Raw genomic sequence first — 123,290 nt, forward strand, 5'->3', positions numbered from 1 at the left:
TAACGAACTGCCAAAAAACGCACTGAGGCATAAACGTCCTTTGTAAAACCAAACAATATAGGCCGCTCGATAAAAATAGAAGACACCACTAAGTTGGGAACAAGGTTGACAAAGTAAGTTTGCAGGTATGCTCTGTTAATTGGAAGGGAGCTGTCGCGGAAAAAGAAGAAACGTCCAGCTAACTGTCTCACATAGAGATGTGTCAAACCTAGTCCGCCAGGAGAAACGGCAAAATGCTCCACGGCAATGCTCCACGCACGGCAAAATGCTCCTTACCCTACTGAGCGAGAGATGGCGTTGCGTGAAAATACGGACTCTCGATACCACCCCAGAACAGCAGGAAAGCGACGCACTCCCGTCTTAGGGGATGCTCAGTTAGAATATAGGTGGAGGGTGGCTAGTCCAGCTCCATGTCTCTTTCGCTCTTCCTTTCGCCCCGGAAAGCACGCCGAGAGAACCAGAGCTTGGAAGAGGGGCGCTGCAAGCACTAGGGTGCCATGAGCTGGTGCACACCAAACGCAGCAGCCCGTTATTCTCTTATCTCTTTCACCCACCCACGGGTGAACGATAAGAACAGTGTTACACTGCAAGAGGGTGTGCGAAAATCTTTTCAATGTCGGTCGCTGTCGTTCACAGGAGACCACGAAAATGCCGCCTCACCATGTCGTCGACCACACGGGAGACACGTACAACGGGCACCAACTTCAAACCAAAATGGCGGCGCGTCTGGCGAACGGCGGCGCAGAGTGGTACAAAGGCTCTCATCACCCTGAACAGCGGCGCGGTAGGCAGGCATCGTCGGATACCACTTAAGAAAGAAACGGCTTTTCCCCGTCAAAGGACCCCCCTCCAGCCAATGGCGTCAGCCGATTCTCATGACCCTCTAAGGTGGCAATGCAGTGTTGGGACTTTAGCATCCCACCGCTGCCACCACTGTTGGGAGTGGTGGCGCCAGTAAAGTTTCACAGTAAAGAACCTGTGAAACTTTACTGGCGCAGTCGACGAGGATCCTGCGGCCATCGAAAGACGGCGCAGGAAGAAGATTGAAGACAGGGAGAAAGGTGACGATCAGGCAACAGCAGCGTTCGAGAAAGGACCTGCGGAGAGACGGCGGCAAGGACGTAAGGACCACGGCAGTAGTCCAGCGACGCGGGACTGCATCCGGTCAAGGAAAGCAGCGCGTCGAGAACTCGACGGTCACCGGCGGGTCACAGCAAGTGACGACAACGTGCGCAGGACAAGCGGCGTGCGACAGCTCATCGCAGCGTCCGGTGAAAGTGGCGGTGAACTCTGACACTAGGAAGCTGGCAGTGCGGATCGGCGCATCGAAACCGTGAGTTTCCTTGGTGGCATTGTTCACGTCCCTGTTCATGCGTTCGAGCCGGTAGGACAGTTGAGGGGTACAGACGGCGGTATGGAGGGTTATTCATGCCGGCCTACACTCGATGTGAGGTACCGAGTGGAATTGGCGAAGGCGCGCTTAGCTTATTTTCAGGCTGAGCTTGCAAAAGTGAATGGAGGAAAGGCGCCGCTGTGCGAGGAAAAACCTCAGGATGTTATGTGCGTCTAGGAGGTATTAGAAGCAAAGCGCCAGCAGCTAGCGCTCGAGCTCGCTGAGCTCAAAGAGTCTAGGAGAGCTAGTGAATTAGCGAGGGAGAACTGCTCTGGGTACCGAGAGGTGAGGCCGCCTGTGCTGGAAGATAAAGGCTTATGCTTCTCAAGCACAGGTGGAGGAAAGAGCAGTCAGGTCGCTGTAGGCAATCAGCCGATATGCGCGGGCGCCTCTTTATTAGGAAAGGCCGCAGAGAGCGCAAACAAGAATCCTGAAGGCGCGGCAATGTCACAGCTCCTCCGCCACCGCGAGTCGCTAGCAACGAAAAGGAACAGCCCAATTCTGATGATCTAGGGCCAATCGAGACCAAATTGTCCGAAACCAAGCAGGAGAGTGATCTAATTCCTGCAGGCTCTATGAATGAGATTGTGACCTCTGACACGGAGCTAGTAACAGGTGAAAATCTGGCGTTGCTGCAAACACACACTGTGTCGGCCATAGGGCAGGAAGTGCCTCGTAGCGTCAGTGATGGCAGGAGCGTTCCATCCGAGCCAGAGAACGGAGGTGGGCCTGCTGGGCCGACCGGGCAGAGCTCCGTGCAGTTGTTGAACGCACTCGGTGTGTGTCCGGCCAGGTCATTTGAGGACCCGGAAATGAGTGGCGACTTGCCGCAAGGCAAGCTCGGGTCAAGTGACTGCGAGGGAGCTCATGGAGCCTCGGAGTTAGACGATGCCACGAAGCCGGCAAATGCCTATCAAGCAGGGAACGGCAACGTCAAAGTTTGCCCGTGCAGGAACGGGACAAATGGCTCCAAGCGAAGCAGAGTAGCTGGAGGCAGGTGCGTGGCCTTCACGTTGAAAGTCAGCGCGTGGAGCAGTACGTTCCGTAATGCAGTACGCCAAATCCCATGTGGCAGAAGCGGCCGCACTGATATGATTACACTGGACAGGGGCTATGCTCCTTACGCAGCACGCGGTTCGTACCGGCGCGCCAGAGACAGCGGGCCCTCAGGTGCGTCGTGTAGTCAGGGGTTTGGACCCATCAAGGATCGGGACGTTTTTGATCCTGGAGGGCACCAGCTTTTGAGCTCTCGCCCCGCTGTGGCACCGGCCTAATGAGCGTAGTAGCCATTGGGCGTTGATCGTATCGATTGAGACGCGTGGTGGCTCGAAACGCACACAGGGACGCTCGGTGCGACTAAGGAGGCTCACGTGGCCACTTACGGACGTCGTGCGAGTGCTACTGAACGCTGAAGTTGCGAGTGTCTGTCTGTGTGTGTGTGTGTGTGTGTGTGTGTGTGTGTGTGTGTGTGTGTGTGTGTGTGTGTGTGTGTGTGTGTGTGTGTGTGTGCGTGTGTGCGTGTGTGTGCGTGTGTGTGCATGTGTGCGTGCGTGCGTGTGTGTGTGTGTGTGTGTGTGTGTGTGTGTGTGTGTGTGTGTGTGTGTGTGTGTGTGTGTGTGTGTGTGTGTGTGTGTGTGCGCGCGCGCGCTCGTTCGCGAGCAGGACGAGGGTGTCTACTTGGAGGTGGTGAACCGGGTGCAACCCACCAATTTGGACGCCGTGTTACGGCGCACGGCAGGCATGCCACCGTGTGTATTTGTGGAATTTGCTTATGTTGTGTGTGCATTTTGCATTTTGCTTTTGGTTTTGTTGGTGCCAGCGCTGGTGTAGCTGCGGTATGTCACCCACAGGGTGGTTTTGTGACCCGTACCGATCCCTTCTTGTTATAATTCTAAAAGTGGCATTTGAGCCCTTTGTAGAATCTTGGGAAGGGCGTGTAAGGGATCGGTAGTGTACGCGGGGTCATCGGAACGCGGCTGGGGGCGCTCAAAGCGAAGCGTCTCCTATTTGGAACGCGGCCGCTCGCGAACGCGCCAGGAAGTACGGGTGTCCCCCGCTCCGCGGTACCGATTCGCGCACGTACTGGCACGAATGTATGTTTGTGTTCGTTTTTATTTTATTTTGTGGTAGAGAGTGTCGTCTACCTTGTAAAAGCCGGAGGGCTGGCCATGCCCTTGAAGAGCCAATCATGTTAATAGTGCAACATGATTGGAAGTTACCGAATGTGGGCTGGGCCTTTAGGGCTTTAAAACCGGGCCCCGGAGCTGGAAGCGGGGTTCTGCGCTAAGGTGAGATGCTATGCATCTTCGGCTACGCCGAGTAGGGGCCTCCCCTAGTGTTAGCCAGATCAACCCTTTTGGTTGTTTGTCTTTTTGCCATTGTATCAAACTTGTATATTCTGTAAATATTTGTATATAAATCTTCAGTTATTGCCTTTTTTATCCCTGCATCTCAACTGATCACAAGACCGTCTCTGACGGGGCACCCCTGGTGCGAAGAAATAAGCTTCAGTCTTCGAGTTACCAACCGTCTCTGGCGGGGCACCTCTGGTGCAAAGAAGAAGAAGAACCTGATCTTTACTGCCGCGATTGGTCCTCTTCCAAGATGGTTATGGATGGAATGAATCCTTTACTTAGCTCTACAACGCCCTGACAAAGAAAAGTTCGGTTAAAGTCAAGAACTTCTAGTAGTTCCTCGCTAATCGTCCGCATAAAATGTAAAATTTGGTAGCTCTATTGAGAAAAATACGATTAACGCCAAACTCAGGATAGTTCATTACTATCATTTTTTCGTTAATGACTGCGACATTGCAACTAGCGTGGAAACACAAGGACAGCGACACAAGAAACCGACGGGACAGCACGCTAGACTTCAACTGACGTTTTAATGCACACATAACAGATTTTTACACTTCTATTCGGCGCATGCTCAGGAGACTGTACCCCCGTCCCCTTCTCTTTATAACGAAGCAGGTTGTCAAGCAAACAGTAAAGATTTAAACCAAATTGACGCGCAAGTTTTTCGACAGATAGATTAACTCTTTTCTCGTGAGGGCTACTGAGGGTGTGCTCACGCACTTGTCCCCTGCCTTATCAATGCAAAATGCTTCAAATATCTCCCTATCACCCTGCCTATGAAGCAGGGGAGATATTTGAAGCATTTTGCATTGATAAAGCAGGGGACAAGTGCGTGAGCACACCCTCAGTAGCCCTCACGAGAAAAGAGTTAATCTATCTGTCGGAAAACTTGCGCGTCAATTTGGTTTAAATCTTTACTGTTTGCTTGACAACCTGCTTCGTGATAAAGAGAAGGGGGCGGGGGTACAGTGTCCTGAGCATGCGCCGAATAGAAGTGTAAAAATCTGTTATGTGTGCATTAAAACGTCAGTTGAAGTCTAGCGTGCTGTCCCGTCGGTTTCTTGTGTCGCTGTCCTTGTGTTTCCACGCTAGTTGCAATGTCGCAGTCATTAACGAATTCACACCAACTAGCCCAACTGTCTTCCATTATCATTTTTTCATGTCTAAAATTTTAAACATAGTAATCATGCAAACACTTCGAAGCTTACAATAAATCAGTAGCGATATGCAAACACTCTCCATCGTGGCAGGTGGCAATCAAATTAATGATTGGTCGCTAGGGAAGAGCAACCTGGGCGGCACAAGGTGGTGGTACCACTGGGTGGTGGTAAAACGCCTGCCATTGCAAGGCAGTGGCGCATCGCTTAACTGCTGCACCATTGCACCAGGAAGAATATGAGGACTACCAGGGATGTATGATTGTAAATTAGGGAATGACGTTCTGCGTATTTGGGAATTAACCCACTACGCTATCCCATCATACCTAAGAAGGGGCTTGACTCTTCCCTCCAATTTTTTGAACAGCTACAGTATTCTCCCGATGTCTTACAGATTCGCAGCTACGGCATCGCAATTTCGCATGAGTATTCATTTCGTATGAACATTTTCATAAGTATCGCTATAGTGACACAAATGATCTCTTTATGTTCGATTCGGTTTTTGGTTTGGTTTATTAGGGTTTAAGGTCCCAAAGCATATGAGGAACGCCGTAGTGGAAGGCTTCGGAAATTTCGGCAACCTGGGGTTCTTTAACGTGCACTGACATCGCACAGTACGCAGGCCTCTAGAATTTCGCCTCCATCGAAATTCGACCGCCGCAACCGGGACCGCACCCGTGTGTTTCGGGTTACCAGCCGAGTGCCATTACCAGCCACCGCGGCGGCCCATTCGGATTTTAGCTGCATTATTATTCAAGTCGTTAGTAAATATAGCCTATCCGTATTTTCTTCGGTTTGGAAAGATTATTGTTCGCGTATCCCTATGGTTTTTCTGCTAGTTTTGCTTTTCAGTGCTTTATCTTCCGATACCTTCTGTTATTACGGGGAATAGGGGTACTTCTACAAGCATAAATGAGAACTATTCATAGTTCTAATTTACGCTGAGCAGAGATGGTCACTACCAGGCGTCTCCAGTGCCATTGGCTTCATATGACAATAACAATAAAATTATCATGACCACGAAAATGCTGACTCGTTTCAGCAGTCCGAAGACACGCTGCTTCTATAAGACCCATAAAATAAAGCCGCACTAAGGCCAGAGCAGCCTGCTCTAGTGATCATAGCTGCTACTTTTTCTGTCTTGTATCCCGGTTCTTGAGCCTAGTTCTAACGTGCACATAGAGAACACACACCTGGCTGTTTGCTTGGACGACGTCGTTCCGCATGTAAATCTAACCGCTAAAATTGTACCGCCCTCTTGTGTTGCTACCCGTCTCTTCTTTCGTCAACACTGCAAACTGCAACACAGTCGTGCCAACAAAAGCTGTCGTGATAACAGATCCTTCCACGCCGCAGGCATCACGGTCTCCGGAGCGCTCACCCATCCAGAAACCGTCCCGTGGCCCAACCGGGACCACCATCACCACCTTTTCGGTGTGCGTTGGAACCGGCCTCCTATTCGGCACCCTAGCCATCCTTTTCGCCATCTCAAGGCAGAGGGCCACCAGCCAGAAATTCTGCCGCACGGAGGACTGCCGTCGCCACGCGGCGCTTCTCACCCAGAACCTTAAATGGAAGCTCGATCCCTGCGAAGACTATGCTGCGTTCGTCTGTTCAGCGTGGGAACCCCCTAAGGCTCACCGCGACCTGGCCAGGTCGACAATGGATGACCTGCGGTTCACCTGGTACGACCACTTCGTTGACACCCTGGAGAGAGGGTCGCTGTCGCTGCCCGCTGGCAAGAAACCGCTGGCCATGTATAAGATGTGCGCAAAAAACTTCCCTAAGAACGCTTCGCAGATTGCGGTAATCAGCGACAAGTTAATGGAGTACGGTATCAACTGGCCAGGAGCTCCCGAAGAGACGCTGACGCCGTTGGGAATGTTAGTAGCCGTCACTTACCAGTGGCAGTGGTCTTTCTGGATCACGGTGAACGTGCTGCGCCCGTCGTCATCTGGAAAGCGTCGCGTCTTTGTTAGTCCGGGACTATACCTACCCATAATCCGGAATCACCACCACCGAGTCGCTAATGCGTACGTCAAGTACTGGGAGCAGTTCCTCATCTTCCTCTATCCTGACAGCGCTACTCGGCCACCACTAACCCAAAAGACCGTCGATGAGATGCGCAGAATGGAAGGAGACATTATCGACACCCTGTACAATGTGTCCACATCCACCAGAAAGACGCCAGCCCTCTTCTCCTTCGGCGAGATCAGCTCCCACGTATCAAATGTATCTTCGACCGAGTGGACCCAGAGCTTCCAAACTGGTCTTTCGCTCCAGCCGGAACTAAGTGTCCACGACGAGGTTATTGTCTCCGACGTGTCGCTCCTTCAAACAGTGGCGAAAATTCTCGCCAAGTACAACGCAATTCTGCTGAAGAAGCACATAGCGTGGCTTATCGTGCAGTATTTCAGTATTGTTGCCGACTATTCCGCCCTTGTTCGCTATTATGGCAGCCAGGAGATTGTTGAACTGTTGCTTCCGGTATACTGCGCACACCACGTGGAAGCCTCGTTCAAGGTTCTCGTTCTCGGACTCGCTTACTTCACGAGGTTTACTGACCGTGACCGCCAGACCATAAACACCGGCTTCAATCGCCTTATCTCGGCTGCCGTGGAGAGGACACAAAATGCTTACTGGATGGACGACCAGAGCAAAGCGTTAGTGACGGACAAGCTCTTGGCCGTGAAAAATGCGCTTTGGCCTCCGGCCTCACTCCTCGAGGGCGATGTGCTGGAAAAAATTTACGCCGTCTTTCCTGAGAAAGAACCATCCTACGCCCACTATTGGGTCGAAACACGACAGGCATCAAGTGCTATGAACAAGACGCCGGAATATGACGAGGCTATGCTGCTGCTGGGCAACCACTTCCCGGACTACGCCGACTACGACTACGTCTCTAACGCCGCCAAGCTGGCAGTCGGCATGGCCAACCCCCCCGCGTACTACAGTGGTGGGACCAATGCCATGCTGTACGGTGGCCTCCTCTTCCTGATGGCCATGCAGCTGGTGAAGGCTCTGGACAGTGAAGGAATCAGGTGGGCAGCCAACGGGACCATGGTAGACGGCACCATCCTGTCCAATTCCACGCTGGCAGCATTCCTCGCTCGCGAACAGTGTCAGCATGAGCCGGGAAAGGCGAGCGTGTTCCCCGAAGTGCCCGCCCTGGAGGTCGTCTTCTCCGCTTTCAATAAGTCTCGCTTAGAGTCTGACGGCGGCGACTCCGCACTCGGTGAGAAGCTTCCCGAAGAGCGCGTCTTTTTCATGACTTTGTGTTTCCTGACATGTGCGAGCGCCGGTGACCGGAACCCCAGTGCGGCAGACTGCAACAAGGTCGTGAGGAATTCTCACTTCTTCGCCCACGTGTACAAATGTCCGCGAGGAAGCAAGATGAACCCAGAGAAAAAATGTTCCTTTTTTAAGCAAGCTAATTAAGCAACTGTTTGCAATTAACGCTGCGGTAAAATGCCTCAGGAATACACGCGTTTTATTTTTGTTGCATACCTTATCCCTGCATATTCAGCCTGCATGCTGTCTTCATATGCTATTTTTTGGAGTGCGGAAGTTGCATCCTTTCCTGGATGTAATGAAGGACTTGTCGAAATCTTTTGTACGACTCTTGCGCGGACACGTAACAGAATGCAGCGTCGTTTTTTTCGTTGTTTTTGTTTGCTGCGGTGTTGGGCCTGACTGGCATATACGCAAGTGAGATTGTGCACTGCCTCATATGGTTTGGGTTACGTGCGCCTAGTGACTACAGTGAACCAATGTGCTTGTGGTGACAGTAACATTGATGGTGGATTGTATTCTGTGCTATTATTAACTGTAGAACTACGTTAACATTTGCGCTGCTGCAAGTGTTAGTCCAGTTGGGGAGGTTGCTAGTGAAGGGTGGTGCTGCTGCTTCTCACGGCTTGAAAGGCAGTGCGCGTGTCCCCTGCGTACCTTCAGCGCCCGTTGCAGCGCTCGCATGAAGCCGCGACAGATGCCTAACACCCGTGTATCCCCTTCGCAGCTATGAACTTGTGCTGTAAGTGTTCTCCAACGGACATATCTGCACAGTTTTCAGCGGATCCCCGCATCCAATAACGGGCTGGTGGCTCGCAGGACCAACAGGACAGAGGACAACATGCATTTAAGATACCTTACAATAGTTAAGAAACGTCGAAGCATGAGGACGTCTAACTCCACGGACAGGATAGAACTAGCAGAGCTATCGAAGTTAATAAATAAGCGCAAGGTAGCGGACATAAGAAAGTTTAACATGGAGAAAATCGAGCATGCTCTAAGGAACGGAGGTAGCCTAAAATCAGTGAGGAGAAAACTGGGCATAGGTAAAAATCAGATGTATGCGCTAAAAGACAAACAGGGCAATGTCATCAGCAATATGGATAAGATAGTTGAATTAGCCGAAGAGTTCTACAAAAATCTATACAGTAGCGAATCTAATCAAGTTACTGAGGGAGGCAGTCGAGCACAGCAATGGGACATCCTGCCAGTAACGAAGGAGGAAGTAAAGAAAGCCTTAGGAGCAATGCAAAGAGGGAAAGCAGCTGGTGAGGATCAAGTAACAGCAGATTTGTTGAAGGACGGAGGAGAGATTGTGCTACAAAAACTAGCCACCCTGTATACGCATTGCCTTGTGACCTCGAGAGTACCAGAAGCTTGGAAGAACGCTAACATTATCTTAATTCATAAGAAAGGAGACGTCAAGGACTTGAAGAATTACAGACCAATCAGCTTATTGTCCGTTGCCTACAAGGTATTTACTAAGGTAATCGCTAATAGAGTCAGGAAAACCTTGGACTTTAGTCAACCAAATGATCAGGCAGGCTTTCGTAAAGGATACTCGACAATAGATCACATTCACACTATCAATCAGATGATAGAGAAATGCGCAGAACATAACCAACCCCTATATATAGCCTTCATTGATTACGAGAAAGCATTTGACTCAGTGGAAACCTCAGCGGTCATGCAGGCATTGCGGAATCAGGGTGTAGAAGAGTGCTATGTGAAAATATTGGAAGATATTTATAACGATTGCACAGCTACTATAGTCCTCCATAAAGTCAGCAATAAAATTCCAATACGGAAAGGTGTCAGACAGGGAGACACGATCTCGCCAATGCTCTTCACTGCCTGCTTACAGGAGGTATTCCGGGGACTGGAATGGGAACAGTTGGGGATAAGAGTTAATGGAGAATACCTGAGTAATTTACGATTCGCTGATGACATTGCCTTGCTAAGCCACTCAGGACAAGAACTGCAAAGCATGATCAATCAGTTAGACAGGCAGAGCAGAACGGTGGGGCTAAGAATTAACATGCAGAAAACCAAAGTAATGTTCAACAGCCTAGCAAGGGAACAGCAGTTCGCCATTGGTAGCGAGGTACTGGAAGTAGTAAGAGAGTATGTCTACTTAGGGCAGGTAGTGACCGCAGATCCGGATCATGAGAGGGAAATAACTAGAAGAATAAGAATGGGGTGGAGCGCATATGGCAGGTTCTCTCAGATCATGAATGGTAGCTTACCAATATCCCTGAAGAGAAAAGTATACAACAGCTGTATCCTACCGGTACTCACCTATGGGGCAGAAACGTGGAGGCTAACAAAGAGGGTTCAGCTTAAGTTAAGAACAACGCAGCGAGCAATGGAAAGGAAAATGATAGGTGTAACGTTAAGAGATCGAAAGCGGGCGGAGTGGGTGAGGGAACAAACGCGGGTTAATGACATCTTAGTGGAAATCAAGAGGAAGAAATGGGCTTGGGCAGGGCATGTAATGCGAAGGCAAGATAACCGCTGGTCCTTAAGGGTAACGGAGTGGATTCCAAGAGAAAGCAAACGTAGCAGGGGACGGCAGAAAGTTAGGTGGGCGGATGAGATTAAGAAGGTTGCGGGGATACAGTGGTGGCAACTGACAAAGGATAGGGTTAATTGGAGAGACATGGGAGAGGCCTTTGCCCTGCAGTGCGTGTAGTCAGGCTGATGATGATGATGATGATGATGACAATAGTTAAGCCGAAGGCAGTATACGCATGGTGTTCGCTGCCTGCTCTGAGCGTAGCAATTCTGCGCACATGCGGTGTAATATAAGTGATGTATATTTCACGCGATGCTGCGTAGCTCTCTGCTCTTGCAGCGCCTTTGTTTTTTAGAGCGCAGCTCTTAGGCGCCCGTTTCTGCGTTTCGCGTCGTCATGGTCGCCGTTGTCCGTTGTAACCAGTAGTGGACATCCTCCTCCTCTCCTTAGCAGCCGGTGGGGGGCGTAGCTGTGCATAGCAACCGTGACGTCACGCAGTAGCGGTAGAACGAGCGCGTCGGCGGTGGCAGCTGCTAGCAGCTACACCGCCGCTCCTTCGCCAGTCTAGCCATTCATCGTGCAAGAGCACGCGATACGGCGAGACTGTTGGCAGTGTAGCTCAGGGGGCACTTCGACTGTCAGGGGGCACTTCGACTGTTGCACTTCGACTGCAACAAAAAATTCAGGGGGCACTTCGACTGTCTAAAGTGCGTAGAGGCGAAAGCGTTTTCCGCACCACTTTGCCTATGCGACACTGGATGACTTCACACTTAATGGATGACGAACTAATGATAAATTACTAATTGAGGCGAATTACGGATTATTGACTAAGTAATAATTGAGTGCTAATTAATGACGCTTAAGCTTCGGCTTTAGGAGTGGAACGCGACAGCGTGTTGTAGCGCTGCCAGGCAGTCCACGAACGCCACCACCCGTTCGGCGCAATGCCTTGCCTTTTGAACGCAACGCTTTTTGAGGAAAGGAAATGGCGCAGTAATTCTCTGTCATCTCGGTGGACACCTGAACTGCAACGAACAGGAAGGGAGGAAGTGGGAGTGTAAGAAGAAAGAGAAAGAGGAGCCGTAATGACGAAACTGAAGATTTTATTTGAGGAAAGGAAATTTCGCAGTAACTGTCTCACATGTCTTGGTGGACACGCGTCAAAACGCGGACACATCTGCCGACATGGCTGCCGACACGGCTGTCGACACGGCTGTCGACACGGCTGCCGACACGGCTGCTAACGACAGTATGAGGCATTAAAGGCTTTCGCCTTAATATATGGCTACGTGCACATGTTGCTTTCGCAATCCTCCAGGTTTAACCAGAATTAAACCACAGCCAATTTTTTCTAGTTGCCTTGGGACGTGCCTTGGAATGGAAGGGTGCACTGAATTCGACGCAAGATTTTGACAGGTTGCCTGACGCGTTACTTATTTATAATGACATAAAGAGTCACGCGAACTCCGTATAACTTGCAGTTCATGGATGTGGTCGATTATGCTGTAATAGATGCTGAATTAGTGTTTCGTGGAAGTTTGTCAAGAAAACTGATAGGCTGGGATGATGTAGTTCCTTTTCCCAGGAATTCAAAACAACCAAAATGGCCATGCGCGTTTAAAACTGCGGTGTAATTACCGGTTTTCGTCGAAAGCAAATGACGCAGTAACTGTCTCACTTCTCAGTGGATACTTCAATCACGCCGTGAAGGAAGGTGGGAGAGAAGTAAGAAAGAGGTGCTGTAGTGGAGCACTCCGGAATAATTTCGAACAAATGGGAATCATTAACGTGTACTGACATCGTAGAGCACACGAGCGCCTTTTGCGTTTCGCCTCCATCGAAACAAGGCCGCCGAGATCGAGTTCGAACCCGGGTACTCCGACCCAGTGGCCGAGCGCCAACCCTAAATCACCGCGGCGGCTCCCAGTATTACAACGCAGATAAGTCGTACGTATAAAATTTGAAGGAAAAGAGTGGACAGCCATTTCTAACTTCAGTGCAGGACAGAGTTCATCAGACCAGCGCTACAGGTAACGAGAAGTACTCCTTTTCTGTCGTACATTGTGTTAAAAATTGAGCCTGAACAACTTCTCGCCGTTTCTCGCGTTATATGTGATCCCTGTCATGTAATATCAAGAAAGATTGCATGGCCACCGGTCGATAACAACCCGTTGTGTTCATGGGCACAACGCACAAACTGGGAAGAAGTTGTTGCCTATGAAGCGATGGCAGATACCCGCTATGGGGGATTGGCCGCGGTTTGGTGCACATGCAGAAAGGAGAAAAATTCATTTTCTCGGTTGCCTGGCGCGCAGCTCATAATCAGGTCTTTGTCACGAAATCAGTCTACCCTTACATTCCAAACAGGGCCCCTAGTGATGGGAGAATTTAGTGTTTCATCATTGCTACCGTGTGCAAAACAAGCAAAACAAAATTTCTACCGCTTTTTTTTTTTTCAAATGGCCTGTCTGAGCGGCTGGACGCGCCATGTCGCATGGGGTCGTTAGCCAAGATAGAAAGGCTGAAGGAGACATCGTAATCGCCTATGGAAATTTCCTCGTTTATGCCACTACACCTTGGCCAATCCCCCCATGCTGTTGTTTTGGCACATGCCCCCGTGTGGGCATGAGCCATTCTTAAGAGGAAGAAGAAGAAGATATCCGTGGCGCGTGCACACGGTCCACGAGCTCGCCGAAGAAGAACGCAGCGACCGACTCGAGTCTACGTCTTTTCTCGGTTCTCCGCCGCAGCACCTTACTTCTAAGAGGTACGGACGAGGATAGCCTTCCCCACTTTCTTTAGCAGACCGTGCCTGAACTCTCCGGCAGTCGGCGGGGTATTTCTGACACATATTTAGATGCGAAAAGCGATGCTCAACCATTAGCTTGGCACCAGTTACCCTCTTCTCCTCGCCCTCCTCATTGAACCCTGGCCTATCCCCGTCGTGGGTTTGCGCCATGTCACTAAGGCAAAAACAACTAGGCGCAAGCTCGACGTTAGGCTGGTCGCTGAGTCTGGCTTGCGTGGACCCAAAATATGCATGCCGCTGACTGACGCCAGTGGCTCTAACGTCATATCGTTCTTGTCAAGTTTCCACGCCAACACATTTGCTCTCGGTCATATGTATCGTGGCTCTTTTAGCAACGCCAGTGTGTTAGCTGACGAGAGCCCTACTGCATAGCCCAGATCTTTCAGAGGTTATGGTACTCATAGCTCCCGGGTTCAGTTACTTTCCCCTCCAGCACTTCTCCTGTCCTGATTTAGCACCTGTGTATTTGTCTTTTCTACTATTTAACTATGAGTTGGTGATATAACCAAGATGTAGTTGGTGATGGCCGAGATAATTATTTTAGTTATCCGCTTCATCTCGAAGTCTTACAGCCAGGATTTCCTTGCGTCAGGTTGCCATGCCCAAAGCGGGTGGCAAGCACGGACATGGCGAAAAACGACACCGCGAGTCCAAGGCTTCGACGCTCCCTCCTGGCTCCGGACCCTGGCAGACCAACATGACCACTGGCGTCACCGACTCGAAGCCCCCGGACAGGGACCCCACCGCTGCTGTTAGCGGCGTCCAGCACGAAATCCAAACGGATGCAGCTCCCGACGAAGTCCAGGAGGAACCCGCGCAGGCAGCGGCTGTGGAGATCGCGGCTGGTCAACCGCAGCAGCAGGAGGGGCTCGGTGAACCGGTCATGATTGGTGCGACGTCATCTCGAGCGGCGGATCAGGACGATTCAACAACGACTGCATCTGTACGTGCACGGGAGAGATGCCGCTGGCAGTCTTAAGTGGGTTTCACTACAGCAACGGCTGCGCAGGCGATTTAATTGCTATTGGATTTACTCAATGAAACGTGGTTACTAGCGCTAAAAGAAACACAAGGAACAGCGAAAAGATACCGACGGGACACACCCTCGCCCTGTTTGGCGTTAGTATTTCAGTCAATGAATCAAATGCACCAGACCTCCTATTTCTTCTTTAATTAAATCCTATTGCGTTAACTGCATAGGAGTCCTATGTCGCAACACACAAGGTCGTCCACATTCAGCCGCTTCTTGTAAATTGCGTGGCCTCTCGCTGGGTATTAACTGTGTAGTGAGCTTACGAATCGTTTTAATTATAGCCACACGCTCAAATACAGAAAAGCGTGCGGTAACCGCACAGAACACACACTACAAGCAAGTGGTCGAAATTTCCGGAGCCCTCCACTACGGCGTCTCTCATAGCCTTAGTGTCTGTGGGACGTTAAACCCCATAAACCAAACCAAACCAACCATCCTTCGAACACATACACGTTAACGTATCTTACCGCGCTCACACAGCACACTCCCTCAATAAGTCTCGCTTCAACGATACCATTCGTTATGTGGAACGTACAAGGGATGAGAGGAAACCGGCTGGTAGAAAGCATACATGCTGGGCTATACGAATGTTATCTGGGCATGCCTAACTCATAAGGAACTCGCGGACTACGCTGTCAACGATATCGAGAAGGTTCATCTATCTCTTTTTATGAGAGCGGGTTGGTGTCTTAAAACTTGCCACTGGTGCAATAGATGCACATTTCTAGACAGTAATTTAGCTCAACACAAGCTAGGGACAAGAAACACTGCAGAGAACAGCGCCTTGTCCATGTATTTACCCTTAGTGCAAAGAATGACCCGGCAAACATGCCTGCCTGCCGCCACAGTTGAGTCGCACTCCGGAACGTTTTGAATGTAGCAAGCTTCCTGTTAAACTGCATCACACTCTCGCGCTGTGCATTGCACGTCATTGCCGTCATCAACTTCCATCTGCGACGCGAACTGATCAGATGAGCTTAACCTCGATCAGAGCTTACCCTGAGTCTAATATCGTCGCCAGATGTGCCGACGACTTAGCCATGAGCAAAACCATGGGCCAGCTAGGCTTAACACATGCTTCCGCACGTCTACTCGGTTTGACTACTTTAAAACAATTCCATTTTTTTACACAGTGCAGCACAAAACAGGCGCTACTTAAATGCAGGGAAGCCTATACATACACTGTTGTGGCAAATATGAGAAGGAACAAAGTTTGGGCATTCGTTTACTGTTTACTCCATAAATATTTGTGACAAGCGCAGTTTACTGTGTTTCCTATTTTTATCCTTGCCGCGTAGCATCAAAAAGTCGTTAAGAAATTTAGTGGAGCAATGACAACAAAACTCACAATTTTATGCAGACCGTTTGTTGCTTGTCATATAGCTCATGCCTGTACACGTGCGCTCTGTCAGGCGCATGCGCAGATGTGGATAGTAATCGTGCTCTATACGAAGCCAGTACAGGAACTTCCCCGCCGCGGAGGCTCAGTGTTTACGGCGCTCCGCTGCTGACCCGAAAGACGCAGGTTCGATCTCGGCCGCGGCGGCCGAATTTCGATGGGGGCGAAATTCTAGAAGCCCGTGTACTGTGCGATGTCAGCGCACGTTAAAGAACTCCAGGTGGTCGAAATTTCCGGAGCCCACCGCTACTGCGTCCCTCATAACCTGAGTTGCTTTGGGACGTTAAACCCCAATAAACCAAAAGTGTACAGGAACTAAGAAATCAATATCGGCATAAAACAGCCGCAATTGTTACCAGGGACCTAGGACAGCTGCTAGCTAGCGCCGCAGGATGCCGTATCAGCTTGGGCCTTCTCAACTGCTCTTGTGACAGGTGACGTCGTCCAAACGAAGCGGAAAGCGCCGCAAGGGACAGAAGCGGCGCGAACGACTTCAACGTGGCTCCAAGGCCGACGTGAGCGGGAAGGTGCAGCTGACCACCGCTGGCACCGAAGCTCAGGATGGCCTTGCGACCACTAAGGATGCCGCCTCCAGCGCCCCGAAAGAGAGCAGCGAAGGGGGCGCCACCAACAGGCAGCAAGACGAGCGACCGGAAGACGCAGTTCCGAAGCCCGCCTCCGCAGGTACCACGGGCGAAGGACAAGAGCAGGTGCAGCAGGTGTCCAGCGAACCTGCGCCTCTGGGGGAGGCAGCCGGAGATTTATCAGCGATGCATGCGGACTTGCCGCTGACCGTCACCACTGTTCGCTGCACCGAGACAGACGCGGTAAATCCTTTTGCTTGGATACGCGCCGGTTGCTTTTTTTCTAGGCCAATGGTTATAAGATCCAGGAGTTACGGCGTGCATCGATTTATATCAAGCACCCATGGCTCCTCCCGGGCAGGAAACCGAAACCAGCAAGGGGATAAGAATGACGTGTAGTGCAGTTAACTACCACTCTCAAATTATGAGCTACACCATAACACTGCAAACGAGAGTAATAACAATTGTACAGGCGCGGCCATAAGTAAACGGAGCACGCTATTACGTTCGAAGTGCAATCACGCTTTCTCCATTGGTAATGAAGAAGCGTTGTTTGTCTGCAAGAAAGCCCACCAACCTCCGCTACCAGCATGAGCGTACCGCTGCTGGAAATTTCAATTAGGTGACGCGTGAAAAATATTCGAAGACAGTTGCGTGCTCCGTTTACTTTTGTCCGCGCCTGTACGTTGCTACTATTGCACTATGGAGCGGAAGATACAGTAGGCCAACAAAACAATTAGAACCCGATAGCAAATTTCCTTAGTTTAGCTTTGTTTATCTTTGTTTAGCTTAACATAAACTAGAAAATTCGAGTTGCACCCTAATGTTATTGCAGTCGTTCTGGGCTTCTATCTTGCTATGAGCTGACTGAGTCGTTCGTTGCGATTTGAGTTATCGTTCTGGCTTCTCGGCGGTCACTCATGCCATTTGTACTGGCCTCTCTACTGCACATTCCTCCGGCGCTTTCATCATTCGCCTCTTCTTTCTCGCTCTTCATCTGTTTCCCCATTCCGTTGAACAAGGTTTACTGTCTTCGCCGCTCTGCTTCAGCCTGCCGCCTCGCTATGCCTGCTGATTCGGTTTATTCGCGTTGGTGCTGTCTTCTTTTGCGTTGCTGTTCAGCTCGCCGTACGCGTCGTTCGGATTCCGAATCTGTCGAAGGACCGGCTTCATACATATTTAGCATTTGCTGCATTGCAGATTCCTCCGGCGATCTCATTCCTTTCATGTTCTTTCAGGCATGGACATGTGCACGCAACCGCGTTTCTCACCCTCTCCCCCCTAGGCTGCAGCTGGCGCGACACTCCTCTGAGCTAACCCGAGCTTACCCGAGTTACTACGAGCTTCACCTGGACATAAGGGCTGTTCGGCTAGTGACCCATCCTGCGCTAGAGCACTAAAAGGGCTACAAGTTCGGACCATGCGGCATGTGATGATAACTAAAAATATTGACGTTAATTAAGAAGAAGCAAGAAGCAGTGCAGATTAGAAAGCTGACGTATATGTTGAGGGGAAATATGAACGGAACACGTATTTCGCAAAACTGAGTCCAAAAATCTCGATACTAGGAGAAAAAAAAAAGCGTAATGAATGCCAGCCAAGAGGCAAATTGACTCTCAAGAATCCTGTGTAATGCTGCCACTGCGCAGTGAAAACACCAATAATTGCCGGTCACGGGGGGGAGGGGGGATGTTTTCCCACTGCACTGAGCTTAACGCTGAGGTGGCGACGACAACGTTATAGCTTTGCGTTCCACCGTACCTGATGCTGTCGATTCGTGCTACGTGACGGACTTTTTTTTCTCGACACCATTTTACATTTAGAATTTCTGAACAAGTGCAAAACGCGAGGTGGTATACGACCCCACCTACGCTCTATATGAGTTCCTTTCGATTACCCTAATAGTCAAGGCACGAAAACAAGCGATGCGCGGAATATCATTAGTCGTTCTTCCAAGACTTCATTACTCTTTCAGGCGTCATTTAATGTTTCGATTCACAGTAATAATTTCTTTTCTGCACAAATAGCATGCCCACGCGTCAAGAAATTTAGTCTTCTTAAGTTTTCTATCGAAGAACAACAATGGATGATTTTTTATTCACATATACGAAATTTCTCGTTAGTTGTCGGTATAGTCCGAAACTTTACTATTAAATATTTATGTGATCAGCGCCATAGAGACTGCAGAATCATTTCATGCTTTCAACATGCCCATCACGAAAGAAATTCATCCTTGCGGTGAAGTTGAATTAACTGATGGCACTTGTGTTCAAACGTGGTGATGAAAGACCCGAACTCGCAGGGAGGGCGAAGTCGCTTCAGTCGGAGCGCCCAGCGGAGACCCGAATCGGATTGGAGCCGCAAGCTGTCGACAGCGGAACTGCTCACCTCGATGGCCAACCTCGACACCTTGGTGCGTACACAACACTCTCCTACCTTGAGGAAAAAGAACAGTAGCGCAATCAAGACGAACACAAGCGCTACTGTTCTTTTTCTTACAACATGCACCGTCTAGCCCAACAAAAAGTTCTTCTAAACTACCTTGAGGACTAGGCGTACCTCCCAACTACCTTCTTTAACTCGGCTGCCATTCGAGTGCACTACGAGTTTTTAGGAGGGAGAACACGTATGTTAAAAACAAGTGCAGGGTTGGTCAAAAGTTCCCAGGCCAGAGGGTCTGCTTAAAAAAAAGGAATCAAGTTTCTCAGAGTTGAGAACGAAACTTCTATCCTCTACAGAGATTTTAGGCTTCGGGGTGCCTAGACTGTCCGACTATAGCGCTCAAAATCACACCCAGTGGCCTGGGAACCTTTGACCGACCCTGTACCTCCTTTGACAAAAGTAAGCGAACAAAATGGTTTTTCCTTTTCAACCGTATAACGGAGCCTTTGCATCCCTAAATACCGATAGGTGTTGAAACGTGAGAACAAGGGTTCACTTTACTTTACCCCCATTCAGAGCTTAAGGACTGCCTTAAGTGCTTCGCTGCGCGGCTAAGAAACAAACCACCGTTGCTCGATTACATCTGGCAAACATTTACGTACGTTGTTTGCACAGACTTGGTCATGATATGCTTACGTACACTTAAAATTCCCGAAGCTACAGTTGGAAGCACAGCAATCTACTGTACCCGCTTGATCGTGTCCTTATCATTGTTTTGTATCTTGTTTTCGAAATAGCAAAATCGGTATGTCAGAATTTTCTATCTTCTTAGCAAAGATGGCCGCAGTTTCCCCCGTCTCTCCGCCACTTACTAATATAAGCTGATCGGATGCCCGCAGGCGCGGTCTCCAGATCCGTCAACCTGGCGGAAACCGAAGAGCGTCCGGACCAATAGTGACATCACGATCACCTCGGTGTGCGTTGCGACCGGACTGCTTTTCGGTTCCCTGGTCATCTTGCTGGTCATGATCTCAAACCAGAAGGTGGTCATCCAGAATTTCTGCCACACCGCGGACTGCGACCGACATGCGGCGCTTCTCACCACGCACCTCAATTGGGAACTCGATCCCTGCGAGGACTATGCGGCATTCGTCTGCTCGGCGTGGGAGCCCTCGAAGGCACACCGCGACTTGGCCAGGTCGGCAATAGACGACCTGCGGTTCTCCTGGTACGACCTATTCGCCGACACACTAACCAAAGGCTCGCTCACGGTGCCCGCCGGAAAAAAGCCGCTGGCCATGTACGATATGTGCAGGAGGGACTACCCTAAGAACGCCTCCCAGATGACGTGGATCCGAGGCATGCTCGAAAAGTACGGTCTGTACTGGCCGGAGAGGCCCGCGAAGCAAATGTCACCGCTGGCAATGTTCGTGGCCCTTAGCTACAAGTGGCAGTGGTCATTTTGGATCACTGTTGATGTGCTGCGGTCATCGTCATCCGGCAAGCGCCGCATATTCGTCAGACCAGGTCTATATCTACCAATACTGCGCAATCACCAGCGCGCAGTCAAGCAGGCGTACATCAAGTACTGGGAGCAGTTCCGATTGCTCTTCTACCCAGACGGCAGCCCTGATCGACCTCAGGGGAACGAAACTCTCATCAATGAAATTCGCATTATGGAAGAAAATATAATTGAAACCCTCTATCAACTATCAATGTCTCCCAAGAAGAGACCGGCCTTGTTCTTATTCGGAGATATTGCCTCCCACGTACCAAATGCTTCTGCGGCCGAGTGGGTCAAGGATTTCCAGATTGGTCTTTCACTCGAACCGACCCTGAGCGTCGACGATGAGATTATTGTCAGCGACGTCTCGCTCCTTGAAGCCCTAGCCAATTTTATGACCAAATACGGCACAGTGCAACTGAACAAGCACATATCGTGGCTAGTGGTGCAGTACATGAGTATTCCGGCCGACTATTCCATGCTCGTCGGCTACTATGGAAGCCAGGAGAAAGCAGAGCTGCTGCTTCCAGTGTACTGCGCTCACCACGTGGAAGCCTCGTTCAGGGTCCTCGTTCTTGGACTCGCTTACTTCGCGAGATTTACTGACCGAGACCGCCAGACCATAAACACCGGCTTCAACGGCCTCATCTCGGCTGCCGTGGAAAAGGTCCAAAGTGCCCCCTGGATAGACGACCAGAGCAAAGCGTCGGCGACAGTGAAGCTCATGGCCATAAAAAATGCGCTTTGGCCACCGGCCTCGCTCCTCAAGGACGGGGAACTGGAAAAAATATACGCCGGTTTTCCTGATAATCAGCCATCCTTTGCTCATTATTGGGTCACAACACGCCAGGCAGCTATCGCGGTACAGAGGACGCAGGAATACGACGAGGCCATGCTGCTTCTGGGAAACCACTTCCCGGAATACGCCGACTACGACTACGTATCCAACACCGCGAAGATGTCACTCGGCGTTGCGGCACCTCCCGCGTTCTACAGCAGCGGGACCAAATCCATGCTGTATGGCGGCCTGTTCTTCCTGATGGCCATGCAGCTGGTCAAGGCGCTAGACAGCGAAGGAATCAGGTGGACGGCCAACGGGACCGCGGTCGGCGGCACCATCCTGTCCAACTCTACGCTGGCAGCATACCTCGCCCGCGAACAGTGCCACCAGGGCGGGGAGAACTCGAGTGTGTTCCCCGAGGTGCCTGCCCTGGAGGTGACCTACTCCGCACTCGCAGCTTCTCACCTACATAGGGACAGCGACAACCTGGCGCTGACCGAAAAGCTGCCCGCCGAGCACGTCTTCTTCATGACCTTGTGCTTCTTGACCTGTGCGAGCCCTGGCGCCCGGAATCCCAGCGGGGCAGACTGCAACAAGATCGTAAGAAGTTCCGAGCTCTTCGCCCACGTCTACAAATGCGCGAAGGGGACCAAGATGAACCCGGAAAGGAAATGTTCGTTTTTTTCGTGACTTCGCTGCTGCAAGCAGTACTCCAAACCTGCAGCATCCTTTCAGTGTACATGGTTTGAAATTCAGTACCGAACTATACCCGATGTCGAGGGTACCCTTCTGGGATGCCCTTGTAGGAGCTTAAGCTGTTTGTGTTTTTTTTTTATAAACTGCGTAATTTAGACCAGGGAACAGTACCATTCTTGTTTTCTGGCTTTGTGAAACCATGTTTAAGCTCCTCCTCTAATGACCTGCAGGGGAATTAAGAAACTCTCCGTCGCACATCTTGCTTCGCACTGTGGAGCATAGCTTGAACCAATAAGACAATGTGCTCCGAGGACCAACCCCGTGAATTAGCATGAATATTGGGCCATGTTGGCCTGAAGTCTGTTTTCGTGACAGTGGTGCTGCGATTGTTTAACCTCAAGGTGTGGCTCTGTACCTATGTTTGTAAAATATCTGCTCAGTGATCGACGGGCATGGTAGTAGCTACGTAGCACAGGTCGTGTATATAATTCCGGTAATTTCATCTGCGACAGCAAATATGCATTGCGTTTTCACGGTAGCATCTTAGAGATTGCGACCCTGCGCTTATATACGGAAGCGCAACAGGTGGTGTGCATCTGTACGTATAAGCGATGTATCGTTAGCGTACGGAAATCTGTATATAGAAGTAGGTTCCGATGTTTGCAGGCATGTGCGGTTTTTAGCTCGGCTGGCCTGACTTTGCGAGCATTCGCTGGCTCTGACTGCAATAACATAAATATATGTGACCGAAGTGATCGTGCGATTATCGTGCGTTAGATTCGTGAGCTGTGGTTCCAGGGCACCTTTTAAGTCCTGCACGCCATCTGTGCCAATCTTTGCCTTCTGGGTACAGTGGTGGTTTTAATAAATGGATTGGTGGTGTTGTGTACTAACCACCCTGTCCATAATACTTTCTCTCTCGCAAATTATTCGCGCTGTACAACAATTTGCAAGGCCTATGTCAAAGCCTTCACACCTTTCTAAATGGTGATTATCGCTCAGAAATAGCCCAACATGTCACCTCAGAGGTAACATGCACGCAGAGGAGGCCGCATGCTGCTTAGTAATGTAGCATGGGCTTGCATGTAGTGGTGATGTTATAAGTTAGAAATGCCTCGTCTCTCTCCCTGGGTGGAATTTTCTTGTTTTGTGCCATTGGTAGAATGAAACCCTGAGTCTACGAAAAGTAAGCTTTTGTCCCTGTAGCATCTCCAAGGAAATGTGCCATGCGCAAGTAGCAATACGAACGTTGCCGGCATCTTTAGGGCTAAAGGACGAAGGAAACTGACGGGCGATAGGAATATACGTTCGCTCTCGTTATTCGTCTTCAAAAATAAAAAGCCATTTTCTCGGGTGTTCACGCGAACTAGACTGCGTTGTGTTGGGTAGGTTTGTCGGGTTGACGTTTGCAAACATTCGAACTCGTGTAAACGTGGGTGAGTAGGGCTGAGTGAACATCGGGTCGGGATCACTGATCCCAACAGTAGGGGGTCAGTTGATTCGGCAGGCCCCTTCCGCAGATGACATTTAATCATTTTCACGCCTGGGAACGGCATGATCTGCAAGGCAGGATCTGCTGCACCACATTCGTAATGAGGAAGCTTGGGAGTCTCTCCTTCGAAGCTCGAAACTCGAAGACAAACTTGAAGGAATCCGCCTGGTGACCGAGGTCTCGAGGTCTCGAAGAACCAAGCGGTTCGCCTCACAGGCCTCTATAGGCGCTGAGCCCCCGACTCCCTACCGGGTCTGCGTAGCTGAGTTGGGTAGGTAGGCGCGCCTCCTATATCGGTGGGCAATAAAGTTTCTCTCTATCTCACCAACATCACAACGCAACACCAACTATCAACCCCCCGCTGTGGGCTCACTGATCCCGATCCGACGGTCGCTAGTATGATATCCACAATGAGGAATTTCTCTTGGATCGGTGTTGCCTGACTGGCTGAATTCTGACTTCAAACCATTTATTCGTCCTTTGCAGTTAAGACACAATTTCCCGGTTATAAATCGTCGTTGCTGACATCAGTCTGGTTGGTCAGCATGTCCTGACGTTACACATGACGTCACCGCAATGCACCTGGCGGATTGGTCCGCATGCAGTAGCGTCGCGTATAATACCACTGCAGTGTTCCATGGCGACGAACCCCGCTGCATAGTCCGAGCACAGGGACGTCACTATAGTGACAGCGTAGCGACATCAAGCGTACTCTTCCAGAGGGAAGACAAATGATAATAAATAGAGGATATGAAATCATATTCCCCATTTTGAACAGCTGTCGCTTAATCTAGCTCACTTTGCACAGTGGTGAGCATCCTGTGGATTTTTTTCCTCCTGTTTTAAGGCGAAATGGCTAATGGCTAATGCTCGCGTTGTCCGTCCATGCACGCGGTGTCCTTCCGTGCGCTGGAATCGTGCCAACTCTGGCCTCTCCTCCGCGCAGCAGCGCAACCTCCTCCCCTCCTTAGCAACCGGCTCGCCAGTGGGGGGCGCAGCTGTGCATAGCAACCGTGACGTCACACAGTAGCGGTACAACGAACGCGCACGCGTCGCCGGTGGCAGCTGCACCGCCGTTCCTTCGCCAGACCGTCAGTGATGCCAACCCTAGGGATTTATCCCTAGATCTAGGGGTTTTTTCTTTGCTTCAGGGATCTAGCGTCTTTTTTGGGAAATCTAGGGATTTTCAGAGGCCGTAGAATTGCTACTCTAAGCGGCTTAATAGCAGGTGTATCTGATTATTTTGCGCTTGGAACAGAAAAAAACTATGAAAAATGCTAATTACTACTCCTTTACTTTTAATGTTCTGCCTAGCCGAGAGAGGGCGAAAGCAGTTCTGCAACGCGAAATTATCGACTGCTGCACAGGGAGGAAAAACGAAACCATGTGACTTTCAAACTTTGTAAGGAATCACTTTCTGAGTTTGTAATTACCACCTACGTCTGTATCATTGCTGTAAAACTATAAAAAGATTACATTTTTGGTTATGTCAGTTTCTCGTGATGTCAATCCTTAGTAGCTCCAAAACTATTTGACGGTCTTTGATTGCGACTATGATTAATAACTAACTGTGAGGTAAGATAAGCCATTTCACCGCTTCTGAATGTTCTCTATGAGGCGAGAAGGGGTCTTTCATGAAATCAAACATTTTCGTCTTACTGTGTGCCTCTTAATACAATCTTTAAAAAAACCCTTAATGGTGTCTGAATAAAATACTTTCATGTGTTGACGGGGCTTAGCGGAAAATGCCAGCTCTGTCAACTTGAGATCAACTCCATTTATTTTTTCAAAGGGCTGCATAGGTTCTTTGCGCGTAATGATAAGCCGGCTGAAGGAGCAGCTGGCGCCATCTGTGGGCCCTCTCTGTAAGGTAAAACTACAAAAAAAAACAAAGAAAAAAGCTGCAATTGTGGCTAACACGCTTTTATTTATTTCTGACAAAACGTATAACCAATGGACAAAACAGTGAACTGCGCTGAGGCTTTGTTAAAGCTGAAATGGTCGCATTAACAATTAAACAATTATAGGCTAGGGATTTTTCTTCAATCTAGGGATTTTTTGGGGTTGAATCTAGGGAGAAAACGTTCACCTGAGTTGGCATCACTGGCCAGACGTCTCCTTGCAGTCGAGTGAGTGAGACGCATGGCTGAGAAGCGGCCCAGTGATTCCGCGCCAAGCGGTTCGGGGAAGCGGCGGTGGGTTGACCACAAGGCTTTCGCCAAACACACTTTAGAATTTCCAAAGTTGCTTCGGTAATTTTTAAGCTGCGCGTAAGATACCACGCACGCCGTATTTAGCGTCCAAGTAGTATCACTCTTCAGTGCAGCTTATAGGTCAGATATCAGCGAAAAGCACTACGGCGTACTTGTGATTTCTATTGCCGCCGGTCAAAGTTCGAAGTTACAAAATTATGCCTTTAGATAGTGGAGAGTTTTAGGACAACCATGCAGCCAGTACGTTTCGTTTAACATAACCGCGCGCTTATCTAGACGCATTTGCCGTTACTGCAGTTAGCGTACCTTACGACGGTGCCAATACTCTGTCGCTGTAAGATAGTAGAATATAACGGAGCTAACAGCTAAGCCCGTTTTGTTCCTTTCTTCCATTTATTGTAAGGGTTGAAAGTTTTGACGCTGCACTTGTTGCGATTTCTGAGCTTTTAGATGAGAACCTGAAGATTAATCGGAAACCTTGAGGGGCAGCCATTAAATATATTCTACCCTAAGACGCACGCGAAATGTCCTTTTCATGCAGTAATGCAGCTTGAGGCAAATGCGGGATGCTGACGTCACGCATACGAGCACATGTAAAGTTTAAGAGCTGGCACAGGATAGGGGTAACTGGAGGAATATGGGAGAGGTCTTTGGTTGATGATGGTGTTGGTAGTGTAAGACCATCACCTAACTTGAATAGGGATCATATGCCCCTAGCGGCATTCAGAGCAGTAACGCTGATCGTACGCGGGGTTAATGCGGCAGTTGGTCCACTAACCAAATGGCAGCAATAAGCGAAAGAAAATTTCAAACGTTTGACCCTAATAAACAAACCCGAAGCATAAAAATTATTCCTTATTATTCAGCGTTTTGTTCAGGTAGCAAGAAAAACTATAACAAAGAACTCTCCCTTTGCAGTGAAGAGATATTGCGTGACGATGGAGAATGTGGGCGGAGCTTTACTATAGACAAGTTATATCATGGCCGGGCTAGAGGGGTGACGCGCGCGCTGCGCGCCCGGCGAAGGAACAATAGGGTGGATTCTTGACGGCTCGTTGGTCCGCTCGCCGTGCGGGGCGCTGCGACCCAGTCGACCCAACCCTACCTCTTCTTGCCTCCGGCCGGAAAGAACGGACGGACAGGGTTCATCGCACGTGTTTTGTAAAATTGTAGAGGGCGCTCGTTATTCTGCCAGTTTTTCCAGTTGTCCCTTGGAGCCCTGAAGTAGGGATCCTACCTAAAGTGTGTAGAGTGCGCGCGTCTCGTCCGGCGTCCAGCGAAAATGGAGTTCGTTGACAGCCGTGCTGTGCGGACGTAGGTTTAGGTGCTCTTCGGATCACGCGTGGAGACCGGGACCGGACCGACTGCGAGAGCGACTGCGTAAGTTAGATGAGTACTTTCCTTTAATAGTTTTAAAAGTGTGTTTTGTTTTTTTAGGCTATTAGGGGAAGTGCAGGTTACGGAATAGAATTTAGGTCAGTGACCTATATTCGGCCGGCAGTTTTTTTTTTGCAGTGTTTTTTTGTGCGTTATCCTTTAAAGAGATACCTATTTTCTCTAAGTGATCGATCGGCATTTGCGGTAGGCAGAAGTTTATTATATTTGTGCACGTGTTTTCAAGTGTGTTTGTCTTGAGCCTGTAGTTATCTTAGCATTTGGTGGAAGCAATAATCGAGTGTTGCTAAGATGGTTAAGCTACTGAAGGTTAGTTGTACGGAGTATGAGGCGTCGGTGAACTTAAAAGAAACGCGGTTCGATTCGGTGGAGGAGGCCGAAGGCGCAGATTTTATGTGCAAATTCTGCGTATTAGGTGCACGCCTGGACAGGGCTGAACAGGCGAACAGCGAACTAGTGCTAAGGATGGATGCTCTAGAAAGAGAGTTATAGGTAGAGATTGCAGAGAAGCGTAAGCTTCAAGTATAGCTTTGTCAGTTGGAGCCAAAAACGGCTGACACCGCCATTGGAAGCCACAATGACGGGCATTTCAGCGCCAGCCACGTGGATGGGGCTTGCACTGGCATGGACAGCGAGAAGCCAGTAGGTCAGACATGTTCAGGCCGGAACAGCTACGCACAGGTGGCAGCTCGGAAGTCGAGAGGCGGTACTGAGAAGGGGGACGAGCTAATTCCAGGAAATGAGGTCACAGTCGCTGATAAGAGGCAGCAAGATCCGAAAGTTAGGAGGGAGGGGCAGCGTACCCTAGTGCTTATCGCTGGTGACTCAAACATGGGGCGCTGCAATAGAGCTATTCTGGACCGGGTGAACGGTGATAGGCGGGTAGCAGTTGGGGTGTTTCCAGGAAAGACAATGGACGATGTTCTGAGAGCGACTAAAAGTGAACTTTCCAAGAAGGCTGCAAGGCGTAACTTGGTAGGGGTAGCGGCGGGGCTAAATGATGTCCTGAATGGTAACGCCGCACAAGTAGGGAAAAGATTAGCTGATGGAGTTGACGGTATAAGGGCGATAGCACAGCAAGCGCAGATCGTGGTGTGTACAGTGCCGGAGGTACAAGGAAGGAATGTAGAGGTTGCTAAAGACGTTGTGAATCTTAATCGAGAGATAAGGCAGTTAGGCCTCGAGAAAGGCTTTGAGGTGGTAGACATGAACAAGGAAGTGCACAGAGCAGGTTCGGGCAGAGACTTTGGACGAAATGGCATCCATTTCAGTGGAAGGGTGTAGGAGAAGAGATAGGCTGGCGCCTGGGAGGCCGAGCGGTAGCTTTTTTAGGGGGTCCACGGTGGCTCAGGGCGTAGGGGTAGGTAGAAGCGATGTAGTAAATGTAACAATGGCGGCTGAGCCCAACAAAATGACCGCTAGGAGGCCCAGAAAGAAAACTACGAAAAAGAAATTTAACGCCAGGATCAGTTTCATAAACATGCAAGGGGGTAGAAAGAGAGCGAAATGGCTAGAAATAGAACAGCAGTTAAAGGACGAAGCAGTAGGTGTGTATACGCTCTATGCGAGACACATCTGAGGGATCTAGAAGGTCCACCATTAATCGATGGCTATATCTGGGAAGGGTGCAACAGAACAACAACGGAGAAGAAGGGAGGAGGAGTAGGTATACTGATACATCAAGGCACAAATTGGCAAAGAATAAAATCAACTTGCAAAGAACATGTCTGCGTATCAGGTACAATTGCTGGCAAAAGGACATGGCTAGGGGTAGTTTATTTAGGGACCGGGGACAAATGCAGGCAAGAAAACAAGGATCTAGTTAAGTGCCTCAATGACGATATAAAGCAGATTGGAGACGGTGTCGATATTATTTTGCTTGGAGACATGAACGGCCGCATCGAGGATCTGGATGGATACACAGATTATAACGGGAAGTTAATGCTAGACTTGTGTGAGCGGCACAACTTCGTTATTGTCAACAGAGAAACTAAATGTGAGGGACAAATCACGTGGGAATCCCGTAACAGGCAAACAACCATTGACTACTGTCTAAAGTCGCAGGGCATCTATAGCAAGCTCACAATAATGGAAATAGACGAAGAGGGGAAGTACAGCCTAGGAAGTGATCATAAACGTATTAGTCTACAGTTGGGAGCCCTAGTCAAAAGAGCAATGCAGCGAAGTCAAAAAGACAACGCCAGATTAAACGATGAACAAATAGCGCTAATATCAGCCGAAATAGAAGAAGTAATCGAGAAACGCCCCATGGAAAAGTGAGATTATAATCAGTTAGAACTGCTCATCGCTACAAAAATGAAACAAGTGAAAGAGTAAACCGCTGGAGAGGAAAGAGGAAGCCACGAAGCTGGTGGAATATGGAAATTAAGGAGGCCATCGAACAACGACGGGTGGCTTCAAGGGAACACAGAGAAGCAAAGAAGGCGCAGTTATCTGAAGAGGAAATAGGCGAAAAATGGGAATCTTATCGACAAAAGAAACAGCAAGTTCAGGTCCAGGCTAAAATGAAGCAGTCCTCTGATAAATGGCTGGCTGAAGTTCGCGAGGCAAATAAAGGGGGGCCAAGAAAATTCTGGAACCATATAAGCTGGTTGGGAAAAACAAATAAAAGAACGCAGGAACAGATTATAGATGCTGAGGAAAAATGTCTAGAGGGAGACGATGCTCTGAATTACATTACATCATTTATAGCTGCATGCGTCTTTTAGCAACGACAATGGGATAATCTCCCCAAGTGAGGCGGCAACACAGGACAGCACAATAGAGAACAGCTTAGAACTGACTAGTCTTAACTGGGAAAAGGCGGAAGCGAATATTCCTAAAACCACATCCGCAGGGATAGACGAAATTCCAATTAAGCTGATTAATGAACTTGGCCCAAGAAGCAAGGAAGCGCTGATAGAAGCATTGTAGACAGTCATAACAAATCAGCAAATTCCGCACAGCTGGAGACAGAGTAAAATGAATTTGATTTATAAAGTGAAAGGAGATAAGATGAACATCAAATCCTACCGTCCGATTGCGATAACGTCTGTTATGTACTGGCTGGCAATGCAGGCGGTGAAATTAAAAATGCAGGCATGGGTAGAAGGTAATCGGATACACGGAGATCTTCAGAATGGGTTCAGAAGGGGTAGGCGTTTAGATGATAGCCTGTTCGTGCTTACCCAATGCATACAAATAGCTAAGGCGGAAAACAGACCTCTGTTTTTAGCCCTTCTTAAGCGGTGCATACGATAACGTGAACAGGGAACTCCTGTGGAGCATATTGAAAGATTTAGGTATCGGTCATGAGGTAATTGATTTTCTACAGGAAATCTACCGAGATAATGGAGTTGAAATTACATGGGAAGGGAAAAAAAGTACCACAACTGTCGGGGTGCACAGAGGATTAAGGCAAGGTTGTCCTCTATCATTAAAGACATGAGAGCGCAAAACGGGGACACGGACGAGGAAGGGAACAGGACGAGCGCTGCACTTTCAACAGGATTTATTCATGTCTTTAACGAATATGCACCAACAAGCCCAGTTTCAAGTACTTCTTGTCCTCTATCACCGCTGCTGTTCATGCTTTATGTGATAAATATGAAAAGGAGGCTAGAAGAAGGTAATCTAGGTTATAATCTGTCGTACAGATTAGGCGGAAATGTAGTTGAGCAGCGACTCCCGGGTTTAATGTATGCGGACGATATTGTACTGTTAGCAGATAGCCAGGAAGATTTACAAACTTTGGTTAATTGTTGTGGAGACGAAGGAGACGCTCTAGGATTCAGTTTTAGCGCAACTAAATCAGGTGTGATGATTTCTAACGGTACAACTGACCAGGTGCTTACAAGACAAGGCCACGAAATACCCAAAGTGGCCAAATACAAATACCTCGGGATATGGCTAAACGAAGGGCAGATATACACGGAAAAGCACGAACAGGCTCTTAGGGCAAAAGGACGAAGAGACGCCGGGATAATGAAACAACGTTTCATTTCCAAGTGAAATGAAACGTTCCAGAGTTTCCGTCATCTACAAAGGTGGTGATAAAAACACGGTAGCAAATTATAGACCAATAAGCATTATTCCAATCTTCTCCAAAGGACTGGAAAAAATCATGTTTTCTCGTCTAATGAAATTTTTTTCGTTAAAAAATGTCTTCAGTGAAGACTTGCATGGCTTCAGAGCCGGGAGATCAACTGAAACTGCTCTCGTAACACTGAAAGAGTATGTACTACATAACATCGATCAGAACTACTTTACTTTAATTAGGTCTTTTTGTAGATTTCACGAAGGCTTTCGATTGTTTAAGTCATAAAATCCTCATATATAAACTATCCCGGTATGGAGTTCGTGGTATTCCTCTAGAATTGATTAAATCGTACTTAAGCAGCAGAACACAGATGGTATGCCTGGGAAATCACCGATCCAGTTTTCTACCCATTAATAAAGGCGTCCCACAAGGAAGCATCTTAGGGCCTCTCCTGTTTAATGTTTTTATTAACGACATTGTCCTCATTGACAGATCAGTGAAGTTCATCATATATGCCGATGACTGTTCAATGCTTATGCCGGGGCCAGATGTAGGTATGTTGGTAAAGCAATGCGAAGACTTTATTTTAAAATTATCCTTATGGACACAATCCAATGGACTGAAACTGAGTCCATCCAAAACGAAAATTATGGTTTTCAGAGCGAAAAATAAAAGATTCCAGGTTAATCACCCAATAAATTATGAAGCCGATAATATTGAAATTGTAGAATCCCACAAAATACTTGGAGTCACGTTTAGTAGTAACTTGAACTGGGACTTGCATGTTGAGAACATATGCAAGAAAGTATCCGCAGCAGCCGGGACGATCTCACGCTGTCGAACATTCCTGCCTACGCAGATAAAGATCCAGCTCTATCACGCATTATTTGCATCCCACATCCACTATTGCAATTTTGTCTGGGGCACCACTACAGGTACCAATAAGCATAAAATTCTTACACTACAAAAAAGGATCATGCGATACATCGGAAATCACCCATACCTCTCGCACACTGGTCACTTGTTCGCAACCTATAAAATAATCCCCGTGACTTCTTTGTACGACTTCCGAATTTTGCGCACGTTTTATTCTTCAAACGGCCCATTTCGTGACTTTGTAATTGCAACCGCATCACTACAGCGCCACGAACATATTCTCTCTACCAGAAGCATTGATAACTGGTACATTCCGCGCTTTCGAACTAATTATAAACATCAGTCACTTAAACATAATCTCCCTTCGGTTCTAAACACATACATATTTCCTACTAAGCCTACGATAAACCAGTTGAGGCAGCAATTTCTTAACACATTATGACAAAGTTTTAAACATTACCTTGAATGTTTCTCACTTCAAAAATGCTGGTTTTGTTATGTCTAATGTAGTTGTTGCTTTTGAAATTAAAGATGTGTAAGCTGGTTTTTTTTTATTATTTCCACTTATACATGCAGTATGTTTTTCTTTATGTGCCACATTATAAAATGTCTGACTTCGTATTGAAATTAGTATAATAATGAACTTTGAAAATGTTGTCTCTCCTGCATCTAGAATGTACACTAAACATCTAATGTAATACGCTCATTGATGACTGACTGCACTATTGCAATACTAACTGCTTGTCTACCTACTTGATTTGTATTGCGTGTCCTGATGTATGAACATGTCAGCTTCGATTTTATATTTGTTTTTCTCCCTTGGTGTTTGTATTGCCACGCTGGCCTGCCTTGTTGTGGTCTCTTGGGCCCTGTCAAGCTGCCTCGAGCAGCTTTTTGCCCAAGAGTTCCTACCATGCATATGGTGAAATAAACGAATTGAATAGGGCATTATGGGCAGTAGGGCAGTACTAAGTATGCAGTATGAAGTACTAAGAGGTATTTGGAAAGGAATAATGGTGCCGGGACTTACTTTCGGCAATGCGGTTCTGTGCTTAAGGGCAGAAGTTCAGTCGAGATTAGACGTAAATCAGAGAGCTGTTGGAAGATTAGCACTAGGTGCCCACGGCAAAACCACAAACGCAGTGCAAGGGGATATGGGCTGGGCATCGTTCGAAGCACGGGAAGCTAAGAGGAAAATACTATGTGAAGAACGCCTGAGGAAAGTGGACGATAACAGGTGGGCAGCTAAGATATTTAAATATTTATACAGAAAGAGCGTTGACTCACAGTGGCGGAAAAGAACTAGAAAACCAACCAGTAAGTATGTAGGTCTTGAGGACGGAGAAAGAAAGAGCATTAAACGACAGGTTAAAAACGCGGAAGTTAAAAATTGGATGACTTCAATGGAAAAGAAACATAGTGTAGAACTATATCAATACTGGAAAAGGCAGATCAGGAAAGAATTTTTCTATGATAACTCAAGAGACAGTGCCCTACTTTCTGAAGCTAGGTCGGGGTGTCTTAGAAAGCGTAGCTACAAAAAGAAATTTAACGAAGAAGATGACACATGTGCAGTGTGTGGTAGATCTGTGGATACAGTCATAATCAAATGTGATGGTATCCATCCGGATGTCGATGCAGGCGCAGTCACTATTCCTGAGGCCCTACGGTTTCAAGATAACAATGGTCATGTAAATAAATCTGCAGCGGAAGTTAGCTAAAAGCGATTGGAGGATTGGTGGCTGAAAAGCACAGATGTGGCATAAGGTTAGAATTGTAGGAAACCGTAGGTAAAGATGATGGCGATTCTTAATTATAATTGCCAACACAGTAAACAAAAAAATAATAAAAAGGAAAAGCTGAGCATGGTGGCAATTGCCCCCACCCCGTTTCAAAGGGGGCGCTCCCATCCATCCATCCATCCATCCATCCATCCATCCATCCATCCATCATCCATCCATCCATCCACCCACCCATCCATCCATCCATCCATCCATCCAAATACCGCAAACATTCACCGGACACCAATGCACGTCTTCGCTGCGGCCACGTTCTACCAATTAAGTTTAGTGGTTTTGGGACTTAAATTGTTTTTTGATTTTCCCGACCCATTGCTGCCAAAAAGATCATCCTCTGTATGCAATGTTGCAAGGCTAAGACAATAGCGGGCTATGCTACCCAAAGCCAGAGTTTCTTGCACTTTTGAACAATGTAGTGAATTTTTTTGAGCGCGCCGCAAAGGACCTGCCTAGAACGAATACGCTTGAAGTTCAACTACTCGCCGAGCCTCGGCTCGAACGCGCGTCAGTACTAAGCTGTACAGAGTGTGTTGACGACACCACGCAAAGCGATCAGCGCCTTTAATTGCCAAAAAATTCATGCGATTATACTGCTCATCAACAACGCAAACAAAATCACCGACGCACAAGATAAGCCCTCCAAATATGTCCACAAGCCGTCCAGGAAGCTCATCAGACTATGACCTTGACGCATATGAACTCAGGATCTCTGACAAAAAAATATCCCACTACGAACTGCTTGTTTACGCAGTAATGCCTCTTCTGAGTGATTATATTTAATCGAAGTTTGTACCAGACTTTGCTGAAACCAATTTGCTGAAAGATAATTTAATGCTTTTCGGCCGTATGAATTCTGGGACAAGGTAATAAGACTTTAGATTTCGAGGGTGCCGTCCGCCACCCCTCGCTCCCTTCCAGCACCTTGAGCATGTAGTCGGACTTATCATTGTTCCGAACCAGTGCATTGGAAAAACCCAGCGATCCAACAGTTAGTGCATTCCGACCATGCATAGTCACGATCGCCTACATTGGACGCGCATTCACCCTACATAGTGTTTAGTCGACTATAGTGGGATAAAACTTAAAAAAAAACACCGGTTCGTAACACTGGGTTATTGCCCTCTGCGTCGTGTATTACTCCGTTGACCAATCACAGCAGTAAACAAGATCAGTTTTTTTGTTTCTTCTATATCAAACAAGCCTGAGGCATCAAAAGTGCTTTATCTATAATTTTCGTCTTTTGGTTAGCGTGTTGCTTGGGTAACGAGAAAAGATTTGACAACGGTCTATTTTTTGATACGGAAGAATTCGTTGCGGCGGTCACTGCGGACTTAGGTTCAACCCGACTTTAATCGAAGTATTTTATACGTCAACAATGGCCTACGCTCTGCTTGCGGAAATAAATGGCGCGCGCGGCGTGCACCACTCCTGCTCGTTCCATACTTGCCCGACAGATGGCGGCGCCAGTCCTACCGGCTTGTCAGCTCACTGGTCTAGGTTTCCTTCGGTTTGCTTGTTCCGGCAGATAATACTAGTTCTTTTTTTTTGTTTTTGTTTCAGATAAACTACCAAGCAGCTGCGCCATCTGTACTAATAAACACACTGCGTGACTCATGGAGGAAGGAAAAAGAGAGGAGAGGCCGTCACGTGACATTTTGCGAAGCCGGCATGGAGGAAGGAAAATTAGAGGCATGGAGGAAGGAAACATGGAGTAAAAAAAACTGAGGAGGGAGCGTCCGGCGACAACCTTGAAGCCTAGTCTTAACAAGTAAAGATATAGCAAAAAAAGGAGAGTGTGTCCCCCCGTGATCGCACCACGTGATAGCGTGCGGTAAAGTCTAGCCCCGCTGCGCGCGCGCATGCGCCGATTAGCGCGGCAGACTAACTGTAGATCAACTTCCTTGCTGTAGACGCCCGCGCCGCGGGTCGCCCATACGCGCGCACTAAAACATACCGGAATCAAAACATAAAGGACCGGCTCGGAGAGCGAAAAACTGAGGGAGAAAACGACTTCAAAACACTCGGCTTGCGAACGCTGGCCGCGTGACGTCATGCTCCCTCCTTAGTTTTTTTTCCTCCATGGAAGGAAAGAACTAAGGAGAGGCCCTGACGTCACTTTTTGTGAAGCCGCCCCGTAACCGGAAGTTGGCTCGGCTTTCCTCACTATCTGCTTTCTCCACCGAGCTACTGGGCGGGTATCGCGCGCGGCTCGCAAGCGCTTCGTAAAAGAAAGGTATAAAAAAAACCGCGCCGTTCGCCGCTACACTACTACACCTCCCTCCCCGCAAACACGCACCTAGACACAGACCGGCGCACAGGTGCGGTGAACCTTTTCCGACGCCAGGCGAAGAAAGACGACATTGCGCGCCGCTTGTATCTCAGCTCACCATCCTCCTCGGGCTACCGTACACCCGCCGTGTGGCCTTCGAAACGCAGCTCAGCATCGCCGAGAGCGGCTTCATGTTTCTGTTCTGTTTAGTGAGGTGCGAAAGTTCGCTGATCAAAACAATCAACGCTTCTTCGCGTGTCGAAGCGCGGTTCCGGAGTGCCACCTTTTCGCGAGATTCATTTCAATGCATCGATCGCTCCGCGTAACGACACCAAGTTTGACGAACACAATGGGCCTCTTCGATTAACCGCGCTCGGGCAGCCCGCTGGCGGCCCGCAAGTTCGCCTCGGACAGGAAAACGCATCATGATCACGTGGGCTGGCGGCCACCGGAACCAGCCTACTGGCAATCACGGTGGCAAGCAAGTCGCGGATCACGGAGGGCAGATGCTCTCTCTAGCTTCGCGTTCTGCGTCTCACGCGCGAAAGGTAGGAATCGGCTGCTTGGTATCGAAAACAACGACTCGAGGGCTGCGTGTCGCAGACTGCAGAACATGCAGCTGATCAAGCTCGCACTCGTATACATCGGCAACGACAACGCGAGCGTGTGCCTTCGGTGCACTGTGTAAGCATAGGACGGAAAAACTGCCCGTGCGTTGTTTATCAAACGACAAGCCGTACTCTCGGATTATTGCATGTTTGCTTACTACGCAGTAAGTATATATGACTGGTATGACCGCCGACGATCGACCCTGGTGGACTCTGCTGTGGTCGTTCTACGCTGGTAACCTGCTTCCTGTAAGCTGTAAGCAGAAAAGAATCGGAATACGTTCGTTCAACTGTAGTCTGTCGGCCGCCGGCTTTTGCTGCGGGCAAGGAACGCATAATCTCGGCAAAAGCGCATATCAGCTTGTTGAACGTCCACCCAGAACAAGCGGGTGCACTGTATAAATTTAGCTGCGTCGTTTCTGTAATAATACAGCTTTATAGCAGAGAACTGGCACTGGAATGAAAGGCGCTACAATAAAGCCCTGCGTGTCGGCGCCTCACGTTCCGCGTGTGTTTGCATGACGATCAGCGCTAGAGCTCATTTTTATCTCTTTTTTAAATGAGCAAAACGCGAGGAGGTGCATGCCTAGGGTAATTCTCAGATATTTTGAGCATATGTGGCAGAAGGCCCGAGCATGAAGCTGTACAACATGCAGTTGGAGACGACAGAATCAGCACTTCGTCGGCGCGACAATTATTGCCCGCAGAGATGTCTCGAGCAATGTGCTCGTGAGGGCTTTTAATAAAGGACATGTTTCAGTCAAGCGTTTTTCAAAGCATATCCACTTTAGCACTGCGCCAAACGCAACGAAGACCATACGCTCCCGTATCGCGCTCAACCAACACTTCGTAAAACACGTTCAGCACATGCATATATGCGCGCGTCTGAACGCGTACTCAGAACCAGGGTGTCGAACCGGAATTTTTTCGGGTTCGGTTCGGGTTCGGGTTCACGCCTTTCGGGTTCAGTTCCGGGTTCGGCTCCGGAATGACATTCCGTTCCGGTTCGAACCGGTTCGGACTGGGTCGAGCCGGTTCAAACGGGTTCAAACGGGTTCAGGTAAAAAATGCAGCGCGAAAAGAGAAGGACAAACGAAGAAGTGGACAGGACTGGCGCTGACTACCAACACACCAACCAACAAGCCCAAACAGCCGCTTTAGTTCAGGTAAAAAAATTTGTAAAGTAGATGAGTTTTAGTTAACCTTGATATGTTCTTAACTTTCCTCTGTTAAATTGGTAGACGAATAAAAAAAATGCCCAATTTGTGAATTACGAAATGTTTTAAATTTATCCACTTTAGTTTACTTTCCGCTGCAAATGAGAAATTTACGCCAAGAGGCGCAAAGTCAAATGAACTCAAAATTATTGCAAATCGGCTTTGCATGCGCTAGAATCCATCCTATCAAGAAAAGCGAAAAGCTGGCGAATTAGCGTTTACAAAACCCTCCAGCTTCAGCAGTCCCGGAGACCCGTCGAGCGAGTAATAGGTCTCCCCTGAGGCTCCTCTCTGTCGGAAATTTCTGCATCGCAGAGTGCTTACGCGGGCACCATTAGGGCCACCGCATGCGCCCTCTACGTTAGCGCACATTACTGAGAAAAGAAGCTGGCCTGCATCTGCACCTATAGGCATCTTTCCGTCTCCCCATAACCGACTTGCCAGTCAAATATACCCCCCCCCCCCCCTCAGCACACCTCAAACGTGTATCTTTTGAGCAGCCCAGCCCGTCCCCTCCGACCATCTACGACATGGTATATGCAAACACGTCTAATTCTAAACGTACCACATTGTATGAGAATATGCGAGACCACCCTCAACCGCCCATCTCCCAACCAACAAGAGCCTCGTGGGAACACTGGCTCTCCGTAGCAGCTAGGAGATTACCAAACATATTTTATTTGAATCACTTGTTCGACATCACTTTTGAAACTCGCGTTATATATCTGGAGCCTCTATGGCTTAGCTTAAAAAACACAGCTAATCGTTGCTTCTCGCAAGTAGAGCGTAAAGTTTAATTTCGCCTATGCTGATGGCGTCGCACTCTTTTGTTGTGATAAAAAGAGTGATAAAAAAAAGCATGCGTACATGGGTTGGGCGCACTTCGTTTCTGCACGGACACAAATTTTCAACAACTTAGTTGTGAGTTGCGCTGCGACCATAGGTCGGCGGATTCACTCATGAATCGACTCATTAAGGCTCACATTCACATCATGATCTGAGTAGTGAGTGAGAACGAAATCATGCAAATCATTATCGGAATCGTGAGTGAGTCCAGACTCACATTCAGATCATGATCTGAGTCGTGAGTGAGACTGAGCCGAAATTAAGATCATGATCGGAGTAGTGAACGAGTCAAGGCTCAAGCTTAGATCGTGGCCTATGTTTTCGCGACGATGGTGTGCACTTAGTTTTTTTTTTGTTACCTTCTGGCGTACTGACAGAAGAGGGCAGGAATGATTTACTGTCCCGGCCATGGACGCTTGAAAGCGAAGCTGCTAGGCGACGTCTGTGGGCGACTGAAGAGAATTCCATGGAAGCGAAGAAATCGGTGTTTTGTCCCTTCACGTTAGCTAGTTTGCGCGGGTGCTTATGGCAATGAGCCGCGTGGGGATGTGGCGTAAGTTTTGTACGAGTTCCACCATATCACTGAGCTGGAGGCGGGGGTCCTTTCTCGTGTGTATTGGTCTGCTCGGCGGCGTGCCACTTGAGCGCTTCAGTGCAATGAGCCCACGTGCCGAGTCAAAACGAGCGAGTGATCCGTAATGAAACGTGAGTTGAGATGAGTGAGGTCAGATCAGTCTTTAGTCGAAATGAGTGAGCCAGATGAGTCGTGAGTCGGAGTGAATTCACATAAGTTGTGAGCCTAAATGAACTTGAGTTGATGAGTTCGAGTGAGCCCGGGCCTAAGTGAGTCTGAGTTTGAGTGAGCCCGTAGGTTGACCACACTTTTGGGAGCGAGCGCTCGTGATTTTTCCCAGGTATCAATGCAACACTGTGGCAAGTGGTGCACTGTATACGAGCAAGAAGGTACTTGCGCCACACAGTATGTTTTGACTTGTCTGGGGCGCTATCAAAGGGAGCCTGTGCGTCGACAGAATTTGTTGCTCCCTTGATAGAGTCTGGTGAATCCGTCGTGTACACTTCAATGTGACAGTGTTTAGGAGCTCGTTTCGCAACAAATCTGGCGTCGCCGTCGGTGTCGTCGTTGGCCGTGAGTGAAAAATACCCAGAGGTCAACCTAGGAGGTAGGTGGGCCACCTAGGTTCCGTAACCTTGTGGCGCCATTACAAGTTGTCAATCGGGTTGCGAGAAAACTGCGCACCGTGGCAGGTGGCAGTTATATTAATGATTGGCCGCTAGACGTTAGCAACATGGATCGCACAAATTTCATCGGTGTCAGCGACTACCATCGCAGGGCAGAGGCGTATCACTTACTCGCTGCACCACTGCGCCAGGAGTGGTATGAGGACTCCCAGGGATCTGTGAAGGTTTAGTAGTGGATGACCAATTCCGCGTATATGGGCCTTAACCCATTAGCTATCGCTCATACCCTTAAGGCGGATCAGTGCGCAAATCAGAAGGGGTGCGGCGGCATCGTGGCGGCGGCTACGTAGAGCCATGCAGGGGTAGAATTGCCAGTTGCGTTTCATCGGATTACATCACGCGGCAGCGCACGCCGACTGCGTTCACGAAGTGAGCGACAAGGCTTACGCATTCTCACACGTAAGTCGTCTTAAGTGTCTCTGCGGACTTTTTTTCGTGAGAGACTATATTTTTTGTAAAAGGTTTCGTGAGAGATTTAAGGCGGAACTTAAGTGGCGCTCTAATTTTTGCCCACCAACTTGCTTCACGGTTCTTATTTTTTAAAACCGCAAACAACCCCTTACTGGCAGACGTGCTTAATACACGGCTAAGTGCTCATCCGTCTTTTCTGGACATGGTCGTGAGATAGTTTAGTGCTGATACACTCAGTTTCCCCACTCTTTACTTTCCTTAGAATACCTGTATACAGCCTATCCAGAAGGCAAATGGCAAATTCGGCCACTAATTGCCCTACCCCTATGTCTGCTGCCTTACCTAGCCCTTCATGACACCAGTGTTTTAAAGCGAGTTCAGCGGCTGTAGATTCAGTCAGCCGCACAAGCCTTTCTGAGACTTCAAACATCGCTCTTGCGCGTTAGGACATGCATTCGCACCAATGGGACTTTTGTGCCGTGGTCAGTGAATTGCTGCTTGTGCGAACAACGAGAAACTATTTATCAATGAAATTATTTTTTTGGGTCGTGATGCTGTGTTCTTTTGAAACTTTTCGTGTTAATAGGACTGTTTAGCGTGTGGAAAAGCCTCATGATGGATAACACACAGAACTGCCGCGTTCAACGAGTTCACTGTTCAATGAACTGTGCATTTTAGCGCAGGAGGTATATGCTGAGCAAAGTGCAACCCCCTGACTGGTTACCCTTTCTCGACGTGCGCGCCTTCCAGAATTTTGCAATTTCTCTGTGATGGAGATGTGAGGCGGTATGTTGAGACTACTGAATTCGACGCGGTCTGCTAAGGCTTGAGGAGGGCCAGGGAGGTTCTTAATATTCTATGCAACAGCAATAAAAAGAAGCTTTGGAGATGGCCGAGTAGTCTAAAACAAAGGTAAATGAAGGTTCTCTGTTGCGCCGCCTGTGGTATGAGTCCCACTCGAGGTTAGAGTATGATAGTTTATTTTTTTTTACTGCATTAACACTATATCCGCCTTTCCCAAAAATAACCGTGGTGTGCGTGCGTGCTTGCGTGCGTATGCTGATACATCAAGGAACAAATTGGCAAAGAATAAAATCAACTTGCAAAGAACATGTCTGGGTATCAGGTACAATTGCTGGCAAAAGGACATGGCTAGGGGTAGTTTATTTAGGGACCGGGGACAAATGCAGGCAAGAAAACAAGGATCTAGTTAAGTGCCTCAATGACGATATAAAGCAGATTGGAGACGGTGTCGATATTATTTTGCTTGGAGACATGAACGGCCACATCGAGGATCTGGATGGATACACAGATTGTAACGGGAAGTTAATGCTAGACTTGTGTGAGCGGCACAACTTAGTTATTGTCAATAGAGAAACTAAATGTGAGGGACAAATCACGTGGGAATCCCGTAACAGGCAAACAACCATTGACTACTGTCTAATGTCGCAGGGCATCTATAGCAAGCTCGCAATAATGGAAATAGACGAAGAGGGGAAGGACAGCCTAGGAAGTGATCATAAACGTATTAGTCTACAGTTGGGAGCCCTAGTCAAAAGAGAAATGCAACGAAGTCCAAAAGACAACGCAAAATTAAATGATGAACAAATAGCGCTAATATCAGCCGATATAGAAGAAGTAATTGAGAAACGCCACATGGAAAATTGGGATTATAATCAGTTGGAACTGCTCATCGCTACAAAAATGAAACAAGTGAAAGGAGTTAACCGCTGGAGAGGAAAGAGGAAGCCACGAAGCTGGTGGAATATGGAAATTAAGGAGGCCATCGAACAACGACGGGTGGCTTCAAGGGAACACAGAGAAGCAAAGAGGGCGCAGCTATCTGAAGAAGAAATAGGCAAAAAATGGGAATCTTATCGACAAAAGAAACAGCAAGTTCAGGTCCTAGTCCAGGCTAAAATAAAGCAGTCCTCTGATAAATGGCTGGCTGAAGTTCGCGAGGCAAATAAAGGGGGCCAAGAAAATTCTGGAACCATATAAGCTGGTTGGGAAAAACAAATCAAAGAAAGCAGGAACAGATTATAGATGCTGAGGGAAAATGTTTGGAGGGAGACGATGCTGTGGACTACATTACGTCATTTATAGCTGCGTCTTTTAGCGACGCCAATGGGGTAATCTCCCCAAATGAGGCGGCAACACAGGACAGCACAAAAGAGAACAGCTTAGAACTGACTAGTCTTAACTGGGAAAAGGCGGAAGCGAATATTCCTAAAACCACATCCGCAGGGATAGACGAAATTCCAATTAAGCTGATTAATGAACTTGGCCCAAGAAGCAAGGACGCGCTGATAAAAGCATTGGAGGCAGTCATAACAAATAAGCAAATTCCGCACAGATGGAGACGGAGTAAAATGAATTTGATTTATAAAGGGAAAGGAGATAAGATGAACATAAAATCCTTCCGTCCGATTACGATAACATCTGTTATGTACAGGCTGGCAATGCAGGCGGTGAAATTAAAAATGCAGTCATGGGTAGAAGGGAATAGGATACTCGGAGAACTTCAGAATGGGTTCAGAAGGGGTAGGCGGTTAGATGATAGCCTGTTCGTGCTTACCCAATGCATAGAAATAGCTAAGGCGGAAAATAGACCTCTGTTTATAGCCTTTCTAGACATAAGCGGTGCATACGATAACGTGAACAGGGAGCTCCTGTGGAGCATATTGAAAGATTTAGGTATTGGTGATGAGGTAATTGATTTTCTACAGGAAATCTACCTAGATAATGAAGTTGAAATTACATGGGAAGGGAAAAAAAGTACCACAACTGTAGGGGTGCACAAAGGATTAAGGCAAGGTTGCCCTCTATCACCGCTGCTATTCATGCTTTACGTGATAAATATGGAAAGAAGGCTAGAAGAAAGTAATCTGGGTTATAATCTATCTTACAGATTAGGCGGAAATGTAGTTGAGCAGCGACTCCCGGGTTTAATGTATGCGGACGATATTGTACTGTTAGCAGATAGCCAGGAAGATTTACAAACTTTGGTTAATTGCTGTGGAGACGAAGGAGACGCTCTAGGATTCAGTTTTAGCGCAACTAAATCAGGTGTGATGATTTTTAACGATACAACTGATCAGGTGCTTACAATACAAGGCCACGAAATACCCAAAGTGGCCGAATACAAATACCTCGGGATATGGCTAAACGAAGGGCAGATATACACGGAAAAGCATGAACAGGCTCTTAGGGCAAAAGGACGAAGAGACGCCGGGATAATGAAACATAGGGCATTATGGGGGTACAACAAATATGAAGTACTAAGAGGTATTTGGAAAGGAATAATGGTGCCGGGACTTACTTTCGGCAATGCGGTTCTGTGCTTAAGGGCAGAAGTTCAGTCGAGATTAGACGTAAATCAGAGAGCTGTTGGAAGATTAGCACTAGGTGCCCACGGCAAAACCACAAACGAGGCAGTACAAGGGGATATGGGCTGGGCATCGTTCGAGGCACGGGAAGCTAAGAGTAAAATACTATATGAAGAACGCCTGAGGAAATTGGACGATAACAGATGGGCAGCTAAGGTATTTAAATATTTATACAGAAAGAACGTTGACTCACAGTGGCGGAAAAGAACTAGAAAACTAACCAGTAAGTATGCCGGTCATGAGGACGGAGAAAGAAAGAGCATTAAACGACAGGTCAAAAACGCGGAAGTTAAAAATTGGATGAATTCAATGGAAAAGAAACATAGTGTAGAACTATATCGATTCTGGAAAAGGCAGATCAGGAAAGAATTTTTCTATGATAACTCAAGAGGCAGTGCCCTACTTTTTGAAGCTAGATCAGGGTGTCTTAGAACGCGCAGCTACAAAAAGAAATTTAACGAAGAAGATGACACATGTGCAGTGTGTGGTAGATCTGTGGAAACAATTGAACACCTCATAATCAAATGTGATGGTATCCATCCGGATGTCGATGCAGGCACAGTCACTCTTTCTGAGGCCCTAGGGTTTAAAGATAACAATGGTCATGTAAATAAATCTGCAGTGGAAGTCAGCAAAAAGCGATTGGAGGATTGGTGGCTGAAAAGCAGAGATGTGGAATAAGGTTAGAATAGTAGGAAACCGTAGGCAAAGTTGATGGAGAATCTTAATGAGAATTGCCAACACAGTAAACAAAAAAAAATAATAAATAAAGAAAAGCTGAGCATGGTGGCAATTGCCACCACCCCGTTTCAAAGGGGGCGCTCCTATTCATCCATCCATCCATCCATCGTGCGTGCACTTGCGCGTGTGCAGCCCCACCCTTGACGCACTGTCCGGTGTGCGCAGATTCGCGCTCTCAGTGCTAAAAATTCTGAAAAAAAAAGGAAATTGAACTGATTTATACATAATTTATTTCGTAATAATAGTAGTAATACCTGGGGTTTAACCTATCGAAGCGACACAGGACGCTTAGTGGATCGAGGACTCGAGAGTAACGTAGACTCGCACGGGTTTTTCAAAGTGCGCTCACATCGCACAGCACACGAGAGTTTTTAAGATTTCGCCGCAGTCGAAATGCGCCCCTGCGGCCGGGATCGAACCCGTGACATTCGGATGAGCAGCCGCAGCCACTGCAAGGAATGCCTCCGAAAGTAATTGTTGGTTGGTTTCTGGGGTTTAACGTCTCAAAGCGACTCAGGCTTAGAGGGACGCCGTAGTTAAGGGGCTCCGGAAATTTCGACCACCTGGGGTTCTTTGACGTTCACTGACATCGCACAGTACGCGGGCCGCAAGTAATTGTTGCAAAATCTGGTTGAACCTTTGCCCCTGTGTTTCACATATTTATGCTACATGACACAAAGAAAGCGAAGCTATTCCTTCTCGGTGCTTTATGCAAACAAAGTGAGCAAATGAGGGGAAAGCCTCAGGGTGCTTGCGAACTTTCCGACAAGATGACTTGTCTTCTTCTGTGCAAAGAGTTAGCCTTCAAGCTGAGGAGGAAGGCTTTATGATTTAGTGCATTGATGACAGTTCGATCAAAACCATAAACAAGCATCTAAAAGGGGGCGACTCTATTAACATGAAGATTTCACATCAGTCTGGCTTACAATGTTTTAGAATTCCCTACAGCGCATTACAAAAGCGCCATTTAGGTTTCTTCCTTGACACCAGCCATCCTTCAAGTTTTGCTGTCGCACAGACTGGGTGCCATTTTCGCACTGTCTAGCTTTCGGTGGGTAAATCTACACACTAGATTGTGTAGATTGGGCGTTGTTGGGAGCGCGCAAGAAGTACTCGGCTCCGGCGGATATCCTCGACAGAGAGCAGGCCACCACGCTCAGACGACTACAAACAGACACCTACCCAAGCAGAGCCATGTATCACAAAATGTGGCCGAACAGATACGCGAAAGAGTGCGTGTGGTGTGGGGGCTACGCCACAACGTACCACGCCACCTGGGGCTGCGAAAAAAGCCCTTTACTACCAAAGGTAAATAGCCCTAGTCTAGAGCAGTGGGAGGCCCTCCTGGCTGACTCCGACCCGAGCACTCAGCTTATGCTGGTGACGAGGGCCAAGGCAGCGGCGGAGGCCAACGGTATCCTGGACTAGGGAAGACCGACCACTGTAGCTCCACATCTATCTATCCCCATCCCCCTACTCCCTAACTCTTCCTTTTGAAAAAAAAAAATAAATGTTTTTACTACTACTACTACTACTACACACTAGCATATCTCAGTTTATCTGAAAAAGAAAAAAAAGTATGCTGGGTTGCAAAAAAAGTGGGACTGAACCGAGTCCCGAACCGGTTCGGAACGGTTCCTTTGAATCGTTCCGGTTCGGGTTCAGTTCCAAGATGGCGAAAAAAATATGGGTTCGGTTCGGTTCCGGTTCCGGGGCAAAATACGGGTTCGGTTCCGGTTTCGGGTTCAGGTTCGGTTCCGGTTCGACACCCTGCTCAGAACTGGAATCCGGTTGCTCTCGTGAAAGGCCTCGAACACCATCGCAATATCCGCCGGGCGCACGAAATTAACAGCCGAAATATTTTGTGAATCAGCTGGTACGCGATCGTAATATGAAGCGAGCAATTGTGCTTGCGAGGTGGTGAGACGATCGAAATATGATCGCGCATACGCACGCAAAACATATCAATAAACACCGAGAACTACCGCAAAAGGTGCCATTGCAGGCGACACAGTCGATATGCACCGTGGCCTAGTCGAAACAAGCGCCTGCATCGCGCAAAACATCGCATGAAGAACCGCGGTCCTTCTAGTCCTTATAAAAATGGCCGCGCGAGCTTCCCGCTACCGTACACCTCTCTGTCGTCTGCTAGCTGCCCGAGCGCTGCCAGCACAAAATCGTCCTGGCGAGTCTGGCCGCCGGCTGGCAGCCCGAAACCGCCCAGCCAGAGAAAAACGAACGCGTTCCGGGCAGCCACCGGAAGTGGGCGGAGCAACCCGAGAAAATCGAGCGCGCTCGGGCAGCCCGCAAGCAACCCGCGGGCTGCCAGAGGCGGATAATCGAAGAAGCCCAATATCAAATGAGCGGTTATTTGCCGCATTTACAAACAATCCTAGATGCGTGCGTAACGTCACGACGCCAGGCATGTAGACTTTAACACGCAAGGCCGAACACACCGTGCCGAAAGCCCGTCCACCGCCACCGAGAAACACTCGGGCCCCTAGCAACAACGACGCTAACGACGCCGTACGCCGTTGCTAGTGGCCCGAGTTTTCTTAGCAACAACGACAACGTTGCTAGTGGCCCGACTTTTTAAGCCTAAATTTTAAGACTTTTTAAGCCTAAGGGCCTCTCCTTAGTTTTCCTTCCTCCATGATTAGAGGAGAGGCCGTCACGTGACATTTTGTGAAGCCGGAAACAAGCTCGGCGCCATCTTGTCCGGGCTGACGTCATGCTGACGTTTCGCCGCCGCGCCGATTCCGCGCGCGTTTCAAAGCCAACGAAGGAGCGTGCTACCGCATGGGCACCGGCCCCCTCAGGTTTGCATGTACGGGGTAGAAGTTTTGGCAAACGCCATTTGTTTGCAGTTGTTGACTTTGTTGTAGAGCAGAAGCTTTTGTGTTGTTGTATATGATGTGAAAATATTGTAAATATCCATGTTTTTCCGTATGAGTTGTTTTTTGTGAGAAAATAAATGTTTTTTATGAATGCAATTCTCGCGATCCTGCGTGCATACATATCTTTATGTAGATATTGCAGTGAACAAAACTAACCCTCCGCCTTTATTAAAGAAGAAAAATTTCTAAGGTATTGTTTAAGCGCAGGGTCTCTTTCGGCGGCGTATAACACTCCCCGAAAAATACTTCTGCCTTCTCCACTGGTAGTGGCTGTATTGTGAAAGAATAAAAATTTACTCATCTGCTTCGGCGCACGTGTCTACCTTGAGTTTAGAATAACCTAAGGGCGCGTGTGATCAATGAATACGTAAAGTCGGGATCGAATTAACCGCAGGTGTAAGCAAGATGCCGGTAGAAACTACAGCGAGTGCATAAAGGTAATGCGCAACAATAGTCGCATATAAAATCAACGGTAAATTTCTCCTTCAACCGAACGAGCCCCTGCATTCTTTACTGAGTATGGCATGCAATAGTCACCAGTAGCTCAGGTTTTTTTAGTCATTTCTGCAAAAATATTTTGTCAAATTTTATAAGAGCTTTGGGGAACATTCTAAAATTAAGAGATTTCACATACCGATTGCCTGAAATCACTTTCTTTTTTCTTCTTCCTTTATTTTTTCTTTCTCTTTTTAATGCTGTGTGTCTTGGATCTCACAGTGTATTTCATGAAGCTTCCGAAGAAACTATCCCACCTTAATGCAGTGTAAAGTACTCCCTTTAAACTTAAGCTTCCTGAAATGTTTTAGTATATGGCTACCCTGGAAGCCTTTCATGTACAGCTTGCTTGCATGAGACTTATATTTGAATGGTACTCTGCAACACTTTCTATTTGAGAGCATAATGATTTTTGAGTGGGCAGCTGTCAAATGTGCTCATGAGGTTGTAAAAAAAAATCCTTCTTTGCTAGAATGAGTTTAGAGGTTCATGCATGAGATCCCTGAGCAAGGTTATTGATATTGGGTTGTTTGCATGCTACGCTCGCATAAAAGTGTGCCGCATACTGGCCGCACTTTAATCGCGCTCTCTGGAGGATAGCACAAACCTCTGTTTTATGCTGAATGAGTGTGCACTTTGAAATACACCTGCGCTTAAAAGACACGGACTGAAAGAAAGAGACACACACACACTTGTCTGCTTTCGGCTGAGTCGTGAACAATGCTGCCATGCATGGTCACACCCCACCTTAGTGTTCAACCTGCCTTTTAATGCAGCTCTTGCTGCTGAATGTTGCCATCTGCTTCCATTGCATATGTTTGGGAAGCTGGCTGTGTCAACGTTGCCTTGCGCTGCAGCAGAGAGGGTAGGAAAAATTGTGCAGTACTTTGTTATTGGCCATAAATACTATACTTATCTTCATAGCATGTATTCGTGCGGCTGGTGCAAGGAATTCTTTCTCGTATACAGCAGTGAGGATGGGCAAGTATACTAAAAAGTTTGAGTTCTTGACCCTGAACGCAAAATGTAATATCATAACATGTTGTATTGGTGGCTATGCCAGCAATGACTTTTGATTCACAACTCCAAGAGCCACTCACACAGGTGACAGAAACGGAGAGGGCCAAAGTGCATATAGTAGACGGCAGGGGAGGGTTTATCTGAAATTTTACACAGGATAACCATTCCGAACATCTTTTTCTCAATGAAAAAAGTCCAAGAAATAAATGTTTAAAATGTGACTGCCATGGGCGTCCGGAGGGGGGGGCAAGGGGGGGCGGCTGCACCCCCCTGGAAAATCACTCACTCGAACCGTGAGTGATGGCCGCACGCCAGGGGCGGTGGTGCGCTCAGCCAAAAGGGTAAAAGCAGCCCCGCTTCGACGCTTGGTCACATCTGCGAAATGCCGCGTCCGGGCGCGCGTCGTTCCGCCGTTTTCAAACCACGCCACCGCCAGCTCTGCTGAAGGACGACCTGTTGCAGACATGCAGCGGCACCGGCGAGCATGTGTTTCGAGCCGTCTTGAGATGGGTGTCTGTTTCTTTGATCTCTAGAGAGATAGCGACACGGAGGCAGACAGTGCACAGGGGCCACCGATGAATTCTTGAGGGGGGAAGGACAAATCAGCCGTGTCCACCCCCGCTTTGTCGGGCTGCTCAGGGGCAAGCGGGCGACGAGTTGGCGCCGCCGCCGCTCGCTGTCTCCTCCGATCCACGAGAGAGCTCAGTGCGGTAGAAGCGCCGCTTTCAGAACCTTCGGCAAAGGGGATTAGCTGCTTTTGTTCACGGCGACGCAGTCTCCAGAGGCGCCCCCACACCAGCGTTCCTTGCGTCTTCTCCGAAAACCAGCGCCTTTGGTCAACGCAGCCCGATGGCGCCTGCCTGGCTCGCCTGTCACCTCTGGCTGGGCCTCAAATCACAACAGCGCCCATGTACTGTGCGTGTCAGTGCATGGTAAAGAGACCCAGGTGGTCGACATTATCCGAAACTCTGTACTACTCCGTCCCTCATAGCCTGAGTCGTTTTGGGGCTCTGAACCCCATAAAAGCACAAAAACAAATTTTCCGACCGAATTAGTTGCGGGTGTCCCTTCCCCTCGGAAGTCGCGCGGCGTTCCTTACACCCCAAAAGTGCGCATTCGTGGATATTGTGGCAAGTAAGCCCTTGCACGTGTGCGCGCCTCTGTGTTTGTGCTTCGGTGTTTTTAGTGGCGGGTTGTCAACGAAGCTGAGAACAACCAAGACAGCGGACGAGAAAACGACGAGCGGTGAGCAGTGTGTATGCGGTTGCTCGACTGTGCGGATGCGCGAGCAAGATGGAGCGAGGTGTATGAAGCTGCGAGCGTGCATATATCTTGTAAATAAGTTTTCGTTGTATATATAGTCATCTTTTGTTTTCAACGTACTCGTTCAACCATTTTTCCAATCAATATATATGATGACTGTGCACTGAGAGCGTGTAATGAAGCACAGAAATGAATTTATCACCCGTGTAACTACGCAATTCGCCCAGAAAAATCCGAGGCGCCTACAGTTGCTGTTCAAGGAAGACTGACTGAGTGACTGTAGTTGCGTGTTTGTGAACATATTGCGCTGTGTGCTGGTCATCAATTCGGGTGAGTCCAGAACCCGTATGCAGTAAGACTGAGCACTTCGAGTATTGATAGTATCTTTTTGCATTTTTATTAATTTTAATTGTTTCTTTGTTGATAAACTCCAATGTATCTCTACAATCCGCGCTTTAATTTGCTGCTTGTAATTTTCTTTCATGTGTGTATTTTACTTATTTTTTATTTATATATAAATAAATAAATAAATTTACTCCGCAAATAGTGCCTTTTCGCTACGAATATACCCCCCCCCTCAGGCGCCAACAACCAATGGGCCCCCCCCCCTGCAAAAAATTCTGCGGACGCCCTTGGTGACTGCCCCTCTCCATAAATCCATCCTTTGTAGCATGGCAACATAGCATGTTTCACATATCCACAGATCTAGTATTGTGCATAATATATATTACCGCAGCTTTTCAGACTTCTAGAAGTTTAGGAGTACCCAGTGGCTGCAGTATAAGTTTCACGGTGTTTTGCATCATTTCAATGCCGTGTTTCATGTTTAATGTGCAGAGCTGCAGCTGTACGCACCGCTTTTCGCTACTTGATGAAATACTAGCTTCTAATGTCACTGCATAGTAGCACACTTTACTCGTGATGGCAACACATAAAATGAAACTTGATCTATTGTACGTAATGATCGAATGCATCAAATTATTTTTCTTCAACATAAACACAGACATCAATGAAATTCAGCGCACATGTGGGTCCTCATTTCACTAAGTACTTTTTACCCCAAAAAACACAATCACAGGACATGGGCACAATAAACACGTGAGAAAAGGCTTCCTAATTCAGTTAGAGCTTCGCCTTTTTCGCACTTCTTGACTATGACATCAGATAGAAAAGCAATTTTGCAAACCTAAAACAGGAAACCGGTCTAAGCATAGCGCGCGACCAGAAACACAGACTTGGCCACGATATGAACGAATACACTTGAGCCCGGCACGTCCCAGAAGCTAGAGCTCGCTAGACGCTGCAAACATGCACGCTTGAAACGGGCGGGTAATAAAGTTTCATCAGTATACTAGAGCAAGGTCATGGCTCCCGCCCATGTCATGGCCCCCGCCGCTCACACAAGCGCAATCGCGAAAAACGAAAATGACAGTTACACTAACACCAGTGACGATCACTGGAGCGTTGCAAGAACACGCCTAATAGCAACGAGGATTCACTGCCGATGGAAACGGGAGCGCGAATGGTACACGCACACTGCACGCACAGGACGTGAAACGTCCGCAAAATACACCGACGACCTCTCTAGCGCACGGCGTATTGAATCACTGGTGAACGAACAGCGCGAGTGCTCCTCAGTGAGCAGCGGTAGTCTCCCGACGGCTCCGAGCAGTGACGCAGTAGACGAAATGCCCGTGCGATCGTGGTCGCCGAGCACGTTGAAACCAATGCACGCAACAACGAGAGTTTTGCAGCGAATTCCACCTGAGATATGAGTGAACGGCGCCAACGTCAGCCTGTGAGCACGATCAAAAACAAACTCGAGCAGTTGAGAAAAGCACGCCTACGCCGCACCGCAAATGCTACGCCGCGGCCGTCTCTGGCAGTCTGCTACCGCCCGGTTTGCAAGCAGCAACTACGACGCCGTTGCTAAGCTGTCCGGACTAGATGGCCTCCCGATCGCGAAAAAACCACGTGATTTCCTCCACACTTTTCTCCCATGGGGTTGTGTGGAAAGGGCCTCTCCTCTCTTTTTCCTTCCTCCATGGAAGCCGGAAACCAGCTCGGCGCCATCTTGTCCGGGCTGACGTCATCGCATAAGTCCCGCCCTCGACTACTGCGCGCGCGTTTCAAAGCCAACGAAGGAGCGTGCTACCGCAGGGGCACAGATCCCCGCGCTGGTGGCGCTTGGCTGCTTACCGGCCGGTTTAGGGCGCCCTATGCCGGTGTTCGTCAGCGGAAAAGTTAATAAAGCGGAAATACCCGTGTGAGACAGGCGGCTACTTTCAGTTACTGCTTCGTACTGCGCCGTCTCCAACTGCTCGGCCCTGGTCACAATTAGTAGCAGCCGAGAAAAATACTTATCTCAGCTCTTGCAAGCGCGGGAAGTGACCTTCGCTTTCAATTACTGCGGTGGCCCATCTTGCTGTGGTTATCTGCGGTGGCCCCCCTTTGGCAACGCCCGTCCCTGGGACTCTGAAGTTGAAGGCTGCATTCGATGAAACTAGTATACTTGCTTGTTTAGCTCAGCGCTCGAAATTAGCCTTCACCGGGTGAGGTGAAGGACACGCGAGAAACGTGGGCCCCTCGTCGCGCGAAACCACACGACGGCCACCGATGCCCGGGAAGGGCATTCGTCCGGTATCGAAAATCTCCTCCCTGTTCCTCAACTCTTGTAAGCACGGGAAGTGACCGTCGCTTTCAATTACTGCGGTGGGCGAAGGACAACTAAGCACACGCGAGAAACGCGGGCCCCTAGCCGTGCGAATTCCACACGAGCAGTGGTGTAGCCAGAAATTTTGTTCGAGGGGGGCACATGTTTTATTTATTTATTGGAAACTAAAATAAATGTGGAAACGAAATGTGGAAACGAAAATAAGAGTGCCCATTTATTCTTCACCGTCGCACGGCGTATGGCACTCCTTTTAATTCTAGGCACAGTTCACCCCATTATTAACAGACCTTTTTACGTCAGTTTACTTTTTAATCCTTCGCATTCTCCTCAAATGAAGGTATCGCGAAAATAAAAAGTGCTTTTTTTTTTAGAGGACCTGCAGCCGAGCGCAGGTTTGCGTAAGGGGTTGAAGTTTTGACAAATGTCATTTGTTTGCAGTTGATGACTTTGTTATCAACAGAAGCTTTGTTATCAGCAGAAGCTTTTGTGTTGTTGTATATGATGTGAAGATATTGTAAATAGCCACGTTTTTTCGTGCGAGTTGTTTTTTGTGAGAAAATAAATGTTTTTTACAAATGAGGTTCTCGGCATCCTGTGTGCATTCGTATCTTTATGTAGATATTGCAGTGAACAAAACTAACCCTCCGCCTTTATTAAAGAAAAAAATCTCTAAGGTATTGTTTAAGCGCAGGGTCTCTTTCTTTTCATTTTTACCGGCGGCGTATAACAGGGGCGTGCAAGCATGCAAAGCGAGCGCAGCGGCTTCCTTTAAAATATCACCCTCCACCGATGTCATGGCCCCCGCTGCTCACACAAGCGCAATCGCGAAAAACGAAAATAGTTACACTAACACCAGTGACGATCACTAGAGCGTTGCAAGAGCACGCCTAATAGCAACGAGGTTTCACTGCCGATGGAAACGGGAGCGCGAATGGCACACGCACACTGCACGCACAGGACGTGAAACGTCCGCAAAATACACCGACGACCTCTCTAGCGCACGGCGTATTGAATCACTGGTGAACGAACAGCGCGAGTGCTCCTCAGTAAGCAGCGGCGGTCTCCCGACGGCTCCGAGCAGTGACGCAGTTGACGAAATGCCCGTGCGATCGTGGTCGAGCACGTTGAAATCAATGCACGCAACAACGAGAGGTTTGCAGCGAATTCCGCCTGAGGTATGAGTGAACGGCGCCAACGTAAGCTTGTGAGCACGATCAAAAACAAACTCGAGCAGTTGAGAAAAGTACGCCGCACCGCAACTGCTACGCCGCGGTCGTCTGCTACCGCCCGGCTTGCAAGCAGCAACTACGACGCCGTTGCTAAGCTGCCCGGACTAGGTGGCCTCCCGATCGCGAAAGAAACCACGTGATTTCCTCCACATTTTTCTCCCATGGTGTTGTGTGGAAAGGGCCTCTCCTCTCTTTTTCCTTCCTCCATGGCGTGACTTGTGCACAAATTATGGAAGGGAACAAGTCAACTGGATACATGAATAGGGAGAACAGGGGCACCCCTCCAGTTTTCGGGTCTCGTCGGATGACATTTTTTAGCGCCTTGTTGATGTTCTCCGTGAAGTGATTCGATGTGCCAAAGCGAAATATTTGTCGTTTAGTGAAAGCCGAAGCAAAGTGCGCTGAAAAATGCATGCTGTGCATACGTTCAGGCCCAACTTCGGCAGTGTCTGGTGTACATGGGTCATTTTCTTGTTGCTCACAGGCGATACATCTGCGGCATAAAGCGACCAACAAAGTGTCAAGAAGTTGCGTTTGCGACAGGAGACAATACGGTGGTGGCGAACGTAGCTCTGACGTTGGCAGTGGACGCAAATGTTTTGTACATTTGAATAACCCGCTCAATTTCTAAAATTTGAGTACTCGTAGGAGGCGCTAAAAGAGCAGTTTATGTTCTATGAACTCTTAGATATAATTATTTCACAAAAGCAACATGCACATTTTTATTACAAAAGGCTAAACTAACGAACAATTTGTTCCTTGGACCAGAAGTTATTTATTATTGGGCTTAACCAAATTTCACCGTTCATGCTTTAAATTTTAAACACAAGAAGGTGTAGAACTTAGATAAGAACTCTGAAACAAAGTTGTGTGGAAAGGGCCTCTCCTGATTTTTTCCTTCCTCCGTGGTTTTTTCCTCCCTCCAAACCTGCACCGTATCGTGCTTCCCAGTTCTGCCAACTGTATTCAAATCTCGCGCGGCGTTGCCAGGTCACTTGTTCTGCCTTGTAATTGTTCTACGTGAAAACAATGTTACACAATTCATAACAGTAAATAAACGTTTATTGTTCTAATAAAGTTGAACTAAGCCATAAACATCATCCTTTCGTCTTTTTAAATTTTTATAAAAGAGGTACCGCTAGGTAACGCGGGCCAACTTCTAACTCATTGAATTTGGTTTTGTTCATCTATCCACATATCGCATGTGGTTTTTTACGTCCATGCTTAGAGGATGTGTAAGTCACGTGATTTTTGCAGGGTGATGGGTGAATTCGAAACTTCCCGAAGGGATACATGTGATATCGCGCGAGTTGCGGGGTTGCGAGCAGGTGTTTCGGACGGGTCGCGTAAATACTCCGTCTCGCCGCATGAAACCGCTGCAGACCTCATTGCCTGTGTTCCGAATCGGTCCCGAAGACGTTCCAGACACTCTGATGAAATAGAGGTTTGGAGCAAACGAAGCCGGGATCGCAATCTTACGATGGCGGACTGCGCAAGTTCGTCGAACGCGTCTGGTGCGGCTACTGCGCCGAATGATGATGACGAAGAGAACGTCCCGATAGATGAATTCAGTCCCAGAGAATACCAGGTGAGTGTAAATGATATCGCGACGTAACGACACGAGCTTAGTGTGAGCTTTTGCTTTGTTTTGCATAGTGTGCGGCGTTCTTGAAACTTGTTTGTGTTGCTGCTGCAGTTGGCGACGCTGAGGTTTCTAGCTTTACTACGTAGCTGTGATGCTCGCATAGAGTGCCTATTTTGTCCGCATTATCATTCGTCTGGAATATTACGGACTCTTTGAGGAGGCTTCCTTGCGTTCACGCAATTGATAGTCGCCCGAATTCGCTGAATTGATTCGTACATAGCGCAGCTATTCGCATTTAACGTTCTTATTTCCAGGTTGAACTCTTCGAAGCCGCCGTGAAAGAGAACACGATAGTATGCCTGGGTACGGGAACCGGCAAAACATTCATCGCCGTGATGTTGATCAAGGAATACGACGCTGCCATCCGCGTTCCATTTGAGGAAGGAGGGAAGAGAACCTTCTTTCTTGTGCCTACAGGTGGGGCTTGCGACTAACGCACAGTTCAGTTGTGTTGTGGTCCTGAAAGAGCTATGAAATGCTTTCTACAAGCCGAAAAGTTTGGTAACATGCTAGTGAACATTTGAGCCGAGCACAAGTTCTCGGTGCCGTGCTCAGGACGTGCAATCGTTATGAAATTAAATAAAGTCTTCTATTAACTCTGTAAAAGTTACATAAGTAACTAAGGAGAAAGGATGCAGGGCAAAAAGCAGCGTTGATGCAGCTTGAAAGCTACCCCGTGCCCTCTGCGTGGGCATATAGCCCAGTAGCTGATCACAAGAGCAGTGGGAGAGCATACGCACAAAAGAAAAGGAATGCAGGCACAAAATGCCTGCATTTAACAGTTATATGAAATTCCTTCTCTGCTATCATTGCATAAAATGATGATGGGCATATTTCAAAATGTTATATTCAGAAAATCATTTGCAGTCGGCGCACATACACTGCAAGTAAAACAAAAGTATGCAGACAGTACATATTTGTTATATCACGGTGTCCTTTCTACGTAGATTAAAAAATGTGAAAAGCTGTGATTAATTCACGCCTTGAAGTCTCTTCAGGTATGATGTTGTTCTTTTGGAGAATGTTAAGATAGCGTGCTAAATTATATATCACTGACTGCTTACGGTAATTAGTGCGGCAGAAAGGTATGGACCGTGTGATGTGGCTCCATATGTTGTGGTCTGGAATAGAACGAGGGAGGTTGAGACCTGATAAAATAAATTCATTCTTAGCTGAAACAGCATTTTTATACAGATAAATTAATTTGTATGAGAATAACTGCGCAATTTTCATGATATTGAACCTTATGGATTAGGGGTCCGTATGAGTACACCGTGGTGCATTTGCTTTTAACGTAATTGCTTGTTTTTGTGCCAGTAGGATTTTCATTTGATTCTGCTTAGTAGTTGTCCCCCAGACCATGAGGTAGCAAGTTGTGTGGCAGTATGAATGCATTGTAAATTAAGATTTCCACTCTTGTCGGAAGTGTGTTCCACTGACGACCTAAGACGCCATTGATTTTGTTCATTTTTGTGCAGATGTTCTTAATATGTATGTCCCAGTTGTGTGACTCGTTTAAAACAACACCAAAACACCTCACATTCAGCACAATCTCGATTCTCCTAACCGCAGGTCAAGATTTGCCCGCACCATTCTATTTTTCGTTCGGAATAATATTGCTTTCGTCTTGGTTCTGTTTACTCTCAAGTAATTCTTAATGGACGATTGATGCAAAGATTCTAGAAATTGATTCCCATGTTCTAGCAGGTCGGTTTCTGTGTTACTTGAGACAAGCACTGTGACGTCATCTGCACACACTTAATGTGTACAGGAAGAGGAGTGGCAAAATATGTCATTAATGCAAATAATAAATAACAACAGCTCCAGAATGCTGCCTTGTGGCACTCCAGAGAGAATACGTTGTAAGTTTGATATACTGCGATTAATGGACAACATTTGTTTGCGGTGTTTCAAATGTGACTGCATTAAAGATGGACTGGCTCCTTTAATGCCATAGTAATTGAGTTTATGCAGGAGTAAGTCGGGATTTGAAGGCCTTTGCAAAATCAGTGTATATGCCGAGAGCAAGCAACCTGTCTTCAGGCGAATCTATTATTATGTTTTTGTAATCAGTGCCATTTCTGTGGTCCTTTGCTTTCTGAAACCAAACTGACTCTCTCATAAAAGTGTGTGTTTGGTTAGAAAGCTATTTATTCTTGTGTAGATTTTTTACAGACCTTTGGGTAATAATGGCAGAACTGAAATAAGCCTGTAATTTGCCATATCTGACGTTACTCTACCTTTGTGAATTACGACCACTTTTGCTATTTGCATATCTTTACGAGAAATGCCAGGTGATATAGCAAGGTTACAAATACTTTATTTATTTATTTATTAGTACCTAAATACGCATTAGTATTGGACCTGATATGTCAATTGCAAACTAATTAATGAGGATACTTTCTTCAAATGCCTGTTCTCAGTTAGTAGTACTGTGGTGTCACCTCTTGTATGGCACAGTAGCTGTAAACCTAATACAAACTGCAGGCTGCCATGGTTTAAAATTGCAGTCTGTGTCGCGACAACCAAATATGGGCAGACGAGCCCACAGTATGCAATACATGTAGACCTCTCCAGTAAGGGCTCCCTAGGTGTTGCCATGTTTTGTGCATCTGCTTCAAGCTCAGTAGAAACAGTTGAGCTGGCTTTCTGCAGCATTTTTCAGCAGTCCAAAAAGTATGTTTCGACATCTAGGTGTACTATTAACGACAAATAAAGCACGAGCAGGATAACTGAAGCATGAAAACACAAAGGTATCAGCTGGGAGACAGGAGATACAGGCAGGCTTCATTAATGCTTCCACACAGCTGCCATAGCACCATAGAAGGGATAGTGCAGTGTGTTGACGTTCAGTTTCCTTGGACTAGTATATTCTCGTTCCGCTGTTCCTGTTTCAGTTGTCTTGCTTGCGTTTCATTTGTTGCTGATTAGTATGGGATGGAAAGGACTACAGTCATGTGTGTAATGGCTGTCACCTATGGGATCCGAGCAGAGTTGTGCCGACCTTGGCTGGTGTCAGCCGAAACCTGATCTTGGCTTTGCATTTTTTTCAGTCCCCCTGGTTGTTCAACAGCAGAAAGCCATCAAATGTCAGACGGACTTGCGTGTGGGTGGTTATGTCGGTGACATGAACGTTGACAACTGGAACAAGGAACGCTGGCAAGAGGAGTTCATTGAGTCTCAGGTTGGTGCATGCTGCAACACATTGCTGTTGAGACATTCGTATAACAGCGACATATTGAAGGTTGCCTTTACTGATAGATTCACTGTCATCACCGGCAGCAGTCAGACTACACCTCTCACATATCTCTGTAGCTAATCCTATCCTTTGCTAGCTGCGGCTGCCCTATCCCCGCAGACTTCTTAATCTCATCCGCCCACCTACCTTTCTGCCGCCCCCTGTTACGCTTGCCTTCTCTTGGTATCCAGTCCATTACCCTTAGCAATCATCGGTTATCTTACCTTCGCATAGCATGCTTTGCGCAAGCCCATTTCTTCCTATTGATTTCGACTGTGATGTCATTAACCTGTGTTTGCTCCTTGACCCACTCAGCCCTCTTCCGATGTCTCAACATTACACCTATCATTTTTCTTTCCATAGCCTGCTGTGTTGTCCTTAATTTAATTAAGCTGAACCCTTTTCGTTAGCCTCCATGTTTCTGCCCTCCAGATGAGTTGGCAGATTACCGCTTTTTAATGATAAACACTAGCTTCATTGAAGACAGCTTTTATAAACCAGTAAAGGTAAAAAAAAAAAAATTAATACAGGGAATACCACTGGCTCTTAAAGGGGCCCAGAAACACAATCTTAGTTGACTGTTTTGCCTGGTGATCGCATACAGTGGGTTACAATGGTGCTATTAGCATCGGTAACACCGCGTATATTCCGTTTTTTAATATTTTAAGGTCCTCATAAAAACAAATTCATGGCTCTGATGGTGTCCCCACATAGTGGCGAGTTTTAGCAGCGGATATGACATCACCTGGCACGAGCTTGATGATTGGACAAACAGTAAATATACTGCAAATTGTGTGAATAAATAGAGACACATTTTGTCACCTTGTGGTGTTTTGTATTAGATCAACAAAAACAACTTGTTTGTCTTAGATAAAACCCCTGCACAGCAAGTAAAATAAAAATACACCACCAGGGGCGCTCTGGCATGGAAACAACACTGCCAGTCTCAGCAAGAACAAGTTACAGAGAGCAGGCAACAGTGGCGTGCAAATTTCCGCGACGTGCTGTGGCAGGCTGTTTTGATTGGTTGCGCCAGGTGCCGTCATAGGGAGAGCGAAATAGGAGTGGGAAGCCCCGCCAAAATCGAGTTTAGGGCAGCGTTTTGTTTGCTTGTATTTTGAAATTTCTTCACTGAATAACTCCCGTTCCTGTGCATCGATTCCTGTAATTCTTTTTAAGTCAGCATCTGTGTGACAAAGAATCCACCTGAAGTATAGCCGGTATCCCCCCAAACAGTGTTTCCCAGCCCCTTTAAGCAAGCGAAATGCAATGCATCAGGACAAGTCTTTTTTGGAGCTGATTCCTGAGGGTAGGAGAAATCACCATTAATTTCCAAGTTATGGTCACGGAGTTCTTTTCGGTCTGATGTCATGAGTTTGAATTGGGTGGCAGCAAAATTTTTAAGTGTGATTTTTTGGGCCATAGATGTCTTTTGGTGCTGGACAAATGCCAGCGTAGCCAGAGGATGAATTTTTATGAAGAACGATGATTGGACGAGTTTGTGCTCAGTGTACGTGTAAATTGTCTACACACAAGCCTTTTCATTTTGTTTGGATGGTACTGATAGTCTATTCCCATCTCATTTTATTGTGTAGCTGTCGTGTTGCTGGCAAACTATTTCCATTAGGAGGAATGCGTTAAAATTTTAAATTTTATTGAGAAGCACGGCGAGAGTTCACAGAAATAAATTCTATCCTCCTAGATGCTTAGTTATGCAGTTTCTATCGAGACCTCGTTTCTCCACGTTGTGGCTACGCGCGGGTTGCAGCTTCTCAATTATACTCCTTTTCACTTATTCTATGCATAAGATCATGTCATGTGAACAAATCGGTGCATTTTATGCATTTTAAATTCACTGATCTTTGCAAGATGAACAAAAAAAATGCACACTGACTGGAGCTGTGTGATACCTACGATCAGATGTGGTGGTGTCAGTCTTAAAAATAAGGTTTTGTGTTCATTTTGCTTGCCTGACTCGAGCTGATTCTGTGGGCGATTTTGTATGTTCTGGCACTTAACTGTAGTGTCTATATTTCTGCACATTGTGATTTCTGTTCGGCGATTTGACAGTACTTAGGACGTGTGTACTGTGGCACTCATTGTACACTGCTTTCTCTCTCTTCTTCTTTTTTTTTTTCAACGATTTTTAAACCATGTTCGATATATAAGGGAAGAATTGCACATGTTTGTTCAAAAATATTTAGGAACAGTTCTATGTAACCAGTAGTTTCGAATATCCTGGTTCATTCTATCAAGATTTGGCTGTATGTGGGATCTAATGAAAAATATAGCACTAGGGGCTTCTGACTGGCACTGTTTTTCCAGGCTGCAGTCCTGTGTGCTCTAGTGCATCTCGCAGGTTTTGACATTGTGGCAAGAAATTTTGAGACGAAATACTAGTTATTAACCATTTTGAGATAAGTGCTAGGTCTGTCTGTATTTTTGTTCTTGCTGATGAGTGGCATTTCTTCCTGCTAAACACACCATATGTAACACATTTTGAATGACTACATTTCAAAAGTATAAAAATGATAAAGTGCTAAGTGTTTTAGTAAATTAAAGCAGGTAAGAGAAACACACTTATTTTTTCCCACTGTTTTTTTTTGTTCCGATTTTCAGTTCCATTGAGCTGTTCAGTGACCTCTGAAAGAGTGACCTTATTGGTAACACCAGTTCCGAGAATCCTTATATAACCCATGTGTTGAAATCTACTGGTTTGATTGCCGGGCCACGGCGGCAGAATTTCTTTGGAGGAGAGATTCTAGAGGCCCGTGTACTGTGCGATGCCAGTGCATAAACTAAACTAAACCACTGGTTTGATTGGGCTAGCACTCGGAGATTAACAGACTGTCACGCCACCTATAGCATTCATATGAACTGTTCAGTGTGGCTCAGAACTTGTAGTACAGAAATAAAAGCTGTGGACACCTCTGTTAACCGACAGCCCAACCCATGGGGGGTACTGTCGTCTGTCAACTTCCACAAAGTTGCCACAGGAGATAGCTGTGTTTCAAAGTTTAGCTTTGCGTCTGGTATGACCAAAGAGGTGTGCTGAAAGGCAGCTGCCACCGGCGCCCTCTGTCAAGGTTGTGTAAGACCCATGGGCATAATGCTCTGCCGAAGCAGTTACAGAAAGTGTCCTATTTCGCCTCAGTTCCTTCGTTTAAGATCTTCAGTTCGATTCGGCCGTATAGCGACATCGAAAAGATGTAGCTGCTGCTGGCGCCCCCTGCAGTGGGTGGGCGACAAGACCTGCGGGAGTTAACGGTCTGCCGCCGCAGGTGCTGGTGATGACTCCGGACGTGTTCAAGGTGATCATCCACCACGGCTTCCTGGAGCTGTCACGGGTGAACCTGCTCATCATGGACGAGTGCCACCGGGCAGTGAAGCAGCACACCTACCGGGAGGTGATGCGTTGCATGGACGTGCTACAGCCCCACGAGCGGCCTCGCATATTGGGCCTCACGGCGTCCGTCATTAACAGCAAGGCCACCGAGTTCCAGGTCGAGCCCAAGATACGCGCCCTCGAGATGGCCCTCGGCTCTCGCGTCCTCACCGTCTCCAACCAGGAGAGCATGGCCAAGTGCGTTGTACTGCACCCCTTTCTGTAGCATTGTTGTCACTTTGGGCGAACTTTTGCATTGGGCGAGAATAATAGAAAGAAAACCTACTGATGCACACAAACAGTGTCATGTAATAAGGGAGTAATTACTCATTGGCATCCACCCGAGCGCAGCCATACGGCTACAAAGGAAAGCTATACAGCTTTCTCGGAAACTTCGTAGTTAAAGAAAAATTCGTCCTGGTCCGAGGTTCGAACCCGGGACCACCGCTTCACCGGGATCACCGCTTCACATTTGACCAACACATTTCCCACTTCGAGTTATTGATCAATTCGCTCTCGCCCTACCATAAGCTTGCCGTCCCGGTTAGCTCAGTTGGTAGAGCGACTGCTCCGGTGAAGCGGTGGTCCCGGGTTCGAACCCCGGACCAGGACGAATTTTTCTTTAACTACGAAGTTTCTGAGAAAGCTGTATAGCTTTCCTTTGTAGCCTTATGGCTGCGCTTGGGTGGGTGCCAATGAGTAATTACTCCCTTATTACAAATTTACTCCACCTTGGGGGATTCCCCTAAAACATTTGACAAACAATGTCATGCTGCAGCTTTCTAGTGTCCGCTAATGGCAAGTGCTGTGAAAGCCATGATGAGATCAGACGTAATGGTCAGCTGGCTTAGTTGTGCCATTCTCTGACAGAGAGAGCCAACAGATCCATCTGTGATGCAGTTTTGCTTGATGTGGAAGACATCAGGTGTGGCTTCTGGGTGACAAGCTTCTACCTGATGTCCCTCTAGCATTGAAAAAAGAAAAAAAAAAGAAGATGCGCCACCACAGAACAGTTACTGGCTGCCAGATGAACATGCTAGGAATGTGGAAAAAAAAAAGGATGTGGTACGTGATTATCCTGCTGGTCAAAGGGAATGTTATCCAGGTCAACCTGAGCCATTAGGGACTTAGGGTCTGGGAAAGTGGTACTTTTGAGGCGGAGCTAGTGCACATTTTGGGGACAGAAGGGGGAGGGGGTAGAGCACACAAATTGCTTTAGTAATGTAGCACAGTTGCTGACCAATTTTTCTGACTCGAGAGGACCCGAAAAATAGTCCAAATAATTGCACAGGCCAAAAAATTTGTGAACTTAAAAAGATGGACATGAAAGGAATCATGAGCTTTGTTGTGCCCACTTGAAAGAAAAACGGAGATTTGTCGTGCCCCGCTTGCAAGTTATAAAACTAGCTTGTATACATCTGAACTAGAGTCATTCTATTGTCATGTTCGCATCCCACATGTCTACACAAAACCACATGCTTCAGACGCTGAAATCTTTGTTGTTATCCAAAGGGTCCAGCTAAGCATATGTGCTTGGTTTAAACCTCTCCACAATTGAAGTTGTCGCTTCCTTATTGTTTCTGTTGTGCACTCGTAAGACAGGTCCGTTTTCCATTTACTTAGGCTGCATTTTTTTTCGGTCGATAAGGAAAAAGCCATCTTTACATGGCAGAAGCTGCAAAAGGGGGTGAGGGATTTAAGTGAACGCACGAAGGAGCGATGGTGATTTTTTGACCTCCCCCCCTCCCTTTTTTTTGTGCCAGCACACATCCGGTTAGGTTATCCATTCACATTGTTGCAGCCAGTTTCCACAGTGAAATAGTTGTACATTCCATGGTCACTTTATGAACAGGGAAAGGCTACCGTGATGGTCAGTTATTGTTTTCTTGTTAGTATTGATACTCGCTTGTTTGGGAATACGCAATGTACACTAAAGGACAGGGGAAAGAGTGGGGGGGCTACCGAGGCTAGAGGGAATTGAGTGTGGGCGTACGTCGGATGAGAAAGAACACATGTGATGGTTTGGTTTGGTTTATGGGGTTTAACGTCCCAAAGCGACTGAGGCTATGAGAGACGTCGTTGTGGAGGGCTCCGGAAATTTCGACCACCTAGGGTTCTTTAACGTGCACTGGCATCGCACAGCTCACGGGCCTCCAGAATTTCTCCTCCAAAGAAATTTGAACGCCGCGGCCGGGATCGAACCCGCGTCTTTCGGGTCAGCAGCCGAGCACCATAACCACTGATCCACCGCCATGGCCCTCTAATTGATTGATTAACGATTAATTATAGATTTACTCTGATTATACCCATTTTTATTGTGAAAGCAATACTTCTTGCACTTTCACGCCTTTGCCGTGCCGCGGCGGTGACCACCATTGACCTTCATTTGACCTTGATTGCATTAGATTGGATTAGATTGGACTGGATTGGATTAGATTAGATTACATTAAATTCAATTAGATTAGATCACATTGGATTGGATTGGATTGTATAACCGATGCATCACCACAAGTCTAACCATAAGCACCACCACCAGCTACACTACCAGCTGTACCATGGCGTAGGTACGGATATTGCTTTCGCAATTACCGGGCTTAACCAAGCTAAGCCACAGCGAATTTTTGTTCATCTCAAGCACCCATTTTGAGTGATTTTGAGCAGTCTTCAACTTCGTCATAGGTGTCGTGAGTTGGAGTTGGACGTCATGGCCGGTGACCATGACGTCCTCTTTGTTTTCTCTCTCTGGTGTCTTTCGGAAGGTACGGAACCAAGCCCAGAGAGGTGCTGGTGGAGCATCGCACCACAACCAGTCCGTCGTCGATCACCAGCATCGAGGTGCCCGCAATGAGCGGCATCCCGATGACGACATCACAGGGCCAGGAGCTCGAGCGGAGGCAACGCAGCATCATCAAGGTGCTGCGCGACCTGGGTGTCTGGTGCACGAGGCTGGCCATCGATGTCATCATGGAGGAAGTGAGTGTCATCCCAGGGGTTGGGAACCTAGACAAATACCCACTGACTGAAGAAGCAGACTGCATAGAGTGAGTGAAAAATGAACTTAAGAGGGGAGCCTGGTCTTGCAAAGAAAATTTGTTAGTCTAGTCATAGTTATGAAATTTTCAGGGCACATGTATTTTTGTGCGCCGATTCTAGATATGTCATTTAATTTCATGTAAGACAATTCCGTGAGCACTTATGCAATTTTTATGCAAGTATTTTGCAAAGAGTATCGGAGAAGATTTTCTGCGGGAAACTCACTGAAATGCATTCCATTGGGTTCTCTTGACACCAAGAAATGCAATAAGGGTAAAATTATTATCCTGGCTATCATAGAATTTGAGTAACAGGGTAGTGAAGCTGCCACTTCAGAAACAGGAATACACACACTTTTCTTCTTATTTCTGAAGCGACAACTTCAAAACTCTAACTTATGCACTATGATAGACAGGAAGACAATTTTACCCTTATTGCATTCCTTGGTGTCAAGAGGACCCAATGGCATACATTTCAGCGAGTTTCCTGCAAGAAATTTTTTTCAAAACTCTTCACAAAATACGTGCATAAAAGTTATGCAAGTGCTCAAGGAATTGTTTTACATGGAATTAAATGACATATTTAGAATCGGCACACAAAAATACATATTCCCTGAAGATTTCTCAACTGTGACTTCATTAATAAAATCTTTTTTTTTTCAAGACCAGGCTCCTCCCTTAAAGAAAAATGGCAGTCTACATGGAATAGTGAAGGAAATAATAAACTACATTTAGTGAAACCCATTTTGGGAGAATGGTTGGTTTATTGGTTTATTAGGGCTTAAAGCCCCAAAGCGACTCGGGCAATGAGGGGTGCCGTAGTGAAGGGCTCCGGAAATTTCGACCACCCGGGGTTCTTTAATGTGCACTGACATTGTGCAGCACACGGGCCTCTGGAATTTCGCCTCCATCGAAATTCGGCCACCGTGGCCGGGATCGAGAGTGGAGATCATGCAGGCATCGGGAACGTTTTATGGAGGTAAATTTATGCCGCATACGCATCGGGCACACACACGCACCTAACACATAACTTTCTAGTGACAAAACAAGACAAACCTTTATGTGAGAAATGTGGAGGCGAGCTCACAGTAAATCCTATTTTATTTTCGTGCACAGAACTGGAACGGCAAAGGAAAGGATATTTTAGTGTATTTACAATGAACACATTCCCTTCGACCCCAATTTACTTTTAGGAGGTAATCCACTTGTAGATATTTCATCTGTTTTTAATTACCTGAAAGAAGCGGTGATCTTAAAAAAATCTATAATAGCACAAAAACTATAAACTCTAAAAATTCTTACCGTGTGCTTTGATGCGTTTCGTGATGCACCTCACCCATTTTCTCAGGCCTGAGAAGAAGACTGAGGTCTTCATTTGATTTGTTGGGCTCTTCAGAGTCCTTGTCCGGACGAGGACTGTCACTGAGGGCACCCAATTTTTGAGAGGAATTATGCCATGTGTTTGGCGCATGATGGTCTGAGTCGCTCATGTGCCATACAGCCCAATACAATACAATACAATTCACTGAAGAAGCCAAAAACAAAAAGCAAATGCGGTTGCTTGTTTGCTATGAAAGCAAAGTGATGGCACTCATTGACAGTGATGTGTAGGAAAACATTGAGGAATGTTTTTGTTTTTCTTTAATCGTGGTGTTGATCACTCAGAAATAAGTATTGTAATCACTGTAAGCGACACACAGAGGTCATGGGTTCAGATTGCACTAGAAGCATATAGTTGTCTGCTTTTCTACTTTCGGCTAAAATTATTTTTTAGTAAAATACTCTATTTAATCGCGTAATTTGCTCACTTTCCTTTCTTAATTTATAAATTAAGGCTTAAGGCGCGGGTTCAATCCCGGCTGGTGCCGTTGAATTTCAATGGAGGCGAAATTCTAGACGCCCATGTGCTGTGCGATGTCAGTGCACGTTAAAGAACCCCAGGTGGTCGAAATTTCCGGAGCCCTCCACTACGGCGTCTCTCATAGCCTTAGTCGCTTTGGGACGTTGAACCCCAATAAACCAAACCTAAATCAAAGCTTCAAAATGGGGGTGCACTAATTATGCCAGCTATATGTAGACCCCCCATCTTGCAAGCTAAACGGACGTATTGTTCGAGCTCAAATTTGACACAAAATGGCGCTTGGTCGGCAGAATTGTTGTATTCCATATTTTTTTGAGGTACTTGTCTGAATCAATCGGAGGAAGTCGGACATACACATTTTCTGCGACTACGACGAAGCAGCTCAAGCCGTTCTTTCGGTGATCGCACCAGTGGTGCCATTTCGTTTGTTGGCCCGGAAGATTTGGCAGAAGAGGGGGTTTGCAGGAGGTTTGAAGACGCTCTTTCAACTGCTTACTGTTCGATAGTTTCGGATTTGGGCGCATGCAACTGTTCGTCTGGGAAACCCAGTGCAAGCAAGCCAGGTAAATGACGCCGTGCGCTCGCCACTTGCACCTTTCGCCATTGTGCATGACAATGCATCCACACAAATTTTCCCAAGCCTACCTTGCATGCACCTGCATACATGCTAGTGGTCTGGCACTGTGGAGAGCGCAAAATATGTGAGTAAAAGTTTTTTTTTTCTTTTAAGGGGGGATGTGGGGATCAGATCACAAAAATCGCGAAAAAAGTCGATTTTTCAAAAGTACACTTTTTGGCATCTCCAACACTGTTTCTATGTTGCACTCAAATATTTCACCCAAAAATAAACTTTAAGCGCTCCAAATAAATATATTTGTCGGCATCTACACATAGACTGTGTGTGTTAGCTTAGAACTTTCAGGCTTGTTTTCTTGAAAGTTTGTTTTGAGCTTAATACCTTGTTCGTGGAAAGTGTAGCACAGCAATGGGTGCATAGATTTTTACTCCGTTTGTTTGTTGTAATCACTGAAATGTGGTCTGTGTCAAGACAGTCTCAGATTTACCATTTAGGCTCACATGTGTTCATTACATGGTAATTAGATCATGATACATTGTAAGCATGAGGAGAAGGCGCATATTGTGTCCTTTAAAAAAAAGAGCAGAAATATTAAAAAAAAATTTAAGAAGAGTCTTGACTTACATCACACTTCTTAGTAAATATTAAAAGCATTTACAGACCTGTAGACTGTTTTTTTGTTATGCCAGGCTTTCCACAAGCAAGCAACATGAGGACAACATATAAACAATGATAAAAGGGAGCCTACTGAAGCTGTCATTGTGAAACTTTATATCTGATTGTTTGATGCTGTTTTAAGCCAGTCTGCCAAATTTCATCACTCTAAGTCGAAAAATAGAAAAGTTGGATGAGGGTCTTAAAACTAACTTTTTTATTTATGGCTAGAATCTCATGAAATTTTGCACACAGATGTATTTTTCTCTTCTGATTTCAAAAGTGTAATCATAATTGAGCTGGTGGTTACAAAGTCTAGAATGTAATTAGGTAATTTCTTACGCAGCTTTATGAACTTTCTCATTGCATTTTGTTGCTTTTATTTACATGAATTGATAGCCAGAGTTCCCATACCCGATGACATTCTTCGTTTTTCTCTAAAAGCATGTCATCCTGATATACTCTGTCGAGAGTATATTTGACACTGCAGTATTTGACACTGCAACTCGTTAAGCTAATTGTAAATTGCTATTTATACGTGGCCTAAACAAAAAAGTAAGAATGTCACTGGGTATGGGAATTTGCTGGCTATCAATTCATGTAATTAGAAGCGACAAAATGCAATGAGAAAGTTTATTAAAGCTGTGTAAGAAATTGCCTAATTACACTCTAGACTTCAAGATAACTTTTGATCTAAAACTTCCTGCTCAATTATGACTACACTTTTGAAATCGGAAGAGAAAAACGCATCTGTGTGCAAAATTTCATGAGATTCTAGCCACAAATAAAAAGGTCAGTTTTGCCGCCGCGGTGGCTCAGTGGCTATGGGGCTCGGCTGCTGACCCAAAAGACGCGGGTTCGATCCCGGCCGCGGCGGCTAGAATTTCTTTGGAGGAGAAATTCTAGAGGCCCGTGTACTGTGCGATGTCAGTGCACGTAAAAGAACCCCAGGTGGTCGAAATTTCCGGAGCCCTCCACTACGGCGTCCCTCATAGCCTTAGTCGCTTTGGGACGTTAAGCCCCACAAAACCAAACCAAAAAGGTCAGTTTTAAGACCCTCGTCCCCCTCAAATCCGGGTAAAAAGTTGGGGGTGTGCAAATTATGTGCGGCCGCAAATTGCATGAGTGAATATGGTGCTTGCATAATGGAGCAGATGCTGCTGTCGCTTTGCAGGCCCGCCGAATGCTGGAAGGTCTTGACGACGTGAGGGTGGTCCCAGAGGTGGAGATCTGCCTCGAATGGCTGGACAAGGTGCGGAAGAGGTGTAAGAGCTGCATCGAGGAAGTCAGACGCGCGGATCTTGTCGAGCCCTTGCTGCTGGTGCTGTCGACGCCCAAGCTGAGGCGTCTCCTGGAGATCCTGTGGGAGTTCCGACCTCGCAGCGGGGGTGGCGACACTGCCTCCGAGGGCACCGAGTCGCTGTGCGGCATCATCTTTGTCAAGGAGCGTATTGTCGCTCGTGTCCTCCGTGACTGGCTTCGCGAGCTGGCGAACAAGGTGCCTAGGTACGATACAGTTACTAAGCGTGGTACCAAACAGAGTCATTGTAGCGAGTGTAATTTGCCAAAAAAGCCGCCGTGGTGGCTCAGTGGCTATGGTGCTCGGCTGCTGACGCAAAAGACGTGGGTTCGATCCCGGTCGCGGCGGTTGAATTTCTTTGGAGGAGAAATTCTAGAGGCCCGTGTACTGTGCGATGTCAGTGCACGTTAAAGAACCCCGGGTGGTTGAAATTTCCGGAGCCCTCCACTATGGCGTCTCTCATAGCCTTAGTCGCTTTGGGACGTTAAACCCCATAAAGGCTGAACTCCATGTACGCGAAAACTCACGCGAACGCGACAGCGGCAAGCGACGAGAGACACCGTCGCGCGAAGCGAAATACCCGTGTCGCTTGTCGTGTCGCTCGGATCTGCACTCACAGAAAATTTCGCTCGTCGCCCGGAAGTTGCCAACGCGATTAGCCAATAGCAGCTAATCTGGCAGCGTACGTCACTACCGAGCCTCTTGCCGGCTCTGGCAAAGATGGCGCTGGCTCTGGCCGGGAGTCTTGCGTCACCACCGATTCGTCGTTGTCGCTACGCTGTGCCCCACGTTCACGGCAAACTAAATGTGCACGAAGCTTTTGCTTTGTCTGAACTTGCCTCAACCACAAAATTTTAGCGATAAAACACCCCAGATTTTCAGATTGCTTGTGTTTACTGTGCTGCTAGGCTTAGCGAGTATGCGTCGTTTGAGGTCAGAAAGCGCACGAGGTTCAAACAGGTGTGCGCCCCACGTTCAGCAACATGGCGGCGCCCGTGACAATAACATAAAATGACATGCAATGACATACAATGACAAAGCTGTAAACACGTTTTATTTGACATTTTTCTGCCAAAAATTTTAATCCTTGCAAATAATGTGACTCTTGCTATAAATGCAAACAGCCTTGCGGTGTATTATGCCAGCAACACTGATCGTCGTCTCCATTTCGCGTTCGCGTTGTCGCTATGCATGTAGCTTGGCCGGTGGGCGAAGGAGCGACAGCCAGCCGTCGTCGCCGCGCCGCCTCGTCGCGTCACTTACGTTTTCGCGTACATGGAGCTCAGTCTTAAACCAACCAACCAACCAATTTGCCAAAAGCGTGGACCATAGAGTTGCCTGAAATTGCCCTCGAGGGAATTGAGGTGCTGTGTTCGTTTGGCCACCATGGTTATGCACTTGGTTGACAGGAAATGGACAGTTTATCTTGGCTGGTGCTTATCAGAGAATGTGGATTCATTCGTACCCTTTCTGGAGACAAACTTGCAAGAAATGGTTTGCTAATTTTCATTCGAGCCTAATGCACTACAAGGTAAGTACCGTATAAATGCATGTAAGGGCCGCACCCATAAATAGGCCACACCTTTTCCAAAAGGAAATATTAAAAAAAAAGTCTGAGCAAGGTCCACACCCATCCTCATGACCCACATGGGAATAATAGCTTTTGAAATACGCATACACAAGAGCTTCCACGCGCCGCCCATGGATGGCGTGTGAGTCATCATGATCATCAACTTTTAGAGCGAGAGTTCTGCTCCTCGGGTTACAACTTCCGATTTCGATGTGGATGAGACGTTGACCTATGCCTCACAAGGTCAAACCGAACTTAACTGCGTGGCAGTATTGCCCAAGCTATGGTAGTACGACCACGAGGTCATATGGATATGACCATCGGGTAATTTGATTTGAGACAGTGATCACCACATCGACAATGACCTTTAGTGCCTCACAAGGTCACACCAAACTTAAACTGCGTGGCAGTATGGCCCAAGCTATGGTAGTACGACCTCGTGCTCATATGACTATGACCATTGGGTACCTGACCCCTTGACCTTGACGTTTGATTTGAGTCAGTCCAGACCATGCTTAGCAGAGCTTTCGCTCGTATATTCGCTTGTATAACTAGGCTCAAGCCACGTTGAACCCCGGCCATTTTTCTCCCCTCCACAAACTCCCGCTATCCTTATCGGCATCAGTATCACCAGATTCTGCTTTTTGTGGCTGCCAACCGGTCATGCATTCTGGCTTTTGTATGCTGTTTGCTTTTTTTTTTTTCGTGAACTTCCACTCAGCATTGGAATTTTAGCACAATGGGCAGGCACTGTAATAGCTGCATGGCAGGCTTTAAACTGAGAGACGGTAGAGTTTGCTCTTGAACACTCCAAGCATGCAGTGACAGGAAATTCGACACGGACGAGAAGTGTGTTTGACGATGGGGCAACCAAAAAGATGCACTGACTAGCACAAGCTGAAAAAAGCGCACTTTCCAAGGCAAGCCGTGCAAGTTCCCCGAACTGGAAGAATGGCTGCTGTGCTACTTGACGGAAGTGCGGAACAACGGCTGCACATTGTCAGCAGACGTGCTGTGTGTCAAGGCAGAAGCCTTGATGCGTGCGAAAAGCATTCTTAGATTGATAGGTTGTTTTTAATTGAAAAAGGAAAAGTTCTTTTTCGCACCTTGCATACTTCGGCCGCGTACTCAAACTTGGCCGTCAAATTTTAAAAAATAAGTGCATTTATGTGGTACTTTAAGGAAGCAAAACACCCATGGCGGAGAGCATTGCCACACAGCTATGATTATACTGCAAAATCCACGCTTCCAGCTTGGAAATGGACATTTCTCTGCATTTCTGGAGTGGAGGAAATGCTTCCTAAAAGGCGTGCATAGACTGCGGCGACTGTTTTTCTTCTTGATAATTTGTAGAGGCTGTTTGGTGTGGACAGCATATGGTCACCGAGCATTATTCACTGGTGTCAGGATTTGGAACAGACTGCTTTGAATCTGAAAACCTTTAACCAACCTGGTACCTTGATCATACCATTACTTTGATTTGAACATGCTTACATGGTCTTGCTAATGTGCACTTGTGTGTTCACCTGGTGGTCTGTTACGGGGTGTGTTTTATTTGCAATATTTTTTCTTTTGCATAGCGTTTTTGACTCACAAGAAAGCAGTCTGCCTGGACCACTGTTATGGTATATTTCTGTAGTGGATCGACGGTTAGACTTGCGTGCTAGTACCTAGGTGTGTGCTACCTCATGTGCTGTATTGAATTTCTGCAATCAGTATTTTACTGTATTACTACTACTAACTAGAACCTCGTTGTTAGGTTCCGGTTCGTACGATTTCCTGTTTTATACTCTCAAAATCGCAAGCAATAAAAATGCCTTGTAGAGTTAGTGTTTTTCTTTCGATTAATACTGTTCCCGGATAATTGGATTTCCCACTAAGTATGTTCAAAATTTTGCCTATTCTGATTGTATTATGCATTTATTGGCCATCCGAACGTGCTTGAACAAACGAGCGGGCCAAGCCACGGATCATGTGACTTCAGCAAACCAGTGGCAGTCAGATGCCATGGCAGCTTTTCCGCAATGCATTAGTGCAATGTGGCAAATCATTCGAAAACAACATTTTGCATGACCCAGTGGGCCGGGGGGTGTGCGACGCAATCAAAATTGCAAGGCGGCCAGCTGGGATATTGGCTTCTCTGCAGTGCATTTGTGCGGTGATGTGAAGCATCGGAAAACGGCAACAGCAAAGCGGTTATGAGTAGGGCCCGGAAATTTAGGCACTAAAGAACACCGAAATAGGCAGGCATCTAGGCTCTAAAAAATATTGAAATAGGCGCTATAAAGCAAAAATAGGCGCTTTGAATAATACTCTTTGTTCATGTGTACAAGATTTGTAAGTCAAAGCGCGGAGCGTACGCAGTCCTCAAATGAAGCAATAAAGCGCATTATCAGGTTTTCGAACTTGAAGCTCCTTCGGTTTTCGCTAAGCATAGCTTTGTACTTTAAAAGGCTTCTTTTGACATCACATGAAGTTAGTGGCGCGAACCTAAAGCATGAGAGTTGATAAAGGCTTAGGCCTTCAGGTGATGTGGCCGTATCGTCTCCGCGTAGAAAGTCTGTGATTTGGGAAATTGTTTCTAAACATCTCTTTCTTTCTACCAATTGTTGCATCTTCGTAGAAGCAGTAGCACCCTTTCCGGCTGCGGGTACTTCTGCCACTACCTTCAAAGATTCATCTATTGAGAATCCAGCCTTTTCCAACTTTCTCATCCTTTCCGTCAATTTTGAGAAGTTTGCACTAATGTATGTCAGGCCTCTTTCCAAACTCGTCTCTTGCTACACTTCGAGATAAACAGTTCGTTGCACTGCGTTCAAGTTACTATTCGAGAAAAGCGTTCGGCGAGACCCGCGCCTTTTGTGCGTGCATCGGCGCGCGCATTTCACCATACTTAGACAGATGTCTCAAAATTGAAAAACGGCACCGAGGACCAAAGTGCCGGATTTAGGCATTTATAGGCAAAAAATGCGGTTAAATAGGTAGTATTTCCTAAACAATGACAGAAAGGCAGGCAAGTGCAAAAATTTACCGTTTAGGCGTTTATAGGCATGTTTAGGCAAATGCCTAAATTTCCGAGCCCTAGGTATGAGCCAGTTTCACCTTTGCTATAATCGGCCTGGGTATGTTCCCAAGTTTATTTTGCGCTGAGAGCAATGCGAGTACAATACAAATCTACGAGAACCACAAATTCTTCACATCTTGTGCCAGCAAGTGGTAGCGAAGCTGTAGAGCAAGTGAACGGGTCGGTAAATGTCTTTTCACTGAATTTTTCGAAACCTTAGTGGTTTTGGGTCACACGTTTTCCCAGTTGAGATGTATCCCCCCTCGCCACATTTTTCAGAAAGCATAATCGTCTATGTTTTACTGTGTTGCCAGGTATTCCTACATCGCGCCCGAATTCATTGTTGGCCATGGTGCCAACCTCCAGCTGGGTTCCAAAGAAGCTGGCATGTCTTTCAAGAAACAGTGCAAGGTGAGCTTGGCCACATTGCTTGCGTGAACTCTTACATTGCAGACCCGAGCGTCCATCCTTCGCTTCTTCGTAGTGAACGCATTTCATTCTGCCAGCTTGCAGGGACGAATCTGCATTCAGACTAGCAAGCGAAAGCGTGCCTCGGCTGCTCGCAGGTGTTGGAGCAGTTTCGCCACCAGGAGTGCAACCTGCTGGTGGCGACATCGGTGGTGGAGGAGGGCATGGACGTGCCGAAGTGCAGCCTGGTGGTGCGCTTTGACTTTCCCGACGACTTCCGCTCGTACGTCCAGTCCAAGGGCCGTGCCAGGGCGCGCAAGTCCCTGTACGCCATGATGTCCTCCAGCGACGACTTCCCCGCCAACTGCGGCAACCTCCGCAACTACCTCGCCATCGAGGCGGTCAGTACAGCTCGGAAAGAGGGGGAAGTGTTGGAGGGGACTCTCAAGTTTCGCCTCGAGGGGTCTGACGCGATAGCGTAATGGGTTCATTTCCATATATGCAGAAGGTCATTCTCTGCTTTACATTTCTAGATTCCCGGGAGTCCTCGTAACCCTCCTGGCGCAGTGGTTATGCAGTGCGCCACTGCCCTGCTATGGCAGGTGCTCCCAGTGGTGGGCCTTGTGAGGCCCAGGTTGCTCTTGCCGGGCGACCAATCATTAATTTAACTACTACATGCCCTGGTGGGCAGTTCGCTCACTATTGGTGGTCAGGTTATGATGACGCGGCAAAGTCACCGAAGCCACCCCGGTGGCTCAATGACTAATGACGCGCAGCTGCTGATCCGAAAGACACGTGTTCAATCCCGCCCGCGGCAGTTGAATTTTGATGGAGGCGAAATTCCAGAGGCCCGTGCACTGTGCGATGTCAGTGCACGTTAACGAACCCCAGGTGGTCGAAATTTCCGGAGCCCTTCACCACGGCGTCCCTCATAGCCCGAGTCGTTTTTGGATGTTAAACCATCGTAAACTAAACCAAACCGAGTAAGGTCACGTGACCTAGGTGACCCCACCTGCCTCCTAGGTTGCTGTCTGGGGACTACCTGCCAGAGTCAAGGCCATGATTTTTCGCTCACTGCGTCGACGCTGGCAGTGTCGACACCAGATTTTTCTGAGAAAGGGGCCTTTAACTTTATCGCGTTAAAACGCTGCTTTTAATGTTGGCACAAGCTACAGTGCATGCTTTCCAGGGCTAAAAGAAAAAAAAAGATTCCTTTTTCAAATACAAGTGCACCAGTACTAACAGTACTAACAGTCCGTTGGCATTGTGTAACGATGTTCTTACTGTTTAATGAGTACTAACAGTCAATCAGCATTATATAATCATGTCATTCATGCTCCTGTTATTATCCCTATTTATGTAATCCCCCCCCCCCCACACAATACTCCATGCTTGGAGCCTGTGAGGCAACGTGAATAAATAAAAGTGTACTGTGCCAGTATGCTGCGGGCCTTGTAATGGGCCCCATTAAGATGGTGAGGGATGTGTCATAAACAGTAATTCAGGTCGGGAACATTTGGGCGCAAACATTAACGTTGGGCTATGAATTTCTGCTTCTTTTTTTTTTCATCATCATCATTTTATTTCGCGAAACCAGTACATCAGAACTTGATTGGACCCATAGTCAGCTCGGGTAGTGAAAGGTCCAAATACAAAATATTCACAAAAGAAATGGCAGACGTTCAAACTACATGTACAAAAGGACGTGAGATACTGCAATCGCAGCATTGTAGATATGTAAAGCGCATACATATGCTGAAAAACAAACATATTCTGAAATGTAAAAAACCAAACACAAACGCATTTAGTCCCACAGCTCTGGACAGACAAGAAAAATGTTTTTCAATAAGGCCGAAAAATTATGTTTGAGTTTGATGTCATCGGGAATTTCATTCCATATCTGAGCACCATTGTGCTCTAATAGCCTTTGACCGTAAGTGTTGTGACAACGCGGTAGGTTAAATCTGTTATTAGTGGCGGCTCTTGTTTGTCTCAGCGGGAATCTAAACAGTGTAAGAGGAAGTGGATCATTAGTTCTAATTACTGTGTGCATTATTTCATCTATCTTTAGTTTGTATGCAAATGATACCGGTAATATTCGCAGTTCTTGAAAACTATCATTTATCTTAGCCACCATGATGGCTCAGTGGCGTGGTGCTCAGCTGATATCCTGAGAGATACGGGTTCAGTCCCAGCCGTGGCAGTTTCATTTTGACGGAGGCAGAATGCTAGAGGCCCATGTGCTGTGCGATGATCAGTGCACGTTAAAGAACCCCGGGTCGTCGAAATTATCCGGAGCACTCCACTATGGCATCCCTCATAGCCCGAATCGCTTTGGGATGTTAAACCTCAGACCAATCCTGTATCCGGCAATACCATTGTAGTGTCTTATCAATTCCTGTTTCACCCCAGTAAGCAACTTATTTTGTGTCTGTGAGAGCAGCGTAATGAGCTCGTTAGTGAAGGATCTCGTTCACAGGTGTGGAATTCCACTCTGTAGAGAAATGTTCTCCGTTATGCTTGAATAGACCATGGCCAAGAGCCAGTACCATTCTCTTGTTGTTCTACTTGTTTGACTCTCGTGATCCGGATCTGCAGTCACAACCTGCCCTAAGTGGACATACCGTATTTATTCGAATCTAGGCCGATAGTTTTTAAAAAAAAACGAGATGTAGAACTCTTATGTCGGCTTAGATTCGAGGATTTTGTTTCGAGGTTTCGTATTCGTAAAATACGAATAAATGTAGCACGCAGGTGGCGCCCCCACAAAACGCCAACGAAAGACAGCACTGTAGCCGTTGCTATCCGTAGCCGATACTGATCAAAGCACACATGAGCACTGGCTGCCATTTTGGCCTTGTTCTGTTCTCGTGCGGTGGCGTGAGCACATTCGCGGCAGTGAAGTTTTCGTGCGTGGTTTTTATCACCAACACCATGGCACCAAACAGGCGGTGCCATTATAGTGCCGCCTTCAAGCGGAAAGTTATACTCGCTGCAGAGCAGTCGTCAAATCTTCAAGCCGGGCGGGACTTCGGCGGCTGATCCCGGGCTGGCGTTGCATATGTCTCCTCGCCCAAACGCCAGCCCGGGATCAGCCTGAGCGGGTTCCTGGCAATAAATGTCGTTTGCGTGCTGTACCCTTTTCCTCCGCAGACGTTGATGACCAAGTGCCACCAGAGGGAGGCGCCGCTCAACTCGGAGGTGCTGCTCAGCTTTGCTGTCGACCAGCTGCTGCCTCCGTACATGCCCGAGCAGAAGGACGGAGCACCCCGCATCACACTGGGCTCTGCCATCGGCCTCGTCAACAGGTGCACACTCTGTTTTTGGTCCAACAGGATTTGCCGGCAAGCAAAAGTCGCGAGTGAGGCCTGTTTGATGCGTGTCGAAGAGGGACAGTGAGGAGAAATTGAAGGTCGATAGATTATGGCATTAGTTGATGACTGAAGTGCCTACGCCCGCTGAAAGCAGAGCTGTTATGAGCTGGAATAGTCCAAACGCCCTCCCCTGGACGTTGTCAGGTGCGAACTGCGGTACTTGTTTTGGTTACGGATTTCTGAGGCTAGTTTACATAGGGGAACTCACAGTGGGGACACTATACTCGCGGAGAACTTTTTTTGGCGATGCGATAGAGGCTATGAAGGTGAAGGTTGCACAAACACGGGACGACCCACAAAGAAGAGACACAGAGACACACACAGGTGCAACTGTGTGTGTCTTTGTGTCTCTTCTTTGTAGATTGTCCCGTGTTTGTGCAACCTTCACGTTCACAGCAACATGTACCAAATAGGCCCAAAGTTTTATTGAAGTTCAGTAGTGGCTAGGCAGGAAAGGAATGAAGGGTTTTGTATCGCCGCTGTGTTGTTCATTACTCAGCTCCGTAGATTCCCCCCCTTTCACCTCGCTGCCTTCCTAGCTTGAACATTGAGCAATCCACCACCACAGCACAGGTGCAAAAAGCCATAACTCCGACTGCACTGCCAAAAAAAGTCGTCTGCAAGTATAGGTGAGTCCGTTTTCGAGAGCATCAACGGCTGAGCAAACCTAGAGATGGGATGCGGCAAGAAGAGGGCCTCCAAGCCGCCCAGCTCTTTGTTGGATTGCAGCAGCTTCTCTTAGTATCACTTTATCAGTGTGTGCTTGTCTTCGTCAGCCATATTTCGTGTGCTGCCGTACCAGTGCACGGGGCTCCTTTCATATGTAATTGCAGTGCAGTATATTGCTGGACTTCTTTTATGTTGACTCCCATCAAGATGAACTCTGTTAAGGGGGAAGCTGGTCTTTGAAAAAAGAATTTTGTTAATGAAGTCACAATAACGGAATCTTCTAGTAACATGTATTTTTGTGGGCTGATTCTAAATGCGTAATTTAATTTTAAGTAGAACAAGTCCTTGTGCACTTATGTAATATGTTATTTAATTTTTTGCTGAGAGCTTTCAATACATTTTGCTGCAGGGAACTTGCTAGGACGCACGCCATTGGCTTGTCTTCACATAAGACTATGCAATAAGGGCAAAATTATTATCTTGTCTATCACAGAAGTTCAGTTTCAGGGTTTTGAATTTGCCATTTCACAAACGGGAGGAAACTGATGAGTTCAAAATCCTGTAACTCACCTTCTATAACAGACAGGTTGATAACTTTACCCTTATTGCATAGCTTGATGTCAAGAGAAACCAATGGCATGCAATCTAACAAGTTCCCTGCAGTAGAATTTCTTTCAGACTCCCGGCAAAAGTTACCTAACATATTGCATAAGTGCACAAGGACTTGTTGCACGTACATTACATATTTGTAATCAGCGTGCAAAAATGCATGTTCCCTGAAGATTTCATGGTTGTGACTTCATTAGTAAAAATTTATTTCTAAGACCCTCTTCCCCCCTTAAGGTGAATTCTCTGATGAGGTAAACAGTGTGAGACCATTTGGTTGGTTTCCCATGAGAAACTAACCAAATGGGTTCCCACGTCCGCAATTGGCCTTAATTATCCAAATCGAATGACTAAATTGTCCAAATCGAATGACTATTTTTATTCACGCCCTGTCCTTCTATTCCTGCACGCTGTTCTTTCGCGCCTATATATTTCCAGATTTATTGGGATAAAAAGGCAGTTACGTTCGTAATGTTCCGTTCTGTGCAGTAGTTCCGTGCAGTGTGCTTTTGTTCCTGAGGCTCAACTGGGGTGCCCTTCCTCCTTCCCAGGTACTGCATGGTGCTGCCCTCCGACATGTTCACCCACCTGAAGCCCACCTACAAGATGACCTCCGTGCACATTGAAGACAAGGAGTTGTTTGTGTGCACCATCTACCTGCCCATGACCAGCCCACTCAAGGAGGGCATCAGTGTACGCTTATCACTCTGCAGGCTGCTTTTTTCTTTTTTTTTTTTTTTCAGTGGGAAAGCAATACTAGTTGCACTTTCAGCCCATCGCGTAGCGAGGCCGGTAGCTACCATATTAGCATATTGGATTGGATTGGATTGGATTGTATTACTGATGCATCACCACAAGTCTAACCACAAGTACCACCACCAGCTACACTACCAGCTGAACCATGGCGTAGCTACGGATATTGCTTTCGCTATTACCGGGCTTAACAAAGCTAAGCCACTGCCATTTTTTTTTTTTTTTCAATGGGAAAGCATTTCTTGCCTCACGAGTGGCGTGAACGGGCATGTCCTCATGAACTCCTGATCATCCAGTTAGAGAGCGATTATTACTTGTAATGATTGATAACGATTGAATTGAAAGTTTAAAAGACTGAATTACTGAAGGGGGGAGCCTGGTCTTGAAAAAAAAATTAAGTAATGAAGTCACAGTTAAGAAATCTTCAGGGAATATGTATTTTTTGTGTACCGATTCTAAATACGTCATTTAATTTCATGTAAAACAATTCCGTGAGCACTGATGTAATTTCTATGCATGTATTTTCTGAAGAGCTTTGAAAAAAATTTCGTGTGGGAAACTTGCTGAAATGTATGCCATTGGGTTCTATTGACATCAAGGAATGCAATAAGGGTAAGATTGTCTTCGTGCCTATCATAGAAGTTGTCGCTTCAGAAATGAGAAGAAAAGTGTGTATTCCTGTTTCTGAAGGGGCAGCTTCAGTACCCTATTACTCAAATTATGTAATAGCCAGGATAATAATTTTACCCTTATTGCATTCCTTGGTGTCAAGACAACCCATTGGCATACATTTCAGCGAGTTTCCCGCAGCAAATTTTCTTCAAAACTCTTTGCAAAAAACTTGCATAAAAAGCGCATAAGTACTCAAGGAATTGTTGTACATGAAATTAAATGGCATACCTAGAATCAGCGCACAAAAATACACGTGCCCTGAAAATTTCAGAACTATGACTGGTTTAATAAAATTTTGTTTTCAAGACCAGGCTCCCCCGGTAATAAAATAATACGGCAACTAATTTCATTAATGTCATAGTAGTATTACTAACAATGCCTCCAGAATGTAATAAAGAATAAAACAATGAAAATAACTTATTAATAATTAATTAACTGTTAATTAGTGACTAATGTTTAATTAGTGGTGAATTCGACCATTACTTAAGCAATTACCAACAATGGTTATCTACATTACTAAGTAATAGAGGAGGCAACAGAACTCTAATTGCTTTTGCATTTTTCTACGTAAGGAGACTTGAAGTGCACCTTTAATTTTTTTTTTCTTTAGCTGTTACTGGTCAAGATCTTGTAGTTCTCGTCTGCATATAACAACATCACCACATAGTGGGGTCACGTGACCAGTAAGACTGGTGACCCGCTAATTGTCAGTGGGCTGTGTGCTTCAGTTAGTAGATCACATGAGCGTGACTTCTTTAAACATGGCCATGACCATCAGCTTAACAGCTGATGTTGAAGCTTGTGTGACATGCATCAACATCTTTTTCCTTTGTTTTTAAGCTTGCGGCTTTGCATGTGTGATTTGCCAGTAACACATGAGCATAAGAATGAAAGCCATGCATTGTTGTGTAGGAGGCCAGTGCGTACTGTAACTTTCTTTTTTCTTTTTTTTTATTGTTGCAGAGAGGAAAAAGTAAAGTAAAATCTCAGTGATTCAAAAACTTGCGAGATGCTTGGGAACTCGAATGAAACGGTACTTGTACTTACTTTAGTGGCGAAAGGAAAAAAAAAATGGTTGCATTTGGTCATGGGAGTACAGGAGCCTTGGGGAACAAGATTTTTTTTTCGTGGATGAAACTCATCACCAATGTCCACCTTTTATTGGGAGTGCAAACAATAATGCTTTTCTTTTTTATATTCACTGCCTGAATTAGGTGTTATTTTGTCAGTAAACTGATTTAAAAGCTGTAATATCATTGCAGCATTATAACTACCTATATGAGCATGTGAAAATTAAGAGCCACTCATGGTGGCCAGGTGTTAGTTGTGTCCTGAGGCGAGTAGGGACAAGAAAAACCGTTGTTTTCTGCCTGGTACTAGTAGCATTTATGTGATCTCCTGATTTTTTATTAACGCCGTTGGTTTCTCTTTATCTCATTTGTGCCGGGACAGAGTGAAACTGTCTATCTAGGCTGTGCCCCGTCTTTCTTTATCCCGAACGAGCGCCTCTTGTGATTTCACCTCCAGGGGCGGCCGATGGAAACCAAGAGGTATGCCAAGATGGCAGCTGCCCTGGAGACGTGTAGGCGTTTGCACCTGATAGGTATGTAGTCAGCGCCATCTTGTGGCTGACTTGTAAAAGTGCATGATGCACGACCAGTAATATTCTCTCTCTCTTTCACTCAAATTCTCATTCATTCACACTCGCTTGATACTGAAGTCCAGTGCATTTCAGCTGATGCTCCCATTAATTCAAACTCCGCCCTTCTTTAACACTTTCTTGGTCTCCTTCAAGTCTTGAATTGTAGAGAGTCAGCTGTAATTGTGATTTCCTTGAAGTTTCGTTTATTGGTTTATTGGGGTTTAACGTCCCAAAGCAACTCAGGCCATGAGAGACGCCGTAGTGAAGGGCTCAAGAAATTTCGACCACCTGGGGTTCTCTAACGTGCACTCACATCACACAGAACATGGGCCTCTAGAATTTCGCCTCCATCAAAATTCAGCCGCCGCGGCCGAGATTGAACCCGCGTCTTTTGGGTCAGCTGCCGAGCGCCGTAATCACTGAGCCACTGCGGCGGGGCTATTTCCTTGAAGTGGAATCACTCTGCACGACTGCATTCAAAGGACAGCGTTAATTGGAGAGACATGGGAGAGGCCTTTGCCCTGCAGTGGGCGTAGTCAGGCTGATTATTATTATTATTATTATTATTATTATTATTATTATTATTATTATTATTATTATTAAAGAAAAGGATACATGAAAGCCATTTGATGAGGTACTGTTTTTCGCAAACTTTCCGTTTACTGTGGCATTGTTCCTTATGTTGCGTTCCTTTTCTTTTGTATTTTGCTTTGCGCACCCACGAATTAAAACCTCATGTTACAATCGTTTGTTCCTTTTTCTATTTTATGCCGGCAAAGTCAGCCCTCGCATTAAAATGCTGGCTTCGTTGCATTTGGGTAAATGTGGTGTTTGGTGGTATACTTTTCATGTAGGAATAGTCTACAGTAACGTGAAACTTTATTTCTTGGATACAGACTCTGGCAAAAATTGTGGTAGATATTTATGACGTTAGGCTTGTAACACGAAAATAAAAAGTATTCCTGAAATTATGAAACATACAAAACATTGTTTGTTTTGCTATGTAAAGCAGCTGGAAGTTTCAGTGCTTTATCTGAGACAAATACCTTAAACTACAAAAAAATTTTGTTTCCTCTTAGAAAGCAGCTAGTTTTTTTGCAGGTGTTAAAAAAGCTATTTTTTTTTTCTCCAAATATTTTCATTGTGAAGTGCTGGAAAGTACCAAGACGTCTACCATCACCAGTTTTTTTTTTCTCTGAATGATGGAAATTAAAGACGTAAATGCAAAATTGTAATCCTCAAGAAAAATTTTGAAATGGAAAAATCTGTACTCCGTTTCATACATAGCAGGTAATGCAGCGGAGGCCGCGGAAGCCTGCATCCACGTAAACCGTATCGAGTGGGAACTACTACTGTATTTACTCGCTTAACCCTTTGAAGGTTTTTGCCGTATATGTACGGCGGCAGTTTTCTGTCCCACAAGGTCTTTGCCGTACGGGTACGGTTTCGATCTTCCGTTTGAAATTTTGCGCCAAAAGAACAATGCGTGCTCACTGGGGGGTGCTGCCACCTCTTAGGACTTACAAGAAGTGTTTGAATTTTGTGCTGCACGGAGATAAGCAGAACTTATGTCTAGCTTTAGCGCGGCGGCACAGACTGCGGCAACACCCCTTTTGTAGTTTTGGTTTCGCCGCGTGATCGCAACGGAGTCGCGCGAAATTTGAGTTTTCTTTTTGTCAGCACTATCTTGCAGGGGCTGCCGAAGTTGATTTCTATCTTTATTGGCGCTGTTCTTAGCTTGCTTATCACCGTTGCTATTCTATTCTATTGAACATTTTCCAGTTGTGAGTGATGCTGTCACCAAAGTACTGCTCCTAATTTTTTTTTTACTATTTATTCTCAATTATATACATTTTGTAGATTCAAGATCTGCAATAAAGTAATTTGACCACCTGGGAAAGTTTTCTTCAAAATAATTCGACCCTCAAAGGGTTAATGAACCCACTTTTTTTTTTCCATAAAAGTTGACATCAGTTTCGGGGAGGGTTCATTACGCGGGAAAAAAAAAGTTTCAACAGATGTTTTCGGGACGGTCGAAATTGCTAATACGTCCATCCGTCCTTCCATCATCAACAAATATATGCAGTCAGAGGCATTCGTGTCGCTATTGGTTAGCATCATTCGCTCTGACGCAATCCAACAAAGGGGCCAATCGTGGTGAGATTAAGTGAACATGCTAAACACGGGCCCTGAAGGTTAGGTGTGCGTTTTTTACGCAAGGTTAACGAAGCACACGAAACGGTTACAAGTGTGCAGTGCAAATGTTCAAGCCTAAGCTTAGGGCACACAACGTCTTTGCACCCTGCCAAGCTCACGGAGCGCTCTCTGCACCCCCCCCCCCCCCCCCAATAAATTATTGTTATTATACGGTTAAAAATGTGACAAAAATCTATTAGATCTGCAGGACGGTCCAAATATTGGCGAGTTTTCCATGCTCACAAAGAAAAGTTGTGCCCCGCGGTCTTCAGTCCTGCACCAAAATTCACTGCTTCGTAGCAGAGTCGCAGATTACCTCAAAACTGAAAATTGACATCTTGGATAGCGTAACAAGTTGGAAAGTTCATTGGTAGCTTTGAAATAGTGTGTAATTCTATGGCCATCGGTGGTGCATGGTTGATGAACACTGTAGTGAAAGAGTTAGTAAGTATAGGAACCTCGGGGCAATCTTTTAAGAAAAGCAGTGGTTTGGCTTCTTAAACAGTGGCCTTGCAGATGACTGCACACATAGTCGAGTGAGTTCCCAGAATGCGTATTCTGTCACGGAAGTAGGTTGCAGAAATAGCAAAGTTGCCTGGGGGCTGTGTGTGAAGAGAACGGAGTGGAAAAGACATGTTTGTGACTGTGGTGTGTGGCTCTGTGTTGTGTCTTCCTCTTCTGCCAGATGAGTTTGACAGCAACTTGCTGCCCGTGAAGCGGGTGCTGAGCGTGATAGACGGCTACGACGAGGTGGCTGTCGATGATGACTTGCCTCCTGGTACCGCCAAGCCGGGCAGCAAGAAGCGGAGGAGAACCTATCGGAAACGGGTAATTAGTGCTGCAATGCATACTACTTTTATAGTGGCAGCTGTTAAAGGCATGTCACGTCACATCTTTTGCCATCGTGTCCGGACGCTGCCTTCTTGGTATGAGCAGTTTGAACGGCAGTGCGTGCCTCTGGGATACTTTGAGGTCAGCCCGTAAAGAGTGTCACCCCTGGTATGATTCTTGTGTTCTTGTTTGCTTTTACTGCTCCTCTTTAGTTTCCTTCTCAGGCAAAAAAAAAAAAACTTGAGTAGTTGCCCTAGTGCCCTAAGACTGAAGGCATATAAATCCATAGTAAGCTTAAGTCTCGAATATGCCTGCATTATATGGGACCCCTACACGATAGATGACACCCAAAAATTAGAAAAAATGCAACGTCTTGCAGCACGATTCATTCACAACCGTTACAGGCGCCTAGACTCTCCTTCCGCTTTGTTGAAACTCGCAGACGTAGAACCACTTGCAGATAGAAGGGAGAAAGCCTGTCTCAACTTCGTTCATTCATTATACTTTTCTCGACTTGTTATTCGACCCGAAAATTACATCGCTAATGATTTAATGATTCTACACGAGCCTCGCGTCATAAGCATGCCCTTAGCCTGAAACATATTTTTGCACGCACAATTACATACAAGTTTTCTTCTGTTTTCCGAGAACAGTTTCTCAATGGAATGCTCTACCGGAGAACTCTCCACTGCTTCGTAATCATTCTTGACATCTTCGCTGTTAACTTAGTAGCTGTACTGTAACCGAATTTTCAATTGTACTTTTGCGTTGCTTGTTTTGTGGTATCTATATTGTTTGGTGCTATCGCACTCGCTTTGCTTTTTCCCCTTGTATGTATTTCCCTCTCCTGCTTGGACGTACAGCGTGTCCGCAGTATTCAGTAAATAAAAATAGATTTAAATAAACCACTCGGAGACATCGTATTTTGTACCCATTTCCCCCCGAGTATAAACCAAGCAAGTTTGAACTGGATGCCCAGAAAGGCAGCGCCTGACGTGGTTGCCACTTCGTTTCCTCTGCTGAAAATCACTGCCGCGTTTCAATGCCATCAGCGCGAAATGAGCTTTTCTGGAGCAGATTAAAGCGTTAAATATTCCGATCTAAGCGGCCTCCTTAAGCGTTCGGGTGTCGCGGTGACCCCATAGTATGCATGCAAAGACTGACAACCACATATGCTTTATTTTAGGCGTGTGCGAATATTCGAAATTTTCGAATATAAATCGAATATTAGATTTTTGCTTTTCGTATTCAATTCGAAATCTAAGTATTCGTGTTGTTTCGATTATTCGATCCCATGCGAATATTCGTATTTAGCCGAATATTTTATTGCGAGCACCGGTGTACATTTCGGTGCGCAAGTCCAATCAACATAGACATCACAACATGGCGGCGTCCAGAGCCATGCGTAATGTTGGGCCATGCCGTAGCTGACTGTGCTTGTGAGCTTCTTTGTGGCTATACCTGCGAAGCTGGTATAGTCAAAGCTGTGCACGAAGTACCTCGCAATATCTGCCACTTTAGTGCCAAGTGAGAGGGAATTACCTGTCTCTGGAGAAGTCGTTTCAGCTCGAAGGGAACAACTCCTGCCTGGCCATGTGGAGCAGCTGGTTTTCCTTAACGACAACCTTTAATGTTCATCCCAGCAACGCGCTTTTGCGCTGATGGCATGCTGGATTCAATCAGTGCTTTCTACTAGCCATTTTTTGTGAAAATTCCACTCTTCTAAGAATAATGATCTAGACTTTGATACTTTCTGTGCAGCCACACACACCTTTTGTGTTCATTTAATCATCGATAGTTGAACTGTGATGTTCTTGGATGCTCAAATAAATGTTTTGCAGTGGTTAAATGCGTATTTCTTTGATTATTCGATATTCGATTCGATATTCGGAACTAAGTATTCGTATTCGATTCGTATTCGAAAAATTTGATATTCGCACGCCCCTACTTTATTTGCATCGCGGGTATATGGAAGGGCGACTGCATCCAACTTTCCTTCTTGGTAGAAATCAATTGCGGTGCTTTTTCGGCTAGGTTGATCTTTGCGCGACAGCAAAAGACGTATTTACTTCAGCCCCGATAAAGCAAAGTCGGTAAAATCGGCAGTTTACTTGGTAATACTGAAATTTCGCTACTGCGAAATTCGTCTCCTAGCATACTGGAAATCCGCCAAAAATGCGTCATTGATAAATCGCAGAGAAAAACCTTGATTTGTGATTAATGTTGTCCTTCTACCCTTTCTTTGACAGCAGCAACTGTGTTGCGTGTGTATTACTTATGTTGCGAGCTCCCAAGCCACCTCAGTAAGCAAAAATAACGTGTAGCAAAAATATCGGGCAGTCTGGAGTAGGTAATTGTAGTTAGAGTTAGTTTGTGTTTTTTGTTAATAAAATTTGGAAGGAAAGTAGTGCATTCGTAATCGGTTACTTTCGTGTAAATTTTCAGTTCCTTTTCTGGGGCTGTGATTAACCACCATGATCAGTTACATTTCTGAACGAGTAATTGTGATTGTAATCAGTTACTTATTTTCTCTAACGGGTACAAGACTGCTTCAAGGCGCTGTGTGCTGAACCTATTTGTAGACGCTGCCTGGCTTGCTGCAGCCTATCACCATTCACAAGCTATTGTCTAGTCGGTGTGTTTGGGAGAATCTCCCAAGATGGAGTGGATTTGTGAAAATGGGAGTAATTACTCATTAGCGTCCACCCCAAGCACATCCATAAGGCTAACAGAGTAATGGCTCCCTTATTGTGGATTTTCTGTACCTTTGGGGATGCTTCTGAATACCTAGAACTAGCACGTAGAACTAACTAACACATAGAATATGTAGAAATTTGTCCTTGTACTGCCATGTGCTGGTTGCTTTAGTTAGCTTGGCAGAAGGACTGCCCTAAACAAGCTATGGGCTGGGGTTTGATCCCCAGACCAGGACGAACTTTTTGTCAGCTGCGAAGTTTCATGAAAGCTGTATAGTTTTCCTTTGTAGCTCGTTGGCTGCACTGTGGTAGATGGTAATGAGTAATTAGTGCTTATTACATGCTGGTGTCTTGAAATTCCGGAGAGTGCCTATGATCTTGCAGTTTTTAACACTTGTTCGTTTCCAAAATGAGGACGTAGCAAGCTAGGATGATTAGTCGGCATTGTTGGTAGCAGGCGTTCTTGTTGACGCTCGATGCTTTGAACTCGAAGGGGATCAAGAGTATATTTTGTATTAACAAGGTCACACTGTATTTTAGCCACTTATGTCAAGGTGCGCTTCTCATATGCTGAACAGATTTACAAGGTTTCGTTATATTCACGTACATTTCTTCTGTGTTGCGTATTTTTTCCCGTGCTTCAGGTGTGCAAGCTGTTTTCCGAGGCACGGGTCCTGGTGCCCGGGCGATACCGCCTGCACGTGCTGACGACTGAGCTGGTTTCCGTGGCGTCCGATCTCCAGAACTGGCGACAGGAGAAGGTCTTCGACCCGCAGGATTGCCCCCTGTGGTTTGGCCTGCTGCTTCGTGACAATGTGCCCAGTGTAAGGCTTGCACTCCTCTCAGCATCCACACTGTCATCCAAAAGAGCGCGCAGCACTGAATTGTGCTAGAGCATTTTGGACTGCCTATATCTCGTAGTGTATAAGTCTCTGCTTAGATTTTCTTTGGACCAATCCGCGTAGAGGCACCGTAGTAGAGGGCTGCGGATTTATTTTAGCTGCTTAGGTTCTTAACATGTGTGAACACTGCATTTCCATTGAAGTACAGTCGACGACCGATTTTTCGGACTCTCTAGGGACCGCGAAAACGACCGAAAAATCGGGCAGTCCGGAAAATCAAATTTCACCGAAAAAATCACGAACTTATTACCACTATGCCGGAGAAAGCGGCCAGTTGTATTGCACACATTCTAAAGCTCCTCATGACTATATTTCGCCGCGCGAAATACCGTATAAACGCGTATAAGGGCCGCACTTTTTTTTTCCAGATTCGAGGACCAATTTTCGGGGTGCGGCCCATACACGCGATATGCGAAAAAAAAAATTTAAGTAAAAACACACCAACCAGGGAATGAGCGACATTTATTCTACGTTCAATCGTCACTCGCGAAGTATTTAGACTCCTGAGCTGGTGCTGCGCTCTGGTGCACGCTCATGCCAAAAGAAGCCGCGCAGCATGTCCGCTGTCAACGCGTAGCCGTTGTTCCGAAATTCCATCACATAGAGGAGCAGCTCTTCTTCCAATTCAGGAAACTCGCACGGCTTGACTTGGAAAGTGCGCTTTTTGCAGCTTCTGTTTCTCTGTTGGTTGCACCATCATCGGACGCACTTCTTGGCCACGTCGAATTTCCCGCCCGCCGCACGCTTAAGGCTGATTCACACAACGGACCGTTCGCCCGCGGCCCGCGCACTACGTGTGCATGTGTCAGCACTTTGAGAGGCGCGCTGGATGCATGGATGGATGGCGGCCGACAGCGCGCCCCTCAATGTGCTGACGTATGCACACGTAGTGCGCGGGCCGCGGGCGAACGGTCCGTCGTGTGAATCGGCCTTTACCGACCGCATTCGAGAGCTAACTCCCAGCCGTGTAGCTTAAGGTGCTTGCCCATCGCGCTAAAACTGTGAAGCTCGGCGGCAGCACGCGAAAGCCACTATCACGGCGAACGCGCTAACACGCATGCTAACACGCCACGAAAGGCTGGAGCTGGCGATACTGATGCCGATGTGAACAGCGCAAAATCGCGACCGAGAAAAATGTTGATAATGATCACGGCGCCATCCATAGACGGCACTTGGGAAGCTCCGGTGCGCGCGCGTGGCCTCCGCGAACGGCGCAGCGCCGGAGCAGATCGCGGCCGCGATAAGATCCGGCGGCGCGCCCGAAGCGCGCTTCGATCGCGGAGGCCACGGCGTGCGTGTAGCCTCCGCGATCGTATTCGCGTTCCGTGTTCGGGACTAAAGACTCGGCACAGATGAGTTCCGTGAACTCTGACTACGGTTCAAGTTCGTGCGGCGGAAGACATTCAAGGACAGTACGAATTCGAAAACACGCGAGCGCAATGTGCCCACTCGCGCAGAATTTCAGCGTCGCAAGAGGCTCCCTCTAAGCTTGAATTTCGTTTTGTTTGATCAAGTTTTCGATATCTCCTGCAGTCTGAATTAATGAGGTTCCACTGTACACATTACATGGCGGCTTGGGTGCTGGCGGCGAGTGCGAACGAGGTCCGAAAAATCGAGTGGTCAGTTGCGGTGCGTCCGAAATTTCAAGCGCTCTTACACATTGGCTCTATGGGCCATGTCGCGGTGCCGCGAAAAAGTCCGAATAATCAAGCATGTCCGAAAAATCAGGCGTCCGAATTTTCGGTCGTCGACTGTATGTCCAGACAGCAGTTGTTATTAGTGCGCTAACACTTATAGTGGCCATTCCGTGTATTTAGCTGTTTGTTTTTTGTTTGTTTAAAGGCTGCTTTATGGCAGGCTGCCCACTGGGTTGTAGGCAACCTGCCCTGGTGTGCGCTCGTTTGTGTGTGTGTGTGTGTGTGTGTGTGTGTGTCTGCACGCATGTCCGTGCGTGCACCTGGCAAGTCGCCAGGTCATGTGACCTAAGTGGCAGGTGCATGATGAACAGTGCTAAACAGTGGCCACATAGCAGTAGCACACCTAATTAGTATTTGGCCTAACTGCGCAAATCAACTGTCGTTTTTTTTTTCCTTAGGCAACTACGCAGTCAGGTCGGGTGACCAAAAGAATTGGCCTTGCTGTGTTGTGTGAATGTAGTTATAGCCACTGGTGAATACTTTCCAGTTTGGTTCCGAAGTTCTCGTCATGTAGTCCACGTGTTGCTGGTAGGGGCGCTGCAATATCAACACCTGCCACCGAAGAGAGGAGCAATTTAGGGAATTTAAAAAAAAGTGTCTGATGTTCCAAGCACAACAGCACTTTCGTGGTGAGCATATGGAACTGGAGTGCGACGATGCATACCGATAGGAAGGAAGGTGGATGGATGAGTGCGCACTGTCGGCTGAAACAAGTTCTTTTATGGGCAGAAATCTGGAAAAGCACTTCAAAAACAAAAGGAGGCAAGAAGTCTATAACAGAAATTGGAGGGTACATTTAAGCTCTGCCTTAAGGGTATGACGGGGTAGCGTTAATGAGTTCATTGTCCGTGTATGTGGAATTGGTCATTCTCTACTTAACGTTCATAGGTAACTGGAAGTCCTCACACCACTCCTTGTGTGATAGTGTAGCGGTTAAAGGATGCACCACTGTCCTGCGATGGCAGGTGCTACCACCGGTGGGGCTCGTGCAACCCCAAGTTACTCTTCCCGAGCAACCTCTCGCGATCAATCACTGATTTAACAGCTGCCTGCCACGGTAGTCGGTTTGCTCGCTATCCGATGGGCAGGTTGTGATGGCGCCACAAGGTCACGTGACCTAGGTTGCTTCTCTGACGGGCGGCCCACCACCCCATTTTTCGCTCACAATGCCAACACGCTGATGCCGGATTTTCTGCGTAACGGGTCTTTTACGCTATCGTGTTGAACCACCGGAAAAAAGGCAGAACCATTCCCTGTGTGTCACCTCACAGTATGGAGAAAAATCACAGGATGGTTGCGTGTGTATGACGCGAACGTCTGAGTGTTAGTCGTGGTGTGACAGCAAAGAAAAAAAAAACGAGCTGCTGGGCTGGGCCATGCTTGTACCTATCCTTATTGGGCAGTGGGTTTGGAACCGACCATCTCCTGTGGCTGAGGCAAACACCCAAGCCACTAGGCCTCCGATCCTCTTCCTTCACCCTCTTTCCTATCCTCTAAAAGCGGAGGGAAAGTGTCCTCTCCACTTTTCCACCATCGCCTTCTACCCTCTCCCTTAAAGGCCCCCTGCCCACCCGCGGCCAGCAGACACTCTCTACCTCACTTTGAGCGAGCCTCCTCTCCTTCCATTCCCTGCTCGAAATTTTTCTCTCCCGCTCCTCGTCGAGTAGGCTCGGCAAGGCAAAATCACCCCTTCCTTCTCCGGTGTAAGCCGGAGGCGTGGTGTCTGTGGAGTGCGTCACAGGGCGACGTCATGGCCCCGCCTTCAATAGAATTCTTTTCTTGGTTTTTGCATTTTCTCCGCACACTGAACGATCGAGAGGCGCGATCGGCTCGACCACCTAGACTTGTTAGCGAGCGCATCCTTTCATACATCTGTTTGTCATTCCCAGTTAACGAGCCACCTTTTCATTTTCTTTTAGGCCTCCCCACCGTTTCACGAGCGGAGGGGCGGAAGTCGGTTGTGTTCGAAACACACGGCGAAGCGCGGACCCGGCAACCGCCCGTTTGCTTTTCTCCATGCGTGTTTGTGTTCTGTGTGTTTGTGTCTTTTCTCCGCTCCAAAGCATATGTCATTCATTGGAGTCAAGGCGTACGCAAGATGCACGAAAGATAAGCGGTATGTGTGCGGAGCGGTAAAGTGGGCGAGCGAGGGAAAGGCTCTGCTGCACTACTAATTAAAACCTTGTTTTGGGGGGCTCGCATAGAAGAAAAGAAACTGAGAAGGGAGCGCGCACGCAGAGCGTCTCGTGACGGGATCACGGCGGGGGGGGGGGGGGGGGGGGGGGGGGGGAGAGAGAGGGGAGAGGGGGCGAGCCAACTCCCTCAGTTTTACTGTTTTTTTACTTTTTATGGCTAGGGTTCAAGGCTGTCGCCGCACGCTCCCTCCGCAGTTTTTTTTTTTTGTTCCTTCATACGGGTTTGTAGGCATGAGCCAGAACAGAAGGCGCTGCGGAAAGCGTTGTGCAGACGACGCGACGCCAAGGCTACGCCCAACCTTCTCCCGTCAGTCAGAACGATGCACCAATGGAGTGCCTTTAGCGAAAGTAGCCCCCGTTGACGTCAGCGGGGTGCAGAGTAGTGGGCCGGGCCCGTTTTTGAAGGAAGGAAAGAACGAACGGGCTTTGATTTGAATTTTCGCAGCTTTTCGGGGCGCGCATGGCTCTAGTATTTTGCAGAGGTTATCTTCGATGCCTCATCTATGCAGTGGGCTTGTTTTTCAAAAATGTCCGGACCCTGGTCAGTGGCCCTTTAAAAGTAGAGGGGCATTACCCTCCTCCTACTTAACGGATGGCACCGACAGCGCAAAACTGAGGTACTAGTTAATAAGAGCTAACGCTGCAAAACGATTTCTTGGTCACAGAGCGTGATTGGATGGATGACTGATGCAAGTATTTCTTTAGTGTGTCAGCACTCACAGTTGCCATTCCCCGCATTTAGCTGTTGTATGTTTGTCTGGAACCTGTTCTGTGGCAGGCTGCTCAACTGCCCGGGTTGTTGGGCACGCGCACACACGCACGCGCGCACGCACACACGCACACACACACACACACACACACACACACACACACACACTGGAGAGGGGCTGCTCTGGAAGTCCCACCAATGGCTGCCCCTGTCGTAGAAGGACAATGGCGCATCGCTTGACTGCTGCACCACTCCCAGGGACCTATGAATGTAGAGAATGGTGAACTCCATAATATGTGGCCATTAAGCCATTATCACTATCCGAACAACTTCCATCCATGAACAGCGGACCTGAACGCCGGAACCGAAATGAAAACCGAACTGCTAGCGCTCCTAATTCGCATTTGGCCTAACTGCGCAACTCGACCATCATTTATTTTTTATTTTTTTCTCAGAATTATGGTATATACAGTAATCCCTCGTTACAACGAAGTCAGCGGGACGGCGAAAAAATTCGTTATGAGCGATAATTCGATATAAGCGACCGCTCAAAAAAAAGCTAAAACAGTCGAGATTTAATTGCACCACAACTGCGAGGAAGCTGGCGGATAACCTTGAGCCGTTGCCTAGCAACCGCTGCAGCTGGCGGACGCCGCGCGGCGTCCGCCAGCTACGGCGGTTGTTAGGCAACGGCTCAAGGTCGGTCTCTGTGCCTCCTCGGAGCACTGCCACAGCGAAATCGCAAGTTCGTGGCCAATGTAGCTTTCGCTACAAAATTTTCTCGTAGCACATTTGTTCTACCAGCAACTTAGTCTTGGTCAGCGATCCTCAAAGATGATACAGTTTTCAAATTGCTTATACCAGAGTTTATTATCTATATCAAGAACAAGCTTTACCTCATTTTTGTGATCCAGACGGGATCCAGGCTGATCGACAGGCCGGCAGGCCACGGCCGGTCTCGACGCGCTCGCTCGCTCGCTCGTCGAGACCGGCCCCGGCTCAAAGGAGTGCGCCCTACGTCATCATGACGCTGCCGCTCTCCGCGCTCGCGTTGGCTCCCGCTTCCCGTCATCGCGTTTGCCGCGGGCGGCCCGTCGTTGACGTCTAGCAGGTTGGACGCAAGCGGCGCGCTGCGATCGGACGCTGCGGCGCCATTCGCAACCTCGCGCTGTGTTGAATCGCGCTCGCTTTTCGCACGTGTGTTCCCGCCGTAACAACAAAATTCAGTGACCCTAACGCGCATTTAGACCGTTTGTCTAGTCGAATGGCGCGAATCGAGCATGACCGGCCACTTTTCCGCATTCAAGACACCGCGGTTTTCTGGCATCGCAAAGCGCGAGGAAAACTTTATTGAAGTGAAAAGCTTCACTAGGCTCGTCAACACCGCGCTTCACGTGGGCGCCGCCGCGGCGCGCCCTTCCCCCTCCTCGCCACCCCCTCCGTTCTCCTCCTCGCAACCGGTTTACCCTTCGCCGTTGCTAGCGGTTCTTATCGCGTTATTGCAAGGCGTTGTGATAACGCCCGAGCGGCGGCGGCGGACATAAAAGAGGCCGCGCGTCGCGGCGCGCGCTCCATCGCCACTTCTCCTCCTCGCCACCGGTTTACCCCTTGCCGCTGCTGCGCGGTCTCGCCGCGGTCCCAAGAGAAGGTTCTTTCGCAAGGCGTTGCGAGGACGCATGTGTGAGCGGCGGCGGCGGCCGTAGAAGAGACGCAGACATTCGCCATGGAAGGAAGAAAAGAAGACCCAGAAGTGGTAGCGAGGGAGTTGGCTCAAAATCTACACCGCTACCGTGGTGCTCCCAGTGCCTTGTGCGCGAACTGCGACAGCCATGACGTCAAACAAAGCATAAATGCAGCTTTTCGCTTGCATATCCAGTCTTAACCAGAGCTAAGCCACTGCCAATTTTTTTCGTGTGGATTCTGTCACGGGGAACACCAGGAATGCACTTCCGACCGAGATTAACGGTTCGGGCGCGCTGCACCATGGAATTTGGCCCCGCTAAGCAGGGGACACTCGACACTCTCTTGGTGCCGGTTACTAGACAGGTCATCGATCGTGGGTTTGGTACTTTTGTGGCCTGTTCTATGCCTGCATGAGTTTAATTCGTCGGCGGTATTAATTTCGCACTGCATGCGCAAAGGGTAGCCGCCACGGCGGCGATGCCTCCGCTCGCCACTTCACTCTAAGCGGGTCAAGCTCTTCGTGCGCTTCGAGTAATGCGGCTTAAAATGCATGCGTTTGGGTCGGGACCGGAAGAAATTTCGAATAAAGCGATATTTCGAGTAAAGCGATTTCGTTATAACGAGGGATTACTGTACGCTATTTCCCTAGTCCTCCGACCTCTGCAACAGATTGAGATACCGGTGTCTTGACGATGATTTCGACTGGTTTGCTGTTGCAGCTGCCGCGCTTCCCCATCTTCACGCGGTCTGGCGACGAGTTGGTGTCGGTGTTGAGGGCAGGCACTGTGAGCCTCTCTGCGGTGGAGTGCAACAAGCTGCGGTGCTTTCACCGCCTCATCTGGGACGACGTGCTGCGGATGAGGGAGAGGCCCCTGCTCGTCTTCGACCTGAACGCTGCACCCAGCGGTCCCATCATCGCTCCAGTGTTGAGAGGTGAGGAACAGAGACAGACCGCTAACACGTTTGTTGGTGGGCATGTTGGTGGGCCAAGCATTTTATTCGGTTCCGAGTCCCAGATGTTGTTGTAAACTATTGGAACACGATAACTTGATAAATAAATCTTGTATCCATGAGACAGGCATAACAAGTCCTGGGTGAACTGAAATTAAAAAATTTCGTCCCACATGTTATGTAAACTTCAGCAAGAGATGTTGTCGGGCTAGTTGACTTGATACTTGTAATGCCATGTAAGGTTATGCACAAAAAAAAAGACGGCACGACAGGACGAGCGTAAACTAACAACTAGTTTATTCAGAAGTGACACTTTTAAATATAAGACAAGATACACCCACAGCATGCCTGGTAAACGTGATAACACCATCTTGTCCTACAAGACAGATCTTAACAAAGCTGACTCGCTTCTATACAAGGTAAGAGAAGTATCGCTGATGCAATTGTGCACATTCTTAATCAAGGAGGATTCCATTATTTCTTGCGCCACAGCGTTGCTGCCCTGGCCAAGAATCTTGATCATGTGGATCATGTGGACATTTACCACAGCTTGCAAATGTGAATGAGTTATGAAAAAAGCGTTATTGTTTTCCTGGCGGAAGTTACTCGAAACTGTTGAGCTCTGCCTGAGAAAGCTGTGGTGTGAGGTGATGTGAGTTCCAGCTCCTAGTCACCTAAGTGCAATTACCGGGTCGCTAACTTGTCTGTGCAGATGGGGATGCTGCTGTGCTAGATTGGTCCTTCGTCGACGTCGTTCTCAAAGGGATTAGTAGAAGGCCCGTGCCCGAAACTGGCTACAAGTTTGAGAGCCACGTCTTTGACGACGCAATAGTGGTTCCCCGCTACACGCCTCTCAACTACAAGCACCACACATACTACTTGAAGAGGATTCGTCACGATCTCAGCGTTGACAGTGAAGAGGGGAAGAACACGTTCCGCGAATACCTCACCCATGTGCACCACTTGAATGTGACCGACTCCACGCAACCGTTGCTGGAGGTGTTCTTCACCGAAGTCCGGCTCAACCTTCTGACTCCGCGCTACCGGAATCGAAAAGGGGACACATTCATCAAGAAGACAGCGATGAGCAAGCGTGCCGAGCTGCGCGTTCCGGAATTCTGCGACGTCCACCCCCTCCCAGCAAGCGTCTGGCGCAAGGCAGTCTGTCTTCCCAGCATCCTGTACCGCCTCAACCAGCTGCTCGTCATGGAGGAACTCCGCTCCTCCATTGCTGTCGAAACAGGCATCGGACTACAGACTTTCTCGGGACCGTGGCCGAACCTGGACTTCCAGAGTGCCGTCTCGGAGAGCGCTTCGATCAGCTTCGCAGCCCACGGTGAGGTGGAGTTTGGCGCTTTACTCGCTAGCCATGGCAATGTGGATGAGGTTCGGATGCCTCGTCTGTCCCGGTCGTTTGAGTACCAGCCCAGGCTCAAGGGTAACCCTGGTCCGAGCCCTGGCCTCTTGCTGGAAGCAGTGACATCTGCGAAGGCGGCCGATGGCTTCGACCTCGAGCGTCTCGAAGTGCTGGGCGATTCGTTCCTGAAGCTCACGGTGACCATTGACTTGTTCTGCGGCACGATATCCGAGCAGGAAGGGCTGCTGACTCAGACCCGTGCCCGCGTTATCTGCAACCGTAACCTCCACAGTCTGGGGTGCAAAATGCACGTGGGGTCGATGGTGGCGCAGGAGCTGTTTGTGCCCCATCGGAATTGGCTGCCACCGGGCTACTGCATTGAAGAAGGGGTGGAAGACACGTTGTTGGACACTGAGTTCGTCTTCTGGATCATCCAGAGAGACACCAAGATCCTGGAAAAGCTGACGACAGAACAACTCTATGGCGCTTATGAGGTAGGTAGCATTGGGTTGACTGCAACATCACACAGGTGTTGCACTCTGGCGCTGATCAAAACTGATAGTGTTATTATTATTATTATTATTATTATTATTATTATTCGGTAAGAAACTTAATGACAGACACGAGGAAATGAAAAAGGAATTGGCTGACAATTACCAAGAAGAGCACCACCGTACTCTTGCTTTGCAAGTTCATTTCCACACTGACATAAAAAAAAAAAACTTGTTTCTGTAATCTTTTAAGCAGTGATTTGGTCAAGATAACCGCTGGTTGTTGGGGGTAACGGAGTGGATTCCAAGAGAAGGCAAGCGTAGCAGGGGGCGCCAGAAAGTTAGGCGGGTGGATGAGGTTAAGATATTTGCGGGGATACGGTGGCCGCAACTGGCAAAGGACAGGGTTAATTGGACAGACATAGGAGAGGCCTTTTGCTCTGCAGTGGGCATAGTCAGGCTGATGATGGTGATGATGATGATGGTGAAGAAAATGACAGACACAAGGAAATGAAAAAGGAATTGGCTGACAACTACCAAGAAGAGCACCACCGTTCTCTTGCTTTGCAAGTTCACTTCCACACTGACATAAAAAAAAAAAAAACTTGTTTCTGTAATCTTTTAAGCAGTGATTTGGTCTTCTTGCGAGTGCTTGCATTTATTGTGGCCAGATGTGTGGTTCCAAGCGATGTGTGGTTCCTTCAACATTTCATCTGTTGGCAGGTTGTGCTTAATGGCCTGGCAGATGGCTGCACCTTTGCACGAGCTCCTTAATTTCCTTAATTAGCCTGAACCGAGTAGTCTGTGGGTCTGGCTACTGTAATGCCGTTTTATTAGCTGCCAGTTACAAGATGTGTTGGGTGCTGCTTTCACCAAATGTTTATGGGGCAAATGGCTCGAATAATAATAGTAATAATAATGTCTGGACACAGGAGTACCAGGCTGCAAAGAAGCGGCCCGACTACATTCCGCCGCCCTACAACACGTCTGGGCCTGTCCCAATCTGCATGACGTCGCAGCTGCCGGACAAGAGCGTGGCTGACTCAGTGGAGGCCATCATCGGTGCCTACCTGCTCGTTACAGGACCTATCGGTGCTCTGAGGGTAAGCCACGCCCGTCCTGGAGTGGAGTAGAATCTCAGTGACGCAGATGTCACGAGGTCATTTATTACCCAAATTCGTTTAAAAATAAAAAGAAAACTAATCAAATGTTGAGAAATGTATTCACACAAGTTTACTTATGGGCCGCCGCGGTGGCTCAGTGGTTATGGTGCTCGGCTGCTGACCCGAAAGACGCGGGTTCGATCCCGGCCGTGGCGGTCGAATTTCTTTGGGGGAGAAATTCTAGAGGCCCGTGTACTGTGCGATGTCAGTGCACGGTAAAGAACCCCAGGTGGTGGAAATTTCCGGAGCCCTCCACTACGGCGTCTCTCATAGCCTTAGTTGCTTTGGGACGTTAAACCCGATAAACCAAACCAAACCAAACAAGTTTACTTATGGCTGTGCACACTGTGTGGCGCGTGGATTGTGTTCCTCTGCTCGCTGCTTGTTCCGGATGCCAGGTTGTCTTTTTAGTTGTTTCTTTTTTTTTAAGGGGAACGAGCACCAAATATTGGTTGTGTGCTTTGTTCTTGTAATGATGTACAGTAGGTACGTCGGTAAACTTAATTGCCTCATCGAATTCACCTATTCCGGGCAAATAATTCGATTTAATTTCCTTTCTCATGTTTTTCTGCTTATTGGGCCCAGATAGTCGCAATGAAGTCGGGGACTTCGTGTCATGTGAGGCATAATGAAAGAAACTGCGGTGTTATATCTATTTGCTCATTGTCATTCCACCTCTTGGGACTCGCTGGCACACGAATCTGAGTGAACTGAAACAACAAGGCTGGGATCGTGCAGTCAAACCCGCTTATATCGAACCTGGAAAAAAACGCCTACAAGTTCAATGTAACGTTTAATTCGATACAAAAGTAGCATTAAGTGTAGCAGCTTACAGACATATTGAGATGGAAAAAAAAAATGAATTTCTTTGATAGCCACTTACTGCGCACAGATTACCAAGCGAAATGGTCATGAATTTTTTTGTTTCTTCATCTTCATTGTTTTGGAGGGGATGTGTTTTTCAGTTATCAATGAACTCCGAACAGCTGAGAGCGCAGCCTTCCAGCGACGCGTAATAGCAACGGACCATCCTGAGCGTATGGAGCACATGGAAGCATGTGGGCACACATTCTTTCGAATCCTCGTCACAATTTGCATCAGTGGTGTCCTCGTTATTCGCGACGTCGGCAATGATGTCTTCGTCTGCAAGCTCTCTAGTGGTCTCGGCGCCGTCGTCCGTGGAGAGTAAGTCACCTACAGCTGCCCCATCACAAATAGCACCAACAAATTTGGGCAGCTGGTTCCACAAATTAAGACCAGTGACTGCTTTATCGAGCCCACCCGACAGAGAATTTGCTCTGCCTTCTGCGGGAAAGCAGAGATAATGTTGGAGCAAGCAGAGATAATGTTGGAGCAGTCGGAACCATGCCATCATCAACCGATAGAGTAAAAATTTTTACTGAACTGAGCTACTTTATTGTAGAGGGTTTCTGCTGTACATCTAACTAGGATAAATCGAATGATTGCTTATATTGAACTGTTCGAATATTTTCTTGAAAGTCCCATGCAAAGTATAGTAGTTTTTTTTTATCAAACTTCCCTTCAGCGGGACATTCAACGGGGCGTTTCTCCTAATGGCGCTCCCATGATCACATTCACGCACGGAGGCGGGTAGGCTGTGTGGCCTTAGGCACCTGCTGGCAGTGCTAGCACCTGTGTTTGAGGATGGCCTTCAGTCTGGCACACTTATTGGCAGCACGACACTGCTGTCGTGCAGAAAAGCCGGCGTTCAGTGCACTGGTTGTTATGCGGTGGAGCCAGCCTAGCTGACCGAAGGCTTATGGCAGCTCTCACGTGGCCTGCTTCGCTGCTGAAGGCGATGCAGAAATCAACTGTACCCTAACTTTAATTGCAACGTCCGCTGCGGCTCCGATGTGAAGTGAGTTAGGCCTAGTGATAGCCAGCGAGCAGTGTGCTGCCCACATTGTTGCAGAAAGCATGCCACTAGCGCGGGCAAGGGAGTGACACTCTCATAGAGCCAATGGGGATGTTTTTTTTCGAAGGCGATGGTGGCGGCACCTGGGAGAGGCGGTAAACGCATCAAAAATCCAATATGGCAGCGAGCGTTTAGGCGGCTGGTTGTGGCCGGTTGCTCGCGCTACAGTGCACTGTACTCGCGCGTTCCTGGTGCTGGCGGCCGCTAGCTTGATCCAAGTTTTGTAAATAATGGTGATTAACTGATCCCGCGCTGCATTCACGCTTGATTTCCTAAGTACTTACGGAATCTGCTCACTCGCTTTTGTATTCCGATGTGTCTGTTGATGTAGCATGGTGCATGGTGGCGAGCGGCGCGACTGCTTAGCAGCTGCGCTCGCTCGAGAACGAAAAGCGTAAATGGTTTTGCACAAAGAACAATTAATTAAAAGAACATCAGCAGTGACAATCGATGTTCAAAAAGTGATTTTAGGCATCAGTGACATTGCAGTATCAGTAACAGGCATCCTAAAAATGAAAATAAAAAAACGACATTATGTAAACCTAGAAGACATGAGCGCGCAGAGAATATATAGGGGATAAAAAAAAATATCAAGGTAGTTATACTATACATAATAAAATGCTACATGACTGAATATAGGTTTGTGCGCGACTTTGTAAGAGATTTAGGTAAATAGCAGGGAAGTAAAACATCTGACATGTATTGAAACGCATCAGTCTGTGGCTATGAATGAACACACGCAGAGAAAGGCAGCGAAAATTTTCAAAATTCGACTCGTGTAGAAGAAATCACAGTGAGTTGGGCTAGGGACAAGATAATATGCTGCAGTGCTAGTTCTTAGCATAAAGACTCCAAAAAAACCTCACTGTGTGACTCGACATGACGCCAATGACGCTGCTGCAGTGCGAATGTCGCCAACGTCGCCGTTTTCGCTTGTGCGGCTGACCGTGCGTCGTCTGCTGCCGCGTTACCCGCGTCGTCATCTTCGCAACTAATTTCTTTGATATCTTATTTTTAATACCTATGGCTGGTTATAATTTAGTTCATAAGTATGTTTTTATTATTGATAGTGCTCGAAAAATTTCACTTTTATTAGGCTTAACTGCAGCCGCGTTTACCGCCGATACCAGGATCGCTGCAATCGTTTCGACCGTGGCGCCACCCTCGGCGCGGACGCGCAACTTGCAACATGCCACAGCCCTGGCGCGGGTGCACCATATTTACACTTCTGGGTTGCAAATAATCTTATCTGTTGCCATATTTCATAATCGAATTATCTGTATATTCAAATTATCTCTATATCAAACTATCACATGGTGCCTGATTACGTGGTGCCCTCTCCAGTCGCATGCCCACTACTCAATGATCATTGAACTTCGCCCTGTGGTAGCGGTCCATCTGGACAGCCACTGAAAATTTCGATGGCTGCTGACTCAGTGGGCATTGAAATTGCCAGTGCGACTGGGGGTATTAGCCGAGGTTCAGTGAAGCCCGTCTCGGGGGACCCGTCTAAGCCACGCTTCTCGTGTGCAGGTCATGAAGTGGATGGGTGTCAAGCTGCCCCACTGTGAGCTGGACTCCCAGGACATCTGGTCGCCCGACCGCATCCACACGTTGGGCTTCCCCGCTCCCAAGTCGCCACTCATGCACTTCGAGGAGGACCCCGAAGGGCAGCTGAGGAGCGAGCAGAGCCCCTGGCACGGGGTGATGGGCCTGGCCGAACAGACCCTGGGCTACACCTTTAGGGACAAGGCATTCCTGCTTCAAGCCTGCACGCATGCTTCCTACTACAGGAACCGGTAACAGCACTTCCACGATTTTGCTTCCAAGAAGGCGTCATGCTTTTGTGCTGCCTTTGTTGTTTTCTTTAAGTCCGGAGCGCAGCACGGAAGAAAGAATAGAGGGAACCACTCTGGACGAATGCTGACTTGCGCCCAATTTTATTGAAAGAAGCAGCATGTTAAGAAACCGCGAGTTAAAACCAAAAAGATATTGTGTCGTATAGACTATTAGAGTAAAATTTCGTTAATCCGGGCATCAGGGGAGCGGAAAAATGCCCGAATAATCCAAATATCACGTTATTGAGTGGTCCCTTAAAGCTACCAAAAACTATTTGTGTGAAAGTAAAATTTGGTGTAAACCTGGGCAGTGGCTATCTCTGTGGAAAGGCCAACTGTTATGAGGTTTTGCTCTGGCTGGAAAGCCTCTTAATACGTTACATATGTCATTAAACTCACCGTGACAAAGTTCTCTGCTTCTTAGATAGCCAGTTCTGTTGTTAAAAGCATTTAAAAAGCTCTAGAGCAGACTGCGTGTGCACTTCGCGACGTATCACGCAGTTAGGAAATGTACTGGACATTATGTAGGTATTGACCATAGCGAGCCTTCCTCAAGCTGGACCCATTGTGAATGAACGGATTACAGATGTCGTGGATTGATAGGTTTGTGGTTGAAATGCGGCTTGGTAGTCCTGCTGTGGTACTGTGGAAAAATGTTACGAAATTCCAGGCGAGAGATTACCATGCCAAAGCTCTGTGTAGCCACTGGGGGCATGAATGCGCATGCCGCAACGCTCATGCCGCATGGCTTTTTGAAGCGCTGCTAACGGTTCACGTTGGGCGACGTTTGGCTGTTTTCATCAAAGTAGCGTTCTGGTGAGGCCCTGGCCTTAATTGGTTGAAATTAATCAAAAGTCTGCATCATTTTTCACGCTTCCGTTCAAAAAAGAGGGCTTTTCAAAAAGTTGTACTTGCAGCACTACGGTGACAAAAACCAAAGGGCGGTCACCGCTGACATGCATTCGTCCACAGCACTGTAAATTTTTATGATTGGCATTGGCATTCCTAACAGTGTGCGTTTGAAATGCTTGCCAGCTTGCTGCGGTTTCTAGAGGAAGCAGTGAGCCTCTGAAACCCCACCACTACGGGGCCGAGCAGCACCTCCTTGGGCCGAGTGGTTCGTTTCTGCGTCATTTCCGGCACTTGATAATGGTGGTTCTTTTTTCGGACTTCGGTTTAAAAACTTCGATTTTTGCAAGTAATTCTCAACACATTTCCTTTTCTTGCGAATGCCATCTCTTGTTTTTACGGCTCTCTGTTGACGTAGAACTAGGAAAACATCTTTTTACGAGGCGGAAATTTTTGTTGTAGTTGGCCTTAAGATGAGACAAAACTATGAGAGACAAAAAACGATTTTTCGCAGTTCCATCAAACGCCTTAATTCGTGTACACTGGGGGTGTAGACGAATTATGAAGCCACCATTATGAAGCAGGCCCACTTCATAATGGAGCTCTCTGCAGCTTCTTTTATTGCGCAACGCAGTAGCACTGGAACTTCTTTACGTGTAGCATCACACTTGAGAAGGCTTCACTGCACAAACCGCGAGCAACACGTGATGAGTGCAGAGTTTTGGCGCACTGTAATAATGACAGAACTGCGTCAACAGAAACAAGGAATGTGCACACTGGTGCCAGAGTGGCTAGACTCGTAAAAAAAAAAAATAATCGGCGTAAAGGCAGTCTTTATTCTAAACGGCATACAGCTATGGGCGTGGCTGGCTTACCGATATGCGCGGTCGATAGCCACCATCACCACGGGAGACTGCAGCGAAGCTTTGAAAAATTGATAAGGGCTTAACGTAGTTAAAACCGAGTAGACCTGCGAAAGCAGGTGTTCATTCTTCAGTTGGAGGGGGCACTTAAACTCCGCCTTAGGGGTGTGGCATGATATATTTAGTGGGTTAATGCCCATGTGTGCTGAATTGGTAATTCTTACCTAAGATTCATAGATGGTGGCGACTCCTCATATACCACTACCAGCGCAGCGGTTAAGCGATGCGCCACTGCACTGGCAGGTGACCGTTTCTATCCCAGCCACACGTCGGGTTTTTGCAACCCATGTTGCTCTTCCCGAGCAACCTCTCGCACAGATGGCACAACGCTCGTCCAAACTTACCCGAGCTTACCCGAGTGACACGGGTTGCTAGGCAACGGCACAAGATCGTACGTGCCGTTTTTGCCAATATGCTCGTGGCGTTAGGTTATGGCTAAGTGTTTGGTTTAGCTCATGCCGGCTCCCTGGCTGGCATGACGCCGTCGTAAGCTGTGAAACCCAGCACATGTGTGAGGGTGGTGCCCTCTGCGTGTGTAGGCGACAGGCGGCAGCAGCGCGGCGCCATCTATTGGAGCACAGCTGAAGCAGTTAGGCAACAACGACTCAAGGTCGTGGATAGACGCACCGCCACGAGCATACGCGACGAGCCGAGCTGGGCTCCAGTAGTATTGCTTTCGCAACAAAAACAAAACCACATGGCCGAACTCTCTCGGCATATCGACGATGGCCTGCCGATCACCAACATGCCTGCCGTCGCACTCACATCAGAGGGTGGGAGAAACAGTGTAATATGCAGTTCTGGCCAAAGGATGAATATTTGAACGATTGCTTGTCGAGCATGTCATATCTCGACATCACGGCACCACTTCAGGAGCCTGTCCAAATTAACAGGTGCCAGCCCCAGGGCTTCCAAGTAAATGAGCTTCCGATGTCACAGACTGACACGGCTGTTTGGCGGAAGTCCGGCAACAGTCTGAATTTTCTGAATGAACGAGGTTTTACTTGGTATAAGAAGGTGGAAATGAATAGCATAAGTCGGCTTACTTTGGACAGCACTAAGCAGGGATGGCTGATGCATGCATTGCTATTCTTACCTGGAGAGGCCAGTTGCCAGCTCGGCCAATATTCTCTCCTTCTGTACGGCCTTTTATTTATTTGTTTGATTATTGAATAATTTTTCCTTAGGGCCATGACAGGAATTACGCTGCATGAGGGGAATAATACAAGTACAGAAATATGGTTGCGTTACCTCTTGTTAGTCAGCTGCATGTCTGGGCACTGCCCGTTCTGATTTGTGCATCTGTGAGTTTAATATGCACGAAATGATGTGTGTGTACTCTGACTCCCAGCTTGTTCACAGTGGAAGCTATGACCACATGCTGTCAGTTCCCACAATTTTGTTGATCTTCCATGCTTGTTGGCGAAGCACGCAGGCCTGGAAGCCGCTGTGTCAGGCTCATAGCTACCAATACAGGAGGTGATCTCAGCCTTTTTAACCTTTGGGGAACTCTACAGCTTTCAAAAGGTGCTGAGAGACCGCACGTGCCTCGATTTCAAACCCTTCATGCCCAACATGCATGTTGAAAGGAGCGTGCAGACACAATGCACCTTAAGAAGTGCCCAGATTCCATTAATAATGACTGGCTGCACTGTGGAACAGTCTGCAGTGACCAGTTACGTTACTTGTCCTGTGTTTCCTCTGCTTCCAGTGTGTCTTTCGCGCTGTTTACCCTATGTAATGTATCATCAGAAGAGGCGAAATACGGGCTGGTTGGTACATGTTTGAAGAATTGGATAAAACAGCTCAACGAAAGACGAGACAAGAGAAGGGAACAAAAGATTTGGACAAGACCTCTGTTTGGCATCTAATACAGCAGAAATCATGTGGCGTCAGGTAGTTCCTTGGCTTCCACGGAAAAGGAGACCTCCAGCCACAGTCCACAACAAGAAGTTGTTGTTCTCGGCGACGTCAACATCCCTACGAGAATCAACAGCCTTCTTCTCAAGCTGGGGCCACAGCGCTGGTGTTTGTCCTTCCCTTGGCTCATCTTCCGGTGCGCTGTTTTATCCAATTCTTCAAAAATGTATCATCAACTCGCCCATTTGGCCACAGTGTTGGACCAAGTACAGCGTGATTAGACCCAAAATGAAGGGGGTAAAGAAAACACAGGGGTTGAGGCATGCACGGATTTAGGTGCTTGGGAAACCTCAAAAACCGCTCCTAGGATCCTCGGGGGGTTCCACGGAACCCAGTTTGAGAACCTTTACAATACAGTATGGCGTATAGTTTTTCATTGTGTGTGAGGCATTGAAGTGGAAGAGTGAAACTAGGGACTTCATTTATTTGCTTCACTACAGTGTTTATCTTTTCATGTATAAAAAGTGCTGGGAGAGTTTCTAAAGGCTAATCTACTGTTTGTGTTCAATTTGCCTTTGGTGTCTCTTGAAGCTGTTTGTAGACTGGACTGTCTTGAGTCCTCTTTTTTGCCCTCCCTCCCCGTCAGGCTGACAGACTGCTACCAGCGGCTGGAGTTCCTGGGTGACGCGGTCATCGACTACCTGGTGACCCGCTACCTGTACGAGGGCCCCCACAAGTTCAACCCGGGGCAGCTGACGGACCTGCGCTCGTCGCTGGTCAACAACACCTTCTTTGCCGCGCTGGTGGTGCGGCACGGCCTTCACCACTGCCTGCTGCACTGCAACCCGGGGCTGTTCAACGCCGTGGCCCGCTTTGTGCAGCACCAGGCCCGCTTGAGCGAGGACGAGTCCAGCGAGTCATCCGAGGGGGAGGAGGACACGACCCTGGAGATCCTCGACCTGAACGCGCACAGGAACGAGGTCAAGGACAACCCAGCCTACTGGAAGGTGCTCCAGGTAGGGGTGGCCGCTGCTCGGCATTCTTGGGGCTAATTATAGCTCTCTCTTCGTTTTCGTATGCACTTGTAGCTTGCGTTTTTTCCCAGTTGTGACGGTAATAGTGGGGAACGTGACCATTGTGTTTCCTGACAACATGAGTTAGTGTTCACAGCCGGTCACAGCCGGGGTGTTCTAGCTGGTTCAACAGGCCAGCGGCGAGAGGTTGAATCGGCGAGCGGGAATCAGTGCCCAACGGGGCACAACACTCTCGACTTCCTCTTCTTTCGTCCTCTGCCTTGCTCTTCCTGCATTTCTCCAAGCCCGTAACAATATTTCATAGGTAGATACAACTCAAGAACAGAGTGGCAAATTCTCCTCAAAGGAGGAGGCCCTCCAGTCAGTGGCATTTGCCTGTTGCCGCGACGTCCCATGGTTCGTCCTGTAGTACCGCTAGTGTGACATCGCTGGGGCTGGCATGTGAAAGGGGATTAAGACGAAATAACCGGATTAACTGAGACATCATGACAGTCGGTCGACACTATTTGCTGGAGGGCCTTCTATGAGGGGAACTTGCCACTTTGATCTTTGAGTTGGGTCCGACTATAGCTGAAGTCGGAAAGAGCAAATCGGCATGGGCAGGGCATGTAACGCAAAGGCAAGATGACTGATAGGCGCTTAGGGGTAACAGAGTGGATTCGAAGGGAAAGCAAATGTACCAGGATGTGGCAGAGATGCAGGTGGGCAGATGAGATGCTATGGTGCTCGGCTGCTGGCCCGAAAGACGCGGGTTCGATCCCGGCCGCGGCGGCTGAATTTCTTTGGAGGAGAAATTCTAGAGGCCCGTGTACTATGCGATGTCAGTGCACGTTAAAGAACCCCAGGTGGTCGAAATTTCCGGAGCCCTTCACTATGGCGTCCCTCATAGCCTGAGTTGCTTTGGGACGTCAAACCTCAATAAACCAACCAACCAAGTTTGCAGGGATAAGACAGTTGCAGCTGGTGCCTACATCCACCGCGGAACAAAGGCCTCTTCAATATCCCTCCGAATAACCCTGTACTGCACCATGGTTTATGGTCTATGGTTGTTTAAAGGTGCACTGAAGAGGAATCTGAACTCATCTTTTTGCCGGGGGAACTCAATCTACACGTTCCCAGCATTCTTAGAAACTGCGATTTATTGCTCTGTGTGGCCGATTTCCCTAATTAAATCGAATTAACGTCCGGCTCCCGCCTTTTTTTTTTTTTTAATTCCCGCGTACGGTGGGAGGAGTCGACCAACGCATGGAGTGCTTTTCAGGCAGTCGCGTGGAGACTTTGCATTGGCTTTTATTTTGTTTCTTTTAGGCTTCTGTGAAAAAGTAGGTCTAGTCAGAGACAACATAGCTGCAAATTAGACCCACGAAAATAAAAATACACATGGACTCTTGGCTTTTGCCGATCACTACGTATCACTCCCCCGATGGCAGAGCAGCAAGCCGCAACGGGACTGGGTGAAAGGTTGGCCGACTCCTCCCACCGTTTGCAGGGAGTTAAAAAAAAAAAAAGGCGGGAGCTCGACGTTAATTCGATTTCAATTAGGGAAATCGGCCACACAGGGCAATAATTCGATGTTTCCAAGAACGCTCGGAACGTGTAGATCGAGTTCCCGCGGCAAAAAGACAAGTTCAGATTCCTCTTCAGTGCACCTTTAACGTCCCAAAGTGACTCAGGCTATGAGGGACGCCATAGCGAAGGGCTCCGGATATTTCAACCCGAGGTGGTGGAAATATCCGGAGCCCTTCACTATGGCATCCCTCATTGCGTGAGTCGCTTTGGGACGTTAAACCCCCATAAACCATAAATCACGGTGCAGTACAAATTTATTCGGAGGGATATGGGAGAGGCTTTTGTTCCGTGGTGGACGTAGGCTAACGAAGATAGTGCAGGTAGTGTGATGTGATTTGCACTGTTCATGTGCCTGTGCACTACAGAGGTGGCAAACCTGTTTCTGGTTTCACACACTGGCTTGTTTTTCTGGGCAAGAGCGAGAGCTGGGTGGCCGCTGTCTGAGCAGGACAGTACATGCATGTGTGGTCGCACGCCTGTGCAGCGCTTCTACTACCACGAGGAGGAGTGCCTCGAGCCCGAGGAAGTGGAGGTGCCCAAGGCCCTGGGCGACCTCTTCGAGAGTCTCATAGGCGCCGTGTTTCTCGACTGTGGAATGTCGCTGGACACCGTCTGGGGCATCCTGTACCGCCTGTTCGGCCGCGAGATCGAGTCCTTCTCCAAGTGCGTGCCCCTGCCACCCACCCGCACCCTGCTCGAGCGCTTTCCAGACGCACGCTTCAGGTGAGCAAGCTGGCGGTGGACTCCTCGCTTCTGCAGCACTGTCTTTGCGTTGCTGTTGCTTTGGTGGTGCAGTGCAGTACAGTAGAATCTTAAAGACATGGTCACGGCTGATGCGAATTTTTTGAGATGATACGAATTCGTAAAACTAGCCACAGAGGACCAGAACAAAGCTTATGAAAGAGACATCGGCCTCGAAACCGGCTCATGCAGCTTTGCTGCCTATAGCACGGCCTATGCATTGGGACATGATTTTGTTGCCGCACCTTTGGTTTGGGACAGTGCTTGGATCCATAATGGGGCTTAAGTCTGGCGAAACTGATACATGAAGACTGGGCACTACAAGTCAATGTAAACACATTCCACAACCAACGCTTTGTCTTCAGAAAAGCGATTCCACAACCAACGCTTTGTCTTCAGAAAAGCGTTTTCAAGACGTGTTCAGAAAATTATCGTGTAATTTTCACACCCCTTTTTGCAGCCTTAATTTAAAGGAAAAAAAAGGGCGCAAATTGTGTCAGTGTATACGGTATTATTCTCTCTCTTTGCATATGTTCCACCCGGGTACACACACTTCTCCGATATCTTTATGTGACTGTAAACACCGTGCTTGTAGAAGTCAACGGTTGCTCTAAAAGCCACGTTGTGATTTGGAAATCGGTCTCATTGTCTCAAAAATGCCTGCTCTTCAAATATTACTTCATTGTTGGAAAGAGGTGGGAGTCCGATGGTGCGAGATTGGGCAATCAAGTGGGATGCGGTAGAATTTCTAGCCTGCAGCAGCGTGCTTCCATCTGGGCAACATGTGAGTTGTGAACTGTCTTTGAGAAAGCAGACACCTTTGGCAGGCGTGCGACCGTCTCTTGGTTTTGACGACTGCTCGCAGTTTCCACGGCAGTGAAGAATAGTATGCCCCTGTAATCATAGTACCCTTTGCTAAGATATCTGTCAAGATTACTCTGTGCTGGTTCTAAAAGACTTTGAGCATGACCTAGCCAACGGATTGTTGGACATGCATTCTTTGAAGGCGGTGAGTCCAGATGCTTCCATGAAATCAGCTGTACTTTAGTCTCCGGATCATAGTGATCGACCCAGCTTTCATACTGTGTGGTTAATTTGTTGAAAAAGTTCCCCCTGGTTTTTCCACAGCACATCGTCAAAAGAGCCTAGGAACATTCAGCTCGTTCCTGCTTCGGGAAAGGCGTGAGCAGCTGGGGAAGGACTAAGGACTAGTATATATCAAAACTGACCGCCCAATGTCACCTCTGTGCAACCATAACAAATGAGCGGTCAGCCCAAGATGACTTTCTTTTTTTAGACTTCCTCTGAGCAACACAACAATTAGTATGTTATTCTGATTATAGTTGCAAACAAAATGTGTTTGCAAGACCTCCAAGTCTTTTCATAGCTCTTTTTTTTGTGGAAAAGCATTGTCTGCCTTTGGTTTGACCTAGCTGTGCTGACATTCGAAATTATTCGAAAATGTTTGTTCGAATTTGGAGCCAATTTTTATTATTCACGTTCGCTTTTGCAGCAGTAATTTGGTGGTGATGCGCCTCTAATTTTTGCAGAAACTGCTGTGAGAAACACTTTCTTGAGCATTTATTTTACAGCTGTATGCCGCAGATTTGGATCATGAGAGGGAAATAACTAGAAGAATAAGAATGAGGTGGAGCGCATATGGGAGGTTCTCTCAGATCATGAATGGCAGTTTACCAATATCCCTCAAGAGAAAAGTACACAACAGCTGTATCTTACCGGTACTCACCTATGGGGCAGAAACGTGAACGCTAACAAAGAGGGTCCAGCTTAAGTTAAGGACAATGCAGCGAGCCATGGAAAGAAAAATGATAGGTGTAACGTTAAAGAGATCGGAAGAGGGTGGAGTGGGTGAGGGAACTAACGCGGGTTAATGACATCCTAGTTGAAATCAAGAGGAAGAAATGTGCTTGGGCAGGGGACGGCGGAAAGTTAGGTGGGCGGATGAGATTAAGAAGTTTGTGGGGATACAGTGGCTGCAACTGGCAAAGGACAGGGTTAATTGGAGAGACATGGGAGAGGCCTTTGCCCTGCAGTGGGTGTAGTCAGGCTGATGATGATGATGATGATGATGTGTGCCAGTGAGTCCCAGCCAGAAACTTTTTTAGTGTTCGCCTGCTTGGCATTGGAAGACATTATCTTGGCAGGCCCTCGAGACATTGGGTCATATTTGGTTGTTCCACAAGCACCGTTCAGAGTTGCATGTCTCTGCTGTTTTCAGCCCGGCCGAAGTGCTCAAGAACGAGAAGGTCAAAGTGGAGCTCACCCTGGGGGACCAGAAGTTCACCTGCATTGCCAAGAGCAAGAAGCTCGCCAAGACGGCCCTCTCCAAGAAGTGCCTCCGCATGATGAAGATGCCCTGCGGTTCCGCTTAGGAACTCGCCGTGCCTCAACACGGTCGCCACACTGCTTCCTCGTGGAGAGAGGGGTGTTTGCAGTCCTTTGCATGCTGTTGCGATGGATGTGTATTACGTGGGAGTAAAAACTCCCCATTGGTGGACACTCATGTAGGGGACTCTGGGGCAGTTGCGTATTAGCAAAGCCATGCCCAAGCTTTGCAATGCCTTTAACCCGAGCATCTCCTGTGCTTTTTGCCAAAGGAATGATAGCAAAATGGATTGTAGTAACAGGGCATGGTTTATATTATGTGTGTGTATACTTAGAAAGGTTGATTATTACTGCCTTGCGGTGAAAGTTAGCACTGTACAAGATGTGGCAAATGCATGGGGACATTTGTCACTTCCTAGCATACATGCTGAGCTGTGCCTCTTGAGGCATCTGTGACATTTTTGCGCCACACCTTAACCCTATATATTTCCGGCTTGAACTGTGATCTCTTATTTTGTACTCAATGCCCTGAAGGACTGAATTGTGCAAAACTTTCTGGAGTCGAGGCTACGGTGATTTTTGTTTCATTGTTTATGGCATCGGTTGCATGAACTAAGCACTGATGTTGTGTCAGTATAGCTTTGGATCCTTAATAAAGGGGTGAATTTGTTCCCTATGCAGAAGGTGGCTGTCGAAAGCTAGTCAGTGATTGTTTGCTGCATTGTAGACACTTTCAGTGGCCGCATTTGTTATGCGTCATGTTGCGGCAAAGTAGTGTGTGTAAGTGCAGTTAGAATGTAAACAGCCTTGATAAGACCTAAGCACGGGCACTTTACGTTGTCTTCCCTGTGTAGTGTTTCCGGAACAGAAGTGATAGGAGAAAAAAAAACATGCACGAAACCCACAGCAATAATCAAGAGGGTTTTGAACGTATTCACTGTGGAAAGCTGAAGTTCCTAGGCAAGCGAGGTGCGTGGAAAGATTGAGTTGAAAAGCACTGTTGTTAAATTCTGCTTTGGTGGCAGCCAAGTTCACTTCATGTTCCAAACTAAGTGCAGCCATCTGTATTTCTTGCTGGAAGAGCAGTGGCTTGAGAGTCTAGTTAAGGGGGGACCCTGGTCTTGAAAAGAAATTGTTATTAATCTAGTTATAGTTATGAAATTTTCAGGCTATATGTATTTTTGTGTGCTGATTCTAGATATGCCATTTAATTTCATGTAAAACAATTCCTAGAGCACTTGTGCAATTTTTATGCAAGTACTTTGTGGAAAGTTTTGAAGAAAATTTGCTGCAGGAAACTCGCTGAAATGCATGCCATTGGGTTCTCTTGACACCAAAGAATGCAATAAGGGTAAAATTATCATCCTGGCTATCATAGAACTTGAGTGATAGGGTACCGAAGCTGCCACTTCAGAAACAGGAATACACACTTTTCCTCTCATTTCTGAAGCGACAACTTCAAAACCCTATAACTCAGGTTCTGTGATAGCCAGGATGATAATTTTACCCTTATTGCATTCCTTGGTGTCAAGAGGACCCAATGGCATGCATTTCAGCGAGTTTCCTGCAGCAAATTTTCTGCAAAACTTTCCGCAAAATACTTGCATAAAAATTGCACAAGTGCTCAAGTAATTGTTGTACACAAAATTAAATGACATATCTAGAATCAGTGCACAAAAATACATGTGGCCTGAAAATTTCATAACTGTGACTTCATTAATTAATTTTTTTTTCATGACCAGGGTTTGTACAGGGTTTGTACAGGGTTTGTACAGCCACTGCAGCTGTGTTGAGACAGATCCATTCCAGAGTTCTACTTGGCCGTAACGGTTGTTGTTGGTTGTGGTGCTTGGCTTGGCTTGATCTTGGCTCGGCCTACCTTGTTGCTAAGCTCCAGGGTGGGGCTCATGTTGTCACATTGGACGGGCTTCAGTCATGGTCTTTGTAACACCAGGAGCAATTCAGAGCCCAGTGTGATAGCAAAGGTGTCATGCTGTGTTATAGGGGGCAGGTAAGCTGCGACCAGGACCAATACTGGCAAAGGCACGTTGTAGTGTTTGATGGGGTTGTGCCGTTTATCCGTCCAACATGAGGGGGCGCATGCTGATTGCATCTTCATGGAAGGTCTGCGTCAGAACTGAAATTTCATGACTGAAGAGACAGTTTAAAAACTCGTGCCCCGTTTTAATATATACGAGCTCGTTAGCACATCTCTGTATCCGTGCTTACTATCGAAAAGTGCCAGTTGCAAGCAACGGTGTGCAAGGGTTGTTTTAGTCCCAGGTTTGCGTGGGACACAGGGTACGCAGGGTGAAGAGTTGTACTGGTTGGCACGGTGCTCATTTTCTGTCTTTTGTGTGTTTGTGTGTGATGTGTACAAAATGTTTGCATGAAATGTTCTTGTTACTTTTCGAGTATTTAATTGTTTTGATGAAATACTAGACGGGTGAATCTTTCCGTCTGGAGCGGCAATTTTTACTCTCGTCATGTCAATGCTGTTTGCCTGCGGCAGCTCCACAAGCGATTGTTATCACATAACGACAAAACTTGGTCATTAACAAAAGGCTATTAGCCCACAATGTACTGACTAGAACACGGGCCTTGCAAAACGTGAAGTAAAAGGCCGTTTAGAGAACGGGCCTTGTAAAACGCGAAGTAAAAGGCCATTTAGTCTGTGCTGTATGGCAGGACCTGTCACTGCAGTTTCTACCTTTTTGGTGGAGAACTCTGGATGAAGTCTGCTAAAGTGCTGCCTGCACTTGCCTTTGACAGTTGTTCAGACCATTGGGATAGCTTAGGAACGGCACAAACTTGTTGCATTGTGTGCGTCGTTTCCTTGCTGTCATGCTGGTCTTGCATTGCTTGTTTCAAGTTCACATTCATTTCTCTTGCACTTCTGATGATCTTAATTTGCATCAGCGCCAGAGTACTACTTTGATTGTAATCTCATTCTTCATTGTATGTGGCAACCACTTTATCCATAATGAAGAATATTATATAATGTCTAGGTAGAATCGTTGTCGGAGGTCATTGCAGTGTTGGCTGAAATGCACTTTGTCCCGTCGTTTTTTTTTTTTTTTGTGCTATGTGTTGTACCGGTGCCTTTTAGCCAACTTGACTTTACCAGCCAACTAGCCCAGTGATGAGTACTCTTATTCATTGCAGTGTATTCGGATAAATGTAGCATTAGCCTTGTCATGATTGTATAGATGGGAGTGATGACTTGTTCTACGTTCACAAAGGACACTTCACATTTCAGACCTGCCCATGTCTTAATTACTCAGTATTAACTGCTTTCTGCCTTGGAGGCCTCAACTTAATCTTCGATACAAGGAAGCGAAGGAATATTGGAACGCTTTGGGTGTGTAGTGAGTGATGTAATGCTTCAAAACTTGGTCAAAGTAACAGAGTCCACTAAGTGTGTGATATCGACAGGACTGTGGTTCTAAATGAAGTAATGTCGGTAAAATGTCTTCTACAAACTATCTTTGATACGGTCATCAAGTTTCTTTGTATTTTGTGGCTGGTAGTGGCTTCTGTTTGTGTGGAGCAAAGCCTTTTATTGTACTACTAAATGTCATTCTCTTTGCTATAGTCAAGAACTCTACTGTGATATATGAAGAGGGAACTTTTCTTTTTATGTCTTTTTGTTGTTGTTGTTTTTTTTTTGCAAGGATTCACTCCACAGAAACTGGCTGCCTGTAGAAGCACTGAAAAAGTTGTGCTTGCAAGCCTAGAGCACCTAAAGATGGAGCATAAAGGTGTTCGTGTCTGCATGCGTGTGTTTATTGACTCTACTAGTTCGATATCAGTGTGCTGTGAAACCTGAATTTGTTATTTCTTGCACTGCAACATTTCGCGATTTTCTTGTAAGTCGCCTTGCAGCCAAGTGGTTCTTTGTTTTGAGTAGGTTTGTAACTGAGCCATCACCATTCACTGGAAAAGGCAATCACTTGCAGAGTACAAGGTCACAGGATTGAATCGTGGCCTGAGATATGGTGAAATGCTGCAGACTTGTGACTTGCTGTTTGCTTGCACGAACATGAGAAAATTAACTCAGTTTTCTAAATTGATTAAAATCAGTTGAGAAAACTGAGGTAATTAACAGGGGTTGTGCCTTTCTTTTTGCATCCTCTTTTTCATTTTGTAGTGTAGCAGCGTAATATAAAGTTCTGTAGTTTAACTGTAGTTTAAAGAAGTGAAGGGGTGTATGAATGGTTTATTTTTTTGTTTCTTTGATCTTGGTCATGTGCCAAAAATTCCAACTGTTCTGAGCATTGCTTCTGAAATGAAAATGTTGTAATAGTGGTTTTTTTGTGGAACCTGAACTTACTCTGGATATTTTAATGTGGACAGTTTTCTTGGCTTTTTGTTCCTGACTGTGGTTATTGCATATTACAAGTTCTTACTTCCTTGCATCTTTCAGCGACGGAGTTTACAAGTTGTAGCAAAAACTTCGTGGCATATTTACTCGAGAGTTTTCCTTACTCGTGCCTCTAGTTTTTGTCTGTCTTTTTGACTGCAGAGAGAGCATATGGCTCGATACAACTCAAGAAAAAAGCGACAAATGCCTCTTGAAGTAAGCCCTCCAGCTTGTGCAGTCAACCTATCATCATAACATCTTTATCTATTGCCTTGCACCAACTATCAGCTGTGGTAGTGGCAGGGGGCGGTTCACTGCGATGTCATGATAAGACGGCTGATGCGTTTGTTGGAGGCTCTCCTTCGATGAGAATTGGCTGCTTTCTTCTCGACTCTTCAGTTGTATCAAGCTATATAGTAAAACTCTGTTAATTCGGATTTCATGGGACTGGTGAGAATGTTTAAATTAACCAAATGTCAAATCGCCGGGGGATGGAAAAAAAAAGACATCAAAGCGTCCCACATGAACATACATTTTTTCCTAAAAAAAAAAAAGGCAATTGCTGATTGCTCGCTGTGAGATATCTGCATGGCAATAGCTACTTTTTTTCACTTGCACCAAATCATGCTTTGTGTGCACACTGTCTGATGAACCAATACTTATGTCCTCTAGGACACTCGGGGCATCAACCCCCCTGCCCTACGCATATATGCTCAGCCTGTAAAAAAAAAATAAAGCGTGCATAAAAGCATGTGACAACGTAAAACGATGACAGGCTTTGCAATGCAGTGACACTGAAGAATGCTGAGAGCACATTCTGCAATGCAATTCATAATGCAACAGGAACGCAGAAGAAAATGACCGAACACAGCACAATGCTGTCGTACCTTCTCCACTGATGATCATAAAGATGGCGTAGACCAAATGTTTAGGGGAATCCCCCAAGGTGGAGTAGATTTGTAATAAGGGAGTAATTACTCATTGACATCCACCCGAACGCAACCATACGGCTACAAAGGAAAACTTTACAGCTTGTTCAGAAACTTCGCAGTTGAAAAATTCTTCCTGGTCTTGGGTTCGAACCCAGGACCACCGCTTCACTGGAGCAGTCGCTCTACCCGGACCAGGATGGATTTTTCTTTAACTGCGAAGTTTCTGAGAAAGCTTTCTTTTGTGGCCGTATGGCTGCGCTTGGGTGGACGTCAATGAGTAATTACTCCCTTATTAAAGATGATGTTGCACCTTCTAACCGTAAAGATGACATACCTTCTCCCCTGATGATCATAAAGATGACCAAGGTACCTTTACAGTTTGGTTGGGCACCAGTATTACCCATGCCTGAATGGTTAAAATTCAGAGTAGCTCACTCTCCATAACCCTGTCTTCAGCGCCCTGTGCACAATCGAATTTTGCCACCTGTCCGAAGTAACCAAGATTCATCCAAGTGATTCACGCCATGAAATAGTACATATGTTTGATGGGACCAGACTGGGTTTCCAAATCATCTTACTGCAGTGTGTGTAGTCATTGTACTTCATTCACTTTTACAGAGAAACTGCGTCCTCATATGCGATCCAATTTACAGACTCTGTGAGCTGAAGTGTTGGAAGTGAGCGCTGATCAGCTATGTTGTGTCTTTCGTGGTCATTAAGCAGACTGGTAATTTGTGTTTCCCAATTTAACCTCACTTTCTCGAGGGACCTCTGTAAGAATGCCTTTGAAAATAAATACCTTATTCTCTTGAATGTGACTCACTTGTCTAATTATAATGGAAATCAAAAGTCATTCCTCACATAACTGAACTAATCTTATTGGGTACTTGGATCATCTGTTCCTGTCGCATGCCAGCAGGGGTGACTTCTGCATTGCAATCATAGTTGTGCAATGTTCTGGTAAATAGGGTAGACTGATATGGGAAGGAAGGCCAGTATGTAAAACATGGAACACACAGCCCCAGAAGACTTTTCACGCACTGCTGTCCATGCATACAAGTGCTTAAAGCTTTGCTGGGTTAGAGCCTCATGCACCTGCACAAAAATGAGCTATGCCATGCCTGTTGCAAAAACCGTTGATGTTGTGGAGTACCGGTGGAGTAGGCCCGGGCCATCTCACCCTAAGCCACGTTCTTGGTTTGTGGCCCGGCCTTGGAACACTCCCTCCTCGGTGAGTGAGTTTTCCATGCTAATTCATAATGCAACACCTGTGAAGAAAGCTGCAGCTGAATACCTCCAGTGTGAACAGGCACTTTGGTTGCAAGAGCTAGGATTATGCTAGATGAAAATTCTAATGTTACCACAATGGCTGATATGCAAGGGTACGTTAGGTGATAGTCCTCTGCATCGAGACTGTTCAGAGCTAGTCTCGTAAGCACTGTCTAAAAAAAACTAATTGTGTATGTCTGCGGCTCATTTCCTTCAGCGATAGCAGATTTGGCATTCTGTTCACACTTGTGTTCGGTCCTCAATTCAGTAAAGAAACGAGTTTTGGTTCCACTGTACACAGGCAGATAAACAAGCTTTTTCGTGTTTTTTATGTAAAGTTTAGAAATAAACTTGTGGCCTGTATTTACTACAGCACTCCACGAGTCAAATGCGAAAGGACATGCTTTGTTTTCAATCTCTTATTTACTGCACCTGTATGCAGGCTGATCATGGTCACGATCACGATTGTTGGTGAACCAAAATCTTTTCCAATAAAACAGTGGTTCTGTTCAAGTGGAGGTGATATTTTTTTTATTTTTGAAGAAGCAGATATATGCCTGAACAGGACAAACGTTTGAGGTACACTTCAGATGATCTTTGTAAGGAATGGTGTAGTAGCCTCGTGTTCAAACGTGGTAAGTCTTCTCTGGGAAAAACCGGAGCTGTGCTCTCGTACGTTTTGCTGTGACTCTGGTTGACCACAGCAACACTGTAATGAAAACAGGGTGTGCTTATGCATGTATGTTTGTTCGAAGGTGGTTTCACACTTCTAGGGTTGAAATCTTGTTGCCGCATTATGCTCTCGGACGGCACATTTTTCTGTTTGAAATGTGCTTTGTAATGCAGAGTGGTAAATAGCCTCTGCACAATGTTCAGCTGTTTCAGGTAACTGATTAAAATGGTGTGTTGAAATGAATCAGTTAAAGCGACACTGTGGAAGGATTATTCTGGCAAAATTAAATACTATGGTTCGTTTTGGCTGTTTTGAAGTTTGTTCACCAATGAAAGACTGACTTATCGCCAATAAATTCAGAGTTAAATATGGAATCCTCTCTTTTTTTCTTTTTCGCGCTCGGTTCAGCGTTCACACGAGCATTAAAGACTCTGTGCCTACTGACAGAAGTGGATGGTAGTGTGATGTACCTCGGAGGTCTGCAAAAAAAAAAAGCATTTGATGCCACATCATGGTTTGGTAAGGGGAATGGGTCTGTGGCAGCTATATCCATCTTATTTCTTAATCTTTTCTAGCTTAAAACAATGCTGTCTTCAGTTAGTGATTGACACTGGTATGCAGCAATCATTAATGTAGGCCAGCTTCATTTTGCCCATGGTGGCCAACACTGAACCTGGTATGCCTAAACAACAACTGAGCAGTCATTCCCACAATACTGCAGTTCTACAAGTGTCCAAGGTGTACACCATTTTGTAGCCACAATCAAAGATCAAACTCGGTAGGCATAGCATGTTCTGCAACATAGGTGCAGTTACTCGACCGTCCTAGATACATATACACTGCCTTGTTGTCTTCAAAAAGGGTCGCATCATGTACAGTGCAGGCAATTATGATGTCACAACCAGGAAAAAAAATAAAATGCACATTAACGTGAAAATGTGCATATGGGCAGTACAGATCACACGACCGCCACAAATGTGAAAGTGGAGAGAAAGGAAATACAGATATTTTCCTCCCAACAGCTGAAAGCAGAGTCCGAGCAGATGTGCCTTCAGTGTGTAATAATACGACAGGAGTGTTGAGACGGTACAGTAATATTCGATTGTAGTAGACTGTTTTTGTGGGCTAGTTAATTTCAATGAAAGGTAGGACTGCGCGAATGTACAACAAGGACAGGAGATCTAGAAACGAGAATGACACCATGGGCGCAGCCTTCCAACTGTTCGATTACCGTGGGCATCTTGCTGGAATGTTCCAAACAGTTTTAATCATTTTAAGTTCTCTTGTCACTTCTTGTCAGAGCCTATGTTTTATGTTTAGGTTTGCGTTAGGTGTCAAAATTTTGCTTTTGACATCTATAGAATGTCTAAGTGTGCGTTTGGGTTCATTTTGTAATGTTGTTCTAGTATCATGAAGATTGTTACAAAGCTTTCAAATACCCCTTCAGCGCTGCCTAAATGCCTTTGCTCATTCGATTGCACAAGGTGCTGCAATGGCTACTTTATGCTTCATATTCCCAACCTTTGTGTAAAAATTGATGACACTGAAGACAACATTGTATTCATGTGTAGCGCCCAAATTTGGTTGGCCTGAACATTTTGAACTTGCATTATATGGGTTTTTCTTTCTTTTTTCTTTTCTGAAAAATGAAACTCCTGCTTCACCTATTTATAGTAGCATTGTATTGGTGCAAATGCAGTGTTTACGCTTTCAGACACGCACAAATACTAACATATGCATGCCTCGGCACAGTATATCTAATAGCTTTGGTTTCAATGCTTCAAGAAACAATCGAGTTGCTTGTACGCAGATTGCCTGTTCATGGATATCTTTCAAAATATTTGTGGTTTAATAGCGGCTGACATGTACAGGCATGTGGTGAACTGCAAGGCAAGTGACACTTTGCTTTATTTTCCATCGAAAGGTGGAAATGGCCACCCATACAAAAGCCCGTTTCGGCAGCGTGCATCTTCTAGCAAGTCTGCACATGCCATTGATATGGTCCACATGTTTCATGCTAAATTTTCATCGCACTAGCAAAGTATGTTCAATGCAAATAAAGTATGTACACATCTGGAGAATCAACATTTCGAGATATTGAAGTTGTTAGCAAGAAAGTGTAGTAAATTTTTAATACAAAGCAGATGTGGCAATGATTTTACAACTTTCCAGAGATCATAGGCTAGACATGAATTATGAATATGAATCCTATCTGAAAATGTGTACCTACTATATTGACTCAAATGTAACGAGTTTCTTTTTTTACGAAAAATAAAAGTGAAGAGTTACCCCTCGCATCATTATCTAACATTATGCGGACACAAAGAGCATGCTATGTATATTGGTTCATGTGTCGTGCAGGTCGGTGCCCAACTTTGTATGTCTTCCTGAACAAAGCTGTATGTCTTCCGTATGTCTTCCTGTATACGTGTATGTCTTCCTGAACAAAGCTAAAGACACCACTCAAAAATTGGAAGATATTCTGTACTTTTTCCAGAGGAGTGATCATTCAGCTGGTGATCTTAAAACTCTCAATGTTTGCTATTCATGACATGACTTAATTTAAAGATATGTTAGAAAAGTAACTTAGAAGCAAGATGCCAAAACATGAGTACCAATCAGGCATTTACTCCACATCAAGTACTAAGCTCTATTCACATTAACGACTTAATCTCCTCTGCCCACCTAACTTTCTGCCGCCCCCTGCTACGCTTGCCGTCTCTTGGAATCCACTCCGTTACCCTTAAGGGGGCCAGCGGTTATCTTGCCTTCGCATTACATGCCCTGCTCAAGCCCACTTCTTGAATCTCTTGATTTCGACCAGGATGTCATTATCCCTCGCTTGTTCCCTCACCCACACCGCCCGCTTCCGATCTCTTAACGTTACACCTGTAGTGTAGGACGTCTACGAAGGCGCTGCGTCGCGAACGGCTAGCGGTACGTCTCAGCTCAGTCCAGAGGCAGCGATCAGTCCCAGCGGCAGCGATCAGCGCACACGCTCGAGCATCGGCGCCGCTGTCTTCGTCCTCTTCTTCCTCACGCCAGCCGCCCAAGGTTCGGGAGCCGAAGGCCTGTCTTACAACTTCCCCCGGGCGAAAAGGCGCCATCCTGGCGGCCTAGGGAGAAGTGATGACGGCGGGGTCGTAGTATGGTTTGAGGCGGTCGGTGTGGACAATTTCACGGCCTCGGCGACGATCATTTTTCTTTCCATAGCTGGCTGCGTTGTCCTTAACTTAAGCTCGACCCTCTTTGTTAGCCTCCACGTTTCTGACCCATATTTGCATGCACGCAAAGTTGCATGGAAGATTGACAGCTTACGCGAAGAAATAATTGTAGCAGATGAAAAAAAAAATCTGACTACGTCAAGTTTTTTTTGCGCAACCTCACATTTCTATGTTGTCTGTGAAGTACTGAGCAAAAAATAGGACCTTTTGTGTCCTGGATAATAATAGGCACCTACAGTCAGTTTTTTGCAGCACAAAAAAAAAAAGGACCCGAGAAAACCCGAATTATACTAATTGGTGCTGAATAATCTGATTTGTGCCCGAACTTGAACATATTGGCAGATTTTTGCCTTCCGAATTCTTCAGAAAATAAAACCC

The 123,290-nt window shown here is 47.0% G+C and overlaps 3 protein-coding genes across 3 annotated transcripts; all 3 read left to right on the forward strand.

The window, feature by feature from the left end:
- Nucleotides 1–648: 648 nt before the first annotated feature.
- On the forward strand, nt 649–8,345 carry LOC149332860 (endothelin-converting enzyme 2-like). Its single transcript, XM_089557571.1, has 2 exons — nt 649–784; nt 6,217–8,345. Exons 1-2 carry the CDS (start codon nt 649–651, stop codon nt 8,343–8,345), a joined length of 2,265 nt encoding a protein of 754 aa, XP_089413697.1.
- A 5,653-nt stretch (nt 8,346–13,998) lies between these two features.
- Nucleotides 13,999–22,809, forward strand: LOC149332861 (endothelin-converting enzyme 2-like). Its single transcript, XM_089558428.1, has 4 exons — nt 13,999–14,465; nt 16,389–16,781; nt 18,841–18,951; nt 19,820–22,809. Exons 1-4 carry the CDS (start codon nt 14,121–14,123, stop codon nt 21,893–21,895), a joined length of 2,925 nt encoding a protein of 974 aa, XP_089414554.1. The 5' UTR covers nt 13,999–14,120; the 3' UTR covers nt 21,896–22,809.
- Nucleotides 22,810–55,275: 32,466 nt separating this feature from the next.
- LOC149332862 (endoribonuclease Dicer-L-like) lies at nt 55,276–113,676 on the forward strand. Its single transcript, XM_089558430.1, has 20 exons — nt 55,276–55,622; nt 55,934–56,096; nt 58,733–58,863; nt 62,199–62,500; nt 65,062–65,275; nt 69,601–69,932; nt 74,675–74,771; nt 74,927–75,169; nt 77,922–78,076; nt 79,969–80,110; nt 82,370–82,445; nt 85,366–85,508; nt 88,852–89,031; nt 96,113–96,326; nt 97,057–98,195; nt 99,125–99,295; nt 102,825–103,090; nt 107,408–107,777; nt 109,849–110,087; nt 112,345–113,676. Exons 1-20 carry the CDS (start codon nt 55,296–55,298, stop codon nt 112,496–112,498), a joined length of 5,058 nt encoding a protein of 1,685 aa, XP_089414556.1. The 5' UTR covers nt 55,276–55,295; the 3' UTR covers nt 112,499–113,676.
- The last annotated feature ends 9,614 nt before the right edge of the window (nt 113,677–123,290 follow it).

The sequence above is a fragment of the Amblyomma mixtum genome, chromosome 8 (genome assembly GCF_055824585.1).
Source record: "Amblyomma mixtum isolate Tamu chromosome 8, ASM5582458v1, whole genome shotgun sequence".
Classification (NCBI taxonomy): domain Eukaryota; kingdom Metazoa; phylum Arthropoda; class Arachnida; order Ixodida; family Ixodidae; genus Amblyomma; species Amblyomma mixtum.

What these genes read in the sequence shown, in the direction of transcription:
- LOC149332860 (XM_089557571.1), top strand. Translation starts at nt 649, where the DNA reads ATGCCGCCTCACCATGTCGTCGACCACACGGGAGACACGTACAACGGG. An exon ending in TCACCCTGAACAGCGGCGCG is followed by an intron (nt 785 to 6,216) that starts GTAGGCAGGCAT and finishes ACTGCAACACAG; the next exon opens with TCGTGCCAACAAAAGCTGTC.
- LOC149332861 (XM_089558428.1), top strand. Translation starts at nt 14,121, where the DNA reads ATGCCCAAAGCGGGTGGCAAGCACGGACATGGCGAAAAACGACACCGC. An exon ending in ATTCAACAACGACTGCATCT is followed by an intron (nt 14,466 to 16,388) that starts GTACGTGCACGG and finishes CTCTTGTGACAG; the next exon opens with GTGACGTCGTCCAAACGAAG. An exon ending in TGGCCAACCTCGACACCTTG is followed by an intron (nt 18,952 to 19,819) that starts GTGCGTACACAA and finishes GGATGCCCGCAG; the next exon opens with GCGCGGTCTCCAGATCCGTC.
- LOC149332862 (XM_089558430.1), top strand. Translation starts at nt 55,296, where the DNA reads ATGGGTGAATTCGAAACTTCCCGAAGGGATACATGTGATATCGCGCGA. An exon ending in AACCAGGAGAGCATGGCCAA is followed by an intron (nt 62,501 to 65,061) that starts GTGCGTTGTACT and finishes GTCTTTCGGAAG; the next exon opens with GTACGGAACCAAGCCCAGAG. An exon ending in GACCTATCGGTGCTCTGAGG is followed by an intron (nt 99,296 to 102,824) that starts GTAAGCCACGCC and finishes TCTCGTGTGCAG; the next exon opens with GTCATGAAGTGGATGGGTGT.